Raw genomic sequence first — 135,671 nt, 5'->3', positions numbered from 1 at the left:
TCGGGTTCACAAACGTAGTTCCATAGTATCCTATAGGAATAGAGTGCTGAGCTCACACAAGACTGTCAATTCTTCTTTTTAGATCAAAAAAAAAACAGATATACATAGCTTCAACATACCATCACCACACGTGACCACGGCATTGATCCCTTTGAGTGCCATGATGTATTAGCTTTTCAACCTGTTATCAATGGCAGATAAAGTTGTATTCTGGGACCTGCATTTTGAGTTTGCTAGTTCAAGACTGGGTTCGGCTTTCGTGGAGGATTTTTCTGAACATCTGGTTAACGTCAAAAGGTTATAACTAAAGGTCTAGATATGAAGGTTGGATTCTGCGGTATGACCTTGTCCAAGGGAGGAAATATTTGTCATTTGGTGTGTTAAAGCCAATGAATAGGAAATTTAGGTCTGTGAATGGGTCGGTTAAAACAGGTGTGAATTGATTTGTGAGGATCTGGAGGAATTAGCCTTCTTGTTAAAGGATTTCAAGAGCTCTTTCATATATCCCGAAAGCTTAGGTTTAGTAGATGAAATCTTTCGAATTCCTATCCATAGACTGTTTGGATCAATACAGATACCTTTATGACTCGAACAGTGGTAGGGGTCTCCATTTGTACCTCGGTATCGATTTTTGTATGAGGAAGGCTATCACAATCAGATCATACCTGTAAGCATCAACATACCAAATTTAATGTCCTCAGGTTGTCAGTGTAAATTCGAGATCCGTCTGCTTTAACACTGCTTTTTAAAAGCTCTCATTAGCAGCAACTATTGTTAATCATTAGTGATTGGAAAACTGAGCATAGTGGTAGCAATGAAACCAATATCGTTTGGATGAACACAGTGTTCACTACATTCCATCTTGGAAGTCGTTTAAAATTTTGGATCTATAAGATGATGGGCTGATTGCGGTGAAGTTGCTCATAACTGGTAAGCCATTCCAAAGGAACAGTAGTTGTTTTTAGTTCTTTCTTGGAATCTGTTGTGTGGAATTGATGCTGATCTATGGGAACATCATCATTCGCTTTCAGTGGTATCAGAAGTTGGGTCTTCGAATTGTCCTAGGAAGAGGACAATCAACTACATTACCGTGAATTCTATATATCAGTTGATGATGAGAGTCCGCCATGTAAGTTGAAGAAACTTGCGGGCACCATCTGAAGCTGGAACCTTTATACAATCTTGAGATTCTTGTCGTTTAGAGGAATATTAAAATTGGGGAAAAAGGTGAGACCAAACGCTACCGAACTTTTAAGATGGTAGCGAAGTTTTCAAATGGCTCAATGCTCTACTAGGTTAGGTAGTAGTAAGAGTGGTAATTTTGGGCTGTAACTGGGAGTCCTTTATGGCCATATACGAGAAGAATAAGTCAAACACTCAAATAAGGGAGGTATAAAACCTTCTCTTGTCCATTGATTGAGTCAGACCTTGGTCCAAAGCGCAAGATCCACATACTCTCTTTAGAAGGAAGTTTGGGAATAAAAACATTGTCAAGGGTTGTAGTTTGGGACTCTTCCTTTCTACCATGGTGTCTATCGTTGAAACAATAATGTCACAAGACTTGGCTGGCTGACAATTTCTTTCTTCTGAAAATATAATAAGGATTAATAAGAGGTAAGAGATATGTTTTTCTGGATTTGAGCACAGCGTTAGGAATACATAGGACTATTCAAAACTAAGTTGGTAATCGTGGACAGAATTGGTTCTGTTTTCTAGACAAGGAGAAAGAGAAATCGAAGAAGAGAGTCCTGGCTGGAGTGATCTTAGAACGTTGAGGGTAAGAAACCTGGTGAAGGTGCCTCCCTTAACTATTTGTACCTCTTTTCTTCTAAAATCACTTCTATGACTAACGTTCGGACTCCAGCAGAACATGGCTCTGATACCACACTCCCTCTTCTAAAATTTTTTATGATCCATAAGGAGAAATAAAATGCTAATTAACTATTTTCGAAATTGTCACATCATATATGTCGTGTAACTTCTTTAATTACAAATGAGAAATAATCAATAAGAAAAACATATAAGAACAAATTTATTACCAACATTACCAAAGTTTTTAACCATATCTATTCTATCCCTATTTTAAGGAATAGTACTCCACAACCTGCGATCTTGAAGTCTACCATGATAAGTTTTTGTTGGTATAATGGGTTTATTGTTGGCAAAATTGGTTTAGGAAGAATTTGGATTAATGTCCCAGACCACAACTTCCAATCACAATCCCGTCGAAAAGTGATAAACGTTGTTTTGAATGACTCAGTGTGTACTTACTTGGAGGAGATCACTCAGATACCTTACCATGGAATTAGAAATACTATAATGATCCACATTGTTCTAGCATAGAGAGTGGGTACGAATTAGATGTCTTTTTACCCCCCACCTGTCCCTATGGATCCTTTTTTAGCGTTGGATAGCCTCCTTCTTGATTTTTCTATTAATGGATATTTACATAACAAATGGGCGGGGATTGTAGGATTACTTTTGGATGTGAATATCTTTTTAGAGAGCAAATTTTCTTGCTGTGTTAGTCCCGTGTTGCTTAAATTAGCGACCTGGGTTGTGAGATTCTTTCATTAATCACTTATATCTTTTCCCTTTTTGGTCTTAGATATGTTAATTTTGATGTCTTATATATGAAAATTAAGCAGGTCATTATACTGTGTACTAACCTTCACACATGATTAGCCATGACCTAAGAAGTAAATAAACAAAAAAATGATGAACAAGTGGTACGTCGCATAACAAAGACGAACAAAATGATCTTGACAACTTCAAAGGATATTTTGGGATTTAGAGTTATTGCAAATGAAAAGTGTTACAAATTCAAAAATTAGTCACGGAACAATGAAAGAACAAACTACCAGAGAGGATGGTGTTGCTTCGAAAAAATCAATATTTTTAGCTTAATACTGTTATGTGCAATATTTGTGCATTTTCAATTCCCACCATACAACAGTGCGCATTATCATGATAGTTCCCTAAAAGTCGGCAAAGAAAGTAAAAGCCTATCTTATTTGAATAAGCGTATTCACTTACAAAGAGCCCCCCCAACAATTTTCAAGTCGTGAGATGAGGGAGACCGAATAGTGATAACTTTGGCAGCTTGAAATTCATTTGTTGCACAGTGAAATCACCCCCAATCAGAGCGAGATTCAAGATGGCAAAGAGACAGGCAATTAAAATCACCAATGCCATATATCCTTGTCTACAACTAAGCTAATCAACAAAAAAGCCTTCCAAATTCGCTAGTAGAAACATCCTTAACTAAATGGAGTATGGCTACTCAAAGGCGCCCAAATTCATCTCAAATAATCTTCCCATGAAAGAATGAAAGAATCAGAAGTTAACTCCAAAAATATTCCAATATTAGATTTTAATTAGCAATTTATCTATTGTTCCTAGGCATTTTTAATGTTTGCCTTCATTTAAGGTTTCATTTTGGGATTTCTTGTTACCCTTCCCAAGTTTGACTTGGGAATACATAAATATATGCTTGATTTTAACTTTAATAAACGATTCTTCATCATTTTACATATAATACACTACTGATGCTAACATTTTGTGCCACTCTCTCTCCTCTCTCACACACACACCACACACAACTGTCGCTGCTTTGATCTTAGTCCTTTTCTAAATCAAACTCTATCCTCCTCCCCTCTCTTCCCCGCTCTCATCTCATCTCTCTCTCTCTCTTGCCCCTCTGTCTCTCGCTCATTGCGTGTGCGCGCACACACAACATCACACATCTCTGTCTTTGATCTACCTTTTTTCTATATCAACAAACTCTATCATCCTCCCTCTCTTCTCCTCTCCTTTTGCAATACATTTATGTTTGTCTTTCCCTCAAATTCCTCATATTTTATTATTGACACTTCTTACTGAGATAAGGAATCTACCTTAATTTTATAGTTTCAAATTTATTTTCATTTATATATATATTATAATTCTATAGGTTAGTGACCGCACCTAAGTCTTACTAAAGTTCCAATCACCTATCCTACTCTCCCACTCCCACTCCCAGTGTTGGCCCCATACCACAACCCATACATTTTCCTTCCCCGACTCGCTTTTCCAATTTCAACTATAAATACCAACTAATCTCTCGCTCTGCTCTCTCTCCTCATTCCAACCTCCTCTGGTCTCCTCCCCCCTCCTCGTCTCTCTCTCTCCTCTCCTCTCAATACCTAACACACTACGTCTATCTTATTTCAAAATCTTCCTTCATAAGAAAGGAAGGAGAAACGTAGTAATAATATGCCATATTGAAAACACCATCATAATGCTCTGCAGCACTTTTCTCGAAGACCTACCCACACATCTTTACAGGTGATATAGCCCATACCCCACTTCTACTCCCAGCTCAAAGCCTACCTCAAATCCTTTGCATTCTAACTATACCCCTCACACCTCTAAATATGAATGCGAACCATTATGGCCAAGATGGGTGAGGCCAGAGCTAGCTTGAGTCATAAGAAAGAAGATAGTTGTTGTTTTGAAGAAGTAATGAAAATTTGAATCGCTGAAGGTACCCTCATTATTGGTAATAGTATCTAATATTGAGAGAAGGAGAGGGAGATAGAAGGAGAGAGTGAGAGAGAGAGAAAGGAAAGGAATATGTAGAGCCGCTGTCAACCTCTCCTATTTTCCTAATTTAATAATCAAAATATCCATAAAAGCATAATCGAATAGTGAAGAATAGGGGAAAATGACATCACAAGACAACTATTTTTATTGTTCTTCTCTCAACTGCACGCTTTAATATATATGCATATCATTAATAGAAAAAATGCTCGAAATTTATGACAAATCATTTGAAACTATAACTCTCGTCATTAATTGGCCAATGCAAGTCTACTAAACTATAAATTAAAACCAGTACTTGAGTATTAATTAACAGTTATGCAAATTTTGTTTTCGATAAAAAAAATTAAGGAGAAAGTGTTGCATGATTTAGGATTTTTTTCTATGCTAAGAGGATTGACTTTAATTTTAATTTATATTTATTTAATTAAAGAAAACTCAAATCAAATTAGCCTTAACATTTTTAAAACTAATTCCTCAAATGGAAAACGGAAAAGTAAGTTTGCAGTACCACTTTTAGTTTTAATATCTGTTGCAAATCATGATTACTTCTGAACAATTATAGACTGAGATAATCGTTCCCACTTTTGTTGGGGAGTCGGAATTCGATTTTTTTCCCCTTTTTAACTTTTTTTAAAAAAATATATAAAATAATACCTATCATTCTGGAAAGTATTTCCCAGAATGACTCTGACGGATCTCGCTATTCCCAAGTGACGATTTTTAACCAAATCTCGCTACTTTCCAAGTAGCGAATTTACACGTGTCACTGGGGTTTATTTTTCGTGCAGAACAATCTTTCGCTACTTGGAGTACGATTTTTAACCAATCTCGCTACTCTCTCAAGCAGCGAGATTTACACGTTCACTTCTGGGTTTACTTTTTTTGTGATCAGAACAATCTCCTACTTGGAGTAGCCGAGATTTGGTTTAAAAATCGCCTACTCCAATGTATGCGATATTACACTGTCAGTGCAGAGTATTATTATTGTAAAATACACACTAATTATCAGTTTGTAAAAAATATGTATTTAAATATATATATTTTAAAAATGAAAAAAAAAAAAAAACTGGCTTCCTTGTACTGTATGTGTTTTCTGCACCTCTTTGAATGGATTGTCTCAGTGGACAGCCCCAAAAATTGAATAAATAAAGATGCATCACATCGATTCTTCTCCGCGTAGAGGCCGTGAGTAATTTGATGACAAATGACGCATTTTTTATGACTAATCCTTTTACTTGCTCTGCTATTCACCCAAGCCTGTGCTGAGGAAGAGTTACGAGATCGTAAAACAATCAAACTTGCCGGATTGGCCCGTGTAACTACTATATTGATATAATGGAATCAAATCATTCATGATAAGACATCAATAATACAGATAAATAATATGTTGGAATATTACTGTTCAAGAATGGAACAGTTTGAACACGCATCCAACTCTAGCAAGTTTAAATTAGCAGAAGAGAAGATTAGCTAATTAGTAGTTAGTTTTCTTTAGTCTGATTCTTAGATATATAAATCAAACCGAGACTCTGTATTTGAAGCAGATTATAAAGAAAAATTTTTCACCTTAATGTAAAAACTTCACAATCGTACAGAGCATTGCTGTCCCTTACCGCAATTTTTTTAATTTTCAAGAAACCACGAAAGCTCTGTTTTTAAGCCAGACTGCCCCCTCAAATTCTGTCTAGCAGTACGAATATTCAGAAAAATTCGGACGCTGATCAAGCGAAGCTGATAGATTAGTAAACTGTATCGGCATTATTCTAGTATCAAATTTGCAAAGATGCCATCAGTGAATTGGCTTTTATTTTGAGTCTTTGTACAAAAAAAACTGAAAATCGTTTATCTGCAAATTTTTATATTTCTTCGATAAATTCATATCTGATACTTCGCTGAGAATGCTAACCAGTTCTCAAAATTAGTCATCGTATTATCAATCTTTTCTGATGATACTCATACCAGTTCCATATTACTTACATCCATAGTGGGATTAATCCTGGTGATTACTTGTTTCCCCCTCAAATTTTTTACGTGGTGATGAATTACTTGCATGGATCGGTGCAATCACCATCTGCTCTAACAGTTAAAAATAAGGTAGCAGTCATTGTGGCTCGATTCTTGCTGCCTTCTATAAATCAGTGTTCTCACCATACTACATGGCTGCGTTCAACATCTAGTTCTTTCATGAATATGTTTTCCATTTCCACGAAAGACGAATGTCTTCTTCCTATGTTACATCTCTGCTGTTGATATTTGGAATGATTTGAAAACAATATACTTACAATTGATGGTCCAAGTTTTTTCTCTTGAAACATCTCTAGTGTATTACTCCGGGGTTGTTTATCAATTACTGAATATTTTAATTCATTCAAATCATTATGGGATGATCTATACTACGCGACCCTTCCCTAATGTCTTGTGGTAAAATGCAAACTTGTTACCTGTCAACCTGTTTGATTCTTTTTTGTTAACAGACATCCTGATTATGTGTTGAAATTTTTGATTGGTCTAAAGAATTCTATGTTCTATGCTCCAATTCGAAGTAATTTCTTATATTTCGCCATTACAAGTATGGCGACAGTATTTCCTTTACTACTTCAAGAGGAAGTCCAAAGACAAACTCATAAGTGTCACAGTGAACTCTGCTTTGATTGCCAAACACAAGATTCATCCATCGGTTTTGTGAACTTCTCAAAGGATAATAGAAGAGATTTTCTCTACATACTGTACACCTTTGTTGATACAAATGGGCATACAATAGAAAAATGTTTTTTCATCTTCATGGTTTTCCCTCCTAATTAGACTGGACCAAAAGGAAAAGAAGCCACCTACTGCACGCTCCATGACAACTCCTGATCTTTTCTCTTCAACATATTAATAGGATCCAAAGTTTCTTTTACTATGAGGAATTCATAATTTCTTTCTCTAGAGCACTTTTCAAATTCCAACTTCAATCTCCAATATCTCATCAAACATCCTTCTCCGCCTGTTTACATTGTTACTTTCTCAATTTTCTTGTAACCGTTCAAATTTTTGTTATTTAGTTCTTCATCTCTGCAGAATGTACATTCATGGATTCTATATACAGGTGCAACCGCTCACATGATATTTTTCACCTTCATTATATTCTCTCCACCTACACAATCAACACTTCATAAATTTCCAATGGAAACTCTTTTCCAGCTTCAACATTGGCAGTATTTGCATTTTCAACTATACTGTCTTCACATAATGTGTTTGTGTGTTCCCAGTTTTTCATTCAATCGTTGTCTGTTTCTAAACTAACAAAACAATCTAACAGTTTGTGTTTTCTTTCTTAACGCATATTGCCTTCTACAGTACCAATTAAGAAATAGAAGATGATTGGGACCAATTAACTTATAATATTGCCTTCTATAACTCATCTGGATAACATGGACTGTACATTTGTCTCAAGTTCCTTCAAGGCTCTACTCACAATCAAGCGAAGTTTCATTCTTCATCTTTGGGCTTCAACCTTACCCAAATCAATTAGATACCTGACCAACTACAGATTGTCATGTTTCCAACTCAATGTTACCTTATCTTAAAAACAGTTGAGTCATCTATATCTTTATACCCACACATTTTTGTGATGTATTCATTTATCAAACAAATAAAACTCTCATTTTTCCCTGTATCTTAGTCTAGTTCAAAGAACAGATTGATTTAGGATCCATTGTGAATATATGGGGACCATTCAATGTTGGTTTTCCTATTCTGGTTTTCAGTGTTTTCTTACTATAGTTGATGGTCCTACTCTTTGTACTTTGGTACTACATGCTCAAGATGAAATCTGAACTTTCCTTCTATCAGTTAAAAATTTTTGGCACAATGGTAGTAACCCACTTCAATGTTCCTGTTAAATATGAGATCAGATAATGATCCTGAATTTCTTTTAACTCAATGCTAACCAATGACCATGCAGTATACATCAAAGATGTTGTGTACAAACCTCCACAAACAAAATGTGGGTCGTGAAAAGAAACACCAACTTTGTTCAACACTGTCAGGGCTTATTGTTTCCAGCAAATCTGCCTTACCTTCTTCTCGAAGTGAGTTGTCTTAACTGCAGCTTCCTTATTAACAAATCGAAAACTCGACTTTGATCAACACTTACAACCCATAGACATAAATTCGTAGTTGGTTGCCTTTGGTTTGCATCAACACTTACAACCCATAGACATAAATTGATAAAAAGATGTACCAAAAGTTTATTCTTGATTAATTCCTTCTAACACCAAAGGTTCAAATTAATGGACTGTATACTAAAAATTTTTCATCGAATAAATGTAGTTTTTTCTGAAACTAGTTTTCTTTGAAGGTTTTTTTCCCTATCCTGATCACATTCTTTTGTTATTACCCGCCATCAGCTTTCTACATCTGATTTTTTTTATTCGTCTAATAAAACTCCTCCATCCTCATCAGCATTCAAACCACAATCAACCTAACAATCTTTGAACAATGTTCCCATCCCCAGATATATTTCACCAAAATCAGAAAATCTTAAAAATTACACACGACCAACTATTTTGCATGATTTTTACCTGTGTCATCTTCCAAGGTGTTCACTTGCAACTTCTTTGCATCTAATATCGCTAATGTGTTTTTCTAATAAAGGTATTATATATCCCATCTTCTGAGTATCTTTATGAAAAACATTTCTCCTTCTCATAAAAAACTTTTTCTAAAGACTCCATTTCAGCTTCTAAAGAACCCAAAACGTACAAATTAGCTACTCAAATACTGAATGGCAAGCTGCACTGCAAAATGAATTAAATGGCTTGAATTAAATAAAACTTGGGAACTTGTAACCTTCCTAAATAATAGACTTATTGGTTGTAATGGGTATTCCAATTAAGGCAATGAGCTTTCGGAACTATTGAAGGTACAAAGCTCGGTTAGTAGCTAAATGTTACACGCAACAAGTAGCCTAATTTTTTTAAAACTTTCTTCCAATACAGTTGGATACCAGTATGTTCACACTTACAATTCACGAGACTCGTATACATAACATATCAACATAGTATACTATTTTCGGCCGAGTCCTGTTTAAAATTGAGGCATATCCAATCCACGCACCTGTTACAAATATCACATTCTTCCAATACAGTTCCTACCAGTAGTTCACAACATTACATTCACGAACTCGTACACATTAAACATACCGAAATAGTAAATACTAATTTCGGCACAGTCCTGTTTAAAAATTGAGCCTATCCTCCACGCACTGTGCCAAATATAACTTCTCCAATACAGTTTCATACCATATTTTCACAACATGACATTCACGAGATCGTACACATTAAACATACCGAAATAGTATCTATTTTCGGCAGAGTCCTGTTTAAAAATTGAGCAGATCCATCCCCGCACCTGTGCAATAAAACATTCTCCCAATACAGTTCATACCAGTATGTTCACAACATTTACATTCCCAGAATCGTTACATTAAACTACCAAAATCAGTACACACTAAATTATCCTGCTTGTCACTTTAACCTGATTTGCTATTTTCTCTATAGATTCAGAATTAAGTAAATTACATTATGTACAATGATACTCCGAACAATTATATGTACAATCGATGCTTTACCAATGAAGTCATTAGTAAATGAATAATGATAATACGTTATAATACAAATGAAGCGCCGTAACATACCTCTGATGTACAATCAAATTATGAACTAATTCACCAACTACATATATCGGCTAACTCGGTACACGCATGATGGTCGTCTCCCGGTGTCGGGGTGCGGCCGTCTGTGTGCTCTGTGCCCTCACCTGGCTGCTCCTCCGCGTCTGGTGTCCGTCACGTCCGAGCGGCTACATTTCTGTCGTGTCCGCACCACACGTACTGGAGAATCCCTCTCTAGGTGAAGCTGACGAGGAGCTATGTCGTATGTAGTCCTCTGGCCGACTCCGACCTGGCAAGCCGGGTGCGTCCACCTCCTCCTCATCGATAGGGTCGTCCAGTAAGTACGACATCGACGGCATTCGCGGCAGAGTCAGATCGATAATCGGCCGGTCTACTGGAGGTTCCCGCATATCAGCGCGGATGTGCCCCAAACCATACTCCTCATGTACAATGGGTGGTGAGAAGTTCGGAACTCGATGGACGGCTGGAGGTAGGCTGCTCTCCCCCCGTCGTACTGAGCTGCTCGACCACCTCGTGGAGCCGCATCCTCCGGCCGGGGTATGGGATCCGTCGCCCGTCCTCGTAGACAATCTCCACTCCAAACCAACCTCGCTCATCGCTCACAACAGGTCTGATGAGAGCGACTCCACCTGGTGTAATCCGTCAGCGCTGCATCATACGAAAATAGTTTTTAAAACATTGAACTACTAATCAACACGGTAACAATTAGGTACACCGTGTGAGTAAGCGTACGAGGCCATGTAGACCGCCCAGTCCTATCTACGAAGCGACGTGTGATCGACCTGTCCACGCATAATATGGATCCTCCGGAACGCATCGGCCCTCTGCCTGGACTCCGTCGACATGTAGTCCCGCGCCCTATGTACCCACATACTCACGTACTGGCGTCTTCCCTGCCCAATCTGTGTTTCCCCCGACGCGACCATCATCTTCGTGCAAGCCTCACTCCCCACTTACTCCCCCTGATGTCCGAAGCGACCGGGAAATGCCCTGTCGAAAGCCAAACTGGCGCATCACTACTACTCGGTCTGGGAGATGCCACTCGACAATAATGAAAACATATGAGTGGCACTCGGGCAACCCAGAGTTCTGATCCAACTGGCATAACCAGGTGTAGGTCCGGCAAACAATGTCCTCCGTTTAGGTCGCCCATACGAACTGGCGCGCCCCCCCCCCCCCATTTGACATATAGTAACTGTCAGAGCTGGGACGTGAATTATGCAAAGGTTTGAAATAAGCCTTAATAGACAGAACGGAGACTACCTCGTGCTCCCGGTGCATGTCCAGCTCGAATCTATACCAGGGCAGCGTGTGTTGCGCAACAGTAGGCGCCAACAACTGATCCCTCCACCTGTACACAATAGAACGTAAGTTAGCAAGGTGTAACCACTACTACGTACGACAACTGAAGCAAATTATTTTAGTTGAGTTACTACCTCCACGCGAGTGGAGCTGGGTTAATCGGTCGTCCATCCTCATCCCTCTGAATAAGATGTCGGACCACCGCGGCGCGTAGGAGCTAACGGCGTGAATCTCTCCCACGCCCAACCTGCAATAAGCGGAGTGCTCCTCCGATCGGTGAGTGCGCCACGTTAGCGGCGCGGCACATCTCCCGGTCCAGCCAAGCTAACGTCGCAGCACCCCAACTATAATGGCGTATCTCTGCTCGCTCCGCGAGCAGTGGTAGGAACATCAAGTGTGCGTACTCCCCGATAGGTCGCAGAACAGCATCCCACATATCAATCGCAGCATGTGGGCACGTGCGTGACACGCTATAGTCTGATCATCAGCATCAGCCGGAAGCTGGCGAAACATCTCCCCCTCTAGAAACCGCATGCGAATGCGGGCACCAACAATCTCAACTGTCTGGGGGCACCACTCCTAACAATCTCTCGCACATGCGGCGAAGTCCTCCCCCATGGCCGACGCCCTCCATCCTGTACTGGTCCAGCTGTACGACCAGTGACAGGCAACCCATCAATCGGTAGCCCGAACAACACTGCGACATCCTGTAATGTGATAGTCGCCTCCCCGTGCGGCAAGTGGAAAAGGTGTGTCCTCTGGCCTCCATCGCTCGACCAACGCGGTCCACAAGATGCCAATCCAACTGGATATGGCCAATCTGATATATCCCATAGAAACCCGCCTCACGTATCCAATCAATAATGCGAGGGTCTGCACCTATCCTATCTTGTACGCTCTGACTTCCCCCTCGGCAATATAAGACGTCAGCATGCGAATCGGTCCACGCACGACTGGACCGGTGCCGATCGCCCATAGACAGTACAGTAGTATCGGACGGCCCTGGATCGATCCTGTAAACAAGCCAGAAGATTGAAAGCATGAACATAGAAAGCATAAGAATTGAGTATCTGTCCCCGGTGCTTTGTATGGTGGGAAACGAACAAAAATCGCAACGATTATCCTATGTGTGTACAAATTAAAATGTATGACCAAGTTTTCATCTGAACATACACTATTCTCGATTTATGGTCACAGTGACTTAATTGCTCAGAGACAAATTAAGTATGGAGCGTTCGCGTGTTCACCGAGAAATTAAAGTGGTATGAGGATTTCACATTTGGAAACAAACTTTTCATAACGAATTAGCAGGTGAAAACTTGTCGTGACGCGAGGAGTAAGAGTACGCAAATCCCGGATGACCTATAAGTTATAGGTCAGTGCGAAGGTCCAGCTGCATCCCCAGGTTGGGTCCTTCTCGGACATCTTGTGCGGTTATGTCCTTCTTGACGGCATATGCTACATGTGATATGTTTCCGACCTTCCTGAGCATCCATCTCGTTATGTATACGTAAGCTCCTAGGCCGACCTTTATGTCTAGCGTATGCAGGATTTGCCTGCAAGTTTGGCAACGTGCAAGTTGGCCAATATGCCTCATGCATGATTGGATAAAATTCTGCAGCATATGTTGCATAGTGCTCGGCAGTACTCCAATATGGGTCAACATACTGGCTCACATTTAGTCGTGTCTCGGCACAAGCTGCAAGCAGGTGCGAGCAGGGATAGTGTAAAGATTGCCACTTCCCGCAGGAGCATTCGCGCCTCTGGATGCTCAAAGTTTGGACATTGTTTCCTTTATGGGGTCCCCGCTGCGCGGTCGTGATGCTAAAAGTACCCCTAGATCGGTTGAACGTCGTGACTCGTTGTCCGGTCGCCTTCAACTTCCTTCTTTCCATCGCTAGCAATATATGTGGGGTTAACGAATTTCCTTCAGATATTGCATTACGAGCAGACTCCCGTCGGCTATTAAAGTAATGTGCAACCCGATAAAATGTTAGTTGCACGAGAGCCGTAATGGGAAGGCTACGTGCGCCTTTTAGGACGGCGTTGAAACATTCGACCAGGTTGGTCGTCATGTTTCCATACCTCTTTCCACCGTCGTGGCACTGAGTCCACATATGAGGAGGGATCTGATCGAAGAACGACTTGGCTGGCTCTCCACCCTCGTCGAATATCCTCTCCATCCAGGTGTCAAATTTTCTCACTTGATGCTCCCTTCCGGCTCGCTCAGCCATTCGCTTCATATTGACACTCCGCACTTTCGTATTGAAGTTGCTTACGACATGTCGAAGGCAAAATCGGTGGTGCGCACGTGGTGGTTGCCAATCAGGATTGTGCTGCACCGCAGCGATAATCCCTGGATGTCGATCTGATATGAGGCAAATGTCGTCCCTGTCGGTAATCAAACGCAAAGAACACAGAAACCAATTCCATGTGTCGAGGCTTTCCTCTTGCACAATAGCGAATGCAAGGGGAAATATTTGCCTATTTGCATCAGGGCACGTTGCAATAAGGAGTTTGCCCTTGTACTTACCGTACAAGTGTGTCCCGTCGACACATATAACGGGAGGGCAGTGACGAAAACCCTGAATAGATGCTGCAAATGACCAAAAAATAGATATGAAGGTAGCGCTGTTAGTGCTACCTGGAAGCGGAGTTGACCTCCACCTGACTGTAGTCCCAGGATTGTACGCGCGCATCGCTTCCATCCACTTCGGTAACGTTTCATACGATTTATCCCAATCACCGAAGACTTGGGCTATTGCCTTCTGTTTGCCCAACCAAACCTTCTTATAAGATATTGAATACCCGAATCGACGATCAATGAACTCCTTCAATGTAGCGATCGACGTCGACGCATCTCCCCTGATCATACTCACTATCTCCCCAGCAATGAGGGCCGACGTGATTTGGTTATGGTCCTGCGATATAAGCTCATTCAGACACGTATGCGGACCACTATATTGGGTGATTTCAAAAAAACGGTGTATCATCCGATACATGGCACGCAATCTCCACGCGCAAGCGTGGTCCTTACACCTAGCAACCCACAACTCAGGAGTAGATCGCACCACATGGAAGTCATGGTGCGTGCGAGCGTGATATATTCGCACTGCGACGATCAACTGATCCTTCGACCCGAAGAGCATCCCCTTACTCAACTCAGAGGATTCTTCCCACCGAGTGACGTGTATGGGAAGCTCATCGACCGCAGTTAAATCTGCAGCACCTAGGTCAATTTGACCGTACATCGGAAGCTCGCCAATGAATTGCGCGTCAAACGTTGCGTCGCCCGTGTCATGATGAGGTAAGTTCACATCATTGGGAACATCATTTAACCCTTCACCCATTTCCTGCTCGTGCATGTGTTCGTCTTCAATATGAACATCATTTGTAATGTTCATGCCCTCGTCCAATGCGTCGTTCGTAATGGCAAACAACGATGCTGGTACCGCACTCGGCACGTGTTCGCAACCTGCCGGCAAAAACGTGTGAGGAATAGGTGCTTCGTAATCCGACGGCTGGAATGACGATCCCGGATATTCATTAAAATCGACCGTGGACGTAGCACGAACCTCCCCACCAACATCGACCTGATGTGTTTGTTCGGTGTCTTCACCGACTTCACCCAATTGCTCCGCCGGCTCATCTGGTTGCCCAACTGCAATTACACCCACTTGAGGAATAGTCTCCACATACAAGTGCATCGTCAAATATGTCTCACCGACACAGTGTGCGTCCAATACAATACGCAACCCATAATCATCTGATATCGGAACAGCCTCGTAGAACGCTGTATTATTTAACTCGCGCGCAGGGTATCTTGCGGTCACCCGCAATGCATATTGATCTGGATCGATATGCAAATATTTATATATCTTCGTATATAATTTACTTAATTTACACCTACGACCAATTCGAATAAGTCGAACTGGCCGACTACTATACCTAACACCATCTAATGCGGTTATGATGTTCCCCCCTATATATAAAAATACCGTCACTGGATTACTGCTTGAGCTTCCTGCCATTTAGATCGGCGATCGAGAAATAAAACAAACCTACGCAACACAAAATTGTATGTATAAGTGATGTGTAAATGAAACGAAATAACTAATAACTATAAACCAAATAGATGTATACAAATTCTAATGAATGAATGAACTTAGAGTTTGGACCTAACTTTCCCCCTCTAGAAAATAAATAGATGAATTCAATGTCTATGAATAAATAACATGAATATGTTTGATTTTCCCCATATGACATATACTTCGGATTTTCGGAAAATTTGTGATTCAACTTAGAATCCAAAGAACTATTAAATGGTGCTCTTAAGAGTAATTTTTTCAAACTGGTACTTCGTATTCTGCAGTGCTTTAAAATGTGAACACTACATTTATATCGATATATTGGTGAAAAATACGCTCGAATCAGAGGAAAAAAAACTCATTACTCTCCTATAATAATGTGACCTTTTAGCTATCATCTCTACAGTGTTCCCAGTCAGCGTCATCGACGGTGACTAGTCGAGGCCGTGGCCTCCTCATACCATTGGATCTTTAATGGTGCTCTGTCGACTGTGGCCTCCTCAGACACCCCCCACCCTAGGATCTTATACATATGGGGCTTTTTTCATGGAATTTTTTATTTTGGTCATGATCCCTAAGGAACCGCATTTTTTAGAACTGCTGCACCCACCAAATAACTCGGGTAATCCAACTAATTGTCTTATGCTACTTTAGGATTGTAATGATGGTAAGCTATTCAAGCACCTTTCTTGTTTGACATTTTCTGTGCAGTGTAGCAGTTGCCTCTATTTATATATTGGTTGAAGTCATTGTTCTATTACATAGGATGGACTAATGACAGAGGATGAGTGAGATAACCTTTCATAGCTAGAGCTGTGATTATGTGAACATTGCCTCTGTGTATGTGATTTTGGGTGAGTTAGAATTGAGTAGATTGTTGGAAACCAAGTAGTAGGCTTGTGAGTATTGGTGAACAAAATACAAAAGAAATTTAGGCTATGAGCTTGGAGAACTAAGAAAACTCTTCACTCAAATAGAAGTTGTCAAACAATACGAAAACAATATCATCTGAGTCTAATAGAGGGATAACTCATTGATGTCCATACAGCAAGTCACATTATAGTTGGATTCTTGAGTAGGCAGACAAAGAGGTAATAAATTTTCTTTCATTTTCATAGCCTACACACACACACCCCAAATACTAGTGTCAAAAACACGTTTTAACATTCTTCTCAAGATGGGTTAAAATTGGAGTCTCATGTATGAGAGAGAGATTATTGGAATTATTGTGAAAGGTACTAAAAATCAATTATTAAGTATTTGGAAAGATTAATCCTATAAGTTAACTTTTCAAATTGAGAACACGTAGCATCCAACAATATATATATATATATATATATATATATATATATATATGCATCATTGTGCTGTGCTAGCCCTAATTTTTTTTTTATTAGTTTCTTGATGAACTAATTCATAAATCTAGAACTAAAATAAATTATTTAGTTAAAGATTAGAAAAGTGAAAAAGAAAACATATTATATAAATATGTTTCTTTATGTAGTCATTTTTCATTTTTAATTTTCAATTTTTAACTATTTATGAAAAAAATTTAAATACAATTCAAAGTTATATATCTAAAAAATTATAAAAGCAATAATATAATATTTTTCACAATTTTTCAAATGTCATGTAAAAAAAAGATTTTATTATCAAATAAATTTGGATAGTACAACAATTAATTAAACTAATTATAATAAACTGTATTTTTCTTTTTATAATATTTTTAATATATATTCCGCAAATATTTTATTTTTTAATTATATATTTAAAATATCAATTGATTTAAAAATAATACATAAATATTTTGTAATTACAAAATTTAGGTTATATTAATTTTCATAAATATTAACCAAACATATTGTCAAATTTTAATTTTTCAAATAGCCTTAAATTAACTGGAAAAAATAAAAAAATAAAGGGAAGAGAAAAGCCTAACGATGTGTTCAATGTTTAGAAAATAATTCTCAATTTTTAGATTCTTTTTTTATACATTATAAAAATATCACCTTTTTTTTTTTTGTTCTTCAGCATTAATATAACAGTCGGAATTTTTTTTTTAAAATTTTCAACATAATTATTAATAACCCGAAAAATAAGGTATAAGATCCTAAGATCTTATACATATGACAATACAATTTATAATTATAATGTACACTCACATTCATTGAAAGCATCAATTAAAATCATATAATTTACATGTTATGTTCACAACTTTAGTGCATGTGCCAAATTATATTAAAAACAGTACAAGAAAATTTAAGAATTGAATAACAAAATTTCCCATTTTGAAAGTAAACCATATGATCTAATTATAATTGTACAATTATTCAAACGAGTAGAAGGAAATTTAACTAATTTTGTGAGTGGATGAAACTTCAAAAATTTCTAAGGCATGAAAAATAATGCATTTTGCAATGAAACAATAATCCAAAATAAATATATAAATATTAAACTACAATTTGAATGGAAAAAATAAAATATTATCAACAACAAATTAAATTCAAATACCCAAACAAAAAAATATTATCAACAAAAAATTAAATTTAAATACCAAAACAATGAAATACAAACCTTAAGAGCAGTGTTTGTCCACGATTCTTTTAACACAAATCACAAATTCTCTCTCGGATTATCAAAACTTTCGATGAAATAAAAATAACGTAAAACAAATACTGAAGATGAAAAACATAACTTACCCCATCTCCTTAAATAACTTGTAATGTGATGAAGTCCCAACGGTCACCTGCTCGGCTTTCTTCCTCCAACGGTCACTGCTCGGCTCTGCAACGGTCTGTTCGCGCATGAAAGGAGGAAGAAAGAACTGGCCAAGTTAATCCGAAGCAAATCTCGCTACTCCAAGTAGCGAGATTTGCCACGCGTCGAAATCCGGCTGGAGGTAATTCAAAAGGGGTTGACAGAGCATTAATTATCAGATCCAAATCTCGCTAGTTCGTGTAGCGAGATTTGCCACGCGTCAAATTCTGGTTCACAGACAGTTACACGCGTCCAAACGTGGCTGACGGAGTGTTGCTTGTCCCAATTAAATCTCGCTACTCCAAGTAGCGAGATTTGCCACGCGTCAAATTCTGGTTCGCAGACAGTTACATGCGTCCAAACGTGGCTGCCGGAGTGTTGCTTGTCCCAATTAAATCTCGCTACTTGGAGTAGCGAGATTTGGTTAAAAATCGCTACTTGAACTAGCGAGATTACGTCAGAGTCATTCTGAGAAATACTTCCCAGAATGAGGTATTATTTTATATATTTTTTTTAAAAAAAGTTAAAACGGGAAAAAACTCGTCGGAATTCCCCCTGCCCCCAGAATTGTTTTATTTTATTTTATTTTTCCAAAAACATCCCCGTACGATTTCAACAATTACAAATCGTATCCCTTGGAAATCCCGATACTGATCGTCCATGCCTTCTTTTCTATACCTCGGCTCAATGCACGTGGATCTTGCCTGCAAATCCGGCTTCCTCTAGATCTTCGCTCCCCTACAGCAGATTCTTGGTCTTCTTTTTCTTTCTTTTTTCCTTCTTTCGATCGGTGAGTCCCTCTGCTATTCTTGATTTTGTAATTTGCATTATTTTCATCAAATCTCAGTTTTGTTCTATTGTGTAATTTCAAGCTCCACCTCGTAGTTCATTCCCGTCTGGTTTTCATTTCTCTATTGAAAAGTACTGTCCAATATTATTTTCTAGTTTTGCCTTCCCCAACTCTACTCGTTCTGGTAATCACGTTCCAATCGATAACATGAACCGCCTGTTTTAATTTTTTGGAGTAATTTTGTAAGTTGAACTGATGAAATGAAAATTTGGCTGCAAATAGTCTTGATTCTAGGATCATTTGTCATCTGAAATAATGTGATGTTCAAGCAACAGTAAGTCGGTATGCGGGCCATTTTATAACTTAGCGCCTACTTCAACGTAATGAGTTGTTTAATCACTGTTTTTACTTGACATCCTTGAATCCACATGGAGATGTGATTTAGGACGGGAAATGGGTATTTGGATGAGCCATTTTGAACTAATTTGGGAACCAATTTCAAACAATAGGTCAAGGGATTGTTGAGTCCTAAACCCAAACGTGTTTACTTGATTCATAGGAGTTTTGTATATGGGCTTTTGTTTGTAATATACATGTTTTTTAGAGTTTCTTTTGTAATTATGTGTCTTTAGGGGTTTATGTGTGTTTTTTTTGTAATTTAGGTTTTCTTATAAATAGGGCGTTTAATTGAACATGTGAGCTTTTTTCTCCCCACTTTATCTTCTTCTTTCTCCCATTTTCTCTCCCTATTCTCCTTAAGGCAGTATCTTAATGCTGTTTTGTTCATTACCCTTCTCTTCTCTCTCTGACTCTCTCTCTCTCTCTCTCTCTCTCGGTTGTAATTCCTTGATGCTACTAGTACATCATTTGATATCTAAGCCCATTTGCGATCACCATTCTTCCATTTTCAATACCTCATTTCCACCTTGTTTCTTCCTCTATTTCGATAAAATTCGAGAAATTTCCATGGAATTCTTGAACCAATTTTTCTTCTTCATCTTAATCTTCTTCCTTTTCTCCTTTTTCTTCTTCCCTTTTCCTTCCTATAGTCTATAATTACCAAAGAAAGAGAGGAGTTAGAGCCGCTTTCCAAGAGTCATTTCACAACATCACCACTATTGTCAGAAACATACACATTCGAATAGCCTCCCTCCAAAGTTCTCTTTAGTCCAATTAATGTTTTAAAAGGCGAAGGCTTAAGGCGAGGCATTTTACCCTCCTTGAGGTGAGGCGTAAACCTCAAGGCGATGAGGCGTAAGCATTTTGGGACTATATATATTTTTAAGTAATTAATAAATAAAATAAATTTATATATAGTAAAAAAAGGAGAAAACATTTAGAATAATGGAGAAAAAAAAAATAAAAACATCATTTTTAAATATCATATAAGCCAATTTTAGATAACAAACACAAATAATACATGTTAAAAATTAAGCATGAGCCACGTTGCCAAAAGAATAGAAAAAGCCAAATTAAAGCATCATCCACTAATTTCTAAGAATATAAACTAAATGAACAAAGTTAAGAGGCAGATCAAATTGGAAGGGTCCACGACTCGGCGGAGAGAGATGAAAAGCTTGGAGGAATTGTCAGAGAGGGAGAAGGAGCTGGAGAAAAGCTACGGAAGCTTCGTCGACTCATCGGAGAGGGAGAAGGAGTTGGAGGAAAGCTACAAAAGCTTCGTCAACTTGTCAGAGAAGATTGGAGGCTTCATCAAGAGATCTGAAGCTTCGTCGAGAGGAATCGTCGAGAGAGGAGAAGATTGGAGGCTTCCTCGAGAGGAATTGTCAACAAAGGAGAAGATTGGAGGCTTCAAAGAGAGTGCATAGGCTATCATCAAGGAGAAGACTTGGTGGAGGCTTCAGTCAGAGAGTAGAAGAGAAGAAGCTTCGTGGGAGAGAGGGAGGAAAGGGTTTTAGATGCATTCGGGGTTCTGTCTTTTTTAATTTATGTTTTATAGCAAGAAGCCCAAAAGGCGTACGCCTTGACATTTGAGGCATAAAAATGCGAGCCTTTACATCTGAGGCGTACGCCTTCTCATATGAGGCGTACACCTTTTTGGAATTATGCATTTCCACTTGCACCTTAGGGCGTTTTAGGCCTATATCGCCTCAAGGCGCACCTCAATAATGCCTTTAAAACACAGAGTCCAATGATTAGGCCCTATGTGCCAACTGAAAATTTCCTAGCTAATCCCCAAAATCCCTCATTCCTTAGTACTTTCTCTTACACTGCCACCTTCACTTGACTCACTAGCCCTTGATCTAGCACTTGCTGAATTTCCATCATTGGACACCCTTGGCAGTTGTCATGGTTTCACATCGGATATGTATTGGAAAAATTACGTTAACGAGGACGTTAGAGATTGGACAGGAGAGCTTGTCATGGTTCCACATCGGATGTGTACGAGGGAGATTTTGAGCTTATAAGGAGGTCTTGGGTTTCAATTAAGTGAGGTGCCTTTTATAGGATAAACCCATGAGGCCAGTGGACCAAAGTGGACAATATCTCATCGGAGTTGGGCCCAAGACCGTTACATTTGGTGTCAGAGCCACCTTGAGTGTACTATCATGTCAGTGAATATGTCATGGGGGTACTATTCTACACAGAGGTGTAAGCCACTTTGACAAGGACGTTAGAGATCTGATGAGAGAGCAACGAGGACATAAAAAATCAGACGGAAGAGCTTGTCATGGTCTCACATTGGATGTATACTAGGGAAATCATGCTGATGAGGATGTCAGAGATTGGATGGGAGAGCTTGTCACGGTCCCACATCAAATGTGTACTAGGGGGATCTTGGGCTTATAAGGAGGGCTTAGGTTCCAACTAAGTGAGGCACCTTTTATAGGACAAACCAATGAGGAAAGTGGGTCAAAGCAAACAATACCTCACTGGGGTTGGGTTTAGGATCATTACAATAGTGCATGCACCCCACACGTTGACGACACTTGAGTAAAACAAATATAGAACCTTTTGCAAATTCAAGATTGGCATAATTTGATTCTAGACTTGATATTTTGCATTTATGTGCAATGTTTTGATCTGAATTGCTATTCATTGGACTGCCAATGTACCATTAGCGTTATGGAGAGTCAATTGTCACTATCAATAGCCAGAATCAAATTCCATTGCTGCATTCGGTGTTTTTTCTAAGTGCGATTCTTTAATTTTTGCATGATACTCGAGATTAAAGGAGAATTGAGGACAGTTCTTGAGATGTTGGGAGTCAAATTAGTGGTTTTAAATGAGTAAATTGAGAATTGTTGGCATATTGTGTTGAAGGTTCTTAGTGAAATAATTGAAGTATATATAGGTCCTTCGTGAAATAATTGAAGTATATATATAAATGTGTGTGTGTATATACATATGTATATAATTTGTAGCATGGTGACTAATGTTGAGTTGTCTAAAAATTGGAATTGTTGTTTGGTAGGGTACGAAATATGGAGAATGCCTCGTAAACTATTACTAATGGTTTGAACAAGAACTTGCAACCTAAGGTAAGGGCCCATAGATTTTATTTCCAAATAGGAAAGTGGTATAGCTAATGTTGCTCCGCATACTTTTGAGTTGTGTGAAGGCTGAAATGATGATTTTAATAAGGGAATTAAACTATAAGTTTTTAGATTTTATGGTGATAGGTCTCCTAATGAATTTGATGATTGGGCTTATACTTTGGAGTAGAATATTTGATGGGGCTGTAGCACAGGTTGCCAATTAGAACGAGGATACCTAAGCATTTCGAAAAAGCTTCTAAGGTCTAACCTTCTTGGGCATCTAGCTACACAATGTCCTAACTCCTAACCAAGTCATGACTTGTGTAGAAAAAGAAGATTATGATAATGCCATCCAAGTAATTGAAGCTGAGACAAAAGTCTGTAAATGATTTTGATGACAATGACAATGCAAAAAGTTCTTCGACATATCCTCTCTTCCCATAAAATTCAATAAAAAGAAGATTGGAAACGAGCCAACATCTTCTAGACTATATTGATTTTTCATATTCAACTTTGTACTTTGATTATCTCCAGTTATGATGCACACAATATCCCAAACCTTTTCATATACAATTGGTCCCAAACCCTATTTAAGGAGGAGGGTTGTGTTAGGTAGTTGATAGCCATTGTAAAACTTGTTAGACCTCTATGCATTCTTATCATTATGTGTAGGGACATCTCTTAGGAGTGATGTGTTGTACTTATACCGCCCAATTGTACGAGAAATGGGCTAGGGTGGGCTAGGTTGTAGCCCCAAAGTGATGCGCGATGTGGCATCCTATGCCATAGGCTGAGTATTTCACACCTTGTGAAGGGTCGTGTGATACTAGTTAGAACACTCTTGCTTAAACAGTCAACCAAAGTTTACCATAGTTTATCTTCATAGCAGTTGAATGAAATGTAAGTGGAAGCAATAGGCAATTGATGAAAATAAATGGCAAGCAGTTGTAAACATTGAAGCAACGTACTTCATGAAGCAACGCCTCCATCCACAACATGTGTCTAGCGAGGGAAGCAAGTAGACTAAACACTATTGCAATGACTAGTGAGTTTTACAAGATTGATGAACACTCACCCTCCCCTAAATAGTTTTTTATACTATTCGAGCTCTTGCACTAGGAAACATTAAAATGTTAGAGGAGTCATACTTCCATTTTTACACTAGGACAAAAATAGCCTTAAAGAAATAAACCTATACTAGTATTTACATGATGGTATCCCATCTCACGCACACAGGATAAGCAGTGACAGGCAAGCCTTGAATAAGCTTGGCTCGTGACACTACCCCACTTATGCGATTGATGTCTTGAATAGACTTTGACATTGGTACTCTTCAACTTTGTCCATGAGTGGTTGAATGTCTTTCGTAGAAATCCAACTAATTTCTTTGTTTCCAAGGCCTTTCTGTTTCACTAAGAACTTGTGCTATTTCTTATTTGATGATGTGAAATCTCTGTTTACAAGGATGACTTCAAATTTTCTTCTGTCAGGTTGTGTTGTCTTCACTGGTGCTCTAGTTGACTAACTTTTGCTTAGATCTTTAGTGTTGGCATTGAATGGCTTGAGGCAACTGATGTGAAACACAAAATGCACTTTTATCCAAGTTGGAGGATCAACTTCGTAAGAGGCCTTCTCGAATTTATCCAAGATGGGGACTAGTTTTTCAGGTTTGCGAAGTAGTTTCTTATCTCGACCTCGTAATGACCTAGTCTATTTAGAATTGAGATTAACAAGCACCTAGTCACTCACGTTGAAGTGCAACGGTCTTCTCCCTTTATCTGCCCACTTCTTCATCCATTTGGAAGCTTTCTCTAGGTAGGCTTGAGCAATCTTTGCATTCTGTCTCCATTCTTTGATGAAGATGTATGCTCTAGGACTTTTTCCTTTGTGCATCTTGTCCATTGTGTGAGGTAATAACGGTTACTAGCTTATAGCAAGCTTAAAAGGACTCTTGTTGATTGTTGAGCTCTTTTGGGCGTTGAAACAGAACTGAGCCACATCGAGTAGTTGCACCCAATTCTTTTAGTTGGCGTTGACGAAACGGCGCAAGTAATCTTCTAGTAGCTCGTTAAATCTCTTCATCCGTCTATTGGTTTGCAGGTGATAACTTGAAGAGATTTTAAGTTATGAATCGAGGATTCTAAAAATTTTTGTCCAGAAGTTTCCCATGAATCTTAAGTCTCGGTCATTGATTATGTCTTGGGGAACACCCCAATCTTTTACAATATTTAAAAAAAAATTGTGTCATCTCCTTTGTCGAACAATATTTTGGTGCAGTATGAAGGTTCCATACTTCGAAAACCTGTCTAGACCACAAGTATAGACCCTGCCTCAACCACTCTCCATAGGTTAGTGATGAAGTTAGTGAGACACTCTCCCACGGTTTGGTTGGTACTGGTAGGGGCTCCAGTAGCCCTGCGATTTATTTTGCTCCACCTTGTCTTGTTGGCAAGTGAGACAAACTTGAATATAATTGACTACATCATCACGCATGTGCGGCCATTAGTACCCATTAATACCTTTACTTCAACAATGCCAAAGTGCAATGCCATCTTGGATGTCTTGCCCACATGATGTGATGACACTCTTTGTAGTGTCTTCCTCAGATCTCCAACTCATGGAACAAAGAGTCGGTTATCAACAATTCGTCTTCCACCTAGAATTGATGCGCTTTGCCCTCTTCTGTCAACTTTATGAGGTTTTGACCTAGTTCTCCTTGATACACTCTCGTATCGTTGTGGTAATTGTACTTATCGTCAAATGAGTTACCATCTATGAGGCGGTCAGCTCGGCCTTCCTGCTCACTACATCTGCAACTTGGTTGATTTGCCTTACCTTATAAATGAGATATCAAGCTCTGCCAGAAATTCTTGCCAATGACGTTGCTTGGGTGATAACTTTGACTATGTACAGAAGTGACTGATAGCTGAGTTATCTATTTTCACTATGAATTTCGGCCCAAGTTAGGTAATGTCGCCACATGCAAAGACAATGAATCACATCTAGCATCTCCTTGACTGCATAGCTCCATTTAGCTTCACTAAGCTTATTGCCCTCATATGCAATAGGATGTCCCTTTTGTAACAAAACTAGTTGTCTGATGCATTTGTCTGAACCTTGAAGGGTTTTATGATGTTCGTAAGAGCAACTGTCGGATTTCTCATCATGGAATCCTTCAAGTTGTTGGAGGCTCCGTGTCATTTCTCTATCTAGTTTCACTCTTGACCCTTCTTCAGTAGTTCTGGTAAAGGGGTAGTTCTCAAATACTCCTCCACGAACTTCGGATAGTAGTTGGCAAGTCCAAAAAAGGAATGCAGCTCCTTCACTGTCGTTGGGATCTTCCAGTCTTGAATAGCTCTTACCTTCTCCATGTCCATTATGATATGACCTTACTCAATCACATGACCAAGGAATTTTATGCTCCATTGAGCGAAAGAGCACTTCTATTTCTCCTTCAGCGTGACAAACACTTTCACCTTCTGTAGATGCTTTTGCAATCTCTATTTTCATAGGTCTCTTAACAATAGGAGGTGGAGAAATTCTCTTCTTTATTGTGTTTTTTTGGAAGGTTTCTGTCCTCCCAATAAGAAGGACGATTGGTCTTGGGTTCTAGATTTAGTGAAGGATTATTCTTGTTTTTCGTTCTGTTAGCATTTGATTTGTGAAAGTATGCTTCATTATAGCTTCTGGAAGATGGAAGTTACCGTTAAGATGAAGTCTTTTATTTGTTAGGCTGCTCTAAATAGGGCTAACACTAACATGATGTTGCAGAGTAGGAGGTCTTGTAAGGTCTTTTCTCCAGATGTGTGTACTCTTTGTTTCAACATTTTAGAATCTACTACTAATTTTTTCATGTATTGTTGTTTTTCATGAAGGGTAAATATGTTCATTTTTTTTTTTGTTTGAGAGAGAGAGCTGGTTTTGTACAGTTTCCTTTTCAGGATTTGGTAAGAGTAGAGATGGTTTAGCTTTGGGGAGGAGTGGTTTTTCCTGCTGTTTTGCGGGGTATTTGGTTGGAACAGAATGCTTATCTTTATGGGAATGAAAAAATGACTTGGTGTATGTTCTGGGATAGAATTCAGTATATGCCTTCAGTCTGGGCTTTTGCTGCTGCTTGTTTTAAAGGGGATCTACAGTGTGACTGGATGGATGTGTTATTTTGGTTGTAATTTTTTCTTCTTCGTTCTATTTTTTTTTTCCCCGAGGAGGTTTTCTTATGCTCCCTCTTGTAAATTCTTTCTTTTTGAGTGAAATCTGTTTTTTTTTCTCTATCAAAAATAGGGAAACCTAGTTCTCGCTTGGAGCAGGAAGGAGATCTGCAGAGGGTAGGATCCTATTGGTCGTGCTCGATCCCCCCTCTCTTTCCTGTATGTGGGTGGATGTATCTATCTCTTTTTGGTTTCTTTCTGATTGTTTAATTGTTGAACTTTCAGGAATTGTTGGTTTATATGTGAATTGGTGAACCTGCTGACCCCCTATATCTCTAGTGCTTTGGCTTGTGTTGTTCTTGAATTTTAAAAAAGTTCTGGCATAGCCATGGATCTGATTGTTGATTGACCGGCAGGTAGAAATGGCCAATGAAACTAGTAACGAACAGGCTTTTATGGAATCTTCAGCTGCTACAAATGCTGAAAGAAAAGAAACTCGAACTGCAAAGACAAAAGGGAAAGGAATAATCTCTCGAATTTGGAATGGACTTTTCAGAATACGTAACAATGATTTTGAGAAGAGACTGCAACACATTTCCAAGGAAGAAGCCTCTGTCCTAGCCAGAATGAACACGAGATCTCTAAGGTCGAGAAGAATGGCAAGGCATCTTATAATATTCTCTGTGATTTTTGAGGTAAGCTCCAGGATTCTTTTCGACGTAATCAGAGTTGTTACTCCTTCTGCAGCGTCTTTGGATGTTTACAAATGTAAGAATCTTTTTTCTATATAAATTGACTACTTTTTCCTTGTGCACCAACCTCCAATAACCAGTTCTACTTTAAGTTCATGTAATTCGGAGTACTTTAAAGACGAGCTCAATTGCGATGTGCTATAGTTGGGTTTGCCTATAAAGTTGTTGCCACTGTCTGGGCTCAAGAATTACCTTTACTATTGCAAGTGCTTCTCTGAACTGTGGTTAGGGGTGCATCTTCTGTGTGTTTACTTTCCCTTCTCAAGATACTTGGAAAATGATTGAAGATTTAATTGGATTTGACGATTAAATCAAATAAATGACAACTTATGGTTATCTAGGGTGGCAAATATTGGTATTTGGTCCAGGTCAAGTATATACCAGATTGATAATGAAATAGAGAAAATTTTATTGTACATTTTTTAACTGAATTAACAGATTAATTAATGTAAAGAAAGCAGATAACGTTGCTTGCTATGCTTAACTATCCTTGATCTCCTCAACAGCTTGTTTGGTACGCTTCTCTCTTGATTTTTCTCTGTTCCTACATTCATATGTGATGAAGAAACTTTGTTTTTATTTTTTAATTTAAATTTTTTTTTTTGGGAAAAAGAAGATTTTTATTAAGAATAAGTAGGACAAGGAGCATAAGTTATCCTCCTTAAAAAATTCAAAACAAAATAAAAATAAATCAAAACAGTACAGCCAACCAGTCCTGTAAATCTGAAAACGAAAACCCTTTGAAACACCCAGCTGCAAAAATCCACAAAGAGGCCAAATACTGAATCCTATCCCAAAGCATAACAGAAGACTTCTTCCTCCCCGCAATAATAGCAGCATTCTGCTCCAACCAAATCCCGTGCAAGACTACAAAAATTGCACATCTGCACAAGGCTGGAGCATCCTTACCCCTTCCAGGACCTGAAAAATGGATAGCCAACAAATTTTCCACCTACTCTGGACACAGCCAATTCTCTCCAAATAAACCAAAAAAGGTTGTTGAACACCCTCCAAGAAAAGGAGCAATGCATGAAAAGGTGAGAAGTAGATTCTTAATTTTTTTTAATAATAAAAGAAAATGTATTTGGATAAAGAATGTACAATCATAGCGAGGATACTAAATCCTCAAAAAATAAAAGAGATACTTAAAAAAAAAAAAAAAAAAAAAAAAAAAAAAAAAACAAAACTAGTATCTGCTATGATTGGCCAAGAAATCCCCTCTTTAATCCCCTCCCATCATAGTTCACTGAACACAAGCAGATTCTGAATTTTGAAATCAAAGAGAACAAACATCCGATGATAAAGCCTTAGAAGGCCTCCTACTATGCAACAAATTGTTTGTGCTAACTCTATTAAGAATATCAACCAAATAAAAGCCTCAATTTTAGAGGGGACTTTAGTGCCTATTTGGTATCATTATTGTTTTCTATTTTCTGTTTCTGTTTCTGCACAATGAAGAAACAAATTATAAAAATGCGTTTATTTAAAGGCTGTTTGGTATCACTGTTAAAAATTAGAGAAACGAAAACCAAAACCCAGAAACAAAAACTGAAAACTAGAAACCAGGAACTTGTTTGGTTAACATTTATAAAACTAATACAAATTAAAAACTTAATTAAAACAATAAAAATTTTATTGGTTATGATAACTGAAAATTGAAAAGTATTTTGTAATTGGTTTTTTTATTATTTTTTAAAATTTATGTATATTTTTATTTTAATTATATTTCATTTCTTATGATCATTTACTTTTGATTTTAATTTAAAAGTGTATAAAATTAATAATTTAATCTAATAAAACTATTTCTGGATATTAAAATTTCTGGCAACATGTTGCCAAAACAACTGAGAACCATAAAATCTTGTTTTTAGTTTTTTGGCAGTCTATTGAAAAAACTGGCAATAGAAACAAAAAACTGCCAACAAAAACAAACTTGTTTTTATAATATATTTTTTCACTGTGGAAAAATAGAAACAGAAAACAGGAAACATCAACGATATCAAACAGACCCTTATGATGTTAGTTTCTGTTGCTGGTTTTCAGCTGTTTGCAAAAAAGCTAAAAATCAAATTTTATAGTTTTTAGTTATTTTGGGAACCCGTTGTTATAAATTTGAATATTTAAAATTAGTTTTTTTTGGATTAAATCGTTCATTTTATACACTTTTAAATAAAAATAAAAATAAAATGGTCATATGAATTAAATATAATTAAACTAAAATATACATAAATTTCTAAAAAATAATAATAAACCTAAATACAAAATATTTTTTACTATTTTTCAATTGTCATGTCAAATAAAATTTTGATTGTAAAGTAAAATTTGAAAGTATATCAATTAAGTAAAATAATTATAATAAATTTTATTATAGTATTTTTTAATGCGTATTATTTGCGTTTTTATTAATTTTTATAATATTATTTGATTTAAAGATGAAAATGAGCATTTTTTAATTAAAATTTTAATTTGTATTAGTTTTCTAAATGTTAACCAAACAAGTTACTGGTTTTTGGTTGTCGTTTTTTATTTTCATTTCTATAATTTTTGACAGTGATACGTAACGGCCCCTTAGCCTTCCAAATGGATCTATGAAGTAGGAAAGACAAGCTTTTATTGGTTAAATGCTCACAAAAAGAGTTATAGGAATACTCCCCAGAAGAATCTAGAATCCAAGAATGATGGTCTCTCCCTTGGGAACCACAAACTTTATGAGGAGGCAAGCTCCAAAACATCCCTCACATTAAGAGCCCTATGAAGATGGAAATCCCAATAGAAACCAGCCCCATTAGAAATAAAGAAAGAAGAAATTGGTTCATTGTGCAAAGAGGATAATCTAAATAAACAGGGGAAAGATGAACAAAGCAAAGAAAACACACCCCCCCCCCCCCCCCCAAATAAAAGTTTTACTAAAATTGAACCCAGCACAATATAATTTCTATAGGGAGTAAAAAGAGGATATAACTGTGAAATACCCTTTCGAGGACTATCACAAGAATATCTCAAACCGAAATTAGTATCTTACCCATTATCATGCAAGCCAAATTTACTCTTAATAACTTCTTGCGAAAGGAAAGACTTGTCTACGAGATTGTTATAATTATTTTTCTAATAATAAAAGAAGGTATATTAAGATAGAGAAAATGGAAGGTACAATGTGTGTGTTCAAAGAGTCCACCAAATATCTATGGAAAAAGGGAAAAAGAAAAAAAAAAAAAATACAAGATCACAACATGAAACTAAAAAAAATTAATCAAGGAAACCCCTTTTGAAACCCTTTTCCATCATAATTTATCGAGCTCTTTAAATTTGCTAATTCCCTTTGGTCCCTTCATCTTTCGACTTTTGCCACCATTCAAGCGCACTTCATTTCCTCTATTATTAGTCAACTTCAAATCCATTTTATCCAAAATATTTTGAGCTTCTAAATCTTTAGGAATTTCCTCCACAGGAGTAGGCAAAATTCCATCCCTATATTGTAAATTGTTAATCAAACCATCAATATCAAAATAGACCATGGGGGAGGGTAAGTATAAGATAAATCCCCTACTTCGTCGTAAGAATCAGAAATGTAATTGTTAAAGCTTGATATTCATTGTTAGCCCACAACCTAACAGCTTAAGCTTTTAGGTAAAGTGGTTATCTAACATGGTATCAGAGTTGGTTGCGAGGAGGTCTTGGGTTCTAGTCTTGTTGCCTGCGTTTACTGTGTGGTATTTTAAAAAATTATTGTGTTCCCAATCGTGGGTGTTATTTATCGTGCGTTTATCTCTACACGTGCTGTTGGGCTGCACGTGCGGGGTAGTGTTAAAGCTTGATATACATTGTTGGCTCATAGTAAAGCGGTAATCTAACAGTAACCATATTGTTCTCGAATCTCATCCAACAACTACTCCCACCATAGTCAAGCCCTTTTTGCGGATCGAGTTATGGCAGCCGTTAAGGAGGATAGGTGCTGTAGTTGTGGCGGTGTAGGTCAGATGAACAAGGCTAAGCTTCTGAAGTTAGTAGCAGTCGCCGTTAATCTGTTGGAACCAACCGTAGCCAACCAGTCATCAAACAATCAGCAACCTCTAAAATTGCAATCTTCGTCAGCTAGTTGTAGGTAGCTAGGGTTCCGACGCAGGAGTCGTTCATTTCAGAGGCTGCCAGGGCTGTATTCAGGGGGGAGGAAGTGAAGAGATGTGGGCTGGGAGGTATGATTTTTGTTTTGGACTTGGCCCAACTAATTGATAAGAAGGGTATTTCTTTTTATATAAAACTGGGCCATTTACTTGAGCAAGCCCAAGACTTAGGTTTACCTAAATTGGGCTCTAAAAAGGAGTCTAGGGGAGGTCCTCATTCCTTGCGTTCTACTCAAAAGGTATGAAATTAGGAAAGCTTCTCAAGAGGTGGGGTGAATTGGATTTTTAAAAATATTTCCATTTTAAAACTTTGTTTTTCAATAATCACAACAAGTAAATACAAAATCAATTCAACCACAACCAATCAACAAGATAATCAAAATCTTGATCTTTGTATCAATAGCCCTGTATTAAATTGTAAAGCACGCTGAATTTATGTAAGCCCTGTGTTTATTCCAAACTCACAATTCTTCTTAGCGTTTAACTTTTAAACAAACTTTCAGATTAATAAGTTTAGGATGATCAACCAACGTAGTCCCTTTCGGTTTCCGCAATCAATGCTGATCAAGCCAAAACAAATTATCCTCCGGTCTATTTAACAACCATACACTCAGAATTAACAATTTAAAGCATACACGCAGGTTGTAAGTACTGCTGAAAAATAAAGAGTAAGGAAGAGAAGAGAGACACAAGGTTTTATGAGGTTTGGCTTATACCCAGCCTACGTCCTTGCCTTTGGCAAACCACCAAAGGATTCACTAGTTTAGTTCCGTTGATGGGTGGAATAATACTGATTACAACCACTCCTTCCGTTAGACTAGAGCCTGCCTCTCCAAACGATATTCCCTCGTTTGGTCCATCGATTCTACAACCTTTAATCGTCTATAAACAAGAACCAAGATAGAGAAGAGTTTGTGTACAAGAATATACTCTCACAGCAGAGTAGGTTAGTACAACATTCAGCACAAGTATACTTCAAAGTAAATCAAATATAAAAGGATTGAAGCTCAATACTGATTTTAGATCACCAAATATCTTCCAAATATTGAAAGATTCAGACTTTGAAGGCTTTACTTCGGAGTTTGAATCAGCAGCAATTCAGTATTTGAAGTTGAATGAATACAAGAGAGTTTGAGAGCTTTTTAGAGAACTTTGATTGCTGGAAATTTCTTGGTATTTAAAATCTTTGAAGTTTGGGGCTATTTATAGAAGTTTAAGAGTAATTCCTTATCACCCAAGTTTCCTTGAAGTAATTCCCAAGTTTTTCAAAATAATAGTGCCAAAAAATCCATTTAAAAAATCTTCCCAGTGGAAGTTTTTAAGCTAACGTTTGAGTGGCAGTGGCCTGTCATAGAAGAAACTTACAACATGGAACACTGGCAGTCGCCTGGCATGACCACCCAGGCGCCTGGCTATGTTCAAGTAGTCACCTGGCACACTACTGCCTCTTTGAAAATTTTTCATTTAATTTGGGCAGTCGCCTGCCACATGAAGGCAGTCGTCTGGCCATTCTTAAAAAACTTTTCTTTTAAAAACCCTTCTTTTCTTTGATTTGAAAAACATAGTCTAGGGTTTTTCTAAAATTATATTTCTAAGTTTCTTTTGATTTTATGAGAGCTTCAATTCAGTTTATACTTGAAATTAACTTGAAGTACTTACATTCAAACATCCTTAAAACTTTATTCCTTTGATCTTCAAGTAAGTCCTTGTTCTTCCATCATCTTTGAGTTTCTGATCTTTTCTTTGAGCTTTCATGAAGTTGTCTTTAATCCTCATGCTCTTCAAGATCTTTTTTTTTTATCCATAAACTTTATCATCCTTTTGAGCTTTGTCACTACCTTTAAGCTTTGCCTTTTTCCTGAAAAAGTTTCACTTAAACCATATTAAACACATCATGATTTGTTATCATCAAAATAAGAATTGTAAGCCTTGTTAGGCCAACAAGGTAAATGGCAAAGGTTAGGATGTCCGGTAAGGAAACGGGGAATCAGTCTAGTCAGAGCTGGATTTCAAGGACGGGAAGGACCAGATTTCAGTCCTTAGAGCTTAGGAAATGAGAAATAGGAAGGAGGTTAAACTTCACGTTCAGAGTCCAGCACTCCAAACTTCAAGTTGGGTTGATCAAACTCTGGTACATACCCAGATTGTTAATAGTTCGGAGCTAGAATTAAACTATGGTATTAAAAATGTAACAAGGCTGGAAGAGTGTTCAAAAAATGGGGAGGTAAGATGTAAAAATCTAGGAGCAATTATTAGGGAGATTGATGATATCTTATGTTTAAATTTTGATAGATTTGAGGATAGTAAGGTGTATATGCACCGGAAGTTAGTTAGTATGGGTGCCGAGATAAGGAAGTTGTTTTATGAGAAGAGAGAAAGTCCTGGTGCAACAAAGACAAAGCATTTAAGGAGAGACTTTAGAGGAAAACTTAGCATATTGGAAGACTCTCTTACAAAGAAGGAGGTCAGGTGCAGCATTGGGGAAAGGAAAGAAAAGGAGGTTAAGAAATAGGGGATATTTCGGATTCAAAAAATGATGGTTTGAGTGAATTTAACTATGGTGGGGTTATTGCTAGATTAGATTTAGAAACAATATGGGTATGCCTAGGGGGTTATCTTATGTTCATCTTGCCCCATTGGAATGTTTGGAGGGAGTGTCTATTTTAGAAAATGATGGTTAGGTCAACAATTCACAGCGTAGGGATGGAATATTGCTTACTTGTGTGGAGGAAATTCACAAGGAGGATTTAGAAACTCAAGGTCTTTTGGATAAGTTGGATTTAAAGTTCAGTAATATTGGAGGAAATAAGGTTTGCTTGGATGGTGGCAAGAGTTGTAAATTGAAGGGTTATAGAGAATTAGAAATTTGAAGAGTTCAGTAAATTATGATGGGAAGAGTCTGAAAAGGGGTTATCTTAGTTAATTTTATCTAGTTTCATGGTGTGATTTTTGTTTTTTTTGTTTTTTATTTTTCTTTCTTTCTTTTCTATTGTTTTTGGTGGACTCCTTGTCCCCACACGTTGTACCTTCTTTTCCCCTATCTAATATACTTTCTTTTATTATCAAAACAAAAGAAAAAAATCTCATTACCTTTACCTTTTTTTTTCCTTGTCCCATTGTTACACCCATGACCCAACCTCCTCTTTCGTAAGAGATTCTTCCACTATACTAAGTTCTCCTTTAGGAACTCTCCTTGAAAACTTTGCCCCTGTCACACCAGAATTTTCTTTATTATTTTCCAACACCTTCCTCATCTCTACACCTATATGAGCTGCGCTTCAACAAGCATATACCTTACTTTCCTCAAATCTGTTAGAATTTGGACAAAAGACATCAACAATCTCTCCCAAAGCAGCTCCTGATTTTTTTCTTCTTTCCCTTCACCTTTGAACCCTCTTTGAGGCTAGTTGTGTTTTTAACAACGTGATCTAGTTTTGACTCTAAACTACTAATATTTTGGGTATGGTTCAAAATTCGTTCAGCTTGATTTGAAACTTGGAGTGCTGGAGATTGGGAATGGATTTCATTATTAGAAGGTATAGCATCCTCCTTCCAACTACTTATTTATTGAGTTGTAGGGACTGAAATCTAGGCCTTCCCATTCTTGAGATCAGGAAAGGAATTACTTGGTTCTCAATTTCCCCAGCTAACATCTTGACTCTCGCCATTATCCTTTAGTATGGAGCCCAAAGAATGAGATTTTCCTTTAGACTCCACATTAGAGTCTAACTCAAAATTATACAAACCTTGGGCCTACTCAAAGAAATGGCCTAGTTCATATAAAAAAGGGTTCTTTGTCAATTAATTGGCCAGGTCCCAAAAAAGAAACATTTTTCCTGGACCACTCCTCTCTTAGCCTCGCTATCGAACACAACTCTAGTTGCCTTTGGGAGAAGGGCATCCTTGTGGCTTTGCCTGAACCCTAGCCTTCCTTCTTATTCGATTTTGGTTTGTTTGTGAAATTTTTTCTTCGAAAGCCTAGGTACCTTTGTTTGAATTGCATTATCATACCTACAACACCTTCTCATCTCTTCTGATCAACACACCTTGATTTCTAGAAGGAGCTTGGCATCCGCGACCCTTGCCTTCACCTTTATTGCCTTCTAACACCTCTTGACTCCACGATCTGATGTGTGAGGGAGGGGCCATTTGCAGCCACACCTCCAAAATCCTTTCAGAACTCCTTTGATAGCTCGCAGAAATCACCCACAAAGCTTTGCCATCCGTCACCCTTTGTGCTACCAGGAATGAACATAAGATATCTCTTACCTTTCCACCCCAATCCTAACTCCAAGAACTTTTCCACCTTTTCCCACCTAATCGACAACTAGTATTGCTTGATACCTTTACGAATACTCTGAAAACTCCTTTCCATCCAACCAAAGACCGACAACCCATCAACAAACCATGATGCAACTTCTTTCAAAAACCTTATTCATGTATTGTGAATGACATTGTTCTCGACCAAGAGCAAAGATGAGGTCCCCTTGACCTTGTCCAAATGCAAATTGAAGGATTTTCCTTCAATCTATATTGTTTGGTTTAGCATAGCCTACACCAGGAAGTTTCATGGCACTGTAGGCGTGAGAGGGGAATAGGTTTGGTTTTGCGAGATGGAACTAGAGAAAGAGAGAGAGATAGCGAGACATGTTTGGTGGGATTGGTTCTATTTGCTTTGTTTTTGAGAAATTGATACACCCATTTACCTGTTAAAGCAATGTTCTTAGACACCAACTTACCGAGACCCAAACGCCCCTCCTTTTTAGACCTATAGACAACCTCCTAGCTAACCAAAAAGTCTTTATTCTCCCCCACCCTGGACCAATGAAAGTTTTTAATAATCTTCTCAACATTGTTGGCTACTTCCCTGGCAGGTATTCTAAAGATAGACTAGAAATAAAAAGGAATACTATCATGACATTAGGTGTTCTTTTGGTTGAAATAAATAATTTTTATCTTGTCTTGAATATCCATTTTTGCTAATTGAGCATTAGGTGCTTCTTGTTTGAAATTTATAATGCAGGCTTTAATGTTGTTTCCTATAGATTATTGCAGTGGGTTATGCTATCATTACAACAAGGTCAATGGACTTGAACTGGAAGACGAGGGCATTTCGAATTTTGCCAATGTTTCTTTTGCCTGCTCTATCTTCTATTTCTTATTCAGCACTTATAAGCTTTATACGAATGCGTAAGTGTCTCAACTTCAGATATCTTGGGAATGTTGCACTTCTTTCTTTGTGTCCATTCTAAGTTGCAGAGCAAAATAATATACACGATGATATGTTATTTGCTTGCATCACTTCTGAACATTAATCATGTGTCATGACCACTGAAACTTGCTAATTGCATCCGATTAAAATGTTCATATGTTTGTTAAGTTAAAGGTAAATTAGATGGACCTATGATAAGATTTGGTGCTATTGCATGGACTGAGTTGAAACATTTTTGAAATTACACTGACCACCCCTAGTAGTCTTGTTAGGTAAATGGTTACCAACATTTGTGAAATGACATTTTCCCCTCCAATCTATAATTAAGAAAAAATTATTGTTTGGAATAAAGAGAATGCTAGTATTGATTGCTGTAATGAAATGATGTCATCTTGTGTTATTTAAATTGGTATTTTTTCTCCTTTTAGTATGGGCCTTTAAAATTATCTAAACCAAAGCATGAAGGTGGAGAGGCAAGGGTTGGGACGGATGGAACTTCTACTCATCATGCTCCAATGCCATTGGAGGACAATTCAAACTAGCATTGTGCATGACTTTAGATTCTTCTCTATCCATTGTTACCTTTCCAACCCTAAACTCTTGAACACACACAATCAAAATCTAGCCATCTAGTATATGAAATTAAACCCTTTTAGGCTAGAAAACTTAGTGTAGTAACCTTTCTTCACCATCACCTCCCTTATTCCACTTTCCACAGTATCCCTAACCATTGCAAAATGCTTAGCTTCCAATCACTCATCCCCTAGATACTATAATGATCCAAAATCAAGTCGATTTGCTCCTTACTAAATCTTACAGATAGTGAGGAGATGGGAAGAGTTTCTCTTAAAAATTAGCTAAACAAGGTGATTTTTTAGGAAATGAGGAGTTGGGGACAAAATACTAAATTCAAATGAATTAAGGATGGTGATTGAAACTCTTTTTTTTTTTTTTTTTCAAAGGCTAGCTAATGGGAATTTGGAGGAGGATCATTGTAGACTGATGATAGAGGGCCTAGATTGGAACCCTATATTTGTTGCTCATATTTTTTGGTTAGAGAGACCTTTTCTTGAGGAGGAAGTTGAGGGGGGGGGGGGGGGGGGGTGTTGGGATGGAGTGGGATAAGGCTCTAGGCCTAGATGGTTTTAACATTGCTTTCTTCCAAGATTGTTCAGAAATAGTAAAGGATGATTTGCTGAACTATTAAGGTTGAGGATATTAGAACTATTATTCTTGTCTTTAGTGTGTACATTATTGCTAAAGCCTTAGTCAATAGGTTGAGTGTGGTGCTTGTTGATACCATCTCTAGTGCTAAAATCTCTTTTTTTTTTTTTTTGGGGGGGGGGGGGGGGGGGGGGGGGGGGGAGGTTGGAAGGGAGGCAAATAAGTTGCCAATGGTGGGGGATATTTGTAGGAATGAGAAGAGGGGTTTTATTCTTAAACTAGATTTCGAGAAAGCCTATGATAGAGTGAGTTGGAGTTTCTTGGATGGAGTTTTGGGAGGAAAGAGTTTTAGTGAGCATTGACATTGTTGGATGAGAGGTTGTTTGTCTAATGCGTGGTTTTTTGGTGATTGTTAATGGTGAGCCTAAATCTTGGTTTGGTGCTTCGAGGGGCATTAGACAAGGAGAACCTCTATTCCCTTTTTTGTTTGTCTTTGTAGCAAATGTTTTGAGTAGGATGGTGGATAGGGTGATGGAGAGGGGTCTGATTACAGGTTTAGAAGTAGTGAGAGAGGGTGTGGTGGTTTCTCATCTCCAATTTGCTGATGACACTATCTTTTTTTTAGACGATCATAATCTTTCTTTTAGGAGAATCTTGGGTATTCTCCATACTTTCGAGAGGTTGTTTGGTCTTAAAATTAATATAGGGAAGAGTGGTTTAGCGATTTTGAATGTGCCAATCGATCGTGTTAGGGAGTGCACTATCGAAGTGGGGTTTGGTATTCTAGATTGGCCTTTGACTTACTTAGGTGTTCCTTTAGTGGGTAACCCTAAAGCTGCATATTCTACCCCTAAGAGAGAAGAGGGGTAGAATTATTTTGTTTCAGGCTTGTCTAGTTAGCATCTTGTTATACTTCCTATCTGTTTTTAAGATTTTGGTGGGGATTTCTAGCCAGTTTAAGAGGATTATGAGACATTTTTTGTGGTCTTGTGGGGGGAGTCACAAGTACCATCTAGTGAGCTGGGTTATGTTTGTAGATCTAAAAAGGAGGGGGAAGGGGTTGTGTCTTGGTAAGCTGGTGTCTAAAAATATCGCTCCTCTAGCTAAATGGCTATGGTGCTTCCCTCTAGAAGAATTGTCCCCTTGGCTTAAAGTAATAAGAAGTAAGTTTGAGATGAATGAGAATGGGTGGAATACCAATGCTAATTTAAGATGTTCTTCGAGGAGTCCATGGAGATCCATTTCTTAGATCTATCCTTTTTCACCCCTCACACAAAACTTGAGGTGGGGAGGGGATTCTCATATCCATTATTGGAAAGACCCTTGGTTGTATAACGCACTATTTTCCACTTCTTTCCCTCGTCTTTTTCATCTAAGCCATCAGCAAAATAAAACTATTTCTTTATTTGTTGATGACTAGAGCAGCCATTTGGTTTCCTGGAATTTCCACTTCAGGAGACCTCTCAATAGGGAGATGGAATTGTTATCTTTGTTATCTTTATTGAATGGGAGCAGCCTTTCTTTGGGGAGAGATGTTCATTCTTGATCATTGGACAAGAGGAGTGTATTTTTGCAAATCTTATTGTGAATTTTTGATTTGTTCCAACTCTTCTTTCCCACTCTATTCTACCATTTGGAAGGCTAAGGTTTCCCCTAAAATAAGGCTTGCACTTGGTTGGTTGTGCTTAATAAGATAAATACTAATACTTGTTGGAAATTAGGAGATCTTTGAAGGCTCACTGTCCCGATGTATGTGTGCGCTCTTACAAGAACTTTGAAACAACTTCTCATCTTCTTTTGCAATGTGAATTTGCTTGGAGGATATGGAATATGCTTTTTGTTGCATTATGGGAGAGAGCTGGGTTTGTCTTCCTTTGGTTGAAGACATTTTAGATATATCCTTCGTAGGCTTTGGTAGAAGGATATGACTGGCAACTCTATGAAAAAGCGTGGTTTTTTCATGATATTATGGGGATTATGGATGGAACATAATACTTAGATATTTTCTGGAAAAAATTAAACTAGATGTTGGTTTGGGAAAAAATTAAGTACTTGGCCTTACTACGGTGTGACGGTTATGGATTTTTTAGAGAGGCAAGCTTCTAGGAGTTTTAAAGAGATTGGAGGAACATGCTGACTTGATAATCTCTTTTCTCTTGGGCATTTTTGTTTGACTAGTTTTGGAGTGTCCCAATTCGCCTCAGGAGATATCTCATTCTCTCTCTTCTAAGTTCATTATCTATTAATGAAAATTTCTTTTTTTACCCAAAAAAAAAAAAATACTTAGGGTCCATGATGCAGGGTGGCATCAAGGATCTGCAGCCATGAGGTAATGTAGGAGAGGAGAAGGGAAGAATAAGGAAGAGGGGAGAAAGGGGAGAGGAGATACAAGGGGGAATCACATGTTTACTTTCAATTTAAATTTGGCAATAATCTACCCATATATGCCTTTCTCACACTTTTTATAAGAAAACCAATAACACATGAAATTACACATATGCCCCTAAATCTGCATGAAACTATAGGCACACCCCTAAAATACACAAATATTACAAAAAAGCTCCCAAATACATGTAATCCTCAACTAATTAAGCTAAAGACATACAATTAATTATTGACCAAACACAACAATCCCTTGACCCAGTTCTTTTGAATTATTCAACAAGGATCTTTCCATGGTCTTGCCTCTTGTCCTACATCAGCCTGTCTGGCTAAGGATCCAAAAATGAGTTTCCATATTTTTTGTTTTTGAAAATGGAAAAAAGGGATTGTATCATGTATTTTTATCTTCAAAACCACATTTGGTTAGCTACTTTTGAAATTATTGTTTGAAATGAAAACAGAGGAACTGCGCTTGGCTAAGGTTGATCCAAGTGGCATGTTAATAAAATAATAATAGTAGTAATTAATACTATTATTATTATTATTATTATTATTATTATTGTTGTTGTTGTTGTTGTTGTTATTATTATTCTTAAATATCTGGAAAACTGTATCCAGTAACATCGGAAACAACTTAAAATCGTCCTGTACTTTTAGGGGTGTTTTCGGATACGTTTATGAAAACAGTTTTTTGACTACAGTTAACCAAATGTGAATTTTGTGTGTATCCTGCATTTTTGGAGACAGAAAACTGTATTCAAAACCTTAACCAAATGGTCCCTTACCAACCTAGCTTTCTCTCCCTAAATAGATGTCATCATCATGTTCAAAGTAGTGCAGATGAGGTAACCTTTACCTTTCCGAGTTAGAGATCAATTTAATGACATGCTCCTACAATAATTGTTAACCATGACCGAAATTATTGCAATTCACTGATGAAAGTGGAGCATGGCATTTTGTCTTCTACTATATATATATATATATATATATTTTATATTTTTATTTTGGTCAAACATATGAGCTGAGCAGAGGGAGGTATTATTGAAGTGCTTCACTGCGGGAATTGAAATGGTGATGCTTCTTGTAATGGGAACCATTGTAAGTTATCTATGGTAGGATCAATCATGTGTTGTGAGGGTCGAGGCCTCATTTGAGGATATAGAATTGGTGTTGATGGTGGTTTCTTGTGATGTTGAAGAAAAAACTGTAGATAAGGGTTGTATTATATAGATTTTAGCAGAAAATTGACTCGGCTTAAAGGGAGAATTAATGGTTCTAATATTAAGGTTCAGTTCAGTTGTATTAACAGTGGGTGTTTTGGTAGTGGCTGATGATTGCTTGGTTCTGGTGGGGATGAAGAAATGTTGATGGTGTTTTGTGTTTATGAAAGCACATTTGGTGGTGCCAAGTGGTTTTGCCATTTATTTATTCATTTTGAAAAAAATAAGATTTATTACCATCCCTTTTTCTCCGTAAATTTTCCCTTTGTTTAAGAAAGATTAAAAAAAATGAAAAATAATTGTATTTCTTCAAGGTACTAGCCATTGAGTAGGAAATCAAGAAAGGTGGCAACTACTGAATGATGGGGGGCAATCTATAATGACAACCAGTTCAGCGTTGATTGCAATATCAATTTTGAAATGTTAGGGAGGCCTTCATAGTTATGCCAAACCTAAAGAAAGGTCATGATACTTTCAAGCTAAGTTGTACACATGTAAGACTGGAAAAAAATAGAATTTTTTTTTTTTTATATTAACAGTATTTGTTTTGCACTTTTCTTTTGTACTGTGGGTGGGGAGAGAGCTGCTGCTAGTCAGTTAGACATGTTTTAATTTTGTTGTGATTGGGAGGATGAGTTCTCTAATCCTTTGCAAATTGTTTTTTCTAGACCTGCGTCTGATCATTTTCCTGTCTTGTTGGAATCTTCTAAGGTGAACTGGGGTCCCTCTTCCATTCAGTTTGAGAATGTGTGGCTTGATCATGATTCCTTTCCTGCTGTGGTTAGAGAATCTTGGAGTGAGGATTTGGAGAGGGGCTGGGCTGGGTTTAGGTTTATGAGGAAGCTTAAACGTCTCAAGGAGACTTCGAAGATTTGGAATAGTAGGTTTTTGGGAATATTAGGATTACGAAGGCTGTCATGTTGGTCAAGTTGGATTTTTAAACGGAAAAGGGGAAGGTGTTGGTCTTTTGGAGAGTTAGGATGCTAAATGGGTTTCATTGAAGAATGAGTTGGAGGATTTGATTTTTAAGGAAATGAGGAGCTGGAGGCCAAAAACTAAATTTAAGTGGGAAAAAGAAGGTGATTGTATTACAAAATATTTTCAGGTTGGCTATTGGTAAGATGAGGAAAACATGATTAGGGAATTGGACTTGGGAGGAGATGAGGTTATTTCTCATCCTTGTTTGATTGCGAATGAGATACTGATCTCTTTTCCAATCTTTATTCAGAGGATGATTTTGTAGGCCTATGATTGAGGCTTTAGATTGCAATCCCATTTCTAGGGATCATGTGACTTAGTTGGAATGACCCTTTGAAGAGGAGGAAGTGAAGACAATTGTGTTCACAGAGAGGGGTAAGGTTCTGGGTCCAAATGGGTGTAATATGGCTGTGTTTTCAAGATTGTTCGGATATGGTTAGGATGGATTTTTTTTGTTAAAGGTTTTTAATGAATTTTATTGTTACGGGATCTTAATTCAAGAACATTAATTCCACTTTCATCACTTTGGTGTCTAAGAGGAATAGATCTATTATGATTGCTGATTTTAGACCTATTGGTTTAGTGACTTTTTCTGGCTCAAAGTATGTTTGTTGGGTGTAGGAAAATTGGGATGCCTTCCTGATTGCTAATGAGGTAATGGAGGAGGCTCGTAGGAAGAGTTATAAGGGCATTTTTTTTTTTTTTTAAATTGGATTTTGAAAAAGGCATAGGGTTAGATGGAATTTTTTTGGATAAGATGTTGGCTACAAAAAAGGGTTTGGGGAGCGATGGAGGTTATGGATGGGGTTCCATGTTTTTTTTTTTTTTTTTAATTTTTTTATTTTCCGGTTATCGTGAATGGAGAACCTAAATTGTGGATTAGAGTGTCAAGAGGCATTATACAAGGGGATCCATTATCTCCTTTTTTGTTTGTTTTGGTAGTTTATGTTTTGAGAGATTGATGGAGAGGGCAGTTGACAAGGGTTTGGTAAGAAGGCTGGATTTTAGTTTGCAGATGACATTATGTTTTTCATTCGTGATTATAGAGCTTCTCTTTGAACATTTTGAATCTTCTCCAAGTTTTTGAGGGTTTCTAGGCTTAAAATCAATTTAGGAAAAGTGGTACAAAGGCTGTCAATTTGACATGTCTAGGGGGTTGGTTTCATTAGTGGGTTGTTATGTTTTGGATTGGCCCTTGTCTTATCTAGTTGTCTTGTTGGGTGGTAATCCTAAGTTTGTGGTTTTTTGGGATCTGGTGGTGGAGAGAGTTTCCAAACCTTTGGATGTGTGGAAAAGGTGTGTTGTTCTCTAGGGGATTGCGTTACTCCTTTTTTTTTTTTTTTTTACGATAATACAAGAAGGTATATTATATAGAGAAAGAGAAGTTACATCAAAAGAGGCGAAGAAGTCCATCCCAAAACAATAAAATAAAATAAAATGAAAAAATAAAAAGATAAAAAGAAAAAGAAAAAAAGAAATTTTGTAACTAAACAAGGAACCCCGTCTTAAATCCTTTTGCTTCATAATTCACTAAACTCTTCAAGTTAGCTCTAAGTCCCTTTGATCCTTTTTAGCTCTATTTGTTCACCCATCAAGACAACTTCATTTCCCCTAGGATCACAAAACTTTAACTCTGTTTATCCATGAGATCTTGATATTCAAAATCCTTCCCTAAAATCTCCTCCATTGGTGTTGGTAAAATACCATTGTTGCACTGCAACTCATTGACCAAATCGTCATTTTCAAATAAAGAGACCCCCTCCAATCCTTGTAAAGGGGTTGGGTGTATCTATGGTAAGTCCCCTAAACCGTCGTTAACCTCAGTAATGTATCCATTAGGAGTGTTCATGGTTCGGTTACCTGAATCGAACCTTCAGAGACCGAATTGAACCAAAAGTTTCGTTTTGTTATTTTTGTGAAATGAAACTGATCCGAATTCTTCGGTTAACCGATGGTCTGGTTAACCAACAGTTCGGTTTGGTTATCTGTTCAAAATCGATTTTAATCATTATTTTTTTTAAAAGAAAAATTGGATATTTTCCTTGGATTTTGATTTAGTGTGTGCATTTACAATTTATTTATATAAATTAATCACTCAAAAAATATTTAGTGCGTACTGTTTTATAACTTTAAGATATATTATATAAATTATTATATAGTAATATATAATTTAAATAATATATAGCGTAAATAAATAAATATATTAGTTCGGTTCGGGTAACCGTCAGTTCATGTACATAAAAATTGAAATTGAATAGAAAATCGAAATTCATAAAAAGCATGAACCAAAACCGAACCAAACAAATCGGTTAACTGAATTTTCAGTTTGGTTTGCTTTTCAATTATTTTTGAACAACTCTAATATCCATATTGTTCCCTAATTTCATCTAATTGTAAACCCTCACCACAATCAAACTTTCTTAGACCATTGCTTTTGTTATTTGATAAATCCTCGTAGTTCAATACCTCCTTTCCTTTGCTAGCCTATTTCCTTTGCAAGCCCATCACAAGAATTGCTTGTTTTTTTCTTAACATTTATGTCTAACATAATAACTAACTCTCCTTCTAAATTCCTCTTTAAAATCTTTGGCACTACCTAACCAGAGTGCACTCTTTTTTCTTTGAATGATTTTTGCATATTTGCACCCATCTGCACAAACTTCGTACAAGAATAAATCCTGGGACCCTTACCCCTCATTTGGTTTGCGGAATCAAACCTGGAATCAAATCAAATCTCAGGAATGGAATCTCATTCCTGTGTTTGGTTTGTAGAATCAAGGACAAAATTGTATTCTGATCGGAATACAATTCCTACGAATGGGGGAATCATGATTCCAGTCCTGATAGGCTAGAATTGATATTCATTCCATTGAATTGAATTCATTTTATAATAAAAAATTTTGTGAAAACAGCAACAAATGCTAATAACACTAATTATTATTACTATTATAATAAAAATAATAACAACTAATGATAATGCAATAAGAATGAATAATATTTATTATTATAAAAATAGTAATAATAACAAGAACAATATTAATAATAAACAAGGCCAAAATAATAATAATTATTTTAAGGATAATCATTATAAAAATAATAAAAAATAATAACTACTAACAATAACTAAAACAAAAGTTATATTTATTATGGTCAAATAATAATAACAAGAAGAGCAATAATAATAGAAAAGGAAAAAATAATAATGCTAATTATTTTAAGGATAATAATTATTATAAAAATAATAAAAATAGTGATAACAACATTAAAAAATAACAATTACACAAATAATACTCGCTATTATGAAAATAATAATAAAATAATAATCAAACAAAAACAACAACAAATAATAATTATTATTATAAAAACAATAGCAACTAATAATAATTACAATATCAATAATAACAACTAATAATAATATTTATTATAACTAAAACAATAATTATTAATAATAATAATAATAACAATAAGAAAAATATCAATAGTAAAAGGACAAAATAATAATAATTATTTTAAGGATAATTTTTATTATAAAAATAACAAAAATAATAACAACTAATAATACTAACTGCAATAAAAAAATATTTATTATTGTAAAATAATAATAACAACAAGAACAATAATAATAAAAAAAGAAAAAATAATAATAATAATAATAATTATTTCAAGGATAATAATTACTATAAAAATAAAAAAAATAATAACAACAACAATAAAAAAATAATATTAAAACTAATAAAAATCACTATTATAAAATAAAAAATACTAAGATAAAATTAAATGATTATGCATTAGGGATTTTTAATAAAAAAATGACTTATTTTTCATTTTGTTATAAAAGCCATTGAAGAATACCAAATGTTGGAAAGAAATTGAAACTTGATTCCTACAGTCATTTGATGTAACTAACCAAACTTGATTCCCACCTTGATTTTATTCCTCCCTCAATTCCTTTCATACTTCAATTTCATTCTGCAAACTAAACAAAGGATTAAATCTTTTTGCCTGAAGGTCTGAGGCATCAGTCCTTCCCAAAACACCATCTCCATTGTAAACCTTTGTTGCAACATCCTCTTGCTCCATAACACAATCATCGACCAAAACTCTAGAATTGTTTGGAACAAGACTTTCCTTCATTGCTTCTTTCTCTTTAACCCTTTCAGTATTGTTGCTTCTTTTTGATTAATATGGCAAGCCCTCTTGGCTAATTTGTTTAATCTGTTTTGACGCTAAACATAGCATGGTATGGTTTTGCACCCAGAATCTACTTGGAAGAGAGCCTACTTGTTATGTTCCTTGTATGCCTACACCGATTAATGGGAGAATTCAAGGTTTGAAAAACTTTTGATCTTCCTCAACCTGACTTCCAACTTCTCATAACAGCTACTTAAGCAGAGAGGATCCTTTCGTAACAGCTTCACGCAAGTGGTCTCTTTTTGATCCATCATTCCCAACCATCCCAGCCAAACATCTTTGGTCTTTTGAAACTTTATTGGAAGGAACCTCTTGGGTGCTAATTGAGTACTTTCCTTGAACTTTTAAACCAGCCTCTTGGGCCTAGTCTACATTATTCAGACAATGGGCCTATTTAAATGAATAGTCCATCTGAGAATGACCCAACTCAGAAGAAACCTCCTTTGTTTCCAAAGGATGACCCAATTCCTTTCTACCAAGACAATGGGCTTGTTCAATAAGTTGGCCCAACTCAGTTAAAAAAGAAACTGCTCCTTTTGCAAATTTTTGGCCCAGGTCCAAGATGAAAACAAAGCTTCTTGGCCCAATATTCTTTTTTCTCATCTTCCCCAAGCACAACCCTAGCTGCCTCTACTAGCTTCCACACTCCTTCTGAAACCCTAGATTCCTGGACTTTGTGGACATTCTTTTCTGATCGAACAATTGTGATTTCTGGCTAATTGACGACAACTCCTGCTGACTTCGGAAGCTCAGGCTTGTTCAACTGAACCACACCACCACATGTACAACACCTATATTCCTATTTGACCACCATAACTTGACCTCCAGAGAGGGCTTGATGATTGTGACCCTCGCCTCCATCTATATTACCTTCTAGCATGACTTGCCTCCACTATATGAAATGTGGCTTGCCTTGTACAACTATTTCACCCATGTTTTTTTGTATCTCCTTTGCCAGGTCATAGAAAACATTTGCAAAGCTTCGCTGTCCCTTACCTTTTGTGCCACTAGGAATGAACATAGAAAACCTCCTACGATTCTTGCCCAACCCTAACTTTAGAAACTTTCCCACCTTTGTCCACCTAATTGACAACCAATAGTTTGTAATACCCTTGCGAAAACTTTGAAATCCCTCTCCATCTGTCCAAAAATTGACAACCCTTTGACGAACCACAAAAGGGCCTCTTCTGATAACCTCGCCCATTTGTTGAATAGCATTCTTCTCGACTACGAGCAGAGATGAACTCCCTTTGTCCTTGGGCAAACGAAGGCAGAGACATTGAGAGGATCATGAGAGACGCTTACTCTTATTCAAGTTTGGATTTTGGTGGGCATAGACAGTGAAAAATTGAGAAGATCATGGGCAAACGCAGGTAGACGCTTACTCACTCTTATTCAAGTTTGGATTTGGATTTCAGTGGGAAGATCATGCACGATTTCCTTTGGTCTATGGTTGTGGATAAAAGTGATCATCTTGTTCAGATAGTGTTTGCAGGTTTAGGTTGAAGGGGGGGTTTGCGTTTTGGTGAGTTGGTGTCTGGAAATGCTGCTGTTTTGGCTAAATTGGTAAGTTGGAGTCCTTTCTCTTAAGTCATTGAAAGTAAATTTTGGATTGCGTGTGAATGGGCTAGATGCTAATTTAGGAATTAGATGTTTTCGAGGAAGCCCGTCAAAGTGTATTTCTCAAATGTGCCTGCTCTTTGTTCCTCATTCTAATTTTGTATTGGGTGGCCTCAAGTTCGTTTTGGGGGAAGACATCTTGGTGGTGATACTGTTGCTTTGTCGAATTCTTTTCCTTGCTTTATCGTTGAGGTTGGGACATGATGTGGTTATATCTGTCTTTTTGATTTCTCATAGTCATTCTTTTGCTTGGGATTTCAATTTACGAAGAACTCTTAATGATAGGGTCCTAGTGGAGTTGTCATCATTGTTGATGATATTAGGGAATTGCTCTTTTTCCTTTAGGGTAGGTAGTCGTTCTTGGTCTTTAGATTCTTCGAGGGTTTATTCTTGCAAATCCTTTTTTGGTTACTTGATTAATGCTAGTATTTCCTTCTCACTCTTCAAATTATTCGGAAGGCCAAAGTTTCCTCAAATATAAAGGCTTTTATTTGGTTGGTGATCCTTAGTGGGGTTGACACCAACAATCTGATGCAGCATATGAGACCTTCAATGTCACTTTCCCTTGATATCTGTGCCTTTTGTCTTGATGGTTATTGTTGAAATTTTGATTAAATGAATGGCCAAACTCAACGATAGGTCTCTTCCTCTATTTATAATACAAATCAAGTACATTCTAATGAGCATAGCACCGTAACTCACTCTCACTAATTAACATAACACCAACGCACTTCATAATAATACTAAAAGACTAAAATAACCATTAAGAGTTATGAATAACATGTCATTTGCTCCTGCACTGGTTGTTTGCTTGGAATATATGGAACAAGATTTTTGGTCTTTGGGGAGGAAATTGGGTTTGTCTGGAGTCAGTTTAGGATTTGCTAGTCACTTCATTTTCTGGTTTTGGTAAAAGGAAGGATGCACATGCTTCGTGGATTTGTGTGGTTTTTGCAGTTTTTTGGGGTTTATGGCTTGAACGAAGTGCTTGTATATTTTTTGGGGGAAAAATCTGAGCTTATATTTGTTACAGGAGAAGATCCATTATTTGCCTTGCGTAGGTGTTCTTCTGCTGGTTGTTTTAAAGGACTGTGGTCTTTTGATATCCAAAGGGATTGGTTGGGTTTGTTAGTCTGATTTGGCGTTTTGATTTATTGTTTTTGTTGTATTTTTTCCATTCTTTTATTGAGTGGATTTCATGTTCCACATTTTGTATGTTGTTCCTTTCCTAGTAGATTTATCTTCTTTTGGTATAGAAAGAATTGTCATTGTTCCCAGATCTGTTTGTCTTGTGGTTAACAGTTCAGAGACAGTGCCTAATCTATTTCTGCAGTGTCCATTTTCTTGGGCCATGTGGTGTAGGTTGTTTGGTTTATTTGGAGAGGAATGGGTGTGTCAGTAGACAGTGGATGAGTTTTGTTTCTTTTATTGGGTTTTAGAAGGGGAAGGCTGCTGCCACTTTGTGGAAGTTGGTTCTCTTTGCAGTTATGTGGGATATCTGATTGGAGAAAAAATCACGAATTTTTAATGAGATGAAGCTGCCTTCAAGTTTGCTTTGAAACAGGATTCAGTATTTGGCATCTCCTTGGGTGTTTAGTGCAGGCTGTTATTAACGGTATATGTTTTGAAAATGAGACTGGAGGGTTTTGTTGTCTTGATTGTATTCTTTCTTTCTCATTTTGAAGATTTCTTATCCTTATTATTGGATGTTCTTGTCTTCTAATTGACGATGTTCTTTTTCTATCCTGAAAAAGGAGTTAGTTATTGAAGTATTAATCATTCTAAACTTCTGTATTTGATCCTCTCATTTTTAAATAGACAATGAGTCCATTCTTGGATTATCCATAAAATATATTTGGATTAATGAAGTATAAACTCCTTTTGTATATTGTGTAGGATAAGAATGGCAGTAACTTAGTGTGGATTTTTGGGGCTGTTTAGGATCTGTCATTTTTACTTGAGTGTTGTGCCTTGTGTGTAGGTATAGGGGAAGAAGAGTTAGGGATCCAACCATTGAAAAATTTGAAAGAAGACTGGCCAATTGGAATGGTCTTCTGCTGTCTAGTGGAGAGTGATTTTGATTAAACACACTCTAATTTCCCATTTTCTGTTGTATGTATTTCCTGTCTGATGCAGGAGCAAAATTGTACAAGAAAAAAAGTTGTAAGGGTATTATGGTCATTGGAATGTATTTTGATATATATTATAAATAGAAGGAGAGACCTATCCTTGTGATTAAAACTTCCATTTTACCCAATTATTCAACAGTAATTATTTGTTTCTTGAGATTTTTGTATTGTTTTCTTCTCGTCTCTTGGAGGATATCTTGTTCTTCCCTTTTGTCTTTTGTTTTCCCATGTACTCTCTCTCTCTTCTGTATATAAAAAAAACTATAATTTCATTGAATATATAGGCATCCAAGGCAAACCACTGAAGAAGACAATGTTATTGTAGGGGGAGTGGGACAATTTTAAACTGGAAGGTGCCGTACTATAGATGCGCTGATGTATGAAAACGATGACTTCGATGACGAGGACTTTGATAGTTCCCTTTGATAGTTAAGATTCTTAGAATCTTGGATTGATGAGACATTAAGATGCTTTGGTTTTTTATCTTCTTTTTATAATATTTATTTTGAGTGTTTGAGCTTTGACCCCAATTGAGGTTTGGGATGCTTATGTGATAATGAAATTATATGGTTAACTAATTTATTTATACAATTATAAAAAAGGAAAATGCCAGATGAATAGAGGAAAAACACTTTAATTCCTTTACAAAAATAAGGTAGATATTGAAAATTGTAATAACTATTGTGAAATTAAAACTTATGAGTCATACAATGGAATTATAGGAAAGCGTAGTTGAATAAAGCTTAAGGTTAGAAATGAGGGTTTAAAAAAATCAATTTGGTTTTATGTCTGATAGATCGACAACTAAAGTTATATATCTTTTGAGAAAATTAATGGAAAGTTTAGAGAAAAAAAAAGGGACTTGCATATGGTTTTCATTGACTTAGAATAAACATATGATAGGGTACCTTGGGAAGTTCTATGGAAGATTTTAGGAAAAAAAGGGTGTATTTAGTTGGTATGTTAATGTCATTATAAACATGTACAGTGGAGTAATGACTAGAGTTAGGATACAGGTGGAGAGGCTGATGAATTTTGAATTACAATAGGTGTACATCAAGGATCTTCTTTGAGCGCTAATATTTTTGCTCTAGTGATGGGTGAACTTATTAGAAATATTCAAAATGAGGTTCCTTGGTGTATGTTGTTTGTAGATGATAGTCTTGATTGGTGAAAGTACGGGTAGAATAGAATTTAAGTTAAAATTATAGAGAGAAGCTTTAGAATCAAGAGGTTTTAGAATATGTGGAAATAAGACATTATATATGAAATGTAATTTCAGTTTTAGTAGGAGTAAGATTGGAGAAAAGGGAAGACTTGATGGTCAAGAAATCAATAACAGTAGTAGATTTTGATATCTTAGATCTATTATTAAGCTGAAAGAGAAGTTTAAGAAGATGTAAGGCATTGAGTTGGAGTAGGTTGGATAAAATGGAGAAGTCTTTCAAGTGTGTTGCATGACTCTAGAATACTCATAAAATTAAAAGGGAAGTTCTATAGGAGGCCTAGACCAACTATATTATATGGATTAGAATGTTGGGTGACTAAGAAACAACATATTCAAAAAGTAAAAGTTGTCAAGATGAGAGTGCTAAGGTGGATGAGTGGTATAATGTTAAAAGATAAATTAAGGAATGAACATATGCATGGTATGTTAGGAGTAGCTCCTATAAAAGGTAAGGAAGGGACGACTCTGGTGGTTTGGGCATTTGCAACATAGGTTAGATATTGTACCAGGTGAAGATGAGTGAGCAAGTTACTATGAGGGGCATTAGAAGGGATAGGTGTAGATCTAAAATAACCTAGAATGACATAGTGTGTAAAGATTAATAGCCCTAATTTGTTGGGAAAAATTGTCTATGATCATGTAAATTGGCGGAAAAAGATTCATTTAGCCGACCCTACCTTGTGGATCTTAAGGCTTGGTTTGTTATTGTTGTGATATTATTATTTCATTTTCATTGCTCACTATTTTTAATATTATAATTTATCCAAAAAGTTATAATAGTTTTTATTATAAATATAATAATAGTTTGTGTTTGTGTAATAACACTGTGTTGTAGGGGGCATTGACGTTTAACCAACCAAATTGTCCCAAAAAAGGATTCCAATGGGAATGGGATTCCTATGTGCCTTGTTTTGTCGGATGTGAGATTATTGCCATGCCATTTTCTGACGCCAAAACAAAAATGTGGGAATGGGATACCATGGACACATTCTAGGGAATTTTGAAAGATCCCGTGAACTAAATGGACCCTTAGATGCTGCCAAGCTTTTTATGAGGGCGTAATGCCCATATCGGCTCCATGATAGTTATAAGCACGGTCTTAAATTTCCACGAAATTGTCGAAATTTCCGATTTCTGTTACCCTCGAAATCGAAATGGTAGTCGATTTCTGTTTTGCATAATTTCCGTCGAAATCTCAATGAATCATCTGAAATTTATCGAAACCTCAAAATTTTAGCGAAATTTGTTGAAATTTTGACTACACAATGAAATTTCGTCGAAATTCAATCGAGAGATTCAAGAGTGAAGTGAAATTTCTCTTTTAATTTATTTTATTGAAACAAAAGGTTACCACAAGTGCTTTTGAAATTATATGAAAAAATAAACTTATAGTAATATTTTATTTAACCATTCATGTCTAAATTATCAATATTTGTATAATAAATAATATTTAAATGAATTATGAATTTCATTTGCATTAGCTGAATCTGTTTAATGTACATTATCTTACAAACATGTTTGATACACCTACTATTTCACAACTTTTCCACCCTATACAAAGTATAGATGTATCTAATTTGTAATATATTAGTCTTAAAACTTATATTATTATATTTGTTAGCCATTTCTAAAGTTTCACAAAGAATTCCATGCTTTTCTACTAGTTTCTGTTATTTTTTCAAATCGAAATTGAAATTGACATCGAAATCGAAATTTCCATTGAAATTTCCGTTCTTTTGGAGCTTTGAAATTTGAGTTGAAATCGAAATTTAAGACCTTGGTTATAAGTTGTGAATCGAGGGACTAAGTTTAACTGTGGCAGTAAACTCTGAAAATGTTGTAATAGTGTTACAAAGTTATGACAACCATTTTCTAAGACCATGATTAGAATAATCATATAGTTTTTAATGTATTTTTGGTTCCTCTCTCTCTCTCTCTCTCTCTTATTTACTCTTGACAGGTTGCCTTCCACCCTTTGTCATTTTTTTCTTCTCTATTAAAAAAGAAACAGAAGAAATCCTCCATATTTTATGTCACTCACTCATAGGTTGAAAGCTAAACTTTTGTGTTGAATTTTGTAATGTAAGTTTTTATTCTAATTATTGTTTTTATGTTCGTAATTCTTGTAGTAATATCTTTCTTTTTCGAGATTTTATGTTCTCTTCATAGAGAACTTACTTTGCAAAACGCAAAGCTTACATGGCTATTAGAATGTGGAGTTTCAATCAGATGATGTGATTTAGTAAAGGGTGCCACCTGTTTCTTGATGCCTTGTTGCACGGGTTTGTGTGTCTTGCCTTCAATCTCTTGTTGGAACATAACTGTATGGGTATTTAAATTAGAATTAGAAGTGATGTGTTTTTTTAATGCTGCCATATAGGTGATCAGAAGGACCAGAAAACTTTGGAAAGGCTTCGGGCTGAAAGGCAAGCAAAAATTGATGAACTTAAAGAGAAGACCAACTACTACATTACGCAACAGCTCATTCAGGTGTGAAAGCTAATTCTCATACAAAGGTTAAAGCAAGAATAACTGATTAATTTGCCACTAAAATATTCGGGGTCTGTTTGGATCAAGGATTTTGGTTGGGGAAAGGAAAAGAAAATAAAAACAGAACTCATTTTCCATTACATTTTCTCTCTATACCAAATACTACTAATGAAAATTTTGTTTGAATTGTCAATGGAACAGCAAACAGCAAAGCAAAAGATTTCTTTTCTTACTTCAGCCCACATTTATTTCCTTATATTTCAATTCATTATTTTGTATAGTTAGCATATATTTAGTTTACATGTATAGGGCTTGACAGATTATAGTTTACTTGTATAGGGCTAGAATCATGCTAAACCTTATTTACTTTCCATGTATGACATTCTTGTAAAGTCTATATATAATATAAAGAACTCAAGGCCAATTCATTTGGCCATTCACAACATATTTGACATGGTATCAGAGCCAACCGACTGCTAAGTTTTTTTTCCCCTTCGATTTTTTGTCTTCTCGGTTTCGTGGCTGTTAAGGTTTTGTTTTCTCTTTTGGAATTTTTTCTCTGTTCTTTCGGTACTTCTGTGGCTGCGTGGTTGTCGGCACAGCAGTTTCTGGGTTGCCATTTATTCCTCCAGTTTATGTCCTTGTGATTCTCAGCAGGCAGGCAACAGTTTTCTGTTGCTGTTTGTGACTTTTGGCAAGCAGGCACAACAGGTTTCTGGTTTGCCACTTATTTCTCCAGTTTCTGTTGCTGCTTGTGACTCTCGGCAAGCAGGCTTGTGACTTTTGGCAAGCAGGCACAGCAAGTTTCTGGTTTGCCACTTATTTCTCCAGTTTATGTTGCTGTTTGTGACTCTCGGCAAGCAGGCAACAACTTTCTGTTGCTGTTTCTGGAACTTATCTTCTCGGCACAGCAGGTTTTTGGTTCAAGATTTAATTTTTAGTGCAGTATTTTGGTTCATGATTTAATTTTTTAGTGCAGGGAGGTTGTTCTTGGTTTTTCTTTGTATCTGCATTGTTTATTTTGGGCTTCTAGATTTTCTGGTGGTCTATTTCTTTCGGCACTGTCTGTTTTTTTTGCTGCTTCTTGATTTTCCCCATTATTTAGCATGGACTATGCACCTGTGTGTGCCAAGTTTACGGGCAACAATTATTTTATGTGGGCTTTTCAGTTTGAATTCTTTGTGGTCATATTGATGGCACAGATTGTGCACCCAATCCTGATAAATCGAAGGAGTCTGCAGCTTGTCCTTCATGGGTTGTGCTTGATGCTCGGATTATGTCTTGGCTTCTTGGCTCGATTGAGCCACATATTGTCCCCAACTTGTGACCTTATCGCATTGCTCAATCCATGTGGACTTATTTTAAAACAATATATCATCAAGATAAAGTGCCTGTTTTTTCCAGTTAGAGCATGCAATTGCCATGTTTCAACATGACAATCGTTCCATCCAAGACTATTATTCGGTGTTTCTGACTTTTTGGAATGAATATTCTGATCTGGTTATTGCGGATGTTCCTGTGGCTTCTCTTCCCATTATTCAACACCTTCACAAGACTAGTCGTCGTAATCAGTTTCTTATGAAACTCAGCCCCGAGTATGAATTTGTTCCCTCGTCTCTGCTAAATCGCTCTCCTGTTCCTTCTCTAGATGTTTGTTTTGGTGAGTTACTTCGTGAAGAACAACGGCTTAGCACTCAAGTTACTCTGGCACAATCTCATGATAGTTTTGGGTTTGTCCCTGTGGCTTATGCTACTCAACGATGAGGACTGCTTGCGCATTCTAGCACTTTGTAGTGTTTTTGTTGAAAAGAATTTGGACATGTTGTTGCTAATTGTTCCAAGAAAATCTGCTCTTATTGCAAGAAGAAGGGTTACATTATCAAAGAATGTCGTATTCGCCCGTAGAATTGTCAGGCCTAGACATTCCAGACTTCTGTTAGTGTACCCCCCACAGTGACGTTTGTGGTTCCTGGCTCTTTCAGGTGACTTCTCGGTTCTTGCACCTCCTCCAGCGAATTATTGCACACCCGAAATGGTGCAATAGATGCTAATTTCGGCATTATCAGCAATGGGGCTCCAAGGTAACAATTCTACTGATCTCTGGTATGTGGACTCGGGTGCCTCGAATCACATGACGAATAATCCCACTACCTTGTGTCATGTTCGGCCCTAGACTAGTCAATCTGCTATTCAGACTGCCAATGGCAGTTCTTTGCCAATAGCTGCTGTCAAAAATGCCTCTTCTATGTTCACTAATGTGTTTCTTGCTCCTCAGCTTTTCATGAATCTCATTTTTGTTGGTTAATTAGTTAATAATTGTGTTGTTAATTTTTCTGGTAATGGTTGCTTTGTGCAGGACCAGGTAACGGGGTAGTCGATCGCGAAGGGACCTAAAGTGGGGCGCTTGTTTCCACTAATTTTTCCTGTTCCAACACGTTCTCCAGTTTCTTCTACTAAGTCTTTTGCTTGTAATAATGTTTCAGATCTTAGTATGGTGTTGCATCGTTGTTTAGGCCATCCCAATACTCAGATTTTATCTCATGTATTGCAATTTGGTTTACTTGGTAATAAAGAACGTTTCTCTTTATCTTTTGAGTGTGCCTCTTGCAAACTTGGTAAAAGAAAAACTCTTTCCTTCCCTTTGCAGAGCTTCTTAGTGTTTTGAGCTTATCCATAGTGATGTTTGGGGACCTTACCCGGTTAGTTCACATGAAAAATTTAAATACCATGTGAATTTCATTGATGATCATAGCAGATTTACTTGGGTTTACTTTCTTCTCTCTAAATCAGAGGTTTTTTGTACTTTCACTGAGTTTTTAGCATATGTTGACAATCAATTTTCATCTTCTATTAAGACATTATGCACAGATTCTGGTGGTGAATATGTGTCTATTGAGTTTCAGAAATTTTTCGCTTTTGAAGGCATTATTCATCAATGTTCATGTCCTGCTACTCCCCAATAGAATGGAGTAGCTGAACGGAAAAATCGTCGTCTCCTAGATATGGTCCGTACTCTCTTGTTAGAATCCTCTTTTCCATCCTTGTTTTGGGTTGAGGCTTTGAAAACCGCTTCTTACTTGATTAATCGTTTACCTTCTCAAGTCCTACTCATGGAGTCTCCCTATTTCCGTTTATTTGCAACCTAGTTACGATAACCTCCGTACCTTTGGTTGTGTATGTTTTGTTCATTTACGTCCTCATGAGTGACATAAATTATTTGCTCAATTTGTTCGATGTGCATTCTTGGATACAATGTGTGTCAAAAGGGATTTGTTTGCTACAATCCTACATTACATCGTACACGCATTTCTAGGAATGTTATTTTCTTTGAAACCAACATTTCTTTCCTCTTTCCTCTATACCCTCCTCTCCTATTGTGATTCTCCCCTCCTTTGAGGAGCAGTTCTCGGATCCTCATCCAATTAGTTCTCATTTTAAACCAGGTATTGTGTATATGAGGGGCCCCCGCCCATAGCCTCTTCCGGTAGCTCATCCGATATTTGATCCTACCACGCTCCAGATTTAGTCAATTGCAGCGCCTCCAGAGCCTTTGGTATGTCGCTCTTCTTGAGTGTTTGTACCCCCAGATAGGTATGTGTTTCCCTCTTCAAGTTTTGGTAACTCCGTTTCAGTACTTACTGCTGCATTGTCCAATTTAGATATTCCCACTTCCTACTCACACGTTGACAAGCATGATTGTCAAGCTATGCAGGAAGAAATTGCCGCTCTAGAGGCCAATTACAATGGGACATTGAGCCCTGTCCTCCCACCACTGTTCCTTTGGGTTGTAAATGGGTTTACTCAGTCAAGGTCTGATCTGATGGGAGTCTGGATTGTTACAAAGCTCGTCTTGTTGCACTTGGAAATGATTAGGAATATGGTGTCAATTATGAAGAAACCTTTGCTCCTGTGGCCAAGATGACTACTGTTCATACGATTTTGGCTATTGCTGCTTCCAGTGAGTGGCCACTACATCAGATGGATGTCAAGAATGCTTTTCTTCACGGGGATCTTAAAAAGTGTATTTATATGAAGCCACCCCCGGGCTTGTTTCCCTCTCCTACTTCACATGTGTGTAAGCTTCGTTGTTCTCTTTATGGTCTCAAAGAAGCTCCAACTTCACATGTGTGTAAGCTTTGTTGTTCTCTTTATTTATGGTCTCAAACAAGCTCCAAGGGTCTGGTTCGATAAATTCCGCACCACTTTATTACAATTTTCATTAAAATAGCGCAATTATGACACTTCATTGTTTCTTCGGAAATCAGACATGGGTATTGTTGTTCTTTTGGTTTATGTTGATGATATTGTGATTACTGGTTCTGATTCTGCTTTACTTGCTTAGTTCAAGACTCATCTCTTAGAGTCCTTTCTTATGAAAGATCTTGGGTCTCTCATATATTTTCTTGGTCTTGAGGTGTTTTGTAGTCCCTCCGGTATTTCACTCAATCAACATAAGTATGCTAGTGACTTGGTGACCACAGCTGGCCTTCAGAAGGGTACTTCTGTTGATACTCCCATGGAATTAAATGTCTAGCTTCGCAAAGAGGAGGTTGATTTACTTGCTGATCCCAGTTTATACCGGAAGTTGGTGGGTAGTCTTGTCAATCTCACCATTACTAGACCAGACATTTCTTTTGTTGTACAGCAAGTCAGTTAGTTTCTTCAGACTCCTCGTCATCTTCATTTGGCTGCTGTCTGTAGGATCATACGCTATGTTTAGGGCACTTTTGTTCATGGTTTATTCTTTTCTCTAGGCAATTCTACTCGCCTTACTGCTTATAGCGATGCTGATTGGGTTGGTTGTGCGGATACACGTCGCTCCATCATTGGCTGGTGTGTGTTCTTAGGTGATGCATTGATCTCTTGGAAGAATAAGAAGCAAGACAGAGTTTCTAAGTCATCGACGGAATTTGAATGCCGGGCGATGTCTTTTGCTTGTTTTGAAATTATTTGGCTTCAAGGCTTGCTTGCTGAGCTAGATTTTTACGAGACCGATCCTACACCTCTACATGCCGATAATATGAGTGCTATCCATTTCATGACCAATCCTGTCTATCATGAGCGCACGAAGCTTATTGAAGTCAATTGTCACTCTATCCATGAAGCATTTGAAGCTCATGTTATCACTCTTCCACACATTTCCAATGAATTACAAATTGCAGATATCTTCACCAAGGCTCTCACTCGCCATCGACATTGCTTCCTAAGTAGCGAATTGATGCTTGTTGATCAACCCGCATCAATTTGAGGGGGGCTGTCAATGGAACAACAAACGGCAAAGCAAAAGATTTCTTTCCTTACTTCAGCCCACATTTATTTCCTTATATTTCAATTCATTATTTTGTACAGTTAGCATATATTTAGTTTACATGTATAGCGCTTGACAGATTATAGTTTACTTGTATAGGGCTAGAATCATGCTAGACCTTATTTACTTTCCATGTTTAGCATTCTTGTAAAGTCTATATATAATATACAGAACTCAAGGCCAATTCATTCGGCCATTTACAAAATATTTGACATGAATATGGTTAAAAATTCTTTCGTAATTTCCTTTTCTCTCTGGTATTGTTCGAGTTCCAAACAGGGGGTGAAAATTGAAATAATAGAGAAATTGAAACTAAGATTTAGTTGAACATTGGAGATACCCGTCTTCAAATTCGAGTGATACTTTTTTTGTCTCATCTGCCCCTGGGTGTTTGAGGGTTAAAGATTTTTTTTCTCGTTGTGCTGAATCATTTCTTTTGTCATAGATCACGGTCAGCCCACAGATGGCTCATAAGTGATATGGCAACTAACTGTAGGGGAGGTGGTAGTTTATTTTTTTTCAAACATTAAAAAAGATCTCCATAATATTGACAAACGTCACAGGATATTACTGTAACTTACTCAAAATGAATTGGTATTCAAGATTTTTCTCTGGATAGAACCTATTTTCTTGTATTTATAAACCATGCAATCATACATGTGATGACTTGAGTTTGAAATGCTTGTGTCACATCTTGAGCTGAGGCTTGTGGAGGAGCTTTGATGCTTTTGTACTTTGTGCTGCATTGATGTTGTATATACATCTCCATTGAGCATCTTTGCAAATGTATTGTATAAGCCCTGAAACTGCATCACATGCTTATAAAAATTTTAATGCAGAGATATGATCCTGACCCAGCAGCAAAGGCTGCTGCTGCAACTGTCTTGGCATCTAAGCTGGGTGCAGACTCAGGCTTGAAGGTTTATGTTGGAGATGAATCTAAGCCAAGTGTGCCAAAAGGGAAGAGCAATGATGTGGAATTTGTGAAATCAAGTGGAATTCGAAATAGAAACCAATTGCACACCCGATCCAGTAATACAGGGAGCACTGTATTGCGACATTCCACTGAAGAAATGCCAACCAATCAGGGGGCAGAAGTTCCTGGAATTCCAGATCATAGGCAGCCGATTGTTGTTGAGCATCACCACAAAGGATCAACTACTTATGATGGGGGATGGATTGCCCGAATTGCTGCATTGCTAGTTGGTGAGGATCCAACACAGTCCTACGCACTTATATGTGGCAACTGTTACATGCACAATGGTGAGTATTACTTGAGTTCATATCTTTCTGTGGATGCCCCTACACATAAATTATTTGGGGCAGTGATGATCCCATTCTAGGCCGACCCAAACCTTCACCAATTCCCTCCAGGGCCCTTTCTCCACCTCTTATGTTCTCAGTCTGGATATGGTGCCCAGACAGTACTACTAAACAATCAGTCAATTCTCTGTAGATTGTTGCGGCATAAGTAATTTTCTATTATTGTCTGTACAGGGCTTGCTAGAAAGGAGGATTTCCCATATATTACGTACTACTGTCCACATTGTCATGCCTTGAATAGGTTAAAACAAACAGAAGAGCACGTCTCTGGTTCCAATTCCTGTTATATGGCATCGGCTATAGTCAGCAGCAGTGCTGTGATGAACGATGGTGGTGGTTCTGCATGTGATACTGTACCAGCAAGCAGCAGCATAGGAAAGGCTGCAGGAGATATGGCTGTAGGTAGTGAAAGCATAGGATCATGAAATTTAGACAGTTAAAAAAATGCAAAATTGTGTGGATGTGTACAGTGTGGGATGTAATGAGGTTTAATTATTTGTTCTGGTGTAATAAAAAACCTGAGGGTTTTCTTACCAAGAAACTGATGATCCACATAATAGATTTGATAACAGGTCAACTGATTGTTGATATAAAATGTCTTGTTTTGTTTTGTTTTTTTGTTTTTCTTTATTTCAGGCTTATAGATTTCTTCGTAGCCATGCTTTTAAGAATGGATTTCATCTTGGTTCAGATTGGCATCTTATTAATTAGTTTGCAAATGTTATGCTGCAATTTCTGTCTAGGCAATAGTTTTCGAGCTCATGTGAAGAAGTACTCGACTGCATTTGTTCAGATATTTGAAATAGTAAATTTCAAATGTGATTTTGCACAGTAAACTGATTTTATTTCGGCAGCTATTCATTATTCACTTCAAGAATGAATGGACTTCAAATATCAAATTTTATGTTTAAAAGATTAGCATCCAAACACACTGTAAACAAATTCTCCACAATCGTTTGCATAATTTGTCTGATACCAATGATACCAATTCAATGACGGCCATATTCCCATACTTCATCATTATTTTTCATCAAGATGGTGCATTCTGCTTCCTCAAGCAAATATCGTTTAAGGTGCTTTGCACAAACATGTCTCCTCTCCTACTTTATCAATGGCGAAGGACGCATGCAAGCTCTGATAACAAATGGGAAGGTGACGCTATTGGGTGGCAGGAATTGAAAGATCATGAGGTTATGCAGAAAGAGAGGTTTTGCATTTGGTGGGCACCCAAAGTATTGCAGTCCATTTTCCCGTAAGAAGAGCTACCCTGCAAATGCAAAGGAGTTTGTTTTGTGGCGAGTGATTGATCGCAAAAGAGACCGTTCCAGATAATGTTTGAGTGGATTAATTAATTTGCTTGAGCCGTTTGAAGTTGGAGCAAAATCATATTTGGAATATACTTTTTCATTAAACATTACCATTAAAATATATAATATAAATAATATTTTGGTAAAACTTTTTTATGTGTTTTTACTAAGATTAATTGTCATCTATATCTAGTTCAATGATTAGTTTTAACAATAATATCACAATTTAGCACATTATCTTATATTATTTGTTCAGTATAATTGATAACTTTTGATAAATTCATATGAATAATATTATATTTATAAAAATTGCATGTTGTATGAAAAACTTCAATAATATTATGAACATGTACATATGATATAAATTTATTTGCGACTGAAAAATAATAACTTACTTATAATATATGTAAACAAAAAGAATTAATTTCCCGATTTATTATGTAGAAGAATTTATTACCCAAAAGAATTTATTTCTTGATTTATTATTTAAAAAAAATATATTAAAAGAATTTATTTCTCAATTTATTACGCAAAATAATTTATTTCCCGATTTATCATTTTTTTAAAAATATACTAAATAATATCTTTTTTGAGAAAATAATTTCCAGAATGACACGTCGCAAATCCTGTTCCTTGAAGTAACGAGATTTTGTTTAAATCTTGCTACATCAAGTTGCGAGATTACATTAGAGTTATTCTGGGGATTATTTTCCCAAGAAAGGTATTATTTAATATATATATTTTTTAAAAAGGATAAATCGGGAAAAAAACTCGTAACATGATGGTCAGAAATTTTCAAAGGATATTTTAAGGGCTTGTTTGGAACTTTAAAAAAAAAAGAGAGAAAGGAAAGAAAAAATATAAAAAAAATTCATTTTTTTAATGTTTGGTTATCGAGAAAAGTAAAAAGGAAAACAAAAGATATAATAAATCAATGAATTAAATTTTGATTTTACACATGAATATCGTTTGATTATTCTTAATTTTAAATAATATTTAAAGAATTATTTTTAATACAATTTAATAAAGATAAAATACAATGGAAAATACATTTTCTTCATACTTTCCTTTTTTTTATTTCAAACAAAATCCTTTATTTAAACGGGGCCTAAAAGAAATTTCTAATTTCCTTTTTATAAAAATATATTATATAACTCAGAATTGTTCAAAATTTGTTGAAATTTTAAAATGTTTAATATCCCAAATAAATCTATTGAAGTTCCAAACGATATCATAAACACATTTTATGACTCAATTACAATTTTTTCCGTTGAAATTTTTGCATAATTGTTGAGTAACAACTTGAAACTATGTATTAGAAAATGTCTTAATTTTGAGAAAAAATTAAAGTATGTTCATGTATGTACATTTTCAATTTGACAAGAGTCCATATATATGTTTTAAAAATTGATTAGTTCGGTATTGATTTTTCCAAACTTCTAATGTTGATAGTAGGAACATGTTCTTATGCTTTGGCCCAAGTTTTTCTTATTTCATTAACATGATATTATTATTATTATTATTATTATTATTATTATTATTATTAGTTTTTGCAACATTGTGGATGCAATAGCTTGAAAGGGATGTTAGAATTTTTGAAGATGAGAATATTTTCCGTCCTTGTTTTGGTTTTTGATTCTTGTTGGGTTTACACTTTTGGGATTTTTCAGGGTCATTCTTTGTTTGAGATTTGTAGGGATTGGAAGGTGTTAGAAAACTAATAATATATAATGGTAAGACTTAGATATAAACAAAATTAAAATATAATTATGATTCACAAATAGGCTGAGACACAGATATCTCGCTTTTTTTTAAGGAAATTCAAGCCCTCTGCGGTTTATTGACTTAACCCACGAACCGGTGCAACAGAACTATTCAAGACTTGTCTCCTCCAGGATACAACAGTTCGATTTGAATTGTATGACTCACTCCAATTTCGTACAAATGAAGGAGTCCAAAGCTCCACAAAAAAATCACCTTTCTTTGCTTGTTAAACTCTTTAGACTCAAAAGACAGATGATATGATGAGAATGAAGAGAAGATATTGGTGTATTGTGCTAATGCCTCAAAGGTCTATTTATAGGCACAAAATGACCCTTCATTCTCCATGTACTTAATCAATAAGTTATATATATATATTAAGTAGATACAACCTTAGATTTAAGGTACAATCATATAATTAATCTTATGCATTTATGAAATACATGAATGAATGACCATAACCCAATCCAAGGTACATCTTCTTTTCCAAAATAACAATAAAATAATAATATTATTATAATACACAAACAATATAATAATAATATTAAAATACACCAACAATTCTCCTCTCATTTTAATATTATGTATGTACCATGCATGTAGAGAGTTTAATGATCAAAGATGAATAATTATGCATAATGAAGGCGTGCTCTGCATTGAACCTTCACTTAGCGAACAATAATCTTTACTCCAGAGTCAGTAGTAGTCTTAGACTTGAACTATGACTGCTTAAGGGAAATAAAATATTATTGCTCACACATAATTATTCAGGTGTTGAAATGAGTTTTAGTAGTCAGCACGTTTTGGCCTTGTACTAATCCCAGTTTCATGAGCATATTTGAGAATAAACCCAATTCTCATAGAGAGCGGCTCCACTCTCATGCTCACATAGGTGAAATTTATCAAGGGTGCTCTTATAATTCTGACACCCCACTTATAAGAGATACAAATTATCATTAAGAGTTTTAAAAACTCAACCTCCTTTATTACAGGATAAATGCACTTACACCATAGGGATGAGTTTAAAAATAATAGTGCATTTCTTACGACAACCATATGATTCGTTCTTCCCATTGAACCCAATTACAGGATCTCTAGTCCTTGGGGGTTGGGTATCCTCATACGTAGTTCATGATTTTATAGACTCTAATCCGATTCCCCTTGATGTATTCCAGACCTTTCTCTTTCTAAGGCCTTAGTTAATGGATCCGCAAAATTTTCAAAAGATTTTATATATCTCACATTAATGATGCCACTATTCAAATATGATCTCACAGTATTATGTTTTCTTCTTATGGGTCTAGATTTACTATTATAATAACGGCTATTCACTCTACCAATTGCACTAGTACTATCACCATTAATTAGTATAGGTGGTATTGCTTTTTCCCAAAATGGGATTTCATACAACATATTTTTAACCAACTTGCTTCTTCACTAGCTGATGCTAAAGCAATAAGCTCAGCGTCCATAACTGAATTAACAATTATTGTTTGTTTTTTAGATTTCCAGCAAATAGCACCACCATTTAAAGTAAAAATATAACTTGTGGTGGAGAGAGAATCACCAGACAAAGTATTCTAATCAAAATCACAAAAACCTTCAAGTACAATAGGATACTTAGTAAAAAATAAGCCATAATTTTTGGTACCAATTAAATATTTCATTACACGTCAAGAGCAATCCAATGTTCTCTGCCCGACTTGCTCGAAAATCTAATAAGTATTCCTACTGCATATGCAATGTCAAGTCTTGTTAAATTAATTGCATATCTCAGGCTACCAATAATGCTATTATATTCCTCTTGATTAGCCACTTCATTTTCATTCTTAATAGGAAATAAGTGATTACTTGAATCAAAAGGAGTAGTAACATGCTTGCAATTATTATAGCCATATTTATTCAAAAAATTTTCAATGTAATGCGACTGATTAAGAAATATACCATCACACGATCTTGAAATTTTCATGCCTAAAATAATATTAGCCTCATTTAAATCTTTCATCTCAATATGTTTTTTGAGTATTGTTTTATGACATGAAAATTTGAACAAAAAATGAGCAAGTCATCCACATAGAGACTAATAATAACATGTGAATCTTCTCAAGATTTATAGTAGATATAGTTATCATACTCATTTGATTTATATCCATTCTTGATCATGCAGGAACCAAACTTTTCATGCCACTGTTTTGGTGCTTGTTTTAAGCCATAAAGTGACTTAATTAACTTGCATACTTTGTTTTCTTGGCTAGGCTCTATAAAGCCTTCGAGTTGATCCATATAAATTTCTTCATCTATGTCCCCATGTAAAAAAGCAATTTTCACATCCATTTGATGAATTTGTAGATCATAAATTGCAGCAATTGCAATTAACAATCTAATGGATGTGCTTTTAGAAATTGGCAAAAAAGTATAAAAAACATCAAGATCTTCTTTTTGTTTATAGCTTTTGTCTACAAGACGAGCCTTATACTTGTCTATTGACCCATTTAGTTTGAGTTTCTTTTTAAGGACCCATTTGCACCCAATGGTTTTACAACCCGATGGTAATACTACTAATTTTCATGTCTGATTGGAAATTAGAGATCCCATCTCATCATTCATAGCCTCTTTCCAAAAAACCGCATCAGGTGATGTTAATGCATCTTGTAAGGTAATTTGATTTTCCTCTAAAATATTGACATAATAATCAGGGCAAAACCCTTCTCAACTCTAGCTCTTTTACTCCTTGGTTCAATCTCAATTTTTTTTTTATTCTTTAAATTAGGAGTAGACAAGCTAGATTTTGAAACAACATTATTACCAACATTTTTACTCCCGCTATTTATAGTTTTAAATGGAAACTTCTCTTCATGAAAGATTGCATCCTCTGACTCAAAGATAACATTATTCTTAATGTCTAAAAATCTATAGGTTGTACTATGAATAGAATATCCAAGAAAAACACAAGTAAAAGCTTTAGCACCTAATTTAGGTCTTTTAGGGTCTATGAGCCTTACAAAGGCTAAACAATCCCAAACTCTAAGATAATCTAAAATATGCTTATGCCCTTTCCAAAGTTCAAACGGAGTAATGTTGGTCTTTTTGTGTGGCACTTTGTTGGCCTTACAAGGTTTAACATGTTGTTTTGATGCTAACAAACAAGTGGAACTTAACATATTTGGTTAAATGATGACATTTCAGGGCTGATCTGTGAGAAAGTAAGGTCAAGTACTCAGAAGGATTCATGAAAGCTTATTTCAAAGATTAAGATGATCATATGAAGCTTGAAGCATGGATTCAAGGATGACTTATTATGAGAGCATGAATGTTAAAGAGATTAAAGAATATCAAAGCTTGAAGAAAAGCAAGAGAGCCAAAGCTTGAAGCAAAACAAGAGAGCTCAAAGGAAAACAAACATGAAGACTCTCAAGCACTTAGAATGTCTAAGTCCTTAGAAGTCTTTATGTAAGTGCTTCATATTTTAAATATCTTTTGAAATATTTTTGAAGCTCATTAGGATGCAAAAAAGACTTAGAGACTAGTTTTTAAAATCCTGGAAAATTATTTTTAAAAGTTACATTTAAGTCTTTCAAATAACAAAAAGTTTAAAAGCTTAAAAAAATTAGAAGTTTTGAAAAAAATTGACTAGTCAGCTGACTAACTAGATTGCACTATGGTTCCTCAGTCGACTGACCTTCCATAACATTTTAAAACCTTTAAACTGAACTATCTAGCTGATTGACAAAATTTACCTGAGTTCAGTCAGCCGACTGATAAGGGGACTGTTCAGCTGACTGACCATTTTGACCTATGATTAGTCAACCGACTGACAAGCCCAGCTGACTGACACTTTTTGAACTATGTTCAGTCAACTGACTAATAAATCAATGGAATTAATTTCTGGCAGACAGAAAGGTCTTAGCTGCTTGTCCAGCCGGTTGACCCTATATAAATTGCTTACCCAATTGCCTATCTAGATGACTTATCCTACGGGATTTTAAATTTTGAACCTCAATGGGAAAATTCTAAAAATTAGTTTTTCAAATGTGAATGTTATAAAAACTTGGTGGACACTCCAAATAACTTGGGAAACAAGGAAACTCACCTTAAAAATTCTATAAATACTCCTTTAACCTAAGGAATTAAACAACCAAGCATACAATCAAGAAATCAAGCATCCTACCCCCAGGGTGTGGTTCAGGTGGTAGTGCGAGCTGCGAGAATGTCTCTCACGAGGTCAGGTGTTCAAACCCTCCCGGGTTCGTTTCCGCCCCTGGATTCCTGAAATTTACTTCCCTTTGGAGTTGTGGGGTCGGCTTCAAGGGGCGCGAGTTTAGTCATGTGGACCGTAAAATGGACACGTGGAAACCTAGTGCGTAATCCGAAAAAAAAAAAGAAAAAGAAATCAAGCATCCTACCTTCAATCTCTCACAAAGCTCACTCTTGCTCACACTCTTGTTGGGAGAATTCTAATGAACTACTGCTGATATTCATCTAGAGAAGGAATTGGTGATATCTTATCTTGAGCTTCAATTCTATTTCATCTTGATATTTAAATTTTGAAATACAGAGTGTTGAATTTATACTAATCTTCTTTGTTTGAGAGTGTTCTTGTACGTAGTGTTTATTTTGTATTTCTTGTAGTACTTGGATGATTCAAGGTTGATTTGGATCATTGCTCAAGCGTGGGGTATCGCTTGGAGAGATGACTAATCTAGCTTATTGAAGGAGTGCCCAAGCGTGGGGTATCGCTTGGAGAGGTGATTACTCTAGCCTAGTGAAGGAGTGTTTGTAAAGGTTTTGTTCTGCCCGGAAAGGAACAAGTTTAGTGGAATCTTTCGGTGGTTTGCCAAAGGTGAGAACGTAGGTTGGGGATAAGCCTTACCTTGTAAAAACCTAGTGTCACTCTCTTTCCCTTACTCTCTTTAAATTCCAGCAAACATATAAAATGCGTGGACGTTTTAAATTCCTTAATCATAAAAATTATGTGGATTGGAAATTAAATAAACCAAAGTTTAGTTTTGATCTGGGATTGCGGAAACCGAAAGGGAGTACGTTGGTTGATCAATACTTTGCGGAAACCTCAAAGGGAGTACGTTGATTGGTTAACATACAAATACAAATTAACTAAGAGTTTATTTAAATTATGAGTTGTTGGGAATTTGAGTTGTGGTTTGCATTGAAGAATCAATTTCATTCTCCGCAGGGCTTGAATCAAATTTCATATACACAGAGCTACAAAAGCTGAAAGCTGAATATTGAATTTTGTGGGTTGAACACTTTCGTTGATTGATTGGCTGAATGTTTAAGTTTTGATTTACTTGAGTTGTGTTGTGATTAGTTGTGTATTGAATAAAGAACTAAGGATTGATTGTGTGATTGCTGAAATAACAAAAGGTTAAGAATTCATGAAAAGAATTAAAAGAAAATTTTATAAACCCAATTTACCTTTGTGGTATTATCGATATTGGTATTACCATTTTCGTGTAGAATTGCATCTTGCCCTCTTGCGTCCTCGATGTCATACTTATTCTGCAAGACCTTCTTGCCTTTCCATCTCTTGAAACGGGTTCCTTTAAACTAGAAAGGCTTGTTGAGATCTCCAACATTTCCACTCGGTTTCTCAACTGTAGGCTCCATATTTTGAATCTCTTTAGAATTGTTAGAAAACTAATAATATAAAATGATAAAACTTAGATACAAATAAATAAAAATATAACCACGATTCATAAATTGGTTGAGGCACGGATATCGCACTCTCTTTAAGGAGATTCAAGCCCTCTGTGGTTTATTAGTTTAACTCACGAACTGGAGAACCAGAACTCCTCAAGACTTGTCTCCCCCAAGATACAATAGCCTGATTTGAATCGTATGACTCACTCTAATTCCGAACAAACGAAGGAGTCCAAAGTTCTACAAAAAAAAACATCTTTCTTTTCTTGTCAAACTCTCTTGACTTAAAAGAAACATGATATGATGAGAATGAGGAGAAGAGATTGGTATATTGTGCTAATGCCTCAAGGGTCTATTTATAGGCATAAAATGACCCTTCATTCTCCATGTGTTTAACAAATAATTTATGTATATATTAAGTAGATACAACCCTAGATTTAAGGTACAATCATATAATTAATCTTATGCATTGATGAGATACATGAATGAATGACCACAACCCAATCCAAGGTACATATTCTTTTCCAAGATAACAATAAAATAATAATATTATTAGAATACACAAACAATATAATAATATTTTTAAAATACACTAATAGAAGGTAATTCCCATTTCATTAATGAAATTTTCTATTATCCAAAAAGAAAAAAAAAAGGATGAGTTTTACATTTCATATATTGATCTAAATTTAAGAGAGTAATATTTGATTGTGTTGTTGGGGAAGTAACAAGACAACTAGCATAGTAGATAATCTTTCCCAAAAATTAAATCTGTGACGAGCAAAATAACCAACCAACAATAATAATAAATCACACATTACAATACAAACACCACGATTTTTAACGTGGAAAACCCCTCCAATGTGAAGGGTAAAAACCATGGGGCCTATGAGACCCATTAAAATTTTTACTATAGTAAACGCAAAAATTACAGCAGTACAATCACAAAAAAGTCCTTACAAACTTAGAGCGAAAAAGATTCCCAAAAGAATCGCGATAAATTAAGAATGAGGGGAAAGAAGTCACCCAAATGCAGTTACGATCAGTACTACAAAATCAGGTCTTCCAAAGCTCTAAAATAGATCTCCACCATCCAGATTGAAGGTTGACAAATCCCGAACGTGCTCTGCAAATTTTAGCAAAAACGGATCACAAAAGACTTTTTGATCATCGAGTTGATGAAGACTGAACAATGCTTCACATACTATTACACACACTATTTCACACACTGTGCAATGCTAAAAAAATTTATTTATTTTTTTCTTTGTGTGTTTTTTTTTTGGTAGCACTCCACTCTGCAGCCTTTAAAAAAGGTGCAGCTCCTGCTCCTCCTTAAATTTCCCTAATGGGCTTCAGCTCACATGGGCTTCCTTTTTTTTTTTTTTTTTTTTTTATGTACTTATATGGCTAATGTGGGCTGGACCTAACAAATCTCCCCCTTAAACCCATAAGAGGAAGGCGACATTCATTAAGATTATCAAAAAATTTTGATACTGGTTGCCTCGGCACACAACTCAAGCTTCGCACGAGGCACCACCTGTGTCATTATATCAACAACATTGTTATCAATGTGGATCTTCTCAAGTTCAAGAAACTTAGAATCTAAAACATCTCGAATCCAATGATATCTCACATCAATATGTTTTGATTTACCATGAAAGGTTGAATTCTTACTAAGATGAATAGCACTTTGATTATCACAAGATAACACATGCCTCTTCTAAGTGAATCCAAGTTCATAAACTAATTTCTTCATCCATAATAACTCTTTACATGCCTTAGTAGCTGCAATGAACTCAGTTTCTGTAGTGTACAAAGCAACACATTTCTGCAACTCGGATTGCCAAGACATAACTCCCCCTACAAAGGTAATCAAATAAGTTGAAGTAGATTTCCTCAAGTCTGAATCTCCAGCCATGTCTAAATCTATATAGCGAACTAGAACAAGTTTTTCAGAACCAAAACAGAGTTTCAAATTAGCTGTACCATGGAGATACCTCATAATCCATTTCACAACATTCCAATGCTCTTTACTTGGATTAGAGAGAAATCTGCTAACTACACCAACTGTATGAGCTAAATCTAACCTTGTAACGCCCTAACCTGAGTTTGCCAGGGAGCACTGCTTCTCTTCTCCTTCACCTGGACCAGACAACAGGGGGGCGGGCCTTATCGGACTAATGACTAGCCCTACAGATTAACATGTGTCCTTTTCAGTGTGTTTTTTCCTCACTCACACACTTCCTAAGAAAACTTCCCAAGAGGTCACTCATCCTAATATTGCTCCAAGCCAAGCACGCTTAACTATGAAGTTCTTATTGGAAAGTTCCCGAAAAGAAAGGTGCACGTTGTTGATATGGGTAGTAACATCTAATCTTTTTACGTCTTTCATCCATAGGATATCACATTCTCCCCCACTTATAGAACGCAATGTCCTCGTTGCGAACCCACAATTCCAAACCTAGGTGATGTGAATCTCATCGCACTTCCGGCTGGGTGTTGGCTCTAATATGATTTGTAACGCCCCAACCTGAGTCTGCTAGGGAGCATTGCGTCTCTCCTTTTCCACCTGGACCAGACAGTAGGGGGGCGGGCCTTATCGGACTAATGACTGGCCCCACATATTAACACGTGTCATTTTCAATGTGTTTTGTCCTCATTCACACACTTCCTAAGAAAACTTCCTAGAAGGTCACCCAGCCCAATATTGCTTCAAGTCAAACACGCTTAACTATGGAGTTCTTATGGGAAAGTTCTCGAAAAGAAATGTGCACCTTGTTGATATGAGTAGTAACATCTAATCTTTTTAAGTCTTTCATCCATGGGGTATCACATTTAATGAAAAGCCCCGAATCCTTAAACCCGGGTCTAACGTGTAATACCTGATAAAATCCTGATAATCGATAACTCATAATATACGCAGCGAAAAACATAACCATAATCTCCATATAACATAATACCAAAGTTTACTAATTCTAACTATAATCCATAATAAATTATCAATCACCTGCATTTCCATAATTACATATATCTCCAAAACATTTCAGTAATTTTACAATCATTCCTTATTCAATAGCCTTAAAACATAAAGACATAAAACTTAAATATTTACATTTCCTAAAATTAACATAGAAATATACCATTTTCTTTTTCTATTTCCCAGTAATGCTATAAAAACCTCGAGCTCTCAAACCTCGATCCCGAGGAAATCCTGAAAAAAGATAAATTCATATTTGAGTGAGACACATCTTAGTAAGGGAAGAAACCATATATTAAAACAGTGTGCGACCAACATGAGTTTATATATAACATAATATTTAACATTTGAAAACCCTTGACATAATTTCTGAAATCATTCCCTGATCCTAATCAAACACATGCAAATATTTAACCCATGAGATTACCCAGGGATAGGGGTGATTACCCGCCCATACAAGTAGCACCCCTCTGCTCTGATATTTTTGACAACCCAAAGGTCGCAGTTAAAGCATACTAGGGCACTCACCTTACTCAGTAAGCCCTCAAGTGATAAATTAATCTCGAACTCACACTGTTCAACAATAGCTTACCGGCAAAGGCCCTAAGGATAGGGAAATCTACCCGCCCATACAAGTAAGTTCCCTCTGCTCTAGTACGTTATGCGGCTACTGCCACATTTGTAGCTACTAATGCACTCGCCTTACTCAGCAAGCCCTTAAGCGAAAGGTACGTCTCGACCAATCGTAACATGTTCTACGTACATACATACTTCTAATATCATAATACATCATTCTTTTCTGTCATTATACATTCATGCACATTCATTCTTATTTATAACTTAACTTTGCATTTCGTTTCACTTTAAGTGACTCTTTCCCATTTACATCATTTACCTTTATCATTTCATTTCATTGCTATTTCATCATCATTTCATTGCATAACATTTCATTTCATTACTTCATACTACAACTGGTCTTTAGCCATCATCAGTTAGTCTACGTAGAAACGTGCTAGATCTGCTAACACAGCTCCTTTTAGCTGTCATCAGTTAGTCTACATAGAAGTGTGCTAGATCTGCTAACATGGCTGTCTTTCAGCTGTCTTACATTTACATGGTTGCATTTAACATACACATGCAATATTGTCCTTATCATATTTTAATTCTCATTGTTTTACTTACTTAGGCTGCATCTCATACATTTAACATATATTTGCACAGAATCTTATGCCACACAATTTAATAGTAAAATTCATACATTACCTGTAAAATAAGTCAACTAACATTTAACGTTTATATACTGAAAATACCTTTCATTTCTTACTTAATTATCCTGAAAATATTTCCCACTTTCATCAATTCATTTTCGCATATACATATCTAATAAACAACCCTAAACTCGAAAAAAAATATAATTTAAACGGTTGGCATTTTACCCATACCAAAATATATACACGTACATATAACACAATTTATTTTTTCATTAATTTCATAAAAATTCTGATTTAATATATATTTTTTCCCTTACCTTGTTTCTTGAACTACGCCAACAGGGACTCCGAAAAATACCTGCGGCGCTCACCCGGATCTTAAAATTAAATTCCTAATTCTAATAAATTATTCCTGAATAAAATATTATTTAAATATTTCCTAGGATCATAATTTCTAAATAAATAATAATACCCTTAAATTTAGTCAAATTCTCAAATCTCACTCTCACTTTGAAGTAGGGCCTAGAAAACCCCAATTGGAAAATTACATACGCCAAAATGACGATAACGATGACTAGGACCCCGTGGTAGTATCCGTTCGTCGATTTAATCATATATTAATGGCAAAATTGAGAAAATGAGGAAAAATTACCTTTCCCTAGGAGCAGTGCGTAAGTTGTTCCCATGAAAAATCTGCTCCAGTAGAAATGTCGGCAGCGGAACCAGGATTCCAACGACACCTTCCATTTCCCGATCCATCGCAAACTCGCCGAGTAATTGAGCGAAAAAGAGAGAGATGGAGACGGAGCGCAGAAAAATTAAAAAAAATTTCAAAGAGGGGGGGTTGCGTGCAGCCTCTGCTTTCTTCTTCTTCTTCTTTTACTTTTCTTAACTTTATATATATTATTTTAACTTATACTTATCATATATATATATATATATATATATATATTATAATAACTTACTTATATATATCATTTTAATTAGTTAATTAATTTTTTTTAAATCCAATATAAAAATATTTAATTCAATAACTAATTATTTAATTATTTAATTTATCTTAATTTAATTTAATTTATATATTTTTAATTTTTTTCTTCTTCTTTTTCCCACGTCATTCCTTTTATTTATTTATCTGTTATTTTATTTATATTTTTTTTAAAATTATTTTAATCCTTTTAAATTTCCGAGTCTTTACAAACCTTGTACAAACCATGACATACATTAAGCTACGAATTGCAAATGCATATGGAACACTTTCCATGTGTAGTGACCCGAAGAATAATAATATTTTAATAATAAGAGGGAGAGAAAATAGAAACGGAAACAGAAGGAGGCCATAGACTTCGTCTATGAACACTGACAACATTGCATTTTGGAGATAATATTAAATAATAAAAATTTCAGAAATTGCCAGGCTTCGTTGACGAACACAGGGTTTCATCGACGAAGGTCTTTAGAATTTCGTCGACGAACACAGGGCTTTGTCGATGATAAAATACCGAGAGACGGTTCAGGTTCCTCTGAATTTCGTCGACGAACACATGTCTTCGTCAACGAAATTACTAAAATTTTGTCGATGAAGTGATGTGGCTCGTCAACGAATCTGGTAGTATAAAAATGGGAAAATCGGGATTTTTGGTCATTTCGCTTGCCGCTCTCTCTCTTCTCTCTCTCTCTCTCTCTCTCTCTCTCTCTCTCTCTTACGACTCTCTCTCCCTTCTTTTTTCATTTTTGGCCCCACCAGTCGCCGGATCGACGATCCGAAGCTACCACGATGCTCCTGGCGGAGTTCTCTACGCATCTACCGGAGCGGATCGTTGGGAAATCGAAGTTGGAAATCATCCCAAATTTAGGGTAAGGCCTTTTAGTCTCCTTTTGGCCTTGTGGTAGTTATAGGAAATGATACAGGCAGAAAAATATTGATGTTTAGTTATAACAAATATTGGTTTCAAGGTGTTTTGTAGGAGGCCCTGTGGGTATCGGGTTAGAGCACAGTAGGGGTTTTTCAGAGATTAGGTAAGGGATATATGCTATGTTAGGAAATTTCTAAATATTATGCAGTGTATTTATTTATGAAAATTATGTACTCAAGTTAGGAAATTTAGTATGGGAGTATATTTTATGAATTCTAGTTTCATGATTTTATGTATTTCAGTACTATGATTATGTGAATTACAGTACCATGATTTTACGAATTTTAATACCATGATTATACGAATTACGGATACAGTATTATGATTATGTAGTACCTGTATTATGATTTACAGAGTTTAAAGCATGCCATGTTTTCTATTACCATAACATACAGAGTATACAACCAGAGCATTTACAGAATATATAGACTGTTATACAGAGATAGCGTCGAGATGCTACAGTTACAGTATTTACAGTACAAAAAGTTATGGGTTATGGTAATTTTGAAAACATGATGAAAACAGTAATAGAGTATATATATATGAATATGTATATAGTATCAGACCCTATTGGACCATACAGTTTATAGAGCATGGTACCGTAGCTACATGCAGTATACAGTTTACAGAGTACAAACTCATATTCAGATAATAGGCTGTAGGTCGATCGTATAGTGCCCTTGACTAGACAGGCTCCCCATCAGATATGGGTAGAGGTGGGCAGATCGACCGAAGGAGTATAGTGATTTACCTGGTCGGCCAGCCAGTGTAGATCCTGCCTACGGGCCGCACAACCCTGTCATGAGGGGTTAAATCATGACATACAGATATCCACAGGGGAAAGTTTACAATTATTATTATGTATATTTTGATTTACAGAGACAAGGGAATTACTTATGTATGTTAGAAGTTAGAAGTATTTTGAATAGTAACTTAAATATAGGTGTGTTAAATGACATGAAAATGGTAATGAATATTATGATTTGTATTGTATTTATAGATCCAGATATACATGATTATATGGAAACGAATTTTTATGATATGATGACTCATTTGCCACACACTAGTAATAGCATATATCGTCTTACTGAGTATTGGCTCATCCTAGTATTGAAACCTTTTTCAGGTGATCCAGGTAGGCGAGCAGATCAGGCTCGCAGGTAGAAGGGCGTTTGTAGTGCCCTGACAGCAAAGTGAGTACAGTGGAGGGTTTTTGCATTTGCCCTAACTAGCTGAGGGCAATTTTGGGGATTTAGTAACACATGTATATATTCTTTTGGGAAACACGATAGCACTCTGGTATTGTACAGTATGGTATATCATTATGTATGGCAATGTTTATTTGTATTATGCTTCTCACTGCTTAGGATAATGTAATGGTATTAGAGTATGATAATTACTACAGTGGAAAAAAAATCATGTTAATTAAATAGGTCGTTACACCATGTCTCTCTTTTCTTCATCATTAGAAGGAAACTGTTTACTACTTAACTTGAAATGTATAACAATAGTAGTACTTACCACTTTGGCTTTCTCTATGTGAAACCGTTGAAGTACCTTCTCAATATACTTTTCCTAAGATAGCCATAACTTCTTAGCACTTCTGTCACGTGAGATTCTCATGCCAAGAATTTGTTTCACTGGTCCCAAGTCTTTCATGGCAAAAGACTTGCTCAACACATGATTTAACCTGTCAATTCTAGAAGCATTGTGACCAATAATAAGCAAGTCATCAACATAAAGCAACGAAATAATGAAATCATCATTAGAGAACTTCTAAACAAATACACAATGGTCTGACGTTGTCTTCTTGTAGCCTTGTTGAACTATGACAGACTCGAACTTCTTTTACCACTGTCTAGGAGCTTGTTTCAGGCCATACAAGCTCTTCTTCAATCTGCAAACATAATTCTCCTTACCTTGCACCACAAAACCCTCAGGTTGGTTTATATAAATTTCTTCCTCAAGATCGCCATGGAGGAAAGCAGTTTTCACATCCATCTGCTCAACCTCCAAATCAAGACTAGCAGCCAAGCCCAAAACAACATGGATTGATGACATTTTCACTACCGGTGAGAAAATCTCCCCAAAATCAATTCCCTTTTTCTGACTGAAGCCTTTGACAACTAATCTAGCTTTGTACCGTGGGAGTGAAGAATTCTCTTCTTGTTTTAATCTTTAAACCCACCGATTTTTTAAAGTTCTCTTACCTTTAGGTAATTTTACCAGCTCAAAAGTACAGTTTAGTGTAATGGAAGATGAAAAGAAATCTCTGCATGACAACCACACTTTTATAGCTGATTTTAACGTGGAAAACCCCTTTAATATGAAGGGTAAAAACCACGGGGCCTATGAGACCCAATAAAATTTCCACTACAATATAGGAAAAAATTACAGCAGTACAATCACAAAAAATGTTCACAAATTTAGAGCAGAAAAGATTCCCAAAAGAATCGCAATAAAATAAGAATGAGCGGAAAGAAGTCACCCAAATGCAGTTATGATCAGTACTACAAAATCATTTCTTCCAAAGTTCTAAAACAGATCTCCACTGTCCAGATCGAAGGTCGACAAATTCCAAATATGCTCTCCAAATTTCAATAAAATCGGATTACAAAAGACCTTCCGATCGTCGAGTTGATAAAGACCGCACAATGCCTCACATACTGTTACACACACTGTGCAATGCTCAAATTATTATTTTTTTCTCTGTGTGTTTTTTTTTTTGGCACGACTCCACTCTGCAGCCTTTAAAAAAGGTGCGGCTCCTGCTCCTCCTTAAATTGCCCTAGTGGGCTAACCCACATGGGCTTCCCCTTTTTAATGTGGGCTGGACCCAACATGTGTGTGTGTGTGTGTACTATTTATTTTTATAAATAAATTTATGTTTTTTGAATAGTATATCTAAAGGCCATAATTAAGAAATATGTGAAAAAAATGGTTAGTATATAAGCCAGACAATATTATTTAGACCCTAGTTCTATTATTATCAATTACTCTTATTTAGTACTAATAAAAATAATTATCTTACTATTAAAAATTATTACTGTTATTTATAATTTTTTTCATCATGATTATTATTATAAAAATTATTACTCTTTTTATCATAAAATTATTACTTATTAGTTCTTTTAATCATTCAATTAAATAACTATGGGTCTGTTTGGTATTGTTGTTCTGTTGGTTGTTATAGTTGTAGCATTTTCTTTGCTTAGCAATTTTTGTTGTTGTAGCATTGGTATTATTATTATTATTATTTGCTAAGCAACTGTAATTGCCATCACAAGAACGAATGGTACCATTGGATCAATTTTGGCTTCCTAGAAAAGAATGAAAGAGATTTTTGGGATACTTTTGAAGTAAAAGAAGGGTCATCTGAAGTCAAATTTGAACATACATCCCCATCACCTAAAAGGGAGGCATCGCCAACCATGAGAAGCAACTTTGAAGATTTTAGATTTGACAAAAAAAGAATCATGGGATAGAGGACACAAATAGCATTGGAGTCGATGAACAACACTCTTTGGCATTCAAGAAGAGATACAAAAGATTGATCAACTTGAAAAGTTGGTGAAGGAGGTTCGTGACTAATCGATATTGGGTGAAGAACCAATCAAGTTCTCAAATCCTACTTTTATAAAGGAGGCAATGGAAATTCCTTTACGTGCTAAATTCAGAATGCCAAATGTGGATGGATACAATGATGCTTCTAAACCAATGAGTCATTTTGACACCTTAAAAATGTTGATGCCATTGCAAGGCACACTAGATGTAATTATGTCTTGAGCATGTGCAATAACATTAAAAGGAAATACAATTCCTATATCAAATGTTGAAGCCTAGGTCGATTGGATCTTTTTCTTATGTGGAACAAAAGTTTGTGGGATACTTCATCAGTAGCCAGAAGATTTCCAAAACCAATGCCCATCTCAAAAGTCTTGTTTGAGGAGAAAAAGGAAGCATTGAAAGAGTTTATGTGTTGGTTTGTCAACACGACTTTGGAGATTAGAAACATGGCTCGTGGAGTAGCTATAGTTGCCTTAACCACTGTATTGCATCCAAGAGATTTTTTGAACTCATTAGGAAAAGCCACCAATTGATATGGGAGAGCTGATGACTTAGGCATACAAATACATCAATTTGGAAAAGATTATTACAACCAAAAAAGCAGAACATATTTAAAAATAAAGGGTGTAAAAAGTTATGCATATTAAGGAAAATAGTTATGTGAAGTGGCTCGAGCCTATGAGGACACCTTCACATAAGCAAAACACCTTAAAATGTTGTGACTTCCATAGAAACCATGGGCATAACATAGAGGATTATATACATTTGAAGAATAAGATTGAGGCCTTGATCTAAAGAGGGCACCTCTCAAAATTTGTAAATAAAAATGATTGAGGAGTAGATATAAAGGATAAAAGAAAGCAGAAGTTGCACCAAGTGAGGAACAGGTGGCGGGCAAGATTTTTATGATATTTCGAGGTCTGGTTAACAAAGGAGATAGTGGAATAGTTTGAAAATTGTATGCTAGACAAGACATTGTGGCTGACACACAATTTGATGTATAGGAAGAACAAGAAGCACATAAGAGGCCTTTAAGAGATCAAGCCATCACATTCACAGAGGAAGACATGAAGGAAGTTTAGACACGACATGATGATGCTGTAGTGGTGTCTTTGCTCATTACAAACTATCATGTCAAGAGGATCCTAATAGAAAAAAGGAGCTAAGAAAATATAATGTTTTAGTTGGTGTTGTAGGCAATGAAGATAGGTCAAGATTGCTTAAAGCTAGTCACCACCTTTGGTGGGGGTAGTCCACTTGTTAGGGACCATCACACTCACTATGAAGATGCGTACTCAACCTTAACAAGTTACTGTTATAACCGGCTTCTTGGTGGTGGACTGCCTATTAGTGTACAATGTGATCATTAATGGGTACCATGATATCAAATGAAAGCTATAAGTTTCTATTTGATGGCCCTTAAAGGAAAATCATAATTACAATAGGAATTGGTAGTAAAGGATCTAGACATTAGGGATAAAAAGAATTTGCAAGTGGGAACCTTGTTTGAGGAGCTAATAAACATACCATTGAGGAAGGAAAAGAAGAAGAAATGTGTTCGAATTGTGGTGCTCCTTTGATACTCATTGAGACAACTACTCTTGGAGTTGCTAAGGGAGTATGCTGATATATTTGTTTGGTCAACAAAAGACATGTCCTGTATTAATCCAATAGTTATTGAGCACAAGTTACAGGTAGATTCAAATCACAACTTAGTGAAGATGAAGAAAAGGAGTTTCACTCCACATTAGGTAAAAGCAACTAATGAAGAGGTAGCCAAGATTTTGGAGGCTGGATTCATTAAAAAAGTACATTATCCAGAATGGTTGAGTAATATGGTATTGATGAAGAAGTCAAATGGAAAATGGCGAGCTTACATTGATATAGGCCCTTACAAAGCATGTTCTAAACACAACTTCCCCCTATCACGTATATTTCAGTTGGTAGATTCCACTATAGGGCATGAGCTCTTAAGCTTTATAGATGCCTACTCAACTTGCGATCAAATTCAGATGCACCTCGATGATGAGGAGAAACCTTCTTCATTACCAAAAGGGGTCTTTATTACAATAAGATAATGTTGTTTGGTCTAAAGAATGCTGGAGCAACTTATCAAAGGATAATCAATTGGATGTTCAAGGACCTCCTTGGAAAAACCATGAAAGTATATGTAGATGATATGCTGATGAAAAGTTTGCAGGCAAACCATCATGTGGTAGATCTAAGGAACACATTTGAACTTCTTCAAAAATATCACATAAAGCTAAATCCAATCAAGTGCGCATTTGGAGTTTTGACTAGTAAACTCTTGGGCTTTATGATGACACATAGAGCTATAGAAGTAAAATTAGACAAGATATAAGCCTTGATGGAGATGCGCTCTCCAGAAAATCGTTGAGAGATATAGGTACTCATTGTGAAGGTAGCTTCATTGAGCATATTCAACTCCTGTTCAAGGGATAAATGCTTAGGATTCTTCAAAGCACTACGAAAGACATGGGACTTTGAATTAGGTGAAGAAAAAAAGAAGCCATTTACTTAGTTAACATAATATCTTGCTTCACCTTTTTTTTTATCTAAGGCAACTGCTAGAGTAGATTTGTACGTGTACTTGTCCTTCACTACCACAATGCTTAGTTTAATTTTAGTTCAAGAAAAAAATCAGTGATATAAACTAATATATTATGTGAGTAGAATAATGCGAGTGCAAATATTAGTCACCCACTAGCAGAAAAGGCAGTGTTTGTAGTAGTTTCATATTTTAGAAAGTTGAGACCATACTTCCAAATTCACAGGGTTGTCGTATTAAAATGGTCTATTGATCTCGGAGAGTTTAACATCCAATATAATCCAATATCGGTGATTAAGGTGTAGGTTTTGGCGGAATTTGTGGTAAAGTAAACCTTACTAGAAGAAGGTGGAGAAGAGGCAAGACAATGGGTCCTATATGTTGATTGATCTTCAAATAATTTTGGAGTTGGATTAATTTTAAAGTCACTTGATGTAGCAAAAGTGTTGTATGTGTTGAAGTTGGAGTTTTCTAAAACTAATAACGATGCATAATACGAAGCTTATTGGCTAGCCTATGACTCACTATATCCTTGGAGGAAAAAACATTGAGAGTTATTAGTGACTCACAGTTGTTGGAGGAGTAGGTAAAAAGGGACTTTGAAGGTCGAGAGTAAAAGATGATCATGTACTTGGAAAAAGTAAAAAAGTATATAAAAACCTTTTCACAGTTCAACATCAAATATATTTCAAGATCATAGAATACAAAGACAAATGCGTTGTCAAGGTTGGCTTAAATTCAAAGCTTCATTGGACAAAAGCAGTATACCTAGAGCAATTAAGGCGACTAACCTATGAGAAAAACTTGTTGTCAATTGTGAGAAAGTGTAGAGTAAGCAGCTCGATGGCTCCCATAATGAGTTATCTTAGAGGTGGATGGCTACCAAAGGATAAAGGAGTCAATAAAGCTCAGGGGGAAAGTTTCCAAATGTGCGATATGGATACACAGTTGTACTACAAATAGTTCACTCTTTCTTATCTATGGTGTATGGATATAGAAGAAGCAATATATATTAAAGTAGGTTCATGAAAGGGTTTGTGGGAACCATCTGGGGGGCATGGATCTAGCTCATAAAGTCTTAAGATAGGGTTATTTATTGACCTACTATGAAGAAAGACATATAAGATCTAGTGAACCAGTGTAGTAGATGCCAGAGATGTGCAATTATAGCCCACTTGCTAACCAATAGTTGCTTAACAATGATGAGTCCTTGTCCATTTTCGTAATGGGGAGTTGACATCTTAGGGCCTTTATCACAAGCAATAGAGTGACATAGTTTCTTCATAGTTGCAATGATAACTTCATAAAGTGTGTGGAGACAGAGGCTTTATCACAGATTATAGAACATAATACAACCATATTTTTCTAGTTCTCAGTGTGTGTCGATACAATATGCTACTCTCTAATAGCAAGACCAATACATTTGTGCGGGGGAACTATGCCACATCCATCCTTCTTCTATGACTACTTGAACTACCACAAGAACTTATGTTATTATTGTTGACGGCAATAACCACCTTGCTTAACAAATGCAGTCTTGGAACTAAAGGTTGGAACACCAGAACCTAGAACTAAGGAATGGGTGTTGAAGACAACATGAAGTATGCAAGAATAGATGTCAACCAAGGATGACAATTCTATACAACTAAGCTAGTTCAAATTTTAGGTCTCAAATCGATGAGGACTCAAAAAATTTTCATATATTTCGTTTGCCTATGCATCTCACAAATATAATATTTATGGGTTGCATGACATTAAGCTCTTCATGGTTACACTACATCTTTGCAAAATATTTAGTGAACTCTTATCTCCTTGTTGTAGTTCAAAGCATTCCAGGGAAGTATTGAATTGTCACTATAATGCATGAGTTTGACATACTTTCTTGTATACATTTCATGCAATTTGGGGCTCGTTCCACAGGAGAGAAGTAATCAATGTATCTTCTTGCACCCATACTTCTTTATGTTTATAATCATTAGGTCTAGATTGAAACAAGTGTTCAGACTTGCCTAAGCCTATCAAATATATTTTGATAGCCTTCGGCCATTGCCATAGTTACTACCATTTAACTTCTTAGTGTAATTAGAGGCAATGGTAAAAGGAAACATATTTTTGGGATTCATGGATTTTGTCCCAACACATGACCTAGATCAACAATAAACAAGATAAAAACCAAAACAAATAAAAAACACAATGACATGACACTGCTTTGAGCCACAGTGAACTCAGTTACCTCTAATAGATCTCTTACTAGACTATCGTGTGTGAACAACTAAAAGGTTAGATCTTTGGGCTAAACTCCATACCCTAAAACTTGATAATATGGTGTATTAATACATGGACATGTGGATTAGGGGCTGTTAACTTCAATTAGCGTGTAAGGACTTACAGGGAAAACTTCGATGATGATATTTTATGGTTTGGTAGATTGGTACTGTTTGAGGATGGCTATAGTGTTAGTTTGTGAAATCTCAAGGGGTAGTGCATAAAGAAAATTAGAAACACAATGAATTTGGGAGAAAAAAAATAATTTTATTTCAAAATGTGGCAATGTGAACATTTAAATTATACAATGGGTAGTATTTATAGGAGATGAATGATACAATTGTGGTATTTTGAACTCCTTGAGGCTCCCTGAAGATTGGTATCAGATCTTCTATAAACGTGCAGCAACGTTTTGAATTCTTCTTTAATTGGAGAGGGATTTTTTAAAGTGTCTTCATAGGTGGAGTTGAAGTGTCTTCATGGGTGGAATTGATTTCTTCATGATTTGCTGAAGTGTCTTCATGGGTGGAAATGATGTCTTCATGGATGGAATTGATTAAGGGGAGTGTGTTGCTAATACCCTCCTGCAAACCTTACCGGGTTTGGAGGCAAAATTTGATACGAAAATAATGAAGAGCTGACTTAGACATTGGCTTTGTAAAGAGATCGACAACCTATTGAGTGGTTGAGACATGTTGAGTGATGAGTAGACCACCTGCAACACGTTCACACACAAAATGATAATCTAGCTCAATATGTTTGCTGTGAGCATGGAAAATAGGATTAACGGTCATGTGAAGGGCACAGAGGCTATTGCAATAGAGTATGGGAGGTGACGGTAATGTAATTCGAAGGTATTGGAGGACAAATATAATTCAAGTGAGTTTAGATGCTGTGTTGGCCATGGCACGGTACTCAGCCTTCATGCTTGAACGTGAAATGGTGTGTTGTTTCTTTGCACACCATGAGATGAGGTTCTTGCCAAGGAATGTATAATAGCCCGTGGTTGATAGTCTCATTGTAGGACATCCTGCCCAATTTGCATCTGAAAAAGTAACTAGATCAAGTGTAGTGTGTGAGGAAAAATGTAACCTCATGCCAATTGACCCTTTGACATAACGTAGGATATGGAAAACCATTTGTAAGTGTGTCATTATAGGAGCATGCGTGAATTGTGAGACGTAATTAAAACTAAATGAAATGTCAGGACGAGTAAGTGTGAGATATTTTAAACCACCAAAAAGACCTCGATAGTAACTAGGATCGTTGATGGGAGTGTCATTGGAAGAAAGTTTAATTTTAGCTTCAAGTGGTGTACTCATGGGTTTACAATCAACCACGTTGGAGAGTTCAAGAATAGTGAGAGCATAGTGTGATTGGAATAGATGAAGCCCATTGGGTGTTGAAGTGATTTCTATGCCAAGGAAGTGATGAATAGACCCTAAGTCTTTCATCACAAATTCACTACTTAGTAGTTGAATGAAAGATGTAACAAGTGTTGGAGTAGAGCTAGTGAGTAATATATCGTCAACATAAAAAAGTAAAATTAGGGAGCCAAAATAAGAGTGAAGAAAAAATAGGGAAGGGTCGGCAAAGCTACAGAAGAAACCATATTTAATAAGAAAAACACTAAATCGATCAAACCAAACACTAGGTGCTTGTTTTAAGCCATAGAGTGCGCGTTGTAGTTTACAAACATATGTTGGATGATGAGGATTAGCCATCCCTGGTGGTTGTTGCAGATATAGATCCTCAGAAATGAGACCATGCAAGAAGGCATTTTTGACATCTAGTTGAGAGCTATTGTTATAATCATGCGTGTGGTGCCATGTTTGATGATGGGGGAAAAAGTTTCAGTGTAGTCAATGCCATTAATTTGATGGTACCCTTTGGCAACCAGGTGTTCCTTAAGTTGATCTAAGGTGCCAACGAGTTTGAATTTTGACTTAAACACCCATTTGGAACTAATGATATGCATATGAGGTGTGTGAGGAACAAGTGTCCAGGTCTTATTTTGATGAAGGGCAGTGAGTTCTTCATTCTTGGCTGCTATCCAACCAAGGTGTGCTAGGGTTGCCTTTATGTTGTGAGGTTCATGGGGAATAAGGGTCGATGTGAGGGTGGTCAAGGCATACTTTGGATTGGGTTTGACTATATGTTAGCTTTATCGTGATCCCGAGAAGGGGGGGGGGGATGAATTGGTATTTTAAAAATTTAATCCCTAGGTCAATCTCCTAACACCAGTATATTAACAACGCTATGGTCAATTTAGTGCAAGTAAAGTAAATGTATACCAGAAAGTAAATAAAGCAATTTAATCAATCACACAAGCACCAGAAAGCAGGAAAGAGAGGGTGACACTCAGATATGTTATCGAGGTTCAGCCAATAGCCTACGTCCCCGCCTTGGCTAATAGGCACAAGGGTTACCACTATAACTTGCTCACTTAAACGGGTGGAGCGACAGGGCTGACCTCAACCTATACACCAATTTTTATCGGGCTGGATTACTGCCCCCTCAAGCCACGCATGGAAACACTCAGATTTTTACAATCAAATGGTTGAATGAAATAGTGCTTTCTTGTAAAGCATATTTGTACCCAAATAATAAGCTTAATCAAATGCGCATCAATAGGATGATATAGTGTAAGCTCAGTGATGCAAGATGTATTCTACCAACACTCAACACAGTATAGTCAATATGAAGCTCAAGAGTGTTTGACACAATACAATCAATATGATGCTCAAGAATATTCAATACAAGCAATGATTTGGAATCTAAGCATAATATTTCAATCAATACATAAATATTCCAAGTATACTAGATAGATAATCAAACTAGTTTCAAAATGATTTTCTTCAATAAGATAAAAATAGAGCTAGCTTGAAAGGATTGTTTGCTTGTTTGAAAAATTATTTACACACCAAAACAAAGTTCTTGGACACTTGCAATGAAATGCAAATATCCTAAGCTTTCTTGGTTTAATCCCACAAAAGATTTATAATGAGCAAATCTGCGAGACAAATTTAAGCTATGCTCCCAAAAATTAAATATCAAGTAAGCACAACAAAGGGAGGAATAGCTCTAAGCAACAATCAAACAAACACGAATGAAACTCTTACAATCTCGGATTTTATTAAGATGATGCAAGTTTTAAAGTACTAGGGCAAAAAGTGAAATTTTAAGAGAGAGAGAATTTTTGCTAATCACTTTTCTAATTCTACTCTAATCATGCAAATGAAGGCCTATTTATAGGCAGGTATAAAATTATAACTGTTCGGGATACAATGGGAATAATTAAGAAAGTCCCAAAAGATTAAAATTCACTTAGCCCGTATTAACCCACTTTTATCGCGGTTAAATTGATTTTAACCGTCCGAGGTTCGGTCGCCTGAATAGACACAGTCATAAAAGATTTCAAATGAGATATGGTCGCCCAAATAACAGTTCGGCAACCTAAATCAAAGTCAATAGCAAATCTACGTGACTTCGGGTGCCCAATCCTGGGTTGAGGTGCTCGAACTCATGTGTTCGGTCGCCTGGGGCTGATTTGAACTGAAATTCTCAGTCGCCCGAGTTGGTGAGCAGTCGCTTTCGAGGCGTTCGGGCGCCTGAGGGAGATAAGCATGTTTATGGTTCGGTCACCCAAGGTCTGGTCAACTTTTTGACCTTCACGGTTCAGGCGCCGGAGGAGAATTGTACTCCAAGAGTTTAGTCGCCCGACCCCTCTTGGCTTGCTTATATATGTTCAGTTTTCAGCTCAATTATTTCACACTCATATATTTTATGCTATGTGTGCGTGAATGTTGGAGCCTAGGGTCTTGCTATGGTTTATTTGAGCTTATACTATATTCTATATGCATGATGTGCAGGTGATGAGCATACATCTACAGCCTAAGTTACTATTATAGATCCATCTGAATTATTACAGATCGATATGAATTACAATTACAATTACAAGTTACAAATATTCGTGGTCTTCTTATTTCCATAAGTGTCCTTCCTTGGGATATTAATTTGAACCTACACAAGCACTTGTCAAACATCAAATATTAGTATTTATCATTATCAAAACCGGGCGCGACCTAAAGGGTCAACATTATACCAAGTTTAGATCGAGTGACCATAGAGTGTGTTTGTCCTAAAGGGATAGGGTATTGGTGAGATGGCGTCACTAATTCAGGCACGTGCTATGGGTCTATGGTATGGGGTATTGCCGAGTTATCATATGGTAGTGAGTTATGGGGCGGTGACATGTTTGGTGAAGCTACGTTGTGAGGTAATGTAGGAGAAGTCTGTGCTCAGGCATCAGTAGTGGTTGGAGACACTGTGGTGTGAAGAGGCAAAGATGGAGGGTCAGTTGATGTGGAATTTTAGGAGATTGATGTTTCTGCATCTTGGGATGGCTGTAAGGTACTTACCCATGGAGATGTGGACGGGTCTGTTGTTGATTCTCGAAGCGAGTAAGTGGTATTGTTAGGTAGCCAGGTGTCAAAGATACTAATTGCGTGTGGTGTTGCTATTGTCAAGCAGGTGGTGTGTGTAGACTTATAGGGAAAACCAATTCATTAAAGACAACCTGCTGGGAAATAAAAATTTTCTTACTTGATGGATGAAAACATTATAAGCCTTGTGTTGGTCGTTGTAACCAACAAAAATGCAGAGAAGTGTTTTGGGGTTAAACTTGTGACGTTGCGTATCCCAAGTGTACAGAAAACACTTAGACTCAAAGGTTTGAAGTGAGGAGTAGACTGGATGGGTTCCATGTAATGCATAATATGGAGTTTCAAAATTAAGGGCTGATGAGGGCAGCCGATTCATTAAATAAACAACGGTAGTGAAGGCTTCTACCCATAAATATAAAGGGGCACCACAATGAAATATCATGGTCATACCTAGTTCTCTTATAGTCCTATGGCGTCTTTCGACCATACTTGTTTGCTCGGGTGTATATGGAGCAGATACTTGATGCATAATGCATGTGGAAAGAAAGTGAGTAGGCAATTTGGAATTTATGAACTCACCACCTCCATCTGAATGAAAAATTTTAATTTTCTTGTTGAATTGTCTAGCTACATAATTTTCAAAAGCAATATATGCACTGAAAAAATTAGATTTATGATGTAAAGGAATAATCCATGCATTGTAACGACCTGCTTAATTTCTTTTTTTTTTTTTACTATGACATTTAACATACTTTGATACCAACGGGGTTAGACCCGATCATCAACCTAAGCAGCGAGAAGAAGAAATCACATGAACATAACCATATGAAATTATATACAATAAATACCATACAATACCAGAGTACTACATGTTTCCCAAAATACCCTCAATTATGCTGGGATATATAAAAATTCTCCACAAACATACCCACTATCTATTGACAGGGCAGTACAGAAGCCCCTTTATCTACGAGCCTGGTCTGCTCGCCTACCTGGATCACCTGAAAAATGATTCAACACTGGGATGAGCCAACGCCGAGTAAGACAAAATATACTATTACTAATGTGTGACATATGAGCTACAATATTATGAAAATATGTTTCTACATAATCATGTATAACTGGATATGTAATTACAGTACAAGTAATAAAATCCACCACCTTTACCATGTTGCTTAACATAATAGTATTGTAGGTTACTATTCAAAATACTTCTAGTGTACATAAGTATGTTCCCTATTTCTGTAAATCTGTATATACGTAATAGTAACTGAAAACTTTCACTGTGGATAACTATGTGTCATGATTTAAACCCTCATGATAGGGTTGTGTGGCCCGTAGGCGGGATGTACATTGGCTGGCCGACTAGGGTAAATCACTATACTCTATCGGTCTGATCTGCCCACCTCAACTCATATCTGATGGGGAGCCTGTCCACGTCAAGGGCCTACCTAGGTGATCGACCTACTACCACGTATTATCTAAATAGGTGGTCGCACTCATAACATAAATATCGGTAGTAATGGTACCCTGCTCTGCTGTATGGTCCAACAGGGTCTAATACTATATAATATATTTCTATATACAACTATCTGATTTACCATGATTTTGAAATAATCGTAATAACCATGATACTGAATAAACTGTAACTGTAATTCGTACGTCATGATACTGAGAACTGTATAATTATAACACTGAAAACTGCATAATCATAGTACTGAAATTCGTATAATCATGATACTGAAATTCGTATAATCATGGTACTAGAATTCGTATAATCATGGTACTGAAATTCGTAAAACATATCTCCATACTATATTCATAATCTCAAGCCATACCATACTTTAATACATAATATTCATAATTTAATAAACTGTATAATATTTTAAAATTACCTAGCATAGCATATTTTCCTTACTTGACTACTGGAAAGCCCCTATGGTATATTGGCCTAACACCCGCGGGACCTCCTACACAACACCCTAAAAACAAAATTTGTTAGAACAGAACATCAGTATTTCTTCGCCTACGTAATTCCCTATAATTGTCATAAGGCCAAAAATGGACTAAAAGGCCTTACCCTGAATTTGGGATGAAATTCAACTTCGTTTCACCAATGATCCACTCTGACAGACTTGCAGAGAACTTCACTAGGATCGTCGTGGTGGCTTCAGATAGGGGTGAGCAAAATTCGGTGAAAACCGAATTAACCGAATTAACCGGCCGAAATTGGTCGGTTCGGTTCGGGTAAAAATCCCGGTTCGGTCGGTTCGGTTATAATTCCACAAAATTTCGGTTAATCGGTTTCGGTTCGGTTAAGGGTAAAAAAATTTCGGTTAACCGAATTAACCGAATTACTAATTAATTAGATTTTAAATATAATTTATGAATATAAATTTTGCTTATGCAAGTGCATGAAGGAGTTTAATTAACATATTTCGATTCTTTGTTTTACGGTAAAATATTATTTTCATTCATAAAATTAATAAATAAGGTATTTAATTAAGTTAGATTTGGTTTTAAAAAAAATTTATCATTGTATTATATTTCTAACAATTAATTTTAAATGATTTCGGTTAAAATCGGTTAACCGAATTACCCAAATGGGCAATTCGGTCGGGGTCAGTTCGGTTTCCATCATCAATTCGGTCGGTTCGGTTAATGGTTTTATTTAACCGAATTTTTTGGTTAATTCGGTTAATTACCCGAATTTAACCGAACCGACCGTTTGCTCACCCCTAGCTTCAGATAGTCGATCCGGCAACTGGCGGGGCCGAAATCGAAGAGAGAAGGGAGAGGGACCGTAGGAGAGAAAAAGGAGAGAGAGAGAGAGAGAGAGAGAGGAGAGAGAGAGAGAGATAGAGAGAGAGAGAGAGAGAGAGAGGAGAGAGAGAGAGCACTGAAAATGTGATAAAAATCCGATTTTTCACTACTTATAGGGCCATATTCGTCGACGAGACACGTCACCTTGTTGACGAGTCCTTCAGTAAATTTGTTGACGAACCTTACCCTTCGTCGATGAAATTCAGAGTAGCCCAAAATCCTTTGCTCGGTATTTTCTCGTCGACGAGGTCCTGAAGACCTTCGTCGACGAAGCTTACTGCCTCCTTTTGTTACTGATTCCATTTCTCTCTCTCTTTATCATTTAAATACCATTATTTTTTGGGTTGTTACATGCATATTTAGACAAATCATCAACTAAGCAAGCATAATATTTGAATTTTTCAATAGAAAGAGTAGGATCATGTCCCCAGAAATCACAATGAATTTTTTCAAAGAAACTAGTACTTGAGTGTCATGAGCAAGAAAAAGGTAACCGACTAAGTTTTCATAATTGATTACTATCACAAAGATGTTGGGTTTTTGTTGTCCCTATAACATCAATTAATCCTTTATTTTTTAGTCTTTGTAAAGTTGAAGACTGAGGATGACCAAGGCGTTGATGCCAAACTACTGTAGTGTTGGATTTGAATCAATGAGAGAAATATAACTCTGGTGAAGTTGGTAGAACATAAACATCACCCTTACGTTTCCCAGTCATCACTGCTTGTTCTGTTTCCCTTTCCTTAACACAAAAATCAACATTAGAAAATTCACAATTAATAGGAAATTGAGTGGTTAATTGACTTGAAAAAAGTAAGTTTTTTGTAAAGTTAGGGACTAACAACACATCATTTAGTGGTAAGACATACTTTTTTTGTTTTAAATAAGAGTCTTTAATGGCAAGAAATTGCAATGAAGACCCATCTCCAATTATTACTGAGTTAGAACCAGAGTATTTTCGATGATTAGTTAACGTACCTGACTTACTTGTCATGTGATTGGAAGCACCGGTGTCAGTAGTCCATTTTGTGTTTGCAATGGTGTTGTCCAGCGTTAATGCTGCAAGTGCTTGTGGAATGTCATCTTGAGAAACTGATTTCTTGGATACCCACCAGCATATCTTCGTAATGTGGCCCATCGTGCCACAATATTGACACAGTTGGTCACAATATTTGTCCCTCTCGATAGGTGTCATGTAGCGTTCACCTAGTGGTGGAGGATACCACTGTGTATTTGACTGAAGGGTATATTTTGTGTGGGCTTGCCTCGAGTCCCTATTTTGTTGTGCCTGAATTCCACATTTGGTTGATTTGAATTTTTGTGATGGTTCACGATAGCCTGAAGGGCTTGATTAGGGACGTCGTTGTGGTTGTCCATAAAATGCCACTTGATGGGTAAGGGATCTGGGTAAAACATTGGTGTGGTTAGAAAACCAATTTCGCCTTTGATCAAAATTTTGGAGTTGAGAAACCAACTCATAGTAGGATGGTGTCAGAGGCATTAACATAATTGTTGTGAAGACTTTATATTGTGGACCAAAACTAATGAGAAGGCAAATACCTTTTCTTGGTCTGAACATGCTTCCCAATTGTTGCTAAATTGTCACAAAGACCTTTGAAATTGCGGATGTGGTCTATGATTGTTATGTGATCTTCTTTCCGACGATATATAACTTGTTGGCGTAAAGTAAACTCACGTTCTTGTGAGTCTTGAGCATATGCATTTTTTAGTGCCTCTCACACCGCATGGGTTGTGTTGAGGCCAACAACAAGTCCAAGAGTCTTCTTAGACAGTGTCCCAATGATCCACCCTCGAAGGAGACGATTGAACTTTCACCATGCTATAAAAACATTTGACAATTGGGGAGTGGGTCCCTTGCATTCATGGGAATGCTTGGATTTAGGTATGTTGTATTTTGTTGGTGCAGACTCTTCATTTGTGAGATGCCTAACTAATTTTTGACTCTCAGCTAAAGACAATGCTTGCTCATGCCACAATGGATAATTGTTTGGGGTGAGTTTAAGGGTGATGAAATTGCCAACATTGAGGGATAATGTAGCCATGAAAAAAAAAAAAAAAAAAAGAAAAAAAAAAAAAAAGAAAAAAAAACAAAAAGGATACAAAAGAAATAGAGCGGAAGATAAGCAAGAAGGTCGAACGTCGCAAGAACTGTAAAATTTTTTTTTGCCTAGTGTTCACACACGCTCTGATACCATAAAGGAAATTAGAAATACAATGAATTTGGAAGAAAAAAAAAATAATTTTATTTCAAAATGTGGCAACGTGAACACTTAGGCTATAAAATGGGTAGTATTTATTGGGGATGAATGATACAATTGTGATATTTTGAATTTCAAAAATTTGGTTTCTTGAGGCTCCTTGAAAATTGGAATCAGATCTTCAATAAGTGTGCAACAACAGTTTGAATTTTTCTTTAATTAGTGAGGGATTTGCTAAAATGTCTTCATGGGTGGAATTGATTTTTTCATGATTTGTTGAAACATTTTCTTGGGTGGAATTGATGTCTTCATGAATGAAATTGATTGAAGAGAGTGGTGCAGAATCTAAGGGGCCGAGGGGGTAGTTGCCTTTCTGACCTCCATCCTTTTTTTAAAGTATCATTGTAATTTTCAAATGTTTCATTAGTATTATATACTTTTTTAGGTCCATTTATATGCTTATTGAAATTAAGCAACACAATAGAGCCTCATAAATTCGTGTGGTGTTCCTTGGTATACAAATTATCTTTTACTAAGTTAAAAATATTACTAAAATATCTTAGTACTAAATATTCTCTCTTTCTTCTTTTTTGTTAAATAATAAAATCCAAATTTTTTCCAGATCTCAAAAATTCAATTTGCTACAATTTCTATTTTTACCCAATCATTAATACTTAAATCATTTTTTTTAAAAATGTACAATACCTACGTTGCTATAAATTATAATAAGGCAGATGAAAATAAAAGTAATTTTTAATAAGTATTTTATTTTATTTTTCTCTCCTCACACTTATGTAACTTCACTTTCCATGATCTTGTTTATCTGAATATTAATAATATGCAAACATTTATATTTACCTACATTAATTTCTTGTTAGGGGATACAATGAATTTTACTGTTATTATTTTCCTAATTTTAGATGTTCAGTAAAAATAAGGTACCTCTAGAAATAGGAAAAACAGAAAAAATAGGAACTCAGACGCATTAAAATTAGTGCTGTACAGTTGAGAATATTTAGTATCAAAATTATATATTTTTATTTTAGACAAAAAACGCTCACCTCTCTTGGAGTTTGCAAAAAGACAAACGTTTCCTGAAGTTCTAAAAATGTCAAAATCCTCATCTAAAAGAACTTACCTTTTTACAAAACACAAAGGGAGATGTGTCTTTTTAACAAACCTTAGGAAAGTCCTTGAAATTCTTGGAACCTTAGAAAAAGGTCTCTTAATTTTTTGCCTCAGAAGAACATTATCTTTTTGTCAAACCTCAGGTAGGTTAGTGTCTTTTACCATTTAATTTTTACTATTACTACTATAAATTTTAGTACAAAAACTTCATTTTTTAACCTAAAAAAGTTAATTAATTCAATCAAATTATATATATATATATATATGAAAAGCAATCTAGTCTTGCCTCCCTTAAAAGACCCTGTATCTAATCAAAAGGGTTTTTGTGTTCTTGAACATGCAACGGTGTTTCAGAATCTTCTAATGGATGGTGGGTTAGCTTCAGAGTCAATACCGTTGCTCACAACTCCTAAAGGATTGTGCATTTTAGGGCTGTGACTGGTGCACTTGGGGTTTAGGTCATGGGACTCCCATACAATGCTAAAAGTGTTGCATAAATAGAAGAACGTGGCAATTTATAAATATACATGTCAAATACATGACAATGAAACGTAACCAATAACAATTATGTCGACACTCTTGTTCGGTGCCACTCAGCATCTGTAATTTGCATAGTAAAAATAAGCATCAGACACTGCTTGATTTTTCTAAACACAACACTCTACTCGTTGAGTGTTTGACAACTATCAGAAATCCCCTAAAATGACATGCAGGGGGAAAAAAGTAAGTGAACAATAAAATTATAATCTCAGGAGCTTTTTTAACAGTTGTCAAAAATATAGGAGGTGATTGTCAGGTTCAGAAAAAGTTACTCCAACCAAGACGGATTGAACTGAAAAATTAGGACTACACATTTGCAGTTTTCTGCCTTGCAGGGGCCCTGTCCCACTACAAACATCTTAAGAGGGAAGAAGGCACTTAGAATGAGCAAAAAGCTAGACTATTTACATCTACTTCGCCATATTACTTGCCATTCAATCACCTAGAAGATTTCCATGGGCCGACCATCCTCATCTTCCCATTGTACATCTTTGGCCTTGGGATCTCTTCCAATTAATTGGAGAGGTGCATCTAATGCGGGTGCGCTCTGCATGCAGACAAGGAAAATGTCAATGTTGACTGTGACGCCGAGGTTTTAAAAAGAAACAGGGGAAAAAGAAACAAATACAATCGCATGACTCATTTTTGTATATCAATGCAATGCACATGATTCACTTTTGTTTATTATTTAAAAGTTATTACTATCTTATAATATAGATGCCTCAAATGCCTTTAAACACTCGCACATATAAACACCTAATAACTACAAAACCATTGGTACATGGATCATCAATGTGGCATCCTCTCTTTGGAATTTATTATAAGTTTATCACAACGTAAGTTTCTTTGTTTTGAATTTCTTTAAAACATATTAGTAAGTTTCCCGATATAAGCCTGTTTTGATAATTATAATAGGAAATAATTCTTTCAAAATAAATAAGTGGCAAGAAAAACCAACTTGTAATGCAGTTAATATTATAGTGTCAAGAGTTGGTCAAACAGTTAAATATTAAATGCATTAAGTTTTTCTTGCCACTAATTTATTTAGAAAGAACAGTTTCTGCAGTTAAAAAACATGCTTATATTATTATATTCTTGATGTGTACATCATATTGAATATCATTCCTTATGAGCAATATTTAATAGATATAATTGAAATCTAATGTAATCAACAATTAGCATTCGTCCCCAAAGATTTTATCTGTACTACTGATAAAGAGAAGCCCAGGATAGTCTGAGGAGATGACAGAAATTACAAACAGGGCTTCAAAGAAAAGAGATTGTTGATGAAATCAAGGAAAGAGAGGAAAAGCCCAAGGAAATGAGTGAGCTAGTGTCCAAACCCAAGCTTTGATCAGTTCAAGAAACTGCTTGAGAAGATGGTAATTGCTGAAAGTCAACAATCCCCTAGCGTTGAATTTAAGTTTGCAGACATGATTGGAAGTAAGAATTCAAAAGTTGAATTTATTATTCCAAGTAACTTTATTATTTCTAATAAACATGTCAACTGCCACAGGTCTAACATCCAGGGTCATTATATCTGGACTCTCAATAATAATCTAAAAACCTGCCTATGTTATTGGTTCATGATCTATTAAATGAACAAGCCAACAGTTCTGTGCATTATTACTGTGACAGTGAGGTTATGATTCTCAGTTTGATGTATGTGGGCTATATTCTGAAGAGAGGGCGACCCATCATTAGTTAGGTTCTCAAAGCCAAACTCTAAACCCAGCCTATGCTCGTCTATTATCTTGGGACTATTCACATCATGGCAGAACCAGACCACTTCTTCAGAAATTCTCTAGAAGCTTGCCTGACTGTGCTTACAGATTAGGATGAAAAGATCCCTTCAGCTTTCTGTGAAACCAACAGCATAAATTCACAACAGTCCTGACCCCACATGCACTGAATGCTTGTCATCAGCAGCTTCCTCTGATGCCATCATGTGCCAATTGCAGGCCAGGGCTCTATTGCCATACACTAGCACGTGTGAGGCATTTGAACCCTCTCTTTAAGTCTAAATCTAATGACGACAAGCAATAGGAGGTATGGATTCACAAGATGAATTGATTGTCACACTGATGTGGAATTCAATGGAAACCCCAGATTGCATGGACTTGTATGCGACTTGACGTGTGTAAGACTGTAAGGAGATCTAGGACTATGCCAAACCCCTATATCAGGGTTCAGACGAGTGGTTGTAAACTTGTAATGAGCTTTTGCAAAGGCATTTTTAAACAAAAAGATAATCAAATACAATGTTTTCATCCTATCGTGAAAACCTTGATTTGAAGCAAAATGAATATTACTTATTTAGTTTGATTATCACACATCAACTCCATCGGTTGTAAATGCTGAAACCCAAGCTCTTCCAACAATTCATAGGCAGTATGGGCAATGGATCTATTCTCAGACTCGGCGCTTGGTGTAACGAGCTAAGCTTGTTTAGGGCATTATGCTTGCCTGAGACCGCTTGTCTTGTGTGTTGGGGTTGGGTTTCCATCATGTAAATACTAGTGTAGGGTTATTTTCTGCTAGTAGTTTCTTTGTATGCCAAATAAGGCAGTATGACTCTGTTGGGCTTTTGTGGAGCCTAGTTGTGTTTTAATTTGGATGCCGACCCGATCCCTATTTAATTAGAGATTTCTATCCTAAGGCTTAGTCCATGGAGTGAAGGCTTGGGCCGTAAGAAACGGAACCCTAGGCGCAACATATAAAAGGATTGCTTTCGGGTGATTAGGGTTTGTGTAGTTGTACCTGCGAGCGAGCGAGAGGGAGAGCATTGTATCGCCGCACTCTCTGTGTTTTCTTCCTGATAATATTGAAATCCCTGCAACTCCGTGGACGTAGGCAAAATTGCCGAACCACGTAAATATTGTCTTGTGCGTGTGATTGATTTTTTCTTTGGCGTTATTTTCTCTATTTTGTTTCTCACAGGTATCGGGAATTTGTTGTTTATTCCCAACAGACTCCTCAGTCACTTTGATGTTTCCTAGTGCCAGGATGATATTTACACAAAAACCTCTTTAGAAGAGGGTGAGTGTTCATCAGTCTTGTAAAACTCATTAGCTATTGTTAACGTGTTTAGCCTACTTGCTCCCTCGCTAAACACACAATGTCAGCAGAGGTGTTGTTAATGAATTGCATTGCTTCAATGTTTACTGCTTGCTTGCCACTGCTTTCATGATTGCTTACTGTTTCCGTTGCCATTTGATTGAATGCTAATGAAAGTGTTTCATGGATGAATGTATGTAAACAATAAGTTGGCTAGTTAAGCAAGAGTGCTTTAGCTAGCGCTGCACGATCCTTTCACAAAGGTGTGAAAATAGTCGGCCTGTGACACTTGGCCATGCAACCAAAGTTTGCTTCTTAATCTCCCAAGACACCAAGTTGTCACCCACAAACACTCCATATCCAGTTACTGTCAATGGATGATCCAGTACAACTCTGTCAATGCAATCACGATACAATGCAGGTCTTAAATCTTTTTGGGCTAATGCTGTCCTGCTTGCTTGTCTCTTTTTTAACTGCACCCTTTTCATTGTTTTAGATTGCATTATACCTTATCAATTTTATTTCCCAACTTACCATTATTGCATGTTCCTCCATGCACACTTTGGGTGTGTTGCATTTGTTCAGATTTATTTTATGAGTTGCATAAACTATCTGGACAAGCTACAAAACTTTCTTCTTTTCATGATACTTCCATGCTCAAAAGGGTACAAATTCCATGCTTTTGCCACTAACAAGAACACTACCAGTGCAGATGTCATCTTTTTATGAAAACAAACCATATTGTTCTTCTAATGGATCCGAAATTGCTCTTGATGTATTATTGACTTCCGAATCTCTCCACTTCCCATTGTTGTGGATGATCCTCTCTCCTCCGTGACTTCTACCTATGGTCTTCCTAGTGATTATTTTCTTCCAAACCTTTACAGGTCTATCAATGTCAACAGAAAACAATGGAGATGGTACTGCTATTAGCTCCACCTACTAACCATCATTTGTTTCTTTTAAAGATCCACAACATGTTTGTGTACTCTGGCCTCTAATCTTGATCCTCCAATTGATCTTCCAAAGCCTAAAACAGTTGCACACAAGAGTGCTCTTGCTAATTTTCCTCCTATATATCCTTCCTTTACTTTTACCTTATCTTTTGTTCATAAGGAAGCCTTGAGTTATCCTTATTAGTTAAAAACCATGTGAGATGAAATGGAAGCTAATCAATCAGTTTGCCTCTTTGGTAAAGAGGTGGTTGGATGTATGTGGGTATATATAACAATATGCTGGCATAATTGAGAGGCTCAATCTTGGACTTGTGGCTACAGGCTACACTCAAACTAATGATGTTAACTACTTTGAAATGTTCACCTAGTTGTTTGATTACACTCAGCTGGAGTGTTTTTTTCTTTTCGATCTCTGTTGGAACAAATATTTACGTTGGATGCTCCACCAACTTGAAGTGAAGAATGTGTTTCTGTATGGTGACTTGGAGGAGGTCTATATGGAGCAACCACCTTTGTTGCTCAGAAGGAGTACATCTAGAAAGTATGTAGAATTCGAAGGCTATTTTTGGGTTGAAGGCTTAAAGCAGTATATCCCCGTACTTGGTTTGATAAGTTATGTGATTTTGCTATCTCCTTGGAAGAGCAACTAGCCGAGGTCTTCAATATATATCTTGGAATTGGATTCTTTCCATACATTTGTAGCAAGTCATGATCCCACATTGGACAGGTACTAATGAGATCTTGGTCATTAAGGATGGAGTTTGTCTTAATCTTGCAAGACACCCTTCATGGACAAAATTGTGAGAGCCATATGGGCCGAACAATACCTTAATGGAGTTGAGCTGAGATTGGATTTGGGCTAAGATGATCACATTGGTACCAAAGCCACCCCAGGGGTAAATACATGGGTCTGACATATAGGTGGGGCCTACATTGATGGCATATTAGACAATTTGATAGGGAGCCTATCATGATCCCACATTGAGCATGTGCTAGGGAGATCTTGGCCATATAAGGTGGATTAGGTCTAAGCTTTGTGAGGTGCCTGTTATAGGACAAAATGGCAAGGCCCAATAGGCCAAAAGGACAACAAATCATCGGAGTTAGGCCATGATTGGGTATGCGAAACATATGTGCTCTAGCTTGTGGGGGGAGTGTTAGGATGTTTAAGTAGAAATGTTTTGGTCAATAAAGAGGTTAACTATTAATTAATAATAGTAGGGAGGCTTATAACATTTTATTCATAAGGGTATTTTTGGAAATATAATAAGCATTTTATATAAGAGGGCCAACTCTCCCAATGGCAATCACTTTATTATCTTTCCTCATATTAACCTAGCTCTTCCCTTTCTTTTCTTCTTTTTAACCTAAGTAGCTATTGTTGTTATCATTATTGTTGTTGTTGTTGTTTATTAATTATTATTATTATTATTGATAACAATAATAATTATTATTATTCTTGATCATAATAATAATAATTAGTTGTTTATTATTATTAGCATAATTATCTCTTGAAGCTTGATATGCATTGTTGGTCCATAACCTAACAACTTAACTTTTAGGTGAAGTGATAAACTAACATTGTCATTATTATTATTGTTGTTGTTTATCATTACTATCATTGAGAGACAGACAGCTTGTATTCCAATATTTTTTAATTTCGAATTTAATAGTTTATTATTTAGTGAGGTTTATAATTTTCTGTCAAAAAAAACAACTTAGGAATGGAAATTTTGGTAAGAGGTGGTATCACCATTCCGTTGAATGGAGGAATTAACATTCTGGCAGGAATATGATGCACCTTCATTTTATGTAAACCAAATAATGGAATGGGAAATTGTTGAAATTCAGTCCAGCCCTGATTCCATGAAGCAAACATAGTGTAAATTCATACACCTCCCTGTGATGGGATTATGAAAAGATATGGAATATATCAAAAAATATTGGGGTCATCCCGACCAAAAAAATTCACAATAAGAGTGGAAAGATTATACAACCTTGGAAATGCATCACAAAGAGGAGCATCCCTTGTTTACAAGTCCCCCCCAAAACCTAATTCTACAACCATCCCCCACTAGTACTTGGAAATTTGTTTCTAGATTTCTCATATCCTTCTCCTTCAATTGAGGTACAAGATGGGATATGGTGTCTGTCCTTGTCTCTATTGTCATTTGTTTGTGATTATTCTACTGTATTAAGTTCTTCCTTGGCTTGGGGAGTATTGAGTTTTTGGCTTCATGGAGACTAATGATCGTATCTTCTTGTTGAATGCCCTTGATTCCTATTGTTTTTCAATGGGAAGTAATAGTAAGACGTGTGTATGCTTTGTGATCAGAATGGGGAGACTGTTGTGCGTTCTTACATTGTCCTTTTTTCGTGGGACATGGAACAGCTTATTTGGTGTCACTGGGGAGTATCAGGTTTGCTCTTTGTTATTGTGAACTATGTGTTACATTTTTCAAGGATTTGGTGAATCAGAGGAATGTTTGGTGGAGAAGTGCTGCATTTGAAGTGATTTTATGTATTTGCTTGAGGTGTAATGCAAGAATCTTCAAGGGTTTTGTAACTCGTGCTGACCAGATGTAGTAGCAGTGTGTTTTTGGCATCTCTTTGTTGTTCTGCTAATAGTTTCTCCAGAAGAGTTTCTTGTACTTGTATGAGGATTGGAGAGCGGCACTTCATTAGTTCTTGTCTTTTTTGCTTTTGTTTCTTTTACATGTGATTTTTTCTCCCTAGTGGAGGAGATTTTACTTCTATCAGAACCAAGATCTGGAGGAGCTTGACAGCTTCAAATTCTTGTGAAAATTTTGAAATTTCTTGAACCGTAAGCGTAGGAGCGAGCAAGATTTTAGGGGACTCTCTCCCTCTTAACTGACTTGTTTCAACGAGCATCACCATCAACTCTACTAGCAAGCATTTATAGTGGTGACTGCTCAACTCCTTTGCTGAATCTTGAATTTGATTTGAATAATTCTTGAAATCCCTCATTTATTTACATATCCATCAATTTAATTTTGGCATGAATTTTTGTTTTCACTCTCGGCGTTAAATTTCCATTGTTAAGGGGTACTTATTGCAGTATTTCACAACCGGTTGTCATCACAGTTATATTGGGGCATCCAACTTTATTTGAAATTGACTCTTAAAGGTTTCTTATGTCATGCCCAACGACTCTTTTTCTTGAAATCTAGATTTTTAAATTGGGTTCTTGTGGAGGTTATATTGGGGCATTGCTTGATTTTAGATTGAACAATTCATGCAATTCTTCATTGCTTAATTATTCTTCAATTGATTCTCGTTACCACCATCAATTTCCCAACGTCAAAGGGTATTTTCAGGCAGTTTTGTCTTTACCTTTTTAGTTTCAGCCACCAATGCGATATTCTTCTCTCTTGTTATTTCTTTTTTAATTACTAATATTAATTTTTTTTTTCAATAGTTGGTTAGTTGTGGTGATTTTTGTGTTTAGGCTTTGCAGGCTTAATATATGCATTTGTGTGTGTGTGCGTGCGCGTGTTTTTTTGTGTGTGTGTGTTTCCATTTGAAAGTCTTGGAATATAACAAATTTTTGCAAAAAGTACTACTGCATGGTTTTTAGTCTAGCTTGGATTCACACCCAAAATTGTATTTCTTTACTGCATTGTGTTTGTGTGTGGTTTTTACTAGTTGTAGGGAATGACTTAGAAAATTGTATATGTGAATAAGTTTGCTTTAAAAGAAAAAAAAAACTCAAATGTGTACTTCGCCTGTGTAACACAAATTCTTTGTACGCACAACCGGTTCCAAGCCCGGATAAAGGAGCAAGGTCGTGTTAGGTAGTTGATAGTCAACGTGAAACTTGGTCAGATCTTATTATTATGAATTCTTACTAAATTCACCTAAATCAAGGGAATAGACCGAGTCGGTATAAAAGGGAGAGGGTTAATAAGTTAGCACAAGAAACTAAGATAAGATTGGCAACTTGAAATATAGGGACTCTTATGGGAAAAAGTATGAAAATAGTAGAAATAATATTTAGAAGGAAAATCAACTTAATCTGCCTTCAAGAGATGAAATGGGTAGGAGAGAAAGCTAGAGAAATTGAAAACTCAAGACTTAAAACTTTGGTACACTGGTAGAGAGAAACATAAAACGGGGTGGGTATTATTTTGGATAGAGACCTAAAAAATAATGTAGATGTTAAAAGAATAGGGGATAGGATAATTAAAATTAGGATATTTTAGGCCTGGAGATAGTGTATGTCATTAGTATGTATGCTCCCCTAATCGGCTTAACAAAAAATCTGAAGAGATAATTTTGGGAAGATATGGATAGTATTTTACAAGGGATACCAATGACTGAAAAGCCATTCATAGGAGTTGATTTGAGCAGTCACATTGGCAAGAATAATATAGGACATGAGAGGATACATGGCGGTCATGGATATGGAGATAAAAATGAGGCCGGTGATATAATCTTAGACTTGGCCATGTCTTACAATTTAGTTATATTAAATACTTGCTTTATAAAAAGAGAAGAACAAATTTCTTTTTAACTAAGAACGGGGATTGTCTATCTTGTAAGGCTTGTAAAGTTATTCCAAGTGAAAGTTTGGCTACACAACATAGAATCTTAGTATTAGATATGCATATAAAAAAATAGAAGAGAAGAAGTAGCATAAATTAACACAAGAGGACTAGATGGTGGAACTTGAAGGGAGATAATATAGTAAAATTCAAAGATAAAATGAACAAAGAGTGTGATTGACAGTAGGGGATAAGATTAATGCAAATACTATTTTAAATAAAATGACAAATTTTATCGTAAGGATAACAAAAGAAATTTTAGGTGAGTCCAAAGGAAGATACTTGGGTAGTAAAGAAAGTTGGTGGTGGGATGAATATGTGTAAAAAACCGTTAAGACAAAAAGAAATTGATTTAAAATATGGCAAAATTGTAGAAAAATAGAAAATCTTGAACAATATAAAGAAGCGAGAAAAAATGCAATATTAATGAAGCTAAATATAGAGCTTATGGCACTTTATATATTAAACTAGATACAAAAAAAGGAGAAAAAGACATTTATAGACTTGCTAGAGCTAGAGAAAGAAAATGCAAAGATTTAGGTGATGTAAAATGTATAACGGACAAGAATGATAATGTCTTCATTAGAGATGAATACTTAAAAGATAGGTGGCAAAGATACTTTGATAAGTTATTTAATGAAAACCAAAATAAAAAATTGAACTTGGAAGTGATAAATGAAGATAAGATTAAAAATAAGAGATTTATTCGCAATATTAGATTCCTTGAAGTTAAGATGACATTAAAAAATATGAAAAATGGGAAATCTAGAGGACTGGATAAAATACCAATTGAAGTTTGGAAATGTTTAGGGTATAAAAGGAATTATTTGGTTAACTAATCTATTCAATAATATTATAAAAACCAAGAAAATGCCAAAAGAATGGAGAAGTATGTTAGTAACTTTGTATAAAAATAAAGGCGATATTCAAAACTATAATAACTATTGTGGAATTAAGATTATGAGTCACACGATAAAATTATGGGAAAGGGTAATTGAACATAAAATAAGATTATAAATGAAGATTAGAATAAGATTAGAAATGAAAATTTCAGAAAATCAATTTGGTTTTATGCTTGGGAGATCAACAATAGAGCTATTTATCTTTTAAGAAGTTTAATGGAAAAGTTTAAGGAAAAGAAGAAGGATTTGCATACGGTTTTCATTGATCTAGAGAAACCTTATGATAAAGTACCTAGGGAAGTGCTTTGGTGGGTATTAGGAAAGAAGGGAGTTTGCAGTAGATATACAGAGGTCATTAAGGATATGTACGATAGAGGAATGACTAGTGTTAGGATTGTAGGAGGAGATTCTAGAGAATTTCCAATCACAATAGGTGCACATCAAGGCTCTACTTTGAGTCCTTATCTTTTTACTTTAGTAATTAATGAAATTACTAGGAATATCCATAATGAGATCCCTAGGTGTATGTCGTTTGCAGATGATATCATGTTAATTGATGATAGTAGGACTGGAGTGGAGTCTAAACTAGAATTTTAGAGAGTCACATTAGAGTCTAAAGGATTTAGGCTAAGTAGGAATAAGACAGAATATATGACATGTAATTTTAGTAAGTTAAGGAGTAGCAAAAGAAAGAAGATTAAACTGGGTAATCAAGATATTAATAACACTGATAGATTTAGATATCTTGGATCTATTATGCAAGGTGAAGGGAAAATTGAAGAAGATGTAGTACATAGAATTAAGACAAGTTGGGTAAAATGGAGTGCGTTAGGAGTGTTGTGTGATTCTAGAATACCCTTAAAATTAAAAGGAAAGTTTTATAAGATGGCTATAAGGCCATCTATGTTTTATGGTTTAGAATGCTGGACAACTAAGAAACAACATGTACAAAAAATGAAAGTTGCTGAGATGCACATGTTAAGGCGGATGAGTGGTTTAACATTAAAAGATAAATTAAGAAATGAACATATACAGAATAATTTAGGCATAGCACCAATTGAAAACAAGATAAGGGAAGGGCAACTTGGATGGTTTGATAATTTGAAACAAGGCCTAGTAGAGCACCTATGAGAATAAGTGAGTTAGTTATGATTTTTGGCATGAAAAGGGGTAATGGTAGACCTAAAATTACATGGAATAAAGTAGTAAGAAATGATTTAATAATCCTTAATCTAATAAAGGAAAATGCTCTGGATGGGTGAATTGATAGAGAAGGATTCATGTAGCCGACCCACCTAGTGGGACTTGAGGCTTGTTGTTGTTGTTGTAGTGGAGGAGATTTTACTCTCCTTCATATTATTTCTTTTCTTCTCTTAAAATAATTCTTTGTTTATCCCAATAAAGAAAATGATGCAATCAGCAAAGCCCTCGGCCATATTTCAATATCTGAACATAGAACCAGGATGCCACACCATTTTATCCTATCAGCACCATAAAACTGTCCTCAATGGAGTTGAGAGGAGTCAAACTAGCACACTACTTTTGAATCCAAAGTAGAGTTTACTTGAACCCCAGATACTCTAAGGGGCTATGAATACGACACAAGAAGTTGAAGACTGCAGCACCATTTTGAATTCAACAATACAAGAGAGCACAGAATTTGATTATAAATAAGAAGAAAGCACTCAGAAATATCAAGAAAATTAAAAAAGAAAATAGAAAAATGCTAATGGGTCTCGGAAAAGTTTTCTCAATCCCAATGTCCTTATGATATTGGCTATGGTTGAAAATAATACTCGTCTATATTGAGGTAACAGTGGAAGATATTGGCATATAGACAGATGTTTAATTCTGTGATGCAGGCAGATAAATAGAGATGCATGCAAGAGCATTCCAGACATTATGTCTGAGTCCCATCGGCCATCACTCAAAGACATTTAAATGACATACCCTTGAGTTCTAAAACTCATGGCTGGAAGGAATATTTCATGTGCATGTTTGTACATAAAAATGAAATATAAAGGGGGTATATACATGCGAAAAGAAGAGCTGTTTTGTATGGTCCTACCATGCAGCGGATTAGAGGCCAGTTAATTCCACGGAAAAAAGGGTGTTGTTTGATTTCATTAGCACCACTACTTGATCCCAAACGACATGTAGGGTCCCTATTCAACAATGCATGAATCAATTGCCTGGCAGCAAGAGTTACCTGCAATATTCAAGCAAAGATACAAAATAAATGATAGCATAAAATGCATGACACTTAAATAATTGCCATTGGAAACATGTATTTCATGATACACAATCAAGGTCATAATTTTCAATTTCGACTAAAATTTCGAAGTTCCAAAAGCACGGAAATTTTGATTTCAATTTCGATGTCAATTTTGATTTCAATTTGGAAAAAAACAACGGAAATTGGTAGTAAAACATGGAATTCTTTTACGAAACTTCAGAAACACTTAATAGATGTAATAATGTAAGTTTTAGGACTAATATATTGTAAATTAAATACATCTAAGTTGTACGTGAGGTGCTATAGTTATAATATAATATGTGTATTAAACATATTAGGTTAATATTAATGAAATTCATAAATCAATTAAATATTATTTTTTATACATATAAAGGTAATTTAGACATTAATGGTTAAATAAAATGTTGTTGAAATTTTAGTCTTTCTTGTAATTTAAAAGCCCTTGTAATAATTTTTTGTTTCAATGAAAAGGAAAAGATAAATTAAGCTAAATCTCACATTTGAATTCTAAGGATAGTTAAAAATTCAGCAAGTTCCGCTAAAATTTCGAGATTTTGATAGATTTAAGATGATTCGTTGAAATTTCAACAGAAATTATGCAAGACGGAAATCAAGTGCCATTTTAATTTCAAGGGATGGAAAGCGAACATTTCAATAATAATTTTGATAATTTCATGGACCATGTATACAATATATCTTGAAGGATTTCTCCAGTGCAAATAAAGCCTTTAGCAAGGCAGAACAATAAATCATGATGTAATTTCTTATTCTAGGAGCACAATTAGATGCATAAGCTGATGATAACAATGTAAATCCTTGAAAATGATGGAAAACTGTCTCCATACCTTTTGGATGCCATTGCCCAGGATTGTAAGGTGGTTATACCAGATTTTTACAATGGGATTTAAGATATAGAAATGATAACTCTTGAAATTCAAATTTAGGTGTACCCATCACTTGGAACTTCCTTATTCTTCTAATAAATGATTTCACCTCTAAGCAGTCAAAGATTTAAAAGAAAGTCAAGCATCTCAGTTGCAAATGTTCTGATTTCAATTTTTTTTTCAATTCATAATTTTTCCCACACCTTTGACTTGACTGTAGTCTTGCTATTGTGAACATGTAAATGAGCTATGCACAAGGTCTTAAATTTTGATTTTGACTCAAACTTCAAAGCTCCAAAAGTACAGAAATTTTGATGGAAATTTCGACTACGATTTGAAAAAATAATGGAAATTAATAGTAAAACATGGAATTCTTTTATAAAACTTTTGAAATAGTTAATAGACATAATAATTTAAGTTTTAGGACTAATATGGAATTCTGTAAATGAGGTGGAAAAGTTGTGATATAATATGTGTATCGAACATATTTATAAGATAATGTGCACTAAACATATTCTCAGTTAATACAAATGAAATTCATAAATCATTTAAATATTATTTATTATACAAATATTGATAATTTAGACATGAATGGTTAGATAAAATGTTGTTGTAAGTTTATTTTTTCATATAATTTCAGTAGCCCTCATTATAATCTTTTTGTTTCAATAAAAAATAAAACAAATTAAGAGAGGAATTTCACTTCGCTCCTAAATCTCTCATTTGAATTCCAAGGAAATTTCATTTTATAGTTAAAATTTTGACAAGTTTCGCTATAGTTTTGAGATTTTGATAAATTTGGGATGATTCATTGAAATTTTGACGGAAATTATGTAAAATAGAAATTGACTGCCATTTCAATTTTGAGGGTGACAGAAATCGGAAATTTCGATGAAAATTTCAACAATTTTATGGAAATTTAAAACCATGGTTATGCATTAGAGAAAGAACATAAGATGGTAATATTCAATGTAAACAACAGTTAAGTTGATTGTGACAGTATCTAATAGTAATCCCCAAACAAGAATATTTTCATTTTTTGCCAGCAATTAATAATGCTCATTAATTGAGCAGGTATCAACTTATGGGGAAAATAAAGATTATCCATTTAATGAAAAGGGTTTTCTTTCCCTGTGATACAACAGAAAGATAAACCAATTAAAAATCGGAAAATTTACCGGAATACTAGTTGGAAAGGTGAGATCTTTATGCAAGATGTTTGCAAATGTCTTCTGCCTGTTCTTTCCCCTAAAAGGTGTGCGGCCATACAGCATCTCGAACAACAATATACCTGAATTTCAAATTTTCAAGGAATATTACGGCACAAAAGACCAAGATAGCTAAATTAAACAGAATATTCTCTAGGAAGCATGAGAAAAATAACTTTTTAGTCATCAAAATAAACCAAGTGGATTAGTTTCATTTCCTTGACTAGACAAATCCAGTAGCAGTGTGAAAGAAATCATCCATGATAAGAAGATAATGAAACATGCATATTTCAATGGCTTCAACCACCAAGGGCAATTAACCTCTTTCGAAATATTTCGGCACACCCACATGCAGTTTAATTATAAGCATGAGTTATCTTCAAGCAATAGAAAGCTTTATGAAAATAAATTATAGGGTCAGATACTGTGTATTGTGACTGGCTATCAAAGAGATAATAAAACCCAGGAAGTCAAACTTTCACTGTACAACTCTTAGAATGCTTATAATCACTTTTTTGCATTGTTGTATCTAAAATTACATGAGCACAATTCCAACAATACTAACTCTGTTTTTCATTACTAGGATTAGTAGTTGGGCTGCTGATGTAGGACAGTAACGGAGAAAGCCTATCAACTGAAAATTGGTAACAATAAAAAGTAATGAAAGTTAAAGGTATGAAAAACATACAGAATAATTGCACTACATTGAACTCCAGAGCATTCAAACTCCTACTTTGTTGCAAAAGTCTGGTTAAAATTTAGTTTTCCCTTCTAAAATTTATGGATTTTTATTTTCATGATTTGTATCACATTTAATCAGACTGGAATCTTAAACGTTTTTGAACCTGCTCTACTTCAGGTTGCAGTTTCTTCATATTTTTTTAATCAAATTGGATAGTAGACTACCAGCTGAATGTGCTCAACTTCACTGTATCTGTTCAAATTTTATGGAGTGCCATTTTGAATTTAGTTGAACCAGACCAACTTCATGCTACAGATCACTTAAAATCTCTCCAAAGGATAGACATTGATCATGATTAAAACCTACTGACTTTCTAATTCTTTTGTTTCTTAGTTAAACATGGAACCCTGGTTAACACATTCTAATAAAATATTAGCCTTTCGTAAACTTATTTATCCTCAAGAAGTTATTATTATTGTTAGTTATAAAAATACATAATGTCTCCTCATACTAATGTGACAGAGGATTATATTGATTAAAAAATTCATATATTGTAGCTTTACATAGAAGAGGAAATCAATGTGACCCACAAGGCCACACACATATGACCTAATTTTTTTATTTTTAATACACATGCGTCCTCGTCATTTTCAAAACTGAAATTACATCTAAATTCAAAAATTTTTAATCCTATTTTTCACCCACTGCTCTTACATGCCTTCATGTGAGATAGACAAGTGAGATATTAAAGTCTTCTTTTACAATGAGGTGGCAAGATGCCATTGGTCAAATAAACATCATAATTTATAAATAATGAATAGCCATAATGGCAGCCCAGTAATACATGAGAACCTTGTGTAAAATGATTGTTAAAATGTTGTGTAAATTGGAAAACCTTATCCACATCAAATATAATTGTGAATGTTTCTCTCTCTCTCTCTCTGATGAACTCCTTTCTCCCCTTTCTGCGCTCGATGCCATGGAAGCTTCTGCAGTAGTTGATGCTGAAACAATCGATCGTGATCGAAGGTAAATCCTTCAATCTGCGATTAGACAAGGTCAGAGGGTTCACATCCTTTCTTGTAGTCAAGAACAGTGTCTCTCATAAGAGGTGGATAAGGTTCTCTAGAGAGGTTTTGTTTTGGTTCATTGATAGTATGCCTAATTTCAGTCTCACACAAAGGGGATTTCAATCTGTTCGATTTGTTATCACAAAGCTCTGTATGTCAATTAAATGGATGAAGGTAGGAAAGTTTTTGGAGTTAGGGTTAGGATGGGAAGGGAAGAGGGTTTCAGTATTTATTCCTTAGGGTGGAAAAAAGTTGAAGGTTCGCAAAGCTTCATGCGTGCTTTCTGCGAGATAGCACAGAATTTTTGTGGAAAAACTGGGAGTGTTGGTGCAGATAACTCTTCATGACACAGATCGAAGAGTTGGGTGGTGTTGGAAGGCAAAAATCGCGACAGTGATAGCTGTGGTAGTCAAGCCTACTCCATAAAGCAGGGTCTGAAGGTTCGGAAACAAGAACTGTGCTGTCAATGTGGAGACAAGTTGTATCAAAATGAACCCAAGGCAGTCGCAAATCGGTTGGCTTCGATTGACAGGAGGAAGAAGGAAGCTAGGGTTTGTGATAAGAGTAGAATTGATAGAGAGGAGGTTAGGGCTGCGTTCAGGGAGGAGGAAGTGAAGAGAATTGGGCCGGGATGCATGCTTCTCATTTCGGACCTATTCCAGGTAATTGAAATGGGGGGTATTTCTTTTTTAACTAAATTGGGCTAATTATTTGAAAAGGCTTAGTGTTTAGGAAACGTAAACACAGGCTTCAGTTTGGATCCAAAGGGAAGTTCTCCTCATATGGGCATCTCACAAAAGGTTCTTGGTGACAAGCAGACATATGGTTCAAAAATTAAGGCTTCTGACACTGCTATGTTGGCTACGGATAATAGACAAGCCCAAAATATTGCTCCTACTTCTCAGAAGACGAGTATTGGGAAGGAGGAAGATATACCCTCTATTAATGGAATTCTTATTCAACATCCTTTTAATAGAAATATTATTCAGCCTACAGTTATTAAGAATATGAATTGAAATGATCAAGAACTGGAGGAAGATCAGGATCTTAGAAAACCAGATTTGGTTCAAAACAATGGTGATAAATCTGCATCTAGTCCTGTAGAGTTTTTAGAAAGTGGTTTGGAAAAGAGTGACAAAGAAGTGCGTTTGTGGGAAAAATCAAATGTTGGCGCTTTTATATTGATAAATTTGAAGGTAATAAGGTTTATGCTTGTTGAAAGCGGCTTGTTTGGGTGCTGAAATGAAAAAGATATTTGGATATAAAGAGAGAAAATTCTTGTGAGTTTATGACAAAGGTATTAAGGAGAGATTCTAAAGGAGAGTTAATTATTGTGGAAGTTCCTCAAGTTGAGAAGAATGCCGGAGGTTCTAATGAGACTAGAAAAGGAAAAGAGGTAAAGAAATAGGGGGATTTTTCGGATTCAGAAAGTGATGATAATAGAGATTTTGATTGTAGTGGGGGGTCGTTGTTGGATGAGATACGAGAACAATATGGGTATGTATTCAACTCCTGCGATGAAATAGAGGATTTATCTTATGTTCATCCACCCCCTGTTGGAAGGTGTGGAGGGGATTTCTATTTTAGATAATGATGGGTTGGCGAATGTGGTGCAGTGTAGGGATGGAATTTTGCCTACGCCAGTGGAGGAGATTCCAAAGGAGTTAGAAGCTCAAATTCTTTTGGATAAAATGGATTTAAAGCTGGGTGATATAGGAGCAAATGAAGTGCGTTTGCATGGTGGCAAAAGTTTAAAGGTGTAGGGTCAAAGGGAATTAGCAAATTTGAAGAGTTCAGAAAATTATGATGGAATGGGTTTAAAAAGGGGGTCTTTTGGTTAATTTCGTTTAGTTTTATTTTGTGATCTTCCGTTTTTTTGTTTTTGTTTTTACTTGGTGGACTTCTTGTCCCCTCAAGTGAACCTTCTTCTCTTTCTATCTAATGAACTTTATTTTGCTATATATATATATATATATTGGAAGACCTTATCATAGTGATAGTTTTCTCCCTCTTTTTGTAACATATGCCAAGTATATAAGAATGATCATAATACCTTACTAAATCTCAATTACTAACATACGTAATAATTAAAAAACCAATAACCAATAACACTCCCCCTCTAGCTTGTTAAAGCTTTAGGGAATAGATGAGCAATTTGGTCTTTGGACATCACATGGGTTGTTTCAAGAGCTTTTGCACAACATTATCTTAGAAAAAAAGACAGTCAACTTCGACATACTTTGTTTGCTTACGGAATATTTGGCTAGAGGCAATATAAATAGCAACTTGATGATCGCATATCAACTCCACAGGCAAAGATTATAAAAAACCAAGTTCTTCGAATATGTTCTTCAGCCAAACCAATTCATATGTAGTGTGTTGTGGTTTTATATTTAGACTTGGCACTTGATATGGCCTTAATAGTTTGTTTCTCACTCTTCCATGATACTAGGTTACCACCAAAAAACATACAATAGCCGGTTGTGGATCTCCTTATAGTGTGACCCAACCTAATATGCATTTGTATAACCCTAAACACAAGTGTGACCCAATTCTGAAGAGGCCAACACAACTTTGAGGTAGTGCAAGATATGAATGACGACATCCCAAAGGCTTGTTTAGTAAAAATCTAGGAACTTGTTGCAAAAGATATGGTTGGTCATAGTTTAACTTCCCAACAAGTCTACGATACGTCCAATAATCGTCCACATATGGTAATAATTTGTTGTTCGAATGCAAACACTTATTTGGATCCTAGTAGTTTAGTCTCATCTAACAAATCTAGAACATACCTCCTTTGCGACAAGATGATCCTTATGTGAAATTTGGATACTTCTATGCCCAACAAGTATTTTATTGCATCCAAATGTATAGTTTGAAACTTTTTTTAAGAGAAATTACTTCAGACTCTGCATACCCTAATCGTTATAACCAACAATCACAATGTCATATTCACCATTAGAAAAATCCTATAAACAATAGTATCATGATAGAAAACAAAGAGATGTATTGCACACCACCGAAGGCCATATTCAAGCACAATTACAATGAACCTACCAGACCATGCTCTAAAGTGTTGCTTTAGACCATATAAGGATTTAAAACGACACATCAACTCTAATGACTCGCCCCTAGCAACCAACCTATGTGGTTGCTCCATATATTCCTCCTAAAGATCACCATGTAGGAAGGCATTCATCACATCAATGGAGAGGCATCACAAGTGTTGGTAAGGTGATGAAAAAATGAGTCGAGATAATTTTGGTGACCAAAGAGAATGTATCAGAATAATCCAAGTTGTGCACTTGATATATCCTTAGCAACATTGCGGGCCCTCAGACTAGCCACAAAACTATGATCATTGATCTTCATGATATACACCTCATAGCAGCCAAACCACACATAAGGTACCATTTTCCAAGTGTCATTATCTTGTAATGCACACATCTCTTCAACCATTGTAGCCCTCCACAAGGCTTCAAATACAGACTTATAGGAAAAGCAACAACAAGAGTAACCTAGAGTGCAAAATAATGAGTTCCAAAGATTGAAAATAAATTAAGGCTACCTATTATATGGGAGGAGGCACTTGAAATCAATAACGTAGGGAGAGGAGGATGAAGAGGCGAGAAGCCTGGCTACAAGTGAGTGGGCCATGGTAGCACTAGATTGTAGAAGGCAAAGTTTGGAGTTGTTGAACCACGTAGACAAGATTGCTATACTCCTTTTAGGACATGGTAGATTCCTCGATCGAGTGGCCAAGGGCATTTTGAAGTAAATTCATCCTTGGCAAGAGACTTATTGCCCAAGTCGATTTCCCATTAAGATCCCAACAACGGTCAACAATATGGTTGTGCATGCCATAATGTGTGCAAATGAGAGAATTCCCATAGCGAACTCCTCGTTCTAATACACTACCTTTGCCACAACCGCCACTTGATGTTGTCCTTGTCCTCTAACCCTTCCCCAACCATAATTAAATGGCATTCTAACCATGGCTGAACTATCATGGAAAGCAGCTTGAGAAGACTAAGAGCCAAATTTGATGATCCATTAGATTCTAGCATAAGCTTCATTTATGGATGGTATGGATTCATCGGCAATAACATAATTTCAGATGGGTTGAAGCTCATGATTGAACCCTACTTATTGCCTTTTAATCATCTTAACTTCAAGTTCCCCCCACATACCATTCATAGGACTATAATACTTACTAATGGATCTACCTTTTTAGTCATATTTGAGAAAGTTCTTATGTTGGTAAAAAACATTTCATTCTTATTTTGCGAGGAGCTTTCACAAAGATCATCTTTTACAACCTTTGTTGTCTTGTGAGACATCATGTTCATAGCAATTCGTGGTTCCATGCTACTATTTCAAGTTTCATCCAATCTTCATAATCTTTGGAATGAGATAGAGGTGAATGCAGTAGATACTTGGACTTCACGTTAATATACACATGCATTGCCTCAAACAACATGTAGATAGAGAATCCAACCAATTTTACGGCTGCAATGTGTAGGTTAGCATTACTAAAATAGCATATTCTCTTCTAATAGTAGTAAAAGACCTTATTTTGTTCTCTTTCGTGCTCCCCAAGTGTTTTGCCTCCTTATATATTTGGGAGTGTCTCCTTTGTCCATCAGTTGACTATAGGTGTAGATAAGTTTCATGCTCTGAAGTGAATCTTTGTGATACTTTTGTACTCAAAGGTTATTGATGTTTTTGTCCTAGTTTGCATTGTTTCTTTTATCTATTACTTTCTTTGAGTCTATACAATATTACTCTGATCCTTGAGTCCTACTAATTTTGATGCGCCCTTTCTTTTGCCTAGTCCTCCAAATTCCTGTCTATTGTCTCTACCTAGTCATCCTCCTAGGCCTTCATCTTACTTGAGCTCTTCTTGTTGCTTGGGTCATCTAATTTGTAGTAAAGATAACGACTCAGGAGAGGAGAGATTCCTCCTGAGCCTCATGTTGTGCCCTTGGATTCCTTGTCAAATGATGATGTCTCCTGTGATATTGACCCACTTATTCTTGTTTGACAAGTTAAAGACATTTCTACCCAACATCCAATTTCTAATGGCCTATAATAATTTTTTGTTACTTTTATATCACTGTTCTGTTACTATATCCTTTGTTTCCCTTCACTTACATAATAGCTTTTTTTATTCATATGTCCTCTATTTCCCTTCCCAAGTCTGCATTAGATACCTCATCCCACTCAGGTTGAAGAGCTGCAATGGATGAAGAGATACATGCTTCACATACAAATGATACTTGAGAGCTCATCCCACATCCTGCTTGTAAGTCTGTGCTTGGGTGTACACCATGAAGGTCAATCCCAATGATCCAATGCCTAGCTGCATGGTTTATATCACCCTAACATATTCTCCTTTGTCACCAAACTTACATAAGTTCATCTTTATCTCTCTTTTGTCACCAACAGTATTGGCCATTGCATCATTTAGATGTGAAGAATGCTTTTCTATATGGCGATCTTCGTAAGTCTTATGGAGCAATCACCTAGGTTTGTTGCTTAGGGGCGGTCAGCCTTGGTGTGCTGTCAAAAGAAATCCTTATAAGGTCACGAGCAATCTCCTAGAGCAAGGTTTCGTAGGTTTATTGCACTAATGCTTGAGTTCGTCCTTTTTAATTGTGTGGTACATCACTCACTTTTTATTTTACTGCCATATTATTGCCAATAGGACTTTTTTGGCTTTGTATGCGGATGATATCATTATCAATGGTGATGGTAGTTAGGTGTATAGAACTTTCAAACATTTTCTATTCAGACTAATGATTTGGGATTGTTGAAATACTCCTTGGGCATAGGATAGAAATATCTAGATCTCGTATGGAATTGCCCTGTCACAAAGGAAGTATGTTCTAGATCTTTAGTGGAGACTTGGTTATTGGGATCTAAACAAGTTGATAGACCTATGGATATGAAGAGAAAATTATTGCCACATGTGGGTGACTTGTTCACTAATTTTTGACAATCCTAGAGACTTGATTCTTATCATGAAAGAAACTCTCCTAAAGATCTTCCCAAACAACTTTGGCAGTGCTGTGAAACATCACATTGAGGGCAATTTTTGTATCCAAGCTATTCCACAACCACAAAAGCAGCATGACATTCTCCTTCATCGACATCATACCATATGGAAATTGGGAACAGGGAGAATAAGGCAAACACTTAGACTTGCTTTCTACATTGATGTACCCTTTCATTGTTGTCACAAGCCGAGCTTGTTCAGGGCATTATGTTTGCCTATGACCGCTTGTCTCGTCCATTTGGGATGGGTTTCCATCATGTAAATACTAACATAGGTTTATTTTCTACTAGTAGTTTCTCTGTACGCCAAATAAGGCAGTATGACTCCTCAGTCACTTTGATGTTTCCTAATGCCAGAATGAGATTTGCATATAAAGCTCTTTAGGGGAAGGTGAGTGTTCATCAATCTTGTAAAACTCACTAGCTATTGTCAACGTGTTTAGCTACTTGCCTCCCTCGCTAAACACACAATGTTAACAGAGGTGTTGTTAATGAATTACATTGCTTCAATGTTTACTGCTTGCTTGCCACTGCTTTCATAATTGCTCACTGCTTCCGCTGATATTTGATTACATGATAATGAAAGTGTTTCGTGGATGAATTGTGGTTATCGATAGGATGGCTAGTTAAGAAAGTGTGATTTAGGTAGTGCCACACGGTCCTTTCACAAAGGTGTGAAAATAGTCGGGCCCTGACACCTAGTATCAGAGCTCAATGAATTGCTACGTGAGTTCAGTTACCTTCATTGTGGGATTGGGAAAGATTTGGTAAATGACCATGGCACCAACCAATGCTGAGAGAGTGTGTTGGAAGCATAGACTGAGACGACAGCCAACAATGTGGCCAATGAGATGGCCCAACTGAGGGGACTTGTTGTTAAGTGACGGAATCATAAAAGCATCAAGCAAGTTTGTTAGGTGAAATATTAGAGGAATTTCACCATACTGTGGAAACTTTACAATCTTGAATAACTAATCTAGATGCAAAGATGAATATGATGGTTCTTGCTATGGGAAACTCTAACGCTCCAGGGTTTAGCAAGGCCAAGGTACTAGAACCCAGGACATATGGGGGTGCTCGTGATTCAAAGGAGTTGGAGAAATTCTTGTTTGATATGGAGCAGTACTTTCGTGCTATGAGGATGGCCTCAGAATAGGTAAAAGAGGATTTTGCGACCATGTACTTGGTTGGTGACTCCAAACTGTGGTGGTGTACTAAGTACAATGAAATTGAAAATGGACCCTATGTAATGGATAGTTAGGAAGACTTTAAGAGAGAACTCAAGACCCTATTCTTTCCCAAGAATGTTGAGTACAATGCTAGGAAAAAGCTAAGAGACCTCAAGCATACTGGTTCAATTAGGGAATATGTGAAACAATTTTCTGCTTTGATGTTGGATATCCGGGACATGTCAGAAAAGGATAAGTTATTCTATTTTCTTAAGGGGTTGAAACCGTGGGCAAGAACATAACTTCATAGGCAAAGAGTTCAAGACTTGTCCACCACACAAGCTGCCGCGGAATACTTGACTGACTACGTTGGTGATAATACTGCTTCGTCCAAAGAGTTTGGCGGAGTGGGAAACAATGGAAAGTCTTTCAAGAAGGGTAAACCAAAAAGTGGGGGAGCCGACTATAAGGCATCAACTTCAAAGGATGCTTCATCGTCTGGGAAGAGTAAAATTTGTGTTATTTGTGTCAAGGCCTTCACAGAGTTTTTAAGTGCCCTCACAAAGCAACACTTAATGCCTTACAAGCTTCCACTGCGGAGTAGGTAGTGGAAAGTGATGGGGAAGAGGATGATATCTTGAGGATGGGTGCAATGCGCAGGTGAATGCATTGGAAAAGCTAGCAAAAGCACTGAAAGTTACACAAGAAAAAGGACTGATGTTTGTGGGCTTGAGGATCAATAGGAAGAGTACCTACGCTATGGTGGATACCGGGGCTACTCATAATTTTGTTTCGTGGCCAAAAGCATGGAGACTCAAGTTATCCTTGGAGAAGGATACAGGACATATGAAAGCAGCGAATTCTATAGCCTAGCCTACTCTGGGAGTAGCCAAGCAATTGATTGTGAAGCTTGGACAGTGGGAAGGTTATGCAAATTTCATAGCGGTGCCATTAAATAACTTTCCAGTCATTTTGGGAATGGAATTCCTGAGGAGGACGAAGGCAGTGTTGATGCCTTTTGCTAGTTCCCTGTGTCTGATGGGAAATCACCCGTGCATGGTGCAAGTTGTTGTGACAAAAGGAGACAATGAGAAGTTAATTTCAGCCACGCAACTGAAGAAGGGATTGAGAAAGGGTGAACAGACATATCTAGCCATGGTCGTGGTAGATGAAGAAGTAGGCCAAGAGCTGGTGCCTACGACCATCTAAGAGGGGTTGGATGAGTACAAGTAGGTGATGCTGGATAAGCTGCCTCACCACTTGCCTCCACGACGAGGTGTGGAGCATGAGATCGAGTCATTGTTAGGAGTGAAACCACTTGCTAAGGGGCCATATCAGATGGTGCCTCTAGAGCTAGCAGAGTTGAGGAAACAACTTGATGAGTTGTTGGAAGCGGGATATGTTCGCCCTTCCAAAGCACCATTTAGAGCACCGGTGTTGTTTCAAAAGAGACATGATGGGAGCATGCGGATGTGTAAAAACTACCGCACGCTTAACAAGGTGATAGTGCGCAACAAGTAACCTATTCCGTTGATTGCTGATTTGTTGGATTAGTTGAGTCATGCCAAGTACTTCACTAAACTTGACTTGAGGTCAGGTTACTATCAGGTAAGGATTGCTAATGGGGATGAGCCGAAGACTACTTGTGTGACGTGGTATGGGGCGTATGAATTCTTGGTGATGCGATTCGGGTTGACAAATGCGCCTGCAACATTCTATACCTTGATGAACCATGTATTTCGTGAGTACCTCGACAAGTTTGATGTGGTGCACTTGGATGATATTGTTGTCTACAATTCTAATTTGGAGGAACATGAAGAGCATCTACAGAAGGTGTTCAACAGGCTGAGGGGGAACAGTCTATATATGAAGAAAGAGAAGTGCTCTTTCGCTCAGTGGAGCATCAAATTCTTTGGTCATGTGATTGAGCAAGGTCATATCCGGATGGATATGGAGAAGGTAAGGGCAATTCAAGAATGGAAGATTCCAATGACAGTGAAGGAGCTGTGTTCCTTTCTTGGCCTTGCCAACTATTATAGGAAGTTTGTTGAGGGGTATTCACAGAGAATGACTCTTAAAACAGAACTACTAAAGAAGGGTCATGGGTGGAACTGGACTGAGAAGTGCTAGGGAACCTTTGATGACTTGAAGGATGCCATGATAAGAGATCCGGTACTTGTTCTTCCAGATGTCATGAAACCCTTCGAGGTACAGACAGATGCGTCAGACTTCGCCCTTCGAGGAGTCTTGTTACAGGAGGGACATCCTGTTGCGTACAAGAGCCGTAAGCTTAGTGAAGCAGAGCGTGAGTCCACAGCTTAAGAGAAGGAGATGCTAGCGGTGATACATTGTGTCCACATGTGGAGACATTACTTGGGTCAAGGTTTGTGGTGAAAACAAATAACTCGGGAATTAGCCATTTCTTCACACAGCCGAAGTTGAAAGCCAAGCAGGGTCGATGGTAGGAATTCTCGGCAGAATTTGATTTCTCCTTTGAGCACAAGACGAAGCGTTTGGCATTGAGTAGGAAGGCTGAGCTGGCGGCCTTGCAGATGGTAGCACACTTGACGGTGAGTACTGTTACCATGACGATGCAAGAGCACATCAAAGATAAGTTAGCCCAAGATCCAGTTGCGTAGAACCTAATGAAGCTGACCGAAGAGGGGAAAGCATGTCAGTTATGGATGGAAGACGGAATGCTGATGACCCATGGTAGCCGGCTCTTTGTGCCACAAACTGGTGATCTGAGGAAGACACTGTTGAGAGAGTGTCATGATACAATGTGGGTCGGACATCCAGGATGGTAGCACACTTTGGCCATACTGAAGCAGAGGTATTATTGGCCACACTTGTGTGATGATGTGGTTGATTATACCTCTACTTGCCTCACTTGCCAACAAGACAAGGTGGAGCAGAGGAAGATTGCAAGGCTGCTGGAGCCCCTACCAGTACCATCCAAACCGTGGGAAAGTGTCTTATTGGAATTCATCACCAACTTGCCCAGAGTGGTAGATGCAGGATCTATACTTATGGTTATAGATAGGTTTTCGAAGTATGGTACGTTTATACCCGCACCAAAGTACTATTCGGCAGAGGAGACGACACAGTTGTTTTTCACAAATATTGTGAAATATTGGGGTGTTTCCCAAGACATTGTTAGTGACTGAGACTCAATATTCATCAGCAACTTTTGGACATTACTTTTTAGAATCCTCGGTTCACAACTTGAAATCTCTTCGAGTTTCCATCCATAGGCATACGGACAGATGGAGAGATTCAATGGGCTACTAGAAGAGTTCTTGCTCTATTTTGTCAATGCCAACCAGAAGAATTGGGTGCAACTACTTGATGTGGCTTAATTCTATTTCAATGCCCAAAAGTGCTCAATAACCAACAAGAGCCCTTTTGACCTTGTTACAGGTCAGCAACCGCTGTTACCTCACACAGTGGATGAGCTGTATAGAGGAAAGAGTCCTAGGGCTTACATCTTCACCAAAGAATGGAGACAAAATGCAGAGATTGCCCGAGCCTATTTGGAGAAAGCTTCTAAGCGAATGAAAAAGTGGGCAGATCAGGGGAGAAGACCGCAACACTTCAACGTAGGTGACTTGGTGCTTGTTAAGCTCAATCTTGAACATATCAGGTCACTATGAGGACGAGATAGGAGACTACTTCGCAAATATGAAGGACCAGTCCCCATCTTGGCGAAAGTCAGAAAGGCCTCTTACAGAATCGACCCTACAACTTGGATGAAAGTGCATCCTATGTTTCACGTCAGCTGCCTCAAGCCGTTCAACGCCGACACCGACGATCCGAGTAGAAGTCAGTCAAATAGAGTAGAGTTGAAGATAGTGCAACCTGACAGACGTGAATTTGAAGATATCCTTGCAGATAGAGTGTTCATATCCTCAAGGAAGAAGCGGCAAGAGTTTTTAGTGAAGTGGGAAGGCCTTGGTGATGAAGAAATCAGCTGGATTTCTGTGGAAGATATGCAATTGTTCATGGACAAAGTTGAAGTGTACCTAGTGTGAATCTACGAGGACGTCGACCGCTTAAGTGGGGGAGCGTCATGAGCTGAGCTTGTTTAGGGCATTATGCTTGCCTGTGATCGCTTGTCTCGTGCATTTGGGATGAGTTTCCATCATGTAAATACTAGTGCAGGTTTATTTTCTAGTAGTAGTTTTTTTGTATGCCAAATAAGGTAGTATGACTCCTCAGTCACTTTGATGTTTCCTAGTGCCAAGATGAGATTTGCATATAAAGCTCTTTAGGGGAGGGTGAGTGTTCGTCAATCTTGTAACGAAGGTGTTGTTAATGAATTACGTTGCTTCAATGTTTACTGCTTGCTTGCCACTGCTTTCATAATTGTTTACTGCTTCCGCTGATATTGGGTTAAATGATAATGAAAGTGTTTCGTGGATGAATTGTGGCAAACGATAGGTTGGCTAGTTAAGCAAGAGTGCTTTAGCTAGCACCGCATGGTCCTTTCACAAAGGTGTGAAAATAGTCGGCCCGTGACATTTGAGACCACAACAAAAAATTGGAAATGCCAGCCAACTTGATGGATATGATCTGCACATTGATATTGTCAGAAAATTTCTCTCTAGATGTCACAAGGACAGCCCCATGAACAACACAAAGCACACATCACATACCAGACCAGGAAAAAAAAAAAAAAAACGGAACCACCAGAAACCAGATTAGGTACAGTATGGCATAGAGCAGAAATCGTAAATAAATAAAAAGAAATCCCTCCAGTGCTTTAAGGAGTTGTCACAATACAGCAGCAGCAGCCATTACAACCCAGCAGCTAAGGCAGCCAGGGAGAACAGCAGGCTTGAAGGAAACTCTGGTCGCAATCACAAACAGTAGTGGAGGAGCAGGAAACATAAGTTGAACACCAATCAGTAATCCCACAACAGGTTAAAGGTAGCGACTTCCTTCAAATTAACAGACACCTCACCAACCTGGGATACATCAACCAGCAACAGCTATCTGCTAATAACAGTGTGACTGCCTTCACACCAACAAACACCTCATTAGTTCACTGCACACAGCTGAACTGAGAAGAGTCAAGAGTCTCTAAATGGCTCTTAAACAAGAGAGAGCATTAACTTAAAAGTCAAATGGTGAGAGGTAAATGAAAAGGCAAGAGGGATAGAGGAAGAGAAAGAAGGAGAAGGATAAGAGAAGAGGAGAGCAGTCTGCCAGAACAGAAAATGATGTGACACACACCCTCCAGATCTGACCTATTTACTTAATAAAATACTAAAAGACAAATATGCCCCCACATGCACACAATAAACACATAAATGCGCTACATCTAGCATTGATTATATGAGGTGAGCAACAAACAGTGCATGCCACGTCTAGTATACATATGAACAGAGGAACTTGATCATAAGATTTGTAAGTTAAGGAAACAAAAAAACTGAATCAAACGAGATAAACACAGGAATATTATCTTTTAAAATGTTTATATGAAATAAAAATGAAATACAATAGTAATCATACATATACAACATCAGATATTAGTTCTTCAGAGGTATCTTAGCATGAGAACCTAATAGGCTGGACAACACAACCAGATGTGCACGTGCGCAGTGTGCACATAGATACAGAGAATATCATGCATTATCTCACGCTTACCAAGAGCCCACCAATCAACAGCACTACTGTGGCCAGCTCCAGTAATAATTTCCTGAAATCAAGTGATTTTTATTAGTTTCGAAAAATAAAAAGAACAGCAAAAATTATTTATAATGTTTTTTTTAGAAGAAAATTATTTTATAATATATCCTACCGAAATTTATACTCATGCAAATATTTCTTCCCAAAATTTTGGGTAGTTAGGAAAAATGTTCAAAAATAAAAATTTTGATGTTAGAATAATGCGTATCTAGGCTTGTCTTTCTAGTATCCCTTTGTATTTTTTTATATCTGTTTTAAGAATTCCAGTGGGAATTGTGAGCAAGCTAGAGAGAATTATGACATATTTTTTTGGTCTGGTTTGGGGGCTCGTAGGGGCCATTTAGTGAATTGGGTGGAGTTTAGTAAGTCTAAAAGAGAGAAGGGGGGGGGGGGGGGTTGGGTTTTGATAACTTGGTGCGTTAAAACACTGCTCTTTTAGCTAATGATTGCGGTGCTTCCCCTTCGAACATAATTCCCTATGACATTGAGTTATTCAAAGCAAGTTTGGGTTGGATGAGAGTGGGTGGGATACCAACGTTAGCTTGAGATTTTTTGGGGGAGGCAGTGGAGGTCTATTTCCTTGACTTGCTCTATTTTTACCCTTCACACTAAATTGATACTGGGAAGGGGGTCTCGAATTTGTTTTTGGAAAAACCCATGGCTTGGGAATGATTTTTTCTCCATTTTCTTTCCGCATCTTTTTAAATTGTAAACTGAGCCAAACTAAGTCATTTCTTTCTTTGCAGATAATGGGAAGAGCTTTCCAATCTTTTGGAATCTTTATTTCAGGATATTTTTGAATGATAAGGAGATAACTGGAGGGCTTTCCAATTTCTTGGAATCTTCATTTCAGAAGATCTTTGAATGATAGGGAGATGGTGGAGTTGTCTTCTGGAGTTGTCTTCTTTGTTGTCCATTTTTAACAATTGCAAATTATCCTCAGGTAGGAATGTTTGTTCTTGGTGTCCAGATCAATCGGGGGTGTTTTCTTGCAAATCATTCTTTGAATTTTTGACCCATTCAAATTATCCCTTTCCTCTTTATTCAGTTATTTGGAAGGTTAAAGTTCCTCCCAAGATTAAAGCTTTTACTTGGTTGGTTGTGCTTAACAAAATTAATACCAATAACTTGCTGTAGATAAGAAGACCTTTGAAGGTTCTCTCTCCAGATGTTTGCGCTCTGTTATGGGAATTCTGGAACAACCTCTCACCTCTTTTTGCATTGTGATTTTGCATGGAGGATTTGGAATAATTTGTTCAGTGTTATGGAACAGAGTTGGGTCTGCCCTTATTCAGTGGAAGATTTATTAATCAATTCTTTTGCAGGCTCTGGAAGAAGGAAGGTAAGGGCAACTTTATGGAGGTGTAGTAAGTATGCAGTTTTCTGAGGTCTTTGTTTCCTGTTTTCAGTTTCTATTTCTCCACAGTGAAAATATAGATTATAAAAATGCGTTTGTTTCTGTTGTCAGTTTTTGTTTTTGTTGCCAGAAATTTTAATATCCAGAAATACATTTTTTGGATTTAATTATTAAAATTATACACTTTTAAATTAAAATCAAAATTAAATGATCATATAAATTTAAATATAATTAAAAAAAAATATACATAAATTTTAAAAAATAATAATAAAGTCAATTACGAAAATACGTTTACTATTTTTCATTTGTCATGTTTAATAAAATTTTTATTGTAAAGTAAATTTTGAAAGTAAAACAATTGAGTAAAATAATTGTAATAAATTTTATTTTTATTATAGTAATTTTTTTAATGTGTATTATTTGTAATTTTATTATTTTAATCATATTTTAATAATATTTTGATTTAAAGATGAAAATGAGCATTTTTTAATTAAAATTTTAATTTGTATTAGTTTTATAAATGTTAACAAAACGGGTTGTCGGTTTCTAGTTTTTTCGTTTCTGTTTCTGGTTTTTAGTTTTCGTTTCTTTAATTTTTTGACAGTGATACCGAACGGCCCCTTAGATTACCACTTTATCTAAAAACTTAAGCTATTAGGTTATGGGCTCATAATAGAAGCATTACGCCCTTTACAGCCTGTTATGGAAGCAGTGTTTGTTATGGCAGTGATTTTTTTTCCTCACGCTATTAGCAGTCCAAATCAGTATTGAGGCCTTGAAATTCCATTATGTAGCTGCTGTTATTTAAAACCATGGTTGAAAGGAATTCTAAAATCTTCAAAGATTAGAAGAATTCTCCAAATTTTCTTTGGAAGGAAGTTACTCGCTTTGCTTCTTTTTTGGTAACTTCTTTTCAGGGTTTGGCAGTTTGATGTGTCTGATATTCAAAGAGAGATTGGAAGGCAGCTTTGATGTAGTTCTTTTTTAATTTGCTTGTTTTCTGTTTCTTTTGGGGGGGACTTCACATCACACAAACATCTGGCAAGTGGCAAAAGGAAATAAAGGCTTGTATGCAATTTAAGTTGAAATAGTGAAACCTACGACTTCGACATTAAACTGTTATACAACTTGATGCAATCTGAACCAATACCACTTGATGCAGGATGAATTAATTCCAATCCAGTCCTCAAAACAAATATACAATAGGGCCTTTATGGACTTACAATGGTTATAGAGGAAAAAAAGAAAAAAAAACTTTTTGAAATCTAAATAAACTCAAATGCTACTTTCTAAACTTATAATATGCTAAATCAGAAAATTATTATACATAAATTAAAATAATATTTTGCTGAGTCTAAAGGAAAGGATATGATCCCAAATGATATCATAAATAAAGAAAATAAAAATATAATAAACAAAAAATTAATAACTCTTTCCTGTTTGTTGTGTCAACTCTATAAAAGAATGGCATTCAACAACAAAAAAACCAAGCCTTAAGTCCCACTAGGTGTGGCCGGCTATATGAACCTTTTCCGCCAATTTATGCGATCTTGGACCATTTCTTTAAAAGAATGACATTCAAAAACTTATAAGAATGAGAAGTATACCATACCGGAGCAATATATTCTTCAGTTCCAACAAATGAATTTGCCTCTGTAGCTGGCTCTGCAACAAATGTTGGTGGTGGTTGACTCCTAGATCTTCTATTTTTCGGTATTGGATGTTTTATAACCTGAATACCATAGTGAAGTGTCAAACCATATAGAAATAGTAAACACTTATTCTAGAATCTAACAAGTATCAAAGCATAAGATGTGCAGAAAGACCATGGCCCTGGTTCATTTTTAAATTAAAAAATGGTATGAGAAACTGATACCATGGTAAAAAGGAAAGAGCTAGGGCCATTACTGCATGTGTAAGAGCATTGGGAGGATTCTTGTTGATGAACAGAATCATGTAACACTGGGCAGAAGTCAAAATGTGAAACTAAAAGTAAAAAAGCACTTAAATGAAAATAAACCAAAGATTTCCATCTAATGACGAAAAGCAGTAATTCAAAAACTAATGTACAAAGTAAAAATATTTCCAATGGTCCAAATGCCTAAAAGGGCTTTAGCATACATAATCAGAGGGCTTTGAAACTTCTGTTGATGGTTATTTTAGTCATTAGCATTACTAATGTGTAAGTGTTATGTTAATAAGTAAGACCTAGTAAGGGAATTATGGTCATAGACATCTACTTGACATATATCAAAGCCGAAGCCAAAACCCTAAATCTGCCGCATGTCTACGATCATCGAAGAATCTCCAGCAACACCATAGCCCTGAAAAAGAGCCAGCAGCTGCCGGAAGCCAGAGCAGTCACCAGAAATTTCCCGAGCGACACTGCCAGTTCAGGATCACAAAAATCACTATAGATTTTGCAAAAAAACACCCATAGATGTTGCTGATCTGCCTCGCTGCTGAAATCCCATCTCTTGAACTTCTTCCACGTGCCCTCACACGCTGGTCAATGTCAGCCAGGGGCAACCCTGCATGCCACCACGTGAAGCTAATTTCGGGCATGTTTCTGCCCTGAATTCATCCAGCAGTGCTTGAATCCCTCTATGAACATGTTATTGAAGTTTTTGTGCTGTTTTTTATCCAAAGACTTCACCTTTTTTAGTTTCTCATGCGCAGCACCTAGGGAATGGTTGTTTGATGCATCCAAAGCTGTTTGTCAGTGATTGTTGAGTTTATTGGGGCCTGAAACAGTGGCATTTGCTGTGTTTTTGATTCTCTTATTGTGTGCTTGTGGTTTGCACCATTTGTCAAAAGTTGTGTGCTGGGATGGAGCTGGTGAATTCCAAAAACATATTGTTTTCTGCGTATTTCTGATGTGCTGCTCTATCAAGGTGGTATGTTTGTTAGCGTGGAGTTGCCAAATCCCAGAAGTGTGTTTCCCTTGTTAGCCACTTGTTCAGGTGAACAACGTACTATAACCATCTCAAAGGAGGTTTATTTAAGGTTCCCGCAGTATCAGGCATCCCAACAAGCATATTATCACATTGCATTTATTGCTCCGAAAAGTAATCATACCGTCTATGGGTCATCTAGTATCTCTCCACTCTCCCACTAGTCCAAGGGTTGTCGACTCTGCTGCTACTGACCAAATGACAGGTGTCACCAACTACTTTTCTACTCTCCAGTACTCTAAAAATATGCCTTATGTTACCGTTGCTGATGGGTCCACCACTTCCTTTAAGGGGATAAAAACAGTAAGTCCTACTCCCTCAGTCTCTCTTTCTTCTACAAAGTCACTAAATTGCTTTGTAATTTCTTTCTTGATTCTCTGCTTATTTAGGATTTTGAAGACGAGGAAGATGATTGGCATAGGATGTGAGGCTGGTGGACTTTACTACTTTGAGTTGCTCTCTTCTCCTATTGCTTGTAGTGCTGCAGCCACACCACATCAAATCTATTGTCGCCCGTCATCCATCATTGAACAAATTAAAACAGCTAGTTCCTACTTTGAGTTTGTCTAACCTTGAATCTGAGTCTTGTCAATTAGGAAAACAACATTGTGTTCCCTTTGCCTCTTGAGCAAGATCTTAAATTTCAAAGCTCCAAAAGTACGGAAATTTTGATTTAGATGCCAATTTCGATTTTGATTTGAAAAAATAACAGAAATTAGTAGTAAACATGGAATTCCTTATGAAACTTTAGAAATGGTTAACAAACATAATAATATTTGTTTTAGGACTAATATATTACAAATTAAATACATCTATGTTTTGTATGGGGTGGAAAAGTTATAAAATAGTATGTGTATCAAATATATTTGAGAGATAATGTACATTAAACATATTTAGTTAATACAAATGAAATTCATAAATAATTTAAATCAAGAAATAAATAGCACTTGTAAATTTCAATACCTTAGATCTATTATGCAAGATGAAGGAGAAATTGAAGATGATGTGGTGCATAGAGTTAAAGCAGGTTGGGTATAATGGAGAAGTGCTTCAAGTGTGCTTTGTGATCGTAGAATACTCTTAAAATTAAAAGGTAAGTTTTATAGGACGGCTATAAGACCAGCTATGCTATATGGATTAGAATGTTGGGGGACGAAAAAATAGAATATCCAAAATGTAAAAGTTGTCAAGATGAGAATGCTTAGATAGATGAGTGGAATAACAATGAAAGATAAATTAAGGAATGAACATATTCGCAATAAGCATGGTCTTTAATTTCCACGAAATTGTAGAAATTTCCGATTTCCATCACCCTTGAAATCAAAATGGCAGTCAATTTCCATCTTGCATAATTTCCATCGAAATCTCAACGAATCATCCGAAATTTATCGAAATCTCAAAATTTTAGCAAAACTTATCAAAATTTAAACTATACAACAAAATTTCATCAGAATTCAAATTAGAAATTTATGAGTGAAGTGAAATTTCTATCTTAATTTATTTTATCGAACCAAAAGATGATTACAAGTGCTTTTGAAATTATATGAAAAGATAAACTTACAGGAACATTTTATTTAACCATTCAAGTCTAAATTATCATTATTTGTATAATAAATAATATTTAAATGATTTATGAATTTCATTTGTATTAACTAAACAAGCTTAATGTACATTATCTTACAAATATGTTTGATACACATACTATTTTACAACTTTTTCACCTCATACAAAACATAGATGTATTTAATTTGTAATATATTGGTCCTAAAACTTATATTATTATGTTTGTTAACCATTTCTAAAATATCACAAAGAATTCCATGCTTTACTACTAATTTTCATTTTTTTATTTTCAAATCGAAATCGAAATTTTTGTCGAAATTTTTGTACTTTTGGAGCTTCGAAATTTGAGTCGAAATCGAAATTTAAGACCTTGGCGATAAGTTAGGTGTAGCTTCTATAGAAGATAAGATAAGGGAGGGACAACTTAGATGGTTTGGGCACTTGCAACATAGGCCACATAGTGCGCCAGTGAGGAAGAGCAAGCTAGTTACTGTGGGGGATTAGAAGGGTAGGGGTAGACCTAAAATAACTTGGAATGAGATAGTGAATAAGGATTTAATAGCCCTAAGTTTGTCAAAAGAAATGGTCCATGATCGCATAAATTAGCGGAAAAGGATTCATATAGTTGACCTCACCTAGTGGGACTTAAGGCTTGGTTTTGTTGTTGTTATTGTTATACAAATTATGATAATTTAGACATGAATTGTTAAATAAAATGTTACTGTAAGTTTATTTTCTTATATAATTTCAAAAGCACGTTTCGATAAAATAAATAAAATAAATTAACAAAGAAATTTCACTTCACTCCTAAATCTCTCATTTGAATTCCGACAAAATTTCATTGTATAGTTAAAATTTTGACAATTTTTGCTAAAATTTCAAGATTATGATAAATTTTAGATGAATCATTGATATTTCGACGGAAATTAGGTAAGACGGAAATCGACTACCATTTCAATTTCAAGGGTGACGGAAATCGAAAATTTTGACAATTTCGTGGAAATTTAAAACCATGCTTCCATAACAATTTCAAGTTCCTTGGGATGAAGGAATGCCCCACTAGCTATGTTTTCCAAGTGATTACCACTTTTGACATATACAACAGATTGGTAGGAAGATACAAGGCATGCGTTTTGCGGTGAATATGTATTTAGTCCAAGAAGTGTAGAAAATGTTGTATATAAAATAAATCCGAATGCAAAGAGCCTGTCGCATTTGGTTGCATTATGAGCAAGATCCTAAGTTTTGATTTTGACTAAAATTTCGAAACTCCAAATATACAAAAATTTCAACACAATCTTTGATTAATATTTGAAAAATGATGGAAATTAGTAAAAAAAACCATGGAATTTTTTAATGAAACTTGAGAAAATGTTAGTACATATAATAATGCAAGTTTTAGGACTAATAAATTATAAATTAAATACACCTATGTTATGTATAAAGTGCAATAATTGTAATATAAGTTATATCCATGGATATACAGATGCAAATTGGGCTGGATCACCTTTCGATTGGTGATCCACCATCGGGTACTGACGACTGTATCTTGGTTCGTAGTAATTTTGTTTCTTGGAAGAGTAAGAAAAACTGTGGTGGCAAGGTCAAGTGCTGAATCAAAATATAGAGCTAGGACTCACACAGTCACATTGCTTGTGAACTTGTTTGATTAAAGAACATGTTAGAAGAATTGGGGTTTTTGGATTCTTAGCCTATGAAGTTGATGTGTGATAATCAAGATGCTCTTCATATTACCTCTAACCTGATCTTTCATAAGCGAACAAAGCACATTGAAGATTATTGTCCCTTTGCTTGGGAGAAACTTGTGTAGAAGCTCATTACAACCGCTTATGTGAAGTTCGACATGCAGCTCGCTGATTTGTTTACCAAAGCATTGGGGGGTGCTTGTGTTAAATTCATTTGTAACAAACTAGGAGCATATGAAATTTATGCTCTAGCTCGAGGGGGAGTGTTAGAGGTTATATATGTCTTTTAGTATTACTATTATTGAGTGTGTTAGTATGTAAATTAGTGAGATTTAGTAAGGGTATTATTGTCATTAGAATGTATTCAATTTGTATTATAAATAGAGGAAGAGACCTATCTTCAAGTTAGGTCATTCATTTTAATCAAATCTTAACAGTTACAATAAAAAAAAGATACAAATTAAGAGAGAAATTTCACTTTGTGCATAAATTTCACATTTGACTCCAAGGAAATTTCATTATGTGGTTAAGAATTCAACAAGCTTTGCTAAAAGTATGAGATATTGATAAATTTAAGATGATTTGTTGAAATTTAGACAAAAATCATCTAAGATGGAAATCAACTGCCATTTCAATTTCAAGGGTAATGGAGAGCGAAATTTTGAAAAATTCGTCAAAATATATAACCATGATTATATGTATGTATCATGTGTTTTAACAATCTCTTTTAACTGGCTTTTGTATTAAAATGATTGTGTTTGCAAAACTAAATCTTCCCCGGCTCTGATGCATCCATTGAATTTTGTATGAGATCACCGCCAGTCACATACTAGAAAAATGGATGTGACACTTACTGTTTGTTTATTGATTAGGAAAGGAAATTTAATATCATGATGCTTTCCTGACTTACAAGATTCATACTCAATGATAAACACATAACTCAAAGTAGAACCAATTTAACTTCTCCAATGAAGGATAACTGAGGAGACAATGGATTTGAAAATGTGTAGCAATAATAGTGTAGGCAATAGAAGGAGAGAGTAACACAAAGTAGTAAACATTACCAGCCTCATGTCCTCAACCAATAATGGTATTCCCTATCTTTGAATCCTGAATGACAACAAAGTGAGGAAAGAATGTAATTAAACAATTCATGGACTTTGTAATTGTGCTAATAACAAAGAGAGATAGAAGGTGTAGAATTATAGTCCCTATTCTCTTAAAGATAGTAGTGGACCCATCAGCAAGGTTGACATGAAGTAAGTTTAGAAAATAGGGTGGAAATGAATTGGTTATAAAACCCAAGGACTAGTGAGAGAGAAACTTGACGACAAGTTGTAGGGTTACCTACCTGGGCAATAGATGCAATTGGAAGAAAAGCTTGCAGGCTTGATATTGGAGGAACTTCAAAAATACGCTTCTTTTGAAACAAATACAACTACTTGTTTGTTGAATCAATAAGAACAGAATTTATAGTGGCTGGATTGGCAATAAGTTGGGGTTTACAATGCAGATCTCAACATTACTCAATTGTATGACCTCCTTGTCACAATGAGTAACTTGCATTGGTGGCCTCTACCATGTTCTTCCCTTTTGCCGCAACTCTAACCACCCCATCAACTTCTACTACTACTACTTGGTTCATAAAGAGAGCCACCTTGTGTAACAAAATCTCTCATCTTGATGCTGGAGGTTGAACACCAGATCCAAGAATTGAATGCTAAAGGATGTATGAAGTATACAACAATAGATGTTAGCAGAGGATGGCAGCTCTGCACTACCAAGAATATAGGACAGGACCAGTGTTTCAAACTCACTAGGACTTGGAGGACAGTGTCATCTGCTCCCTCAACTTTTGCACATCGGGAACAAGTTTTCACTTTTTCAGCAATTGTCTGGAAGTCAATTCAATTGACTTTCATGATTAGTTTTCTGAGCTGGCTGATTGTTTTTAGCCATTGTTGCTATAGCTTGATTAATACTTTGTAAGTCTGTATATATCCCAAATAAACACTCAAATTCCCCTGGAATATTTTGCTCCGAATTGACAGCCTGTTCTGGTGGGGTTAAAGACGTCGGACCACCCCTTTGTCTCATTCTCCTTGAGGAGAGAAAATGTCAAGTGTTTTTATGTAGTCATGAAATATTACCATGGACACATAATCACAAACAATCCTAACTATTCATTATGCTTACGGATATACCTAAAATATACATAACATAGTCTACAAATAACTTAATCATATGCAAGCCAAAGGACACAATCATGTGCAACTTAAATTAATATTTAACTTTTTGCTTTCTTTCTTTAAGGCCCAATGCAACGAAAACTCTGGTATCACTTTGTCACATCCCTATTTTAGCACGTGATCGACTATGACTCCATCTAACAATTGATGGAGGCACTAGGCCTAGGCAAGAATTTGTTTTGCAAAACCATCACTTGGAAACAAGTTAGAAGCCAATTAAGAGTGAATATTTGTTAAACACAAGATACATACATATATTTGTAAAACAACCAAAAAAGGAAGTTTTTATTTGATTGACAAGCTCTTTACATTGGGTTGTACTTTACATACAACATTTTTCACATGTTTTAGATTAGAACACACATGCCAACAAAATATGTGCTTAGTATCACTAATATCTTCCTGCCAATTGTGATAGATCAGATTTAGAGGTGATTTTTGATACCATGTTATCTACTTGTCCCCTCCACACAGTTCTTTCGGCTTGTAAGACATTCAAATTCAATATAAGTCCTAAAATTGTAAAGTTAGAGATGAAGGAGAGAAGAAGAGAAGATGAGAAGAAGAAGAAAGAGAAAAAATGAGGCGGCAGTTTCCTGGAGATTTGCATACAGCTCCAAGTCCGCCCTCCTATATATTAACAAAAAACAAAAGTCTTAAGGACAAAAATACCCCACTTGCATAACCTATTTTCTTCTAACATATCTATTTTTGAAGAAGGGATTCGGGTAGAGACTTGGCATTGAGTAGTCATTATAGGGACAGAATTTTACCCATTCCAGTGGAGGATGTTAGTGTCAAGGATGTCGAAGCTAAAAAATTGTTTGAGATGATGGGACTATGGCTGGCTGATCGCGGAGGGAATGAAATTCGTACGGATTGTGCTAAAACTATACCAAAGAAAGGACAGTGTGAATTAGAAAATCAGCATAGTTCTGCCAACTATGATGGAACATGGTCTTAATTTTCCACGAAATTATTGAAATTTCCATCAAAATTTCTGCTTTCCATCACCCTTGAAATCGAAACAGCATTTGATTTCCATCCAATATAATTTTCTTCGAAATTTCAGAAAATCATCCGAAATTTATCAAAACCTTAAAATTTTAGCAAAATTGGTCGAAATTTTAACTATAGAACTCAGAATTGAAATGTGAGATTTAGAGGTAAGTGAAATTTCTCTTATTTTACCTTATTTTCTTGTTGAAACATTATTACAAGGGCTTTTGATATTAAACGAAAAAATTAAACTTACAACAACATTTTATTTAACCATTCATATCTAAATCATCTTTATTTGTATAATAAATCATGAATTTCATTTATATTGACCAAATATGTTTAGCACACATTATCTTACGAATATGTTTAATGCACATATTATTTTACAACTATTGCAACGAATATGTTTAATGCACATATTATTTTACAACTATTGCACTTCATACACAACATAGATGTATTTAGTTTGTAATATATTAATCTTAAAACTTACATTATTGTGTCTATAAACAATATCTAAAGTTTCATAAAAGAATTCCATGCTTTACTACTGATTTCCATCATTTTTTCAAATAAAAATCAAAATTGAAATTCCATCAAAATTTCAATAATTTTGGAGTTTCAAAATTTTAGTCAAAATTGAAATTTAAGACCTTGATTACCACCCACAAACAATATCCAATAGTAGACCTTCCATCATCAACAAAGCTAACCCAATCTGCATCACAGTATCCCAAAATATCATAGTTTCAATTACATTTATATATCAAACCTTTACTAGGAGAGCCTTTGAGATACAGAAAAATCCAACAAACAGCATCCCAATGTGAATGTTTAGGGTTTCCTATAAATTGACTCACCATCCCCACAGCAGAAGATATGCCTGGCCTAGTGGCAATCAAGTAAATAAACTTGCTAGCCAATTGTCTAAATCAACTTTTATCTTCAAAGTCTAACCCAACATCCCTAACAACTCCCTGTTCGGATCTACA

At 36.2% G+C, this 135,671-nt stretch overlaps 2 protein-coding genes and 1 long non-coding RNA gene across 7 annotated transcripts in view; 2 read left to right on the top strand and 1 right to left on the bottom strand.

Annotated features, from left to right (window-relative positions):
- Nucleotides 1-19,015: 19,015 nt before the first annotated feature.
- On the top strand, nucleotides 19,016-61,574 carry LOC131160381 (uncharacterized protein At2g24330-like). Of its 3 annotated transcripts, XM_058116014.1 has the most exons (8): nucleotides 19,077-19,198; nucleotides 26,980-27,023; nucleotides 27,132-27,156; nucleotides 27,263-27,541; nucleotides 36,765-36,909; nucleotides 54,224-54,333; nucleotides 60,481-60,904; nucleotides 61,139-61,574. In XM_058116014.1, the coding sequence occupies exons 4-8, from the start codon at nucleotides 27,269-27,271 to the stop codon at nucleotides 61,387-61,389; spliced, it is 1,203 nt and encodes a 400-aa protein (XP_057971997.1). In that variant the 5' UTR covers nucleotides 19,077-19,198; nucleotides 26,980-27,023; nucleotides 27,132-27,156; nucleotides 27,263-27,268; the 3' UTR covers nucleotides 61,390-61,574. The 3 variants fall into 3 exon arrangements, with proteins under 3 accessions (XP_057971996.1, XP_057971998.1, XP_057971997.1); XM_058116015.1 differs by lacking the exon at nucleotides 27,132-27,156 and having other exon boundaries at nucleotides 19,061-19,198; nucleotides 26,980-27,065; XM_058116013.1 differs by lacking the exons at nucleotides 26,980-27,023; nucleotides 27,132-27,156 and having other exon boundaries at nucleotides 19,016-19,198.
- LOC131160382 (uncharacterized) lies at nucleotides 55,171-56,918 on the top strand. The gene is made up of 2 exons (XR_009138019.1): nucleotides 55,171-56,414; nucleotides 56,690-56,918. It is a non-coding gene; the product is annotated as an uncharacterized LOC131160382 (long non-coding RNA).
- Nucleotides 61,575-95,299: 33,725 nt separating the features above from the next.
- LOC131160379 (phototropin-2) overlaps nucleotides 95,300-135,671 on the bottom strand; it is a 192,871-nt gene continuing 152,499 nt past the window's right edge. For all 3 annotated transcript variants that reach the window (XM_058116010.1, XM_058116011.1, XM_058116012.1), the window contains 5 exons: nucleotides 126,818-126,937; nucleotides 123,807-123,858; nucleotides 109,150-109,262; nucleotides 106,899-107,039; nucleotides 95,300-95,897 (listed from right to left, as the gene is read on the bottom strand). In XM_058116010.1, coding sequence (XP_057971993.1) covers nucleotides 95,793-95,897; nucleotides 106,899-107,039; nucleotides 109,150-109,262; nucleotides 123,807-123,858; nucleotides 126,818-126,937 — 531 coding nt within the window. In that variant the 3' untranslated portion in view covers nucleotides 95,300-95,792. The remainder of the gene's footprint in view (nucleotides 95,898-106,898; nucleotides 107,040-109,149; nucleotides 109,263-123,806; nucleotides 123,859-126,817; nucleotides 126,938-135,671) is intronic.

Source organism: Malania oleifera, chromosome 7, assembly GCF_029873635.1.
Source record: "Malania oleifera isolate guangnan ecotype guangnan chromosome 7, ASM2987363v1, whole genome shotgun sequence".
Lineage (NCBI taxonomy): Eukaryota > Viridiplantae > Streptophyta > Magnoliopsida > Santalales > Ximeniaceae > Malania > Malania oleifera.
This window is presented reverse-complemented; position numbering and strand designations above follow the sequence as displayed.

What these genes read in the sequence shown, in the direction of transcription:
- LOC131160381 (XM_058116013.1), top strand. Translation starts at nt 27,269, where the DNA reads ATGGCCAATGAAACTAGTAACGAACAGGCTTTTATGGAATCTTCAGCT. An exon ending in TATTCTCTGTGATTTTTGAG is followed by an intron (nt 27,542 to 36,764) that starts GTAAGCTCCAGG and finishes TGTTTCCTATAG; the next exon opens with ATTATTGCAGTGGGTTATGC. An exon ending in CAACTGTTACATGCACAATG is followed by an intron (nt 60,905 to 61,138) that starts GTGAGTATTACT and finishes TTGTCTGTACAG; the next exon opens with GGCTTGCTAGAAAGGAGGAT.